The 103,159-nt window shown below is 53.1% G+C and overlaps 3 protein-coding genes across 6 annotated transcripts; 1 reads left to right on the forward strand and 2 right to left on the reverse strand.

Moving 5' to 3' along the window:
• The first annotated feature begins 1,301 nt into the window (after positions 1–1,301).
• On the forward strand, positions 1,302–45,528 carry TNIP1 (TNFAIP3 interacting protein 1). Of its 3 annotated transcripts, none has more exons than XM_074960277.1 (18): positions 1,302–1,447; positions 19,192–19,362; positions 20,962–21,084; positions 22,442–22,530; positions 23,163–23,231; positions 27,129–27,317; positions 28,102–28,196; positions 28,366–28,456; positions 29,904–29,993; positions 34,388–34,453; positions 34,905–35,036; positions 35,930–36,058; positions 37,286–37,414; positions 37,937–38,062; positions 39,584–39,664; positions 40,187–40,384; positions 41,224–41,314; positions 41,834–45,528. In XM_074960277.1, exons 2-18 carry the CDS (start codon positions 19,230–19,232, stop codon positions 41,875–41,877), a joined length of 1,875 nt encoding a protein of 624 aa, XP_074816378.1. In that variant the 5' UTR covers positions 1,302–1,447; positions 19,192–19,229; the 3' UTR covers positions 41,878–45,528. The 3 variants fall into 3 exon arrangements, with proteins under 3 accessions (XP_074816378.1, XP_074816380.1, XP_074816379.1); XM_074960279.1 differs by having other exon boundaries at positions 41,228–41,314; XM_074960278.1 differs by lacking the exon at positions 1,302–1,447 and adding an exon at positions 11,180–11,199.
• Positions 45,529–47,235: 1,707 nt separating this feature from the next.
• Positions 47,236–56,710, reverse strand: GPX3 (glutathione peroxidase 3). Its single transcript, XM_074960280.1, has 5 exons — positions 56,468–56,710; positions 50,340–50,493; positions 49,522–49,639; positions 48,659–48,758; positions 47,236–48,534 (listed from the first exon to the last, which is right to left on the reverse strand). The coding sequence occupies exons 1-5, from the start codon at positions 56,552–56,554 to the stop codon at positions 48,298–48,300; spliced, it is 696 nt and encodes a 231-aa protein (XP_074816381.1). The 5' UTR covers positions 56,555–56,710; the 3' UTR covers positions 47,236–48,297.
• Positions 56,711–91,850: 35,140 nt separating this feature from the next.
• Positions 91,851–100,080, reverse strand: SMIM3 (small integral membrane protein 3). Of its 2 annotated transcripts, none has more exons than XM_074960283.1 (2): positions 99,832–100,080; positions 91,851–93,280 (listed from the first exon to the last, which is right to left on the reverse strand). In XM_074960283.1, the coding sequence occupies exon 2, from the start codon at positions 93,267–93,269 to the stop codon at positions 93,084–93,086; it is 186 nt and encodes a 61-aa protein (XP_074816384.1). In that variant the 5' UTR covers positions 93,270–93,280; positions 99,832–100,080; the 3' UTR covers positions 91,851–93,083. The 2 variants fall into 2 exon arrangements, with proteins under 2 accessions (XP_074816384.1, XP_074816385.1); XM_074960284.1 differs by lacking the exon at positions 99,832–100,080 and adding an exon at positions 95,678–96,105.
• Positions 100,081–103,159: the final 3,079 nt, after the last annotated feature.

Genomic DNA, 103,159 nt, shown 5'->3' on the forward strand with positions numbered 1-103,159 from the left:
ACCATGCATAAGTATCTCGTAATGATTACCGATACTGCCAGATGCAAGCAGACAGCCAGTGGGCATCTAACATGTGGGGCAAAGACCATCTTTTTGTTCTGTGTTCACACAATGGTGTCCTGGTCGTTGGGCAGTCCGGGGCTGCTGCTTGCTATGACAATACGAATAGTAAATATTAACAGAATCAGATGCAGGCTTAAAGGCTTTTTTTTTTTCCGGAGTGACTCTGTGGGTTGGAGAGACTGAGAGGAAGCACCAGATCGTGAGCAGCCCAATGTTTACTGCAGGCACCACAGTGGCGGTACCCACTTCCATCCAGGAGTGGAAATCCCCTCCACATATGTAATCAGCCTTCTGCCTCCCTGCCTGCCCATTCCCCCTTCACAGATAGCCAAGGTGGATCAGTGATTCGAAGACTCCAAACCATTCGAGTGCTAAATTTAGGAAGGGAAACTTAGGGAGATAAGAGTGGTTGCCTCTTCCTGCTCTTTGCATTATAAAGGCAATGACAGCCTTCTGTAGCCATGATCCAGCATGCTACAGCTCAGGCGAGTGATCCCATAGGGTATGGGACCATCAGTCCAGAATGCTCCAGAACATCACAGTGTACAACTCCGATGCTACAGGGCATGGGGCCGTCAGTCCAGAATGCTCCAGAACGTCGCAGTGTACAACTCCGATGCTACAGGGCATGGGGCCGTCAGTCCAGAATGCTCCAGAACGTCGCAGTGTACAACTCCGATGCTACAGGGCATGGGGCCGCCAGTCCAGAATGCTCCAGAACATCGCACTGTACAACCCACAGGGCATAGGGCCATTGGTCCAGAATGCTCCAGAACGTCACAGGGTACAACCCCGACGCTGCGGGGCACGGGGCCATCGATCCAGAATGTCACAGTGTACAACCCCGACACTGCGGGGCCATCCATCCTGAACGTCACAGTGTACAACCCTGATGCACGGGGCCATCCATCCAGAACGTCACAGGGTACAACCCCGACGCACGGGGCCATCGATCCAGAACGCTCCAGAACGCCACCGCGTGCAACCCGGACGCTGCGGGGCACGGGGGCCAATCGATCCAGAACCCGAGGGTAGTTTCCTGATGGTCCCTCCCATCCTTTTGTCCTGCTGCTTTCCCTTTCCCTTGACCGTACCGCTCCCTCTGCTTCCCGCCCCCCTACCCCCTTGCCCTCTCTGTTTATATCTCCCTCCGCCTGCCGCTGGCAGCTGGTCTGCGGCATGCCATGGGGCGGGCGGGGGGGGGGGATCTGCGGGTTAGCGCTCAGCCCGTCAATCACGGGTGGGAATTTCCAGGGGAGGCGGCGCTGACTCACACTTCCTCCGCCTCCGCCGCCTCCCGGCCAGCGCGCGGGGCGCTGCGATGTCCGAGCCGCAGTCGCGGTAGGGCGCGCGCTGCCGGCGACCCGGGCTGCCCGTCTCCCAGGTAGGACGAGACCCTCCCCTCCCCCCGCTTGCAAAGGTGCACGGGCCCCTCCTGCAGCCGGCCCCGCTGGGGGGGGGGCCCTGGCTGCAGCCGGCCCCAGGGGCGGGGCGCTGCTGCTGGTGCCTGGCTCCGCCGCGCTGTGTTGTTCTCGGCTGGCCCTGGCTGCGTCCCCCTTGCTGGGGGGCTGGGCTGGGGGGGCTGGCTGGGAGGGAGACCACAGCTGAATGTTTGGGAAGCAAACCGGGGCTTGACAGATCGGGCTTCTCTCTCTCTCCTTCCTCCCTCTCTGCCCCCAGCAGCTCGGCTGTCTCTGGAGGCGTTTTGCTTCCCCAAGTGCGGTCCCCCACCCCCTGCTGTGCGGCTCCTGGGAAGGAAGCACCGTAGGTGTGGGAATGGAGGTGGTGGCATCCCGGAGGGGATGTTGTTGTTGCAGAGGGAGTGGGGAGGTTGATGGAAGTCACGCTCTGCTCCGCTTCCCCGGAGCAGTGGGGGGTGGGGTCCTACAAGGCTGATAATGGGTCCTGTGCCATGGAGGCCGGGGCGTGTGTGTAAAGCCACTCCCCACCCTCTCGGCGGCTCTTCAGACATCTTCTGCATTGCCCCCCACCCTGGCACCAAGTGACTCACTCTTTCTGAGCGGGCCTGGAGGATTCATGGACTTGCGGTGGAAAGGCTGAGGTGCGGTGCCCACCTGGCGAATCATGAGACGTCGTCCTGCAAACCCATTCACCCCAAAGATCCCCGGCAGTGCCACACTCCCTCGAGGTCCCCCCTAAGGCACAGTGTGCATGGGGTAAGGTGTCGGGGTGTTACATGCTGCCCATACACAGCGCAGACCGTGGGGGTGTGCTGGGACCTGGGGTGCTGCTGATTATAGATGCCACTTACAGCTCTTCCTTGGGGACAGTGTCTATCGTAGTAGCAGCTTCCAGAAGAGAAACTTACCCATTCCCAGGAGCCATTTGAGGCTCCTTGGTGAGTCCCTGTAGGCTGTGCCTCCCCAGGTAATATTGACGACGTCCTGCTCGCATACAGTATTTTTAATCCAAGAGTCTCTGTGGACTTTATGGACATGCATTAGATAAACCTTGCAAGAACCCTGGGATAATGATATGTAGTATTATCCCTGCCGTACGGATGGAGACGCTGATCCTCAGGGAAATGACTTGCCTCGCTCACGTGTAGAACCCAAGAGGCCTGACAACCCGTCCTCTGAACTGATCACTAGACACAGCCTTCCCTGCGAACCTTGTCACAGATTGACCAAATGACAAAGGGAGCGTCGTGCACAGAAGGCCTCGGAACTGGCCTTAGAAGAGTGTCTGGTGGACACCTGGTTCTGTGTGCTGCAAGTCAAAGGATCTGATGGGGGGAAGAAACATCTCAATAGTCAATCCAGTTGTGATTTTGAAGAACAACGTCCTAGCTGATCTTTGAAAGAGAGAGCCGTGTTCTCCCTGCAGTTTACCTTTCCAGATTTGCATTTATCTGGCTTTGACTGAAAAGCAAAGACGAGCCCTAGGAAAATATAACTTGCTGATTGCCTCTTTGGGTTAGATCAAAGGCTACTGAGCTGTGTAGTCCATGGACCATCAGTGGTTCACAGAGTGCTTGCTAGTGGTCCAGACAGCCAGCTGGTCATATGGGGCTGGCATCTCTCCTTGCTTCCAGTTCCTGCATCACACAAAGACAACTAAAAATAAGACCAGGTTGTAATGGTAATGAGGAACTTTAACTGTCCACTTATCTGTTGGAAAAGTAATATGGCAAAACACACAATCTCCAATAAGTTATTGGAACGTATTGGGACAACTTCTTGTTTCAGAAGGTGGAGGAAGTAGCCAGAGGGGAAGCCATTTTAGATTTGATTCTGGCTACCAGGGAGGAATTGTTTGCAAATCTGAAGGTGGAAAGCCGTTTGGGTGAAAGTGATCTTGAAATGATAGGTTTCATTATCCTAAGGAAAGGAAGGCATGAAAGCAGGGGAATAAGGACAATGGACTTCAAAGAAAGCAGACTTTAACGCACTCAGAGAACTGGTAGGTGAGGTTCCAGGGGAAGAAAATCGAAAGGTAAACATGTCAGGAAAGCTGGCATTTTCTCAAAGAGACAGTATTAATGGCACAACAGCAAACTATCCCAATGTAAAGGAAAGATAGGAAGAATAGTAAGAGGCCAATATGGCTCCATCAGTTAATAAACTGACAATCAAAAAGGAATCCTACAAAAAGTGGAGACATGGACAAATTGCTAAGGATGAATACAAAAGAATAGCACAAGCATGTAGGGACAACAACAGGCTACAGCACCACCTAAGTTGTGCCTGGCAAGGGACATAACAGGCAATAAGACAAGGTTCTATACATACATTAGGAGCGAGAGAAAGATGAAGTAAAGTGTAGGTCTACTACTTAGCAAGTAAGGAGAGCTAATAGCTGATGACATCAAGAAGGCTGAGGTGTTTAATGCCTATTTTGATTCACTTACAAAAAGTTTAATTGTGACCAGATGCATGATTAATATTAACAACAAGGGGGGACGGACATAAGCCAGAACAGGGAAAAGAACAGGTTAAAGAATATTTAGATAAGTTAAATGTATTGAAGTTGGCAGGGCCTGACGAAATTCACTCTTGACTACTTAAGGAACTAGCTGAAGCAAATCTTGGAACCATCTTCAAGAACTCATGGATGATGGGTTGAGGTCCCAGAGGACTGGAGATGGGCAAACATAGAACCTATCTTCGAAAAAGGGAACAAAGAGGACCCAGGGAGTGGGAATTATAGACCAGTTAGCCTAACTTTGTTACCTGGAAAGATACTGGAACAAATTATTAAGCAATCCATTTGTAAGCACCTAGAGGATAATAGTTATAAGGAATAGACAACATGGTTTTGTAAAGAGCAAATCATGTCCTATCCACCTAATTTCCTCCTTTGACACGGTTACTGGCCTGGTGGATAGGGGGAAGTAGTAGACCTAATGTATCTTGATTTTCGTAAGACATTTGCCACAGACCCTCGTGACATTCTCATAAGCAAACTAGGGAAATATGGTCCAGATGAAATTACTATAAGGTGGTTGCATAACTGGTTGAAAGACCATACTCAAGGAGTAGTTATCAATGGTTCTCTCTCAAACTAGGGGGATATTTCTAGTGGGGTCCTGCAGGGGTCTGTCCTACGTCCAGTATTATTCAATATTTTATTAATGACTTGGAACAGAGAGTATGCTTATAAAATCTACACATGATACCAAGCTGGGCGCGATTGGAAGCACTTTGGAGCACAGGATTAGAATTCAAAATGACCTTGATAAATTGGAAAATTGATCTGAAATGAACAAGATGAAATTCAATAAAGGCAAGTGCAAAATATTACACTTAGGAAGGAAAATCAAATGCACAACTCCAAATGGGGAATAGCTGGCTAGGTAGCAGTACTGCAGAAAAGGATCTGGGGGTTATAGTGGATCACGTACTGAATATGTGACAAGAATGTGATGCAGTTGTGAAAAAAGCTGATTATCATTCTGGGGTTTATTCACAGGAGTGTAGTATGTAAAATGTGAGAGGTAATTGTCCCACTTCATTCTGCACGAGCAAGGCCGCAGCTGGAGTACTGTATCCAGTTCTGGGCGCCTTTCAGAAAGATGTGGACAAATTGGAGAGAGTCCAAAGGAGAGCAACAAAAAAGATAAACAGTTTAGAACACCTGACTTATGAGGAAAGCTTTAAAAAACCTGGACCTGCTTAGCCCTGAGGACAAGAAGACTGAGGGGAGTCCTGATTACAGTCTTCATATATGTTAAGGGCTCTTATAAAGATGACGATCAGTTCCCCATGTCCACTGAAGATAGGACAAGAAGCAATTGACTTAATCTGCAGCAAGGGAAATTTAGGTTAGATATTAGGAAAAACTTCCAAACTATAAGACTAGTTAAGTATTGCAATAGGCTTCCAAGGGAAGTTGTGGAATCCCCATCATTGGAGGTTTTTGAGAACAGGTTAGATAAACGCCTGTCAAGGACGGTCTAGGTTTAGTTGGTCCTGTCTAAGCACATGGGGCTGAACTAGATGACCTCTCGAGATCCCTTCCAACCCTACATGTGTAAGATTCTCTGAAATACATGCGGTCCTTCCAGTTTTACTTTCTCGTGTAAGCAATTGTTGTAGTGACCCCAGGGATGTTGTGTGGTCCCAAATGAGAGGGGAGGTGTCCGGGAGCCAGTCTATCTGTTAGGATATGCTCTGTCCTATGGGGAAAGTTTGAGCAACATAGAACAAAAAGACAGTCCCCACTCCACAGAGTTTACAATAAACAGAGCAAGCTTTGTCTGTCATTTTTCTTGTCTTCTGTCCAGGAAACCTAGTAGAGGACCAGGCTGGTGTGCCTACCAGATTGCTAGTTCATAATAATACTCATTTACATAATAACACGCATATGCAGTTTGGCACAGCCCCCACCCGTAATCCCACAGTGCTTCCTGGATTATAAAGACGCTTTCTCTGAGACAATCTGGAAAGTATTTAGTGACAGAATGGCACGTGCTCCAGCTATTGTAAGCTCTTCTAGTCCAGAAACATTCCTCTCTATATTTATAAAGCATGGTGTACATTTCCAGCTCTACATACATGTTTTGTAACAATATTAGGTGTGAGTGAATGAGCACCTCATAAGGGCTGGGGTAGGGAGGCCTGTTCCCCTGCCATCCTCAGAAAGCTTTTTGGTTATTTCCTGCAGCTTAGAAATCACGCTTCTAAATGTAGGTATAACAGCAAATAAATTTATTAGTCTCTAAGGTGCCACAAGTCCTCCTTTTCTTTTTGCGGATACAAACTAACATGGCTGCTACTCTGAAACATCTGTGGGAAAACTGATCTGTTTACTAATGTACCTGGAACCACACCTGAAAAGCTGGAGCTGTATCATGACATAGCTGCATCATATGGTGACCTCAGCAGGGTCAAGGCAGAATAACTCCCCCAACACATGGCATGTTGGATAGTCAGATGTGCTGAAAGGATGGATCCTAGATGCATCTGAGGTCACTGTTGAGCACTTGCTTTAGAGAGTGAGCTGGATGACTCTTGGTATTGCTTTTGGGTATCTGTTGGAGATGGAAGTGAGAACCTTATGCAGTGTTATTAATGGCATTGGAAGCAAGATGAAGGTGGAAAGGGATGCACAAGTCCTTCCCCTTATCTTATTTCCATGCTTCTCAGGTTTTGGGTGGAGGGGGTATGTCCTGGAGCAGCCTCAGCTATTGCTAAATGTAGTTATTGTTTGTTACCTCCTGCAAAGACAATTATGGGATACTGGAGTTGGGGGTGTGCATCCCACATAGCTTGAGCCATGGCGTTTATTCTGGGAGCTCTGGAAACAGTGACACTCATATAAGATTTCTCATCCGGAGCTCAGAACTGTGTTTGAAAAGGCAAAATAATGACAGAAAGGGAAGTGAGTCTTTAACGGCCTTTTCTTCTTGTAGCACTACGGGCTGAGCTGATCCTATAATACCCCTTCAGCCTGACCCGCTGTTTTGCACAGGGCTTGAAGTTTCACTTGCCAATGATGGGTACGAAATGTTGCCCGGTGAGTGAAGAGAGCATAGAGGAGCTTAGCCATCAGTTTCTACAGAATTTCAACTTTTATTTAAGAATTCTAGCTCTTATGGTTATGAAGATAACCTTTCAAATGGGACTTGGTTCCATGCTGACTTCCTGAGTCTGCTGGCAGTGTCACTGCCACTGTTGCTGCTCAGAGTTTCCTCAAGCAGCAGCAGAGTACACTTAACAAGTTTTGCTTCATTTTAAATGCTGCTGTTTGGAGCTTTGAAGGCTGCTGGGAAAGCATGTCAGTTTATTCTGCTACTTTGGAAAGCTGTGATCAGTAGCTGAGGCAGGTACTGATGCAGTATGGGAAGTGAAATGAAAATACTTGGTCTAGGGAAAGGGTAGATTAGTAGAGAGAACTCCTCTTCCCAAAAGAGGATGGGGTCCCCAAGCAGCATCCAAGGACAGAATCCTGCAAAGAAGACCATCACCCCACAGAAGGGGTTTAGCTTCTGATCAGGGCGCTACTGCTAAAATCTCACTACTGGTGCTCCTTTGCATTGGTCTCTGGCTAATAGGTGGCTGGTAATTGCTTCTAGCAGGAACCTATAAGAGCAATGGCTTTCCTGCTTGCTAAAAAACCTGCCCCCTGCATGGTCACTGCCCCCAGGGGAATTACAAGAAGAGCTGGAAAAAATTTTGATGAACCATTTTTCCGGTGACAAATGCTGTTTCATCAAAACCGAAATGTTATGTGGAAATGTATCTGTTTGGACACAAATTTCATTGGGACGTTTTCTTGGGTCTGGGGTGGAATTTCTAGACAGAGGGTACACCTACACTGGAGGTGTAGTTTCCAGCTTGTGTAGACATACCTCTGCTATCTAGTATTGATTTGGCACACAAAAACCAGAAGTGTAGCCATGGACAGCGGGATGCCCGAGTACAGTCCGGTAAGAGATCCTAGGTACATATTCAGGGCAACTAGGCTATCCTGCAACTCACTCCATCGGGCTACACTGTTTTGTTTTGTTTTGTGTTTTTTTGTGTGCTTGCTTGATCAGAGCTAGCCTGGGTACGTTTGCCAAGCTGGAAATTCCACCTTCTTCAGCTCTCATGTAGACATACCCAGAGACCGAGACTAGAATATCTGATAGCCCAGTGGTTAGGGCGCTCAGATGGGGAGATAGGTGAAGCAGGTAGAGCAGGGACTAGAACTACTAGGCTACTGGCTATTCTGGGGTGTGTCTCTCTCCCTCTAACCCCCCCCCCCCCCGACAAATAAAAAACGGCCAAAGGTCGTGGTTTCATTTCGGATCAGAATGAAAACAAATTTTGAAACCTTGCTTTTTGAATCCTTGAAATAGTTGTTTTCCAGCCAGCCCTTATGGTAAATAAAACTCTGGCATGGTCTCTGCAGGCAGCCGGCCAGGAGATACCCAAACTCTAGGTTGAATTCACTATAGTACAATCTGGATTTTGTTCTCCAGGTTCAGCTCCTCGTTCAGGAAAGTCCCTTCTCCCAACCAGCTCCCCGCCCTGGAAGTGTTCTGGCACGCGCTTCCCCCTCCGGCTTCACCTCCAAGGGTATGTCTACACGGCAGCTGGGAGTGTGCTTCCCACCATGGGAAACCAGGCATGCGCTAGAGCTGTTTGAGCTAGCATGCTAAAAACAGCAGTGCGCCCAGGGTAGCCAGCCAAGTACGTCCCCAGGGGGGTTAGGTGGGTGTGTGTGAGAGCTATTTGTAGAATACTTGTATCTGGACTGAGGAACTACTGGATTTCTCACCGAGACCTAAACCAGTTGTAGCCCCCGTGGTATCTACCCTCCTGGCCACAGACGGCACAGCCGTATTATAGTTAGCTGCTTTCCAGTAAATAAGGCTGAAGTGCTTTTGCTTTCATTTGGAGGAGATAGTTGCTGTCCTCAGCAGGTGCCCTTTGGAATCCAAGTGTGCTGCCAGAGTTTGGGGGATTGCTTTCATGCCCTGGATTCCTGGGTGCCCTGGACTGCCTTGTGTTGCAAGAAGGAAACCCCCTGCTCTGCATAAGGATAGGCTGATGCTGAGTAGCGTTTTTCTATAGTGCTGTGCCAGTGACTCCTGATGCTTGGCACACCTGCTTCCTGGCCCTGCCTGTGTGGAGGGGCGTCTGTCTCGATTTCCCGTGAGTGCCAGGGTCCTGCTGAATGATTTGGTGGTGTCTAAGGGATGTGTGGGACAGAGCCACAGTCTGAGGGGTGAAGGGGAGCTCTGAGAGAGGCTCACTCACTGGCCAGGTGATTCTGAGCCTCCCAATAAGGCTTGTGGGGGCAAACAACTGAAGTAACTCTGAGAGAGCTGGGTGAATTCGTGAATGGGATTATGTGACACACGGGGCTGCTTGTGATGGTGGGGGCACAGCTCAGCCACTCTGGGACTCACTGCCGGTTTATATCTTATGTTCCTAAAAGCTCTGGCTTCAAGGCTTCATCCCGGGCTCTGAGGTGGCACTAGACATTTTCTCTCTCCGGTGCTGGCTGGTTCTTGGTCAGGGTCTAACTGATTGTTATATGGGGGTCGGGAAGGAATTTCCCCCCCAGTCTGATTGGCAGTGGTCTTGGGGACTTTTCACCTTCCTCTGCAGGGTGTGTGTGGGGGTCACTTGCCAGGTTTATCTGGGTTTATCTCTCTCAATCATTTCCCTGCCATGGCAGGGGCCTCATGCATCTGTGCACTTTGGTCCTGCCTGTTCTCTTTGTGTGACACATACGAGCCTCATCTCCTGTGGGCTGTCCTACTTCAATCTAACTTTGGTTGCGGGGTTTGGGTCCTGGGTGGCGTTGGTGGCCTGTGATGTACAGCAGGTCGGACGGGAAGATCTGGTGTGGTCCCATCTGACCTTAAACCTTATGATTCTTGAGGTCCCCTGTGTACGTTATGAAAATGCCTTGTTACAGTCATTCCGGCTCAGCACAGAATCTGTCCCCACACCTCCACTGCTCTTGGAACTCCTTTGACTGCTAGTGTAAACGCACCAGCGTGTTTCTCAGCACTGTCCATTGTTTTCAGAGCCACTAGAGAGGGGACAACCATGGCTGTCAGCAGCAATGTAGGGATCACTCTCCCGGTATATCTGGGGCTTCCCAGGGGCCGGGTAAGGGTCACATGCAGGCTGGCTCTCTGATGGCTCAGGGTCACAACGTTATTGCGAGTCTCACAATATCTGGTGTTTTCCCTTAAAACCCCAGCTCCTGGAATGACAAGAGCCCATGAGAATATCTGCTTTCATTTGCAATAGCTGTGGCTCCTTCTCTTCTCTTCCTATTCCCCCTGCCTCGCTCTGTGGGTAACCCTAATTATTTAAAAAACAACCCAACCCTACAGTCCATGTAATTAAAGCTAAGATTTAGTCATGGGTATTTTTAGTAAAAGTCATGGACAGGTCACGGGCAGTAAACAATAATTCATGGCCCGTGGCCTGTCCATGACTTTTACTATAAACACCCCTGACTGAATCTTAGCTGCCCAGGGCCGCTGAGCAGTGACTGGTGTGGCTGCCTCAGGGCTGCTGCCCCAGCCACCCTGGGACCAGTGCTCAGGCGGTCCCCGGGGCCAGCCGCACTAGCCGTTGGTAGGATAGTCCCCAGGGCCAGCTGCCTGGGGTCGCTGAGCAGCAGCCAGTGCAGCTGCCTCACGGCTGCTGCTACGGTTGCCCCCAGGGCCCTGCTCTGGCTGCCCCAGGACCGCTGCTCAGGTGGTCCCCGGGGCCAGCGACTCGGACGGTCCCTGGGGCCAGGTGCAGCCATCCCTGGGGCTGCTGCTCTGGCTGCTGCTCGGGTGGTCCCCGGGGTGGCTCCAGCAGCGGCCCCCGGGGCCCGTTGCTCGTGTGGCCCTGAGGTCAGCCACACTGGCTGCTGCAGCTGCAGAATTTCATGGAGGTCACTGAAAGTCACAGATTCCGTGACCTTCCGTGTCCTCCATGACAAACTCGCAGCCTTACATGTAATTAACCAAGCCGGGTCACTTCTTCACCTTTCCCACTTGCTTGTATGTTGTATCAGTCTCCTCTACCCATGACCTGTCTGTGTCTTTAGAGTGTAAACCCTTTACAGCAAGGATTGTCTCTTCTGTGCTTGTACAGCTCCAGGCACGGTGGAGCCCCAATATCTGCTGAAACCATTTGACGCTACCGCCAATATCTGTGTTTGCTACTAAAAGTAAGTTTCTAGCCTCAGGGTTGTGACAAAAAGTTAGAAAATGTGGACCCCGAAGGGAAATAAAAAGAACCCACTGTGTGTTATTTTTGAGCCAATCTCATGTTTTCTGGAGGCCTGGTCCACGGTGGGGGGTTTTTGGGTTGTCCTCCATGGATGTGCCGGTGCCTACGTTTTGCAATGTGTGTGTGGTGGGGGGGAGGAGTGACTACACTGTGCCTTCTACTCTAGTTAACTCAGTCTCCTGGGTGTGCCATGGTTTCTCAATGCAGTGCTTGTGGAAGGAAGGGAAGATGATGCCAACAATTGTGGTTTAAAGCTAAGGGTTCTGTAATCCTGGGCTCTAAGCAGTTCATATGATACCAATTGCTCCGCTTGCCCAGAAGAAAATATTTTTTCTTTTCCAATTGTCTATCTGCTTCTGCTTTTAAAAAAACAAAAACCAAAACAAAAAAAAGTGGTATATTTCTAACATAGCCCAAACCAGTGCGGCTTCTTATTGTTTCCTCATCTGTACATGGGCCTCGCCAAGAAGAGGAATGATCTGGAAACAGCATTTTGCTGCTAGTCAGTGGGTTGGTGTTGAACTTGTAAGGGGAGCTTTTGGTGGGCTGCTTTTGTGTGTGTCCATTTCTCAGTGGTGGTGAATGCTGTATGTTTTAATAGGTGCTTGTGTTCCGAAGGGCTGCGATTCACTAGCTTGTGACTAGGTTCACACCATCCCCACTGGATGGCTGATAATTAACCTCTTGCCACTTGGGTTTTTAAATCACCTTGGGCGTGGGGTGGGAGGGACTGGTCATGGCCATGAGATCTACAAATAAGCACATTGCAGGGCAGCTGGAACTATGAGTGAGAATTTAATGCCCGTGCTAGCAAAGGGCACATAGCACTAGTTTGAACCAGTTATGGTTCCAGGAAACACCGTGCAAATTTCCCCCACCCAGCTCTGCGGATGCACCTCCGTCCTGAGCAGTGTCACCTGCTCTGGTCCATGCTGGGCTCTCTCTGCCAAGGACTGACAGTCTTTCAATAATGATTAAGAGGAGGTCACCAAAGTCGTTATGACTGTAGGCAGATTTGAACATGGGTCTCCAGAAGTGAAAGGCTAGTGCCTGGATGTACTGTCCTAGCTCACTCGCGACTGGCTTCTATTGTATACTGTCTCAAAGAACCCTTTCAGAGGAGGCTAACTCCACAGGGAAATTCCAAGGAAGTGGTGTTACATAATTCGCACATGCTCATTGTATTGAATTCTAGAGCTCAAGTCGGAAGGGAAGGAAGTTGTTTGTGTTCTTCCTGGCATGGACCTGGCTATGGGTTTGTGAGGCTCCTCCCTGTACACCATGGCCACTCACAGCATGATGGTAGCAGCAGGAATAGAACTGAGGTCATCCTACTCCAATCGGGTGACCAGATGTCCCGATTTTATAGGGACAGCCCTGATTTTTGGGTCTTTTTCTTATATAGGCTCCTATTACCCCCCCGCCCCCGTCCCGATTTTTCACACTTGCTGTCTGGTCACCGTATACTCCAAATGCACAGGTCCCCACTGTCTGAGCTAAGGAAGGATCTCTACCGGCTGTTAGCGGAATAGGCCCCAGTGTTCACAGCTGAGCAGTCCTGATTCCTTCCATCAGAGGGCCACAGCAAAGCCCTCTCTTGGTTTGAAGTGAAGTTCAAACAGGCAAATCCGAATGAGCTCCCTGGATTGCATCTGGTGCACTTCAGGCTACTGGAACGTTTTTAATTGCAGTTGAAGAGAGTTCCTATACCTGCCTGATTCTAGGAGAGACTTTGCTTGTGAACACTCCCCACTTGAGTATGGCAGTTCTGGAAAAATCCTATGTTGGAATTTTTCTTGGCATTATTATTGGAATGTGTGGTACAGTGTAGGACTGGACTCAACTGAACACTGCTCAGACCTCGGGCTGGAGAGACCTTGCCTTGAAGACCCTTGATCTAATGCCCATTGCCTTTATGCTTTCTAGAGTGCTCAGCAACCATTAACTAGTCCCTGTCACACCTGAATGGGTGCTAAGCCAGCGTGATCCCCATTTTGCAGAAGGGGCATCATTGCAAGTCAGTGCTAGGGATATGGTGGGAACCCAGGAGTCCTGCCTCGCAGCCCTGATCTCTCTGCCTTTCCTTTTTCAATCTGCTTTGGTGCTGCCTGCTAGTTAAAGTAGAGTGAGACAGGAGGGAGAACTCTAAGCAAGGGCTAGCAGCGGACCAGTTTTACTGTCCCATGAAAATATTCGAGATGTTGAAAAAATGACCTGTCTCAAATAGGGCTGAAAAGTCAAAACCAAGGAAATTTTCACAAACTGAAAAATCAAAAAATAATCCCATTTGGGTCAATTTTGACCAATTTTTATTGCTTCTTTACTATAATTCGTTTAATTTTAAAACAAAAAGTGATTTCAACCTGGAATGTCAAAATGAAACATTTTGACAATTTTAAAACTTTTTGACAATTTTGTTCAACTCAAAATTTTTTATTTTATTTTTTTTATTTATTTTTGTAGAAAAACGACCCTTTCCCCGAGTGGTTTCGGTTTCAACTAATTGGCATTTTCTGATGAAAAACAGTTGTCTGAAAATGCCTGACTAGCTCTACAGTCAACATACCGGGCATGGGGGAGAGAACAGAACGAGGGAGAGGAAGAGAAGCTCCTTCTTGTTCTTAACGAAAGAGCAAGAGCTGTCCCCCCCGTTACTAATCCCCAATGCTGCTGACTTGGCACTGATGGCTCATTGGGTTGTATGTTTCTCCCAGACACTGTAATGTGGCTATTTAGACATGTGACACTCTTGATCTTTAATCTGAATTCTCCCCCACCCACTCTCATCCTCTCATTTCTTCTTGTGCTGAGTTGTTATAAAAGCCCTCCTTTGAAAGGTCTCTGTGCCCCGACCCTCTACTCTAGCAGGCTGAGAACGGAGCTGGTGGGCAGGTGACCGCAGTCTGCCTTGCGTGACTGTGTCCTCTCCCTCTGGTTCTCTTGAGGTTGTTGTGCTCTCCCCTCAGAGAGTCTCACAACTCGGGAGGAGTCGTCATCGCTTGATGAAAAGACCAGGACAGCTTGAAAAAAAACCAAACAAAAAACACCCCACGTTTCTCGTCAGTTCGGGGCTGAGGAACGGTGAAGTTCACAGCTCCTTCTGGCCCTACCTCAGAACATGAACAAAACTTCTAGTGGCCTTGAGTCAGAGGGGATGGGAGGGCTCCAGGGATTAACAAAGGCACCTGTGGAGTCTTGAACAGCAGGAGGATCGTGGGGGCTGGGTGTGACAGAAAGAGCCTTGACTTGGACCCTGTGTGAGACACAGAAACGCTGTGTGTGTCACAATGAGCTGGGCCTAAATACCACTTCTAATTGGTGGGGAAACACTTAATAACCTTGACTTTTGAATTGCCTTCATTAGACTTCAGAGGTGACAGAGATGGATGGCTTGGAACTACTGTTCTAGGCCATCAGCAGACTCAGGCAGACAAAGGCTGCCATCCATATGAGGCTACAGGAGGCTCAAGTCTCTCCAGTCAGCCAACCTCTGGCTATTGGAATCATTAGTTTAGGACAATGGTTCTCTATGGCTCATTCTCTTAAGAGAGACCTGTACATTAACCCACCTGCCCTCCAAACCACCCAGTCCCATGAGGCTTAGCAACCAAATGTTTGATTCTTGGATAACGAGGGAGAACTGCTAGGACAGCTGGTGGTGAATGTCCCATCCCCTTCCCCCCTCCCCGCCATGTGAGATGGTCCTAGTTCCCCGGCGTGTCTAAGGCAGCCTGACTTCCAGTCCCTTCCTGCTGGCTTGCATTCTTTTTAGGGAATTCCTTAGCCCTCGGTGCATCTCTTCTGTGGGATGCTCAATCTGACAGTACTGAGCACTTCCCAGTACTGGATGCTGTCTCGCTCCTTATGGGAGGTCAGCAGGTACTGAAACTGCCACGGCTCTTGGACAGCTTCCTGTCAGCTGCTCCTGCATGCTACAGAAACAGAGCCTTTGGTCTGGCAGCAGCTGAGAAGCTAGTGACTGTTCTGACTGCTTTTCACCCCCTTGGAAGGTCAGAGTGCACCTGTCTTCCCTTTGGAGATGTGGTGTCGTAACTCCCTCAGGGTGCAGAAAGCACCAGTCTTAACATCTAGGCTTGGTGCCTTACTGTGGGCGTCCATGTACCTCATGCAAGCTGCCCATGTGCCTGGGCATGATTCTGCCCAGGGAGGTCGGGGCTGGAACGGCAGAAGGTGCTGCTGGCCAGGACGGCGGTCCACTGGGAGAGCTATGTGCTGTGGAGGGGTCAGGGGGCTCGCTCAGTGCCTGTCTGTCACTGCTGTCTCTCCTTATGGATTCATTGATCCCTTCTGGCCATGCAATCTTTCTGATCAACTAGTCTGGCCTTCTGTATAACAGAGGCCATAGAACTTCCACAGAATAATTCCTAGAGTGGAGCTTTATCAGTAATCTCCCATCTTGATTTAAAAATGGTCAGTGATGAGGAATCCATCCCAACCCTTGGTCAGTTGTCCCGATGGTCAATTACTCTGACTGTGTTAAAAATTGATGCCTATTTCCAGTCTGAATTTGTCTAGCTTCAGCTTCCAGCTGTTGGATTGTGTTAGACCTGCTAGATTGAAGAGCCCATTATTAAATATTTGTTCCCCGTGTAGGTACTTGTAGACTGGGATTCAGTACTTCCTCTTTCACGAGTGCTGCCGGTGTCGGAAATGGAACGGCTGGGATTTGCCCTGTGTTAACTGCAGTGCACTGGAGGCCTTTGCGACATGTTCGTGATAAGATAATGCACTCGCAGCACTCCAAAGAAGTAAGCAGAGGGACTGAGGGACTGGACCTGCAAATCTTCTCCTGGGCCTCCAACCCAGGACACAAATTGTATCATAGTGGGCGTTGTTGGAATCCAGTCCTGGTTAGTGAAATACATCCATTGAGAGAAGGGAAAGTGCGCAGAGCTGTGCCTTTAGTGCCCCAGTGCATTCTAACTACCAGTTTTTTAAACCTTACTCTGGAGGAAAAGTCCCTCCCTAGGTCATGTTAATTATCTTCAAACAATCCAGTGAGTTAATTGCTATTCTGGTTGCAGATCCTGTCAGGTGGCAATTGTCATCTGGAAAGTCCCTGATCCCGCTGACAGGCAGGTTATGTAAACTTGGAAGTATCTCTGTGCCTCAGGCCAGGGGGCTTCAAATTTTCAGAGCATGGACTAGAGCTTTCCTGTCCCACAAAAATGTGAGATATCGAGAAAATTCCCAGCCCTGAACCAGGATGAAAAATCAAAAACTTGAAAATTTTTGCCAGTGGAAATCCTGGAAAAAAAAGTTTGGCTCAATCAAAAGATCTTGTTTCAATTTTGATCTTTGTTCTTTGAACGGCTCTCCTTCCTTTCTTCCTTTTTTTTTTTTTTTTTTTTTAAATGTAAATGTACTAAAAATTTCAAAACAAAGTCATTTTGTTTAAAACACGTGAAACTTCCTGTTTTGAAAATGGTAAAATGTCCATTTAGACAATCTCAAAACTTTTCTTTTCCCAGGTTTTTGAGTTAGGAGATTTATCGAATCCAGCCCCTGTTTTGTGAACAGGTTTGGTTTTGATGAATTGGCATTTTGGGGGTAAAAAACCGAAACTATTTGTGGAAGAATTCCTGACCAGCTCTAGCGTGGAACTTGTGGTGATAGAGTGATTCTCAGGTAGCCGCTCCACCCCGTTCGCAATTTCATAACATCCCTGTGGTGACTACTACAGCCATTGCTTACCTGGAAAAGTAATTCGAGAAGTATTAAAGGTAATTTAGCAGCCTTTGATTGCCATGTAGCAGCTGGCAAAGGTGTTCTGGAGCTTAAAGGAGGAGTGTTTCACTTAACTGCTGCAGAAAGCCAGCCAGTGGTGTGATTTTTTTTATTTTTTTATTTATTTATTTTTTTTTTTGAGATCCACAAAAATGGTGGCTTAATAAATAAATGTCATGGTGTCAGCTGTTTTCTCTCTTCTCCCCTCTCCCACCGCTGCCTGATTCTCTGCACACGGCTGAGCCACGTCCAGGTATTTAGGCCCAGCAAATAACTTAGTGGTTCCCCAGGCCTTTTGTTTCTTGTATAACTGGTTAACTTAACACAGACTGTTTTTTCCACCTGGGAATATGTCTGGGTTGGGCCATGGAATGTATCCAGGAGGCACCTGGGGCCAAAAATGCTATTTAACGAACTATTGGGCTTATCTGAGATGTCTCAGAGCCCAATCTGTGGTTCTGTGTTGACACGGTCGTCATCTATGACAGGTTTCAGAGTAACAGCCATGTTAGTCTGTATCCGCAAAAAGAACAGGAGGACTTGTGGCACCTTAGAGACTAACAGATTTATTTGAGCATAAGCTTTCGTGAGCTATAGCATGCTTCCGATGAAGTGAGCTGTAGCTCACGAAAGCTTATGCTCAGATAAATTTGTTAGTCTCTAAGGTGCCACAAGTACTCCTTTTCTTTTTGGTCATCATCTAGTGAATTGCAGAAGATGGATCTAACAGGGTGGAGCCCAACAGAGTTTGATCTTGCAACACAGACAGGACTAAGCTGTGTGTTTGAGAGCTGGTTGAAGGCATTTACTCGTAATTAAAAAACTTGTAATTAAAAAATGTGGCCATTTTCTGCAACGGAAATATTCATGTAACCATTCTGCTCTTTCTCAGTCTTTGACAAATTTTTCATGGAGATTTTTTCCCTCTTATCTTTTGGTTTCCCTTTGTGAGGGTTTCAATTTGGGGGTTCTGTGGGGCAATTTTCTCTCTGTTCTGTTTGCACTGACAGGTTTACTTGATCTGTTTAGTCATGTGGCGGGAATCTTGTCAAAACTGAAAAAAATCATTTTAGAAAATGTCACTTTACAAAAAAACCCATATCCTTGAAATGTTTCTTTAAAAAACGAACAAACTTGATCTGTCAAACTGTGATGAAAACAACTTCCACAGCTCTCGTGATCTTTTAAAAAAAAAAATGTTTTAACCAGCTCTAGTGTTAACCACATGGCCAAAGATCAGGAGAGCCCAGCAGCTCCAAGGAGGAAGGGGAGAGGAACAGGCATGATCAAGTGGAATGAGACTGCGGTGAAATGACTTTGAGGGAGGTGGAGAAGGAGATTGGAGCAAAGGGCCAGTCAGTAGCGGGGAAAGAATGCCCTGAGTGCAAACTGGGTGTAGGACTAACGTGTGTCATTCAGAAGCTTCAAAAGATAATTGCAATAAACCATCTTGGGGTTGGTCTGCTCACAGATGTCTCACCGATTTAATGATATCGGTTTCTGAATTGAGCTAGTTAAATTGGTGCAAAAACCATGCAGAGAGCAGCCCTTAACTGGCTCTGCTCCTGTCCCGCAGATGTTTTCTCTAAGGGAAAGGTGTGCAAACACAATGCTGGGGGTCCAAAATAACCAGAGTTTCTGAATGTGAGTAAATGCAATTGAGAGGGGCTGTAGCTTGCGTTAATGGGTGAGAGATGACGGAGGGTACAGGAGAAGAATCTGCTGTGATGCTTCCAGGTGGCTTGGAACACCAGCGACACACTTGTGCATGCTGGGGACAGGGCGAAAGGAAGTGGCGGGACAGGCTTTGTCCATGAGCAGGGGGCTGCCAGTTGGTGCCCAGTCCTGTGGCTGAGCCACACCCAGCAACAGAGACCAGTGTGCTCATTGTTGCTGAACTGAACCAGGCTTCAAACGCAGGTCTGCAGCGAGGCCAGGGAGTGCACTAACCCACTGTAACACATGCAGCCAGCCACCCACCCACCCACCCACCTCTGGTGACATTTACATATAGCTATTGTGAGCAGGCCAACTGGTGATAGCTGTGTCTGGCAGCCGCTGGAACCCAAATGCTGATGAGCCCTGTGAGATCTGAGCTAGGGCGTGAGGTACCCCAGGGCCGTTCTCACACTCCAAGGGGCTCAGGTCGGGAAGGGTGACTTTCTGATTTGTTGCCTTTCAGGGATGGCTGGTTGGGAGGTAGATGATTAAACTGCAGACATGGAAGGGAAAGGACCCTACCGCATCTACGACCCTGGTGGGGGGACACAGGAAGAGGCGGCCGCAGCCTTTGAGCGGCTGGTGGAGGAGAACACCCGACTGAAGGAGAAGATGCAGGGGATAAAGTCTCTAGGTAATTGCTGTGGTGCTGGACTTGTGTGGGTAGGGAGCGTGGCTTTTATTTTATCCTTCTACTTTCTGGAGAGTCCGCTGCCTTCCTGTGACAGACCCTTGCCTTGCAGCCACGATGCCACATCCAAAAGTGCATGGTGCTCTGACTGCTTCATCAGCTAGAGGTGGTGCTACAGAGTGACACCCCTCTGTTTCCCCACCCCAGGGTGCGATTGCTGACTCTGCAACACTTCCTAGCTGGGGCATGGGAAACTGGGTCTATGTATTCAATGTGTAGCCCCTCTTAACCTTTCCTGAACATGCCCTGGACAACTGATACCCAAGGGGTAATTCCCTGCCTGGGAAACCCCTCCCGGGTATGAATTATGCCATTCTGCAGCGGGGGGCGCAGCTGGGCATACCGGCAGCGGGTGCTAGCTCGTCACTGAGAAGGCAACGCAAAGCTCTTGGCTCTCTGTAAAATCTGCTATGGTGCCGGCAGGATCTCTTGGCTTGCGCACAGGGACGTGCGAAGGGGCTGAGACACTTGCTGTTGGTGTAGCCTACGGACAGGCCCGTGGTCTGTGCTAAAAATGGATGGGTTGCTATGGTTACTGTGCTGATGCATGGATGAGAATTGAGAAGTATCTTAAGGGTGCTCAGCTCCTCCGGCATCTTTCTGTGACGTACCGCAGGAGCCCTGATCCAGCTAGCGTTTACTTTTAAATAAGGTTATGCTCACGTTCAGCTGCCACCTGACACTTCCCACCCCCAATCCGTTTGACGGCTTTTTCCCCTCTTGCTGTAGTGGGACCTGATTGCACTTAGTCCACCTCGCTGCTGGCTTCTGCGCTGCAAAAGTAGGGGAATCTTTTGGCCCTGTGGACCCAAATAATGCAGACTAAGGCCTGATCCACACTGAAAAATTAGCTCGACCTAGCTACATCGCTCAGAGCTGTGAGAAATTTCGCCTGCTGTGTGCCGGGGTTAGGTGTAGCGCCTGGTGTAGTCACCGTTAAGAAGACAGGATTCCTTCATCGATGTAGGCAGTGACTCCGCTCCGGTGCTGCATTGCCACAACGGCTGCACGGTCGCTGTGCCACTGGAGTGTAGATGTGCCAGTAACATCTGAGAGTTCACAGGCAGCAGAAGACTGCGATGCACCATTCCGAGACACCTGACAAGATGCCCGAGTGTGGGAAAAGATTAGATCTTGTTGTATTACCCACTGGAGATTAAAGGGCTTGGAAAAGGGACCCTCCTGGCCCAGAGTGAGATTCTCTGGCTTAAAATCAGAGCTTTTAAAAACTGGAGAAGACATAGGAAATACAAAATCTCCCCTGTAAGATGTGCTGTCCTTGATGTTTCCATGCCAGAGTCCCTCTGTGGCAGAGAAGCAACAACTGTAGTTCCAGTGTGGGATTATTTGCTTGGGAAGAATTATTTCTGGGTGAAGAAGGCCATGTGGGACATTTCCATTTCTTCTGGTTGTGAAATATAAGTTGGGGAGGGGATTTATGCAGGCTGGCCTGGGGAACTGGCCTCTGGGGCATGGCAGCTATATACTAGGGAAGGGTAAATACCAGGAAATGCGAACTCCTCTGTTTACTGTATATACCAGGAGAACTGCTGGAAGAGTCCCAAATGGAAGCATCAAAGCTGCGGCAGAAGGTGGAGGACCTCGTGAAGGACAATGAGATGCTGAGGTCGTCTTCCTCTTTTGACAAACTGCCCGAAATAACAGGTATGAAGGTGGGAGGCTTACCCAGGGAGAGCCATCCACTCCAGATTCAGGAAGAGGACATAAAGTATTTTTCTGAGCAGATTCACACTTGGCTGGGTGTACGTACGCACGCACGCACACACACACACACACACACACACACACTTTGACCTTTCCTCTCTGACCCTGATTTCCCAGGGAGTTGCATGGCCTGTGAAGTGTCCTTGTTTCCCACATCAGTGATAGAATGGCCTGTGAGTCTGTGTCTTTAGACTAGCATGTAATTGCCACCGCTGCTCTGCATTTGTGGAGGGAGAAGGTCAGAGCAAAGTTTGGCAAGTCGCATCTGGCCTGCCTGTTAACCTTCCCTAGTGCACATATATTAGGGATGGTGTGCCTAGCCTGTGTTTGCCAGAAGCTGGGAATGGGCGACGGGATGGATCACCTGCTCTGTTCATTCCCTCTGGGGCACCTGGTATTGGTCACTGTTGGAAGACAGGTTACTGGGCTAGATGGACCTTTTGTCTGACCCAGTATTGGCCCTTCTTATGTTCTTAATGTAACAGCCTTCTGTATTGGGGGGCCTGGGGGAGAAGCTCCAGTCAAGTCAATGGAGTTGCATGGGGTAGGGGGCAAATTCCACACCTGCCTGAGGCTTTCAGTTTGCGGGGAGGTAATGGCGCCCTGCACCCGGCAAAGCATATCCGTGAATGGGCAAGGCCTGTGTGACGGCTGTTATTTTAAAGTTGTCTGCTCACAGGGACTGGCTGATGAGACAGGGACTGGCTGCAAAGAGACTATCTAAGCCCTGGACCTGACCTTTCAGGATAGCTGTGTGAAGCACCCGAACGGGGGAAGTTCCAGCCGCTTTACCTGACAAAGCTGACTGACCAAAGGCAAACGCCTGGGAGTTAATGCACACAGTCTGCATTTGCAGGGCGCTACCTGGGCCACTTACCCACCGAGCAGTCACTGGCCAGGGTAAAGAGACAGGAGAAGGTTGGGCAAGTGTGTTGCTTGGCCCTCGAAGCCGTTCCTCGGTGCCTGTTAGTCTGTTGCTGCGTGTTAGGTCGGAGGAAAGTCCGCAGTCTGACCTCTCTCTGCAACCTGTTGATGTTACAAAACACTGTTGTTTTGTAGCCAGGGGGAAGGGATCGGAGACGGGCCAGTTGAGTAACATTTGTTGCCAGTGCAGAATTTCACCCAGTGGAAGCCTGATTTCCCTTTCCCCTCCGGGGAACGGGATGGAGGTTTCTGTCTTGTCCCATTAGCTGGAAATCATGGTTCTCTCTGACTTCTTAGCCTGTCTGGTCTCTGCCTCTTTACTGCTCTCCTGTTTACCAACATTCACAACTGTGGTGTCCTCTGCCTTTTACAGGAGGTGAACCAGAGCCCCGCCTGTCCCCCGCGGGTCCAGGCAAAGCTGAGAAGGAGCAGGATACAGAAGCTCAGAAGCCTCCATCCACTGTAAGTCTGATGAAAGGGGGGCATTTGCCTGTTAACCCTTAGCAGCCCAGACCCTGAAATTATCAGGCAATTAAAAAAAACAAACTCGGAGACTTAAGGAAACAGACACGTCGAAGGGGCTAGAATTTCTGCCTGACTCCTGGGGCGGGTTCCGCCTGGGGCGGGTTCCCTGTTTTGTTTCCCACATCAGTGATAGAATGGACTGTGAGTCTGTGGCTTTAGACTAGCATGTAATTGCAACCGCTGTTCTGCGTTACAGCATTAGAATGCAGAGCCAGCTACCGTTATCTACGCCCATTCACTTTCCCTTCAGGGGCTTCCATCCCAAGTCTGACCCCTGTAGACACGGGACTTGCTCTCTGTTTGTGGGGAAACCTGTCTGTCACTGGATTCGAGTCCCCAGACCTGGAGGATCATCTTTACAATGCATAGAGCTGCTTAAAGAGCTGACCCGCTGGCCCAAACCATTCCTGTTTTATACCGGTGCAAATGGCATTAAGCTAGCAGGCGGAACGGGGAAATGTCTCTCTTCCCTGCTGCCCCCATAATCTCCGTCCTCCCTTTGCTGTGACGGAGCACCGCAGGATTTGCTTTCCCTGGTGAGGGCCTCACTCCCCTCTCTCCTGTCTCAGGGATCCTCGTCGGAGTTCGAAATTGTATCTGGTGAGGACAAGAGGTTTTCCCAGGAGAGCAGGAAGTCGGTGAGTCATCCTGCCAGCTCGGTTCCTTGGGGGGAAGCTCATTTGGGACTTGAGACAGGGCTATTAGTACACAGTGGGGGCACAGCGTGTCCACGGGCAGGTGGTGGGGACTGTGTGAGATGGGCAAGGCTGTTTGTTTTGGTTTCACCTGCACTGAATGGGAATGGAGGCCGGGTAGGTGGTGGACGATCAGGGGCAGTAGCTAGGACTGGAGTGCTGATTCCCAGCTTGTCTAGGGGAGTAGCAAGGCCAGAGGAGCGGCCAGCCAATTCTCCCCACGCCCACTTCCCCATCGCCTCACCCCGTTTCAGTCCCTGGTGTGATGCACGAGAGCTGTGGGGCGCACACAGGAACCGCCGTGTGATTGCTTTCCTTGGCCCATTTCCCAGGACATGGTCAGAAAGCTCACAAGGGGAAAGCGTAAGGCTGCTGCAGAAGGGCCTCGTTGCTCACTTATGCAAATGGGCCGGCACTGGTGACTTCCCTCTGGGCAGGTGCCGTGGGCTCTGTGCAGCTGGGCGTTCAGCCAGGAGGGCAGGCCATCGGCCTGGGAAACTGGGCGCCCCGGGCTGAAGAAAGGGGCCGTAAAGTCCTGAGTGATGCAATCGTTGGAGCAATCTGGTGCCGCACGTTTCGTAACCCTTTCGGTCTCTGCGCAACTTGACAATCGCTGGGTTATTTCTCCCCCCGCCCCCACCCCACACTGCCCCCCTGCCCCACACACAGTTGATGGGATTTTTTCACCCACCCTGACCTATTTAGGATCCTCTTAGCCCCCTGTTAACTATCCCTGTGAAAACCACCATAGGACTCCACATGGCTAGCAGGCTCGGCTCAGCAGGTGCCCACTGCTGGCACAGCAGAGCTGGGAGGGCAGGGTCCCGACTGAGGCCCATCGGGTAGCCTGCCCTCAGCCGGCCTGTGGTAAGCTTGGCTGTATCCCTGACAGGAGTCCCAGAACAAATCTACAGGTGTAAGGGGAGCGCATCCTTTGAGAGCATTGCCAGTCACTGCCTCCCTGCCCTTCTCGCCCACCCTGTTGCTTTGAGCAGGCTGGGGATGTTTTCCTGGGAGTCTGTCTGCAGGCTGCAGTACCTAGCAGGCTGATTCAGACTGAGCTGTCCGAACGAGGAGGAGCTGAGCTGCTGAAGAAGGGGGCACTCGCCCCCTAGTGTCCACTTACTGACTGTACCTGTGTTTTGGTTCCCAGAGTCTGCGAAGGGGGGAATCCTTCCCACTCTGCCGGCACTGTGGTGGAGCAAGTCGCTGCACCCTTTGCTCTGGGTCCAGACCACTGTGTCCGAGCCAGGCAGCATCCGGGGCAGGGGAGGGAAATGGGACAGTAAAGAGAATAGCTTCTTGTTGGATAAAAACAGCCCCAGTGCCAGGTCCCAGAAACCCATGCTGCTCCACTGGGACAGGTCCCTGGGTTTGTGCAAGGCCCAGCCCACGCACACATTTGCACCAGTTTCACTAAAGGCTGTGACTTATAGCGGTTTAATTAATCCAGTGCGACTTTGTGTGTGGATGCTCTGAAATCAGCTTATATCCGTCCGGCTTCCACCGTCCATTGAGAGGTGCCAGCTCAACCGATTTAAACCCCATAGGGAAACTCACCCCGTTTTAAGAGGAAACCAGTGTGCATAGAGAGAAACCAGGAGCAGGCAAGAGGGCGGCTGGGTGCATGTGTGGCAGACACATGAGGTGGAGTGATGAAAGTCAGAAGCGTGTTATGTTGTCACGCCCTTTGCTAGTTGGTGCTGGGACTGGAATAGCAGGGAGCTACCCCCACATACAAGCAGCTACCCCGGCAGATGCTGGGAATGGAGTTCGCTCCAGTAACTTTACTGCTTGCCGTTGTCTTAGCCAGTTTTCTCTTGGCTTGTCTCAGTGGCAGGGGGGCTTTACAGCTGACCTGTGTGCTGCCTGGCTGGGCAGATATGGAGGCTGACAGGGCTGAGTGCGAGCCAGGCGTGGTGTGCCCAGACAGGGTGCCCTCCTCAGCAGCATTGCTAACGGTGATAAAAGCTGATGGGGGGCCAAAAAGTCACAGGGCTGAGGACGGCCTGTGGTTTGTGAAGCTGGGGGATGTTGCTTTTTCGCTTTCCCCTTTGAGTCAGCCACGGGACGCATGAGAGGTGGATATGGACTCCTGCAACTCTGGGATTTCCCTGGGCCATGGGGGCAAAAGGACAGGGGGGTGGGGCGGGGCGTGAGTCAGACAGCCCGGGGAGCGGTGCCAGGCTCTCCCAGCAGGTGAAAGGCTCACAAGTCTCTGCCCGGGGCAGGCCCCGTTCTTGGTGGACTGGCCAGGTGGCACGCAGGGTGAGACCTGTTCCCTCTTGGGAGTCATGGCTCCAGAAGGTGTCTTCAGTCTCCTAGGTTACCAAACAGTTAAACACCCACAATAGCTTAGGGCAAGTCAGGGCTCAGTAGCTGAACGGTGCAACCGGGAGTTCTGTCAACATGTGCGTGAGTAAGTGGGTGTGCGGGGTGACGCACGCCGGCAGGTGTGCCCGGCCACGATAAATACAGCCTGGGCCAATCTCGGCAAGTGTCTGTCTTGGGACCTGGATCCCCACATGCCCTGGGGTTACTGGGAGCAGGACAACGGCAGAGACAAAGCCCAGCGGAAGAGAGGAATTACGTGGTAGAGGCAAGAGGGGGAGCTGCGCCCAGCTGAGCTTGGAGAAGCAGTGGAGGGCTGCAGGAAGGCCGGCCCATATACCAGGAGCTACAGAGGAGAAGGGCCTGGCACTAGCAGTGGGACAGAGAGGAAACGGATGAGACAAGTTCTGAGCGAGGCCGGAGCAGGTCCAGGGGATCCAGCTCCCATACCGCACCAGGTAGCACAAGCTGAACTTGTTCCAGTGTGTAGCTCAAAAGCGGCACCTTCTGGCACTTCTCAGCGAGGTGGGGGCGAGGGGAGTCGCTGCCCATTGGGTCCCGTTTGCTTACTTGTCCCCCAAGAGGCGGGGCAGTGGAGAATCTCCCTGGACTCTGGCATCTGATTGGCGCCCCAGCCAGAGCAGGGTTGTGTACCCAGTCGTCTGGGCGAGCTCTCCTACACTCCACGATTCCTGTGTTGTCCCAGGGCTACCCACAGTATGTCTCCCAGGGGACTGTCCTTGAGTGGAGACCCCGGTGGGGAAGAACCTGCACCGGGCTGGTTCAGATCTCACTGGCAGAGCACAGGCACGTTCTGGACGCTCTGGGGTTCTGGCTGGCCATTGAGGGCAGGCTGGGACTGGTGCTTGCCAGCATTGCCTGTGTGGGATGGGTAATGGAGAGAGAAGCCGGGAGATCCTAGAACTCTGGTAGCCACTTGGGTTTCATTGTAGTGTCTTTTGGGATGTAGAAGGGCACCGCTGTCTAGACACACAGAAGCCACTAGAGGGCACTGGAGGCTCAGAGTCCTGCGTGGAGGGAGACACTGTTCCTTCAGCAGGGAGAAGTGCAAATTAGGTCGAGAAAGGAGGACCCCGGGGTGAACCCCCGTAAATCCCCTGTGCTGTATGGATGCCCTGTTTGGGTTCTGTTTAGGGGTCTGAGTTGGCCCCACATTCATTTGCCGCTGGGCATCTCAGCGGGAGGATGAGCACCAGTTCTCGGAGGCTTCTGGGTTTGGCTGCTATCTTCTACCTGCTAGGAGGTGCTTGCTAAGCTACCTTCACTCCCCTTTAACCAAGTGCTTTGTCAGGGAGTGCTCGCCTGGCAGGGCCGAGGTGAGGCTAACTCCACACTTGAGAGCCCTGGCTGGAAGGTGCTGCTGACATGCCAAGAGAGGCTGCCTGAGTGGCTGGCTGCCTCCTCCCTTGCACAGCCCTGCTCTCCCTCAGCTCCACGGTGCGAGGCTGCCAGGCTGACCTCTCTGACCGCCTGCAATTCCTCTCCCAGGAGGCAGAGCTGCAGAACGAGGACACTAACCTGATGCTGCACCTGCAGCGGCTGGAGAGCACCCTGAGTGTCTTCGCCGAGGAGCCGGACAAGAACCAGGTCTTGGCTCACCTGGGGCGCATGGCCCTGGAGTTTAACCGCCTGGCCTCCAAAGTGCACAAGAACGAGCAGAGGACGTCCGTTCTGCAGGTAGGGACGTTCCTTCTGCACACAGCAGAGAGGCCTGTGGGATCTGTCCCCCGTAGGCATGCCTAGGAAACTTGCTCTTGTCCCCTCCCCCCATGTAAATCCTGCAGGGACCTCCGCCAGGGAGCACTGCCTAGCTGCCTTTCTCCACACTCCCCCTTTTCCTCTCCTCATTTTTTCCCCCTCCGCCACACCAGTCCCTCCTTCGATCTTTTCTTCTCTGTGTCCCCCTGCTATCTGTGTGTGGGGAAACTGCAGGCTCATCTGTGTCCAGCCTGCTCTTGTGCAGCATCCCCTTGTCTCTTCCCACTTCCAGCCATGACCAAAGCACTAAGTGCCTGGGGCCAGGGGGAAATCTCTCTCATGGACAGCTTGATTATGTAATTGCTCACTATTGGCCAGAGAATGACTTGCATCTTCCTCAGAAGCATTGATGGCAGATGCTACGGAGAGACAGGCTGCTGGGTTAGCTGGACCATTGGTTCAATTCCTATGGTCTCTAGTAGGGTTGGCCGCTTTAGGACCACCCTTTGAAGCCCTGAGGTCACGTTCTGCCTGTGAGCGAGATGTGTAGTGCCCAAGGGATAGGTGTATGTGCGCTTCTCTCCTCCAGTAGCATTAGTGGAGGAGAGACCAAGTCATAGAGCCCAGTTGGCCATGAGGGTGCTGGGCAGGGACCTGGCCCTGTTAAACCAAGGAGGGTTCCGTCGCTGGAATGCCCTTTCACTGTATGTCAAGGGGACTGTGTGAAGCATGAGCCTAAAGCCACTTGCTATTCCTCTGGCAGACGCTGTGTGAGCAACTGCGTAATGAGAACGAGGACCTGCGGGCAAAGTTGGAGAAGGATTTGGAGCAGAGGAACCAGGCTACGGAGAAGCTTAGGTGAGAGCAGGAAGGATGTTGGTTGGGCAAGAGGCGGTTGGTGGTGGGGTGGATCGGAGGGAATTGAGCATCTTTCCTGCCCTGATTAACTTCCTCAAATGCTGGTTGCTGTATGAATCCTTGAGGGTCTCTCAATCTGCATTTCTGTTGTGCTCTTCCTGCTGCAAAGGTGTGAGAACCTGGAGCTGAGGAAGATGGTGATGATGAGCAACAAGGTGGGCGTGAAAGGGGACGGTGTGGAGAGCGCTGGCCAGCAGCAGGTAGGAGCAGCCAAGACACTTCCTCTTCCCTGTGCCATCCCGGGACAGCTCCCACGCCACAGGGATAGCTCCCACCCTTTGCAACAATACCCTGATCGCACCTTGGAATGGAGTCCCAAGTCCAGAGCACAGTGTGATCCTGCAGGGTGCCAGGAAGCCCTCTTCACAAACCCCCCATTTATCTTCAAAGCATCCTTTAACCCTTCATAGGCTGATATTTTTAAACTTCCAGGGCCCGATTCTCCCCATTGACCTCCATGTTGCTGGGGTGGTGCCCCTGACTCCAGCAGTCACCCTCTGTAGAAGGAGGGCTCCAGGGTGGGAAAACAGGCCCTAAGCTTGGAACAAGTGCAAGTATTTGTTTCTTTAAGAGGCTTATTTTGGAGGGAGGGACATAAAGCTATGGCAGAGCTAGGCATGATTCTGCCATGCTCCCTGCAGCCTTGCTAACTGCCACTGGTCAGTGCTGGCTATCAGCAAACCTTGCTGCGGCAGGGAAGTGCAAAGCGGCAGAGCACGGCTGCTCCCCTCCCCCATTGCCGAGAGTTGGGCTGGAAAGGAGCAAGTCATTGTAAGGGGAGGAATGGTCTTGGGCCAAAGCACAGAAATGGCGACCAGGGCTTGGCCACGGAGCTGGGGTGCAGACTCACCCTGGGGAGGATGCTACTTCCGCAGCAGGAGGTGGTGAAGCCAAGTGAGTGCGGGTGCACTCATTAACCGTTGACTTGAAAACCCTGTGTGACTGGGAGGGCGGGTGATTGCTCCGTCAAACCAGCAACAGGAGCGCGTGGAGGATTCCCGTGCCAAGGGAGGCAGTAAAGCAGCAGGGGCCAAAGCTGAAGGCTGATCTCCCTTGAACGAGAAGGCGTCCCCTGCCTTTGTAGGAGGAGGGCTGGCTGCTCCCACCACGTCCGCTTCCTCAAAGAGGGGGAGATGTCCCTTTTCCCCGAGAAGGGGGTGGGGACAGGATTGAGGCAGACACCAGGTGGCGCTGTGCGGGACCCACACCTCCTGGGGTCCGAAAAGCAATTCCTGACACTAACGACATCTAAATTCCTCTCCCCTGCCCCACCCTGCGCTTGCTCGGGTGGCTGTTGGGGGGTGGCAAGTGGTGGCCAGAATCGAGGGATTATGGGGACAGGCCACTGGACTCTGCCCGGGCTGCGAGTTCAAGTTGGTTACCTGCAGAGAGACAACCAGCACAAGGCTGGTGTCGGTGAACCACAGGGGTGGGTTCTGCTCCCAGCCGTGCGGGGCTGACGGCCATCGCCGTGCGAGACAGCGTGAGCTGTGTTGCTTAGGTGCGCTGGGATGGCAGGGGACAGCTGAGGGAGGTGGGGCAGGCAGCCATTGGACGCAGGACTTTTCTCCCGCTTCCCTGGCTCTGCGATGCGTCTGGCCCAGCTGCCAGGAAGGTCCTGAGGTTTTCTGTTTGCTCTGTCTTCAGAGTGGGGCGCTGGCAGAGAAAGCATCGGGCAAGGGCGTGACAGGGACAAGCGAGAAGAAGGTGAAAATCCTCGAGCATCAGCGTAATGAGGTGAGCTGGGCCCGCTGCGGAGCACCACGGCACACACAGGAGCTGTTGGCTTAGCACGTTAGCCGTTTCCCCCAAAGGCGGGCCAGGCCTGGCTCACACGGAGAATGAGTTGGGTGGCCTAGTGCTAATGTACGCGCATTACAAAGCAGTCCCACTCTTGGCATGATGCGGGTTCTACAGTGACGTGTCTGCTCAGGACAGGCCCAGGACTGGGAGAGTAGCGGGGGGCTGTGAATCAGACTGAGGCGCCCTGGCAGAGCTGGGCGGGGGAGCGCTGGGGGAGCTGGGGGCTGTGGATCGGACTGAGGCGCCCTGGCAGAGCTGGGCGGGGGAGCGCTGGGGGAGCTGGGGGCTGTGGATCGGACTGAGGCGCCGTGGCAGAGCTGGGCGGGGGAGCGCTGGGGGAGCTGGGGGCTGTGGATCGGACTGAGGCGCCCTGACAGAGCTGGGCGGGGGAGCGCTGGGGGAGCTGGGGGCTGTTGATCGGACTGAGGCGCCCTGGCAGAGCTGTCGGGGGGAGAGCTGGGGAAGCGGGGGGCTGTTGATCGGACTGAGGCGCCTGGCAGAGCTGAGCGAGGGGGGAGCGCTGGGGGAGCGGGGGGCTGTGGATCGGACTGAGGTGCCCTGGCAGAGCTGGGCGGGGGGGAGCGCTGGGGGAGCGGGGGGCTGTGGATCGGACTGAGGCGCCCTGGCAGAGCTGGGCGGGGGGGAGAGCTGGGGGAGCGGGGGGCTGTGGATCGGACTGAGGCGCCCTGGCAGAGCTGGGTGGGGGGGAGCGCTGGGGGAGCTGGGGGCTGTTGATCGGACTGAGGCGCCCTGGCAGAGCTGGGCAGGGGAGCTCTGGGGGAGCCGGGGGCTGTGGATTGGACTGAGGCGCCCTGGCAGAGCTGGGCAGGGGGAGCACTGGGGGAGCGGGGCGCTGTGGATCGGACTGAGGCGCCCTGGCAGAGTTGGGCGAGGGGGGAGCGCTGGGGGAGCGGGGGGCTGTGGATCGGACTGAGGTGCCCTGGCAGAGCTGGGCGGGGGGGAGCACTGGGGGAGCGGGGGGCTGTTGATCGGACTGAGGCGCCCTGGCAGAGCTGTGGGGGGGGAGAGCTGGGGGAGCGGGGGGCTGTGGATCGGACTGAGGTGCCCTGGCAGAGCTGAGCGAGGGGGGAGAGCTGGGGGAGCGGGGGGCTGTGGATCAGACTGAGGCGCCTGGCAGAGCTGAGCGAGGGGGGGAGAGCTGGGGGAGCGGGGGGCTGTGGATCAGACTGAGGCGCCTGGCAGAGCTGGGCAGGGGGGAGCGGGGGGCTGTGGATCGGACTGAGGTGCCCTGGCAGAGCTGGGCGGGGGGGAGCGCTGGGGGAGCGGGGGGCTGTTGATCGGACTGAGGCGCCCTGGCAGAGCTGTGGGGGGGGAGAGCTGGGGGAGCGGGGGGCTGTGGATCGGACTGAGGTGCCCTGGCAGAGCTGAGCGAGGGGGGGAGAGCTGGGGGAGCGGGGGGCTGTGGATCAGACTGAGGCGCCTGGCAGAGCTGGGCGGGGGGGAGCGCTGGGGGAGCGGGGGGCTGTGGATCAGACTGAGGCGCCTGGCAGAGCTGGGCGGGGGGGAGCGCTGGGGGAGCGGGGGGCTGTGGATCGGACTGAGGCGCCCTGGCAGAGCTGGGCGGGGGGGAGCGCTGGGGGAGCGGGGGGCTGTGGATCGGACTGAGGCGCCCTGGCAGAGCTGGGTGGGGGGGAGCGCTGGGGGAGCTGGGGGCTGTTGATCGGACTGAGGCGCCCTGGCAGAGCTGGGCAGGGGAGCTCTGGGGGAGCCGGGGGCTGTGGATTGGACTGAGGCGCCCTGGCAGAGCTGGGCAGGGGGAGCACTGGGGGAGCGGGGCGCTGTGGATCGGACTGAGGCGCCCTGGCAGAGCTGGGCGAGGGGAGCGCTGGGGGAGCGGGGGGCTGTGGATCGGACTGAGGCGCCTGTCAGAGCTGGGCAGGGGGAGCACTGGGGGAGCGGGGCGCTGTTGATTGGACTGAGGCGCCTGGCAGAGCTGGGCGGGGGGAGCACTGGGGGAGCGGGGCGCTGTTGATCGGACTGAGGCGCCTGGCAGAGCTGGGCGGGGGGAGCGCTGGGGGAGCGGGGGGCTGTTGATCGGACTGAGGCGCCCTGGCAGAGCTGGGCGGGGGAGCGCTGGGGGAGCTGGGGGCTGTGGATCGGACTGAGGCGCCCTGGCAGAGCTGTCGGGGGGGGAGCGGGGGACTGTTGATCGGACTGAGGCACCTGGCAGAGCTGAGCGAGGGGGGAGCGCTGGGGGAGCAGGGGGCTGTGGATCGGACTGAGGCGCCCTGGCAGAGCTGTGGGGGGGAGCGCTAGGGGAGCGGGGGGCTGTGGATCGGACTGAGGCGCCCTGGCAGAGCTGGGCGGGGGAGCACTGGGGGAGCGGGGCGCTGTGGATCGGACTGAGGCGCCTGGCAGAGCTGGGCGGGGGGAGCACTGGGGGAGCGGGGCGCTGTTGATCGGACTGAGGCGCCCTGGCAGAGCTGGGCGGGGGGAGCACTGGGGGAGCGGGGCGCTGTGGATCAGACTGAGGCGCCCTGGCAGAGCTGGGCGAGGGGAGCGCTGGGGGAGCGGGGGGCTGTGGATCGGACTGAGGCGCCCTGGCAGAGCTGAGCGAGGGGGGAGCGCTGGGGGAGCAGGGGGCTGTGGATCAGACTGAGGCGCCTGGCAGAGCTGAGCGACGGGGGAGAGCTGGGGGAGCGGGGCGCTGTTGATCGGACTGAGGCGCCTGGCAGAGCTGGGCGGGGGGGAGCGCTGGGGGAGCTGGGGGCTGTGGATCAGACTGAGGTGCCCTGGCAGAGCTGGGCAGGGGGAGCGCTGGGGGAGCGGGGGGCTGTGGATCGGACTGAGGCGCCTGGCAGAGCTGGGCAGGGGGAGCGCTGGGGGAGCGGGGTGCTGTTGATCGGACTGAGGCGCCTGGCAGAGCTGGGCGGGGGGAGCACTGGGGGAGCGGGGCGCTGTTTATCGGACTGAGGCGCCCTGGCAGAGCTGGGCAGGGGGAGCGCTGGGGGAGCGGGGGGCTGTTGATCGGACTGAGGCGCCCTGGCAGAGCTGGGCAGGGGGAGCGCTGGGGGAGCGGGGGGCTGTTGATCGGACTGAGGCGCCCTGGCAGAGCTGGGCGGGGGGAGCACTGGGGGAGCGGGGCGCTGTGGATCGGACTGAGGCGCCCTGGCAGAGCTGGGCGGGGGGAGCGCTGCAGGAGCTGGGGGCTGTTGATCGGACTGAGGCGCCCTGGCAGAGCTGGGCGGGGGGGAGTGCTGGGGTAGCTGGGGGCTGTGGATCGGACTGAGGCGCCCTGGCAGGGCTGAGCGAGGGGGGAGAGCTGGGGGAGCGGGGGGCTGTGGATCAGACTGAGGTGCCCTGGCAGAGCTGGGCAGGGGGAGCGCTGGGGGAGCGGGGGGCTGTGGATCGGACTGAGGTGCCCTGGCAGAGCTGGGCAGGGGGGAGCGCTGGGGGAGCGGGGGGCTGTGGATCGGACTGAGGCGCCCTGGCAGAGCTGGGCAGGGGGGAGCGCTGGGGGAGCAGGGGGCTGTGGATCGGACTGAGGCGCCCTGGCAGAGCTGGGCCGGGGAGCGCTGGGGGAGCTGGGCGCTGTGGATCGGACTGAGGCGCCCTGGCAGAGCTGGGCGGGGGGGAGCGCTGGGGGGGTGGGGGGCTGTGGATCAGACTGAGGCGCCCTGGCAGAGCTGTGGGGGGGAGCACTGGGGGAGTGGGGGGCTGTTGATCGGACTGAGGCACCCTGGCAGAGCTGGGCGGGGGGAGCGGGGAGCTGTGGATCAGACTGAGGCACCCTGGCAGAGCTGGGCGAGGGGGGAGCGCTGGGAGAGCGGGGGGCTGTGGATCAGACTGAGGCGCCCTGGCAGAGCTGGGCGAGGGGGGAGCGCTGGGAGAGCGGGGGGCTGTGGATCAGACTGAGGCGCCCTGGCAGAGCTGGGCGGGGGGAGCGCTGCGGGAGCCGGGGGCTGTGGATCAGACTGAGGCGCCCTGGCAGAGCTGGGCGAGGGGAGCGCTGGGGGAGCGGGGGGCTGTGGATCAGACTGAGGTGCCCTGGCAGAGCTGGCCTGCCCCGTGCTTGTCTGTGACATTCCTACTGTCTCTCCTGCTGGAGTTGGTAGTCGCTCACTAAAAGTCACCGAAGCATGAAGGTTTTACAAACGATGGTTCAGCTCAACTTCGAAGAGCATGAGCTTGGCTAGCGGGAGAAGAACTGGGTTCTGCTTGGGCACGCTGCTCACACAGAGCTCCTGAAAGAGAAGAATATTTTTGTGGGTAGGAGACTGGCAGGCTGCTAACGCCCGTTCGCCCCACTCGGCGGGGGGGCAAGGGGGGTCCGTGCCCCAGTTAACTCTGTGTCTTTCTCCCCCTAGCTGCTGGAGGTGAACAAGCAGTGGGATCAGCACTTCAGGTCCATGAAGCAGCAGTACGAGCAGAAGGTACCTCCTAGGTGTCAGCCTGGGTCACGCAGTTTGCTTGTGGCAGATGCTGTGTATGCACATGTCTCAGAGGCGAACATGTGCCCTGTGTTTGCAGGGAGCAGCGTGGGGGCTACTCGGGTATCCCCAGCCCCTTTAGTGCACCCGTCTTTCCCCAGCCTCTCTCCCCACCCAAACAGCCGTTCGTTCCCCCTCCGTCCATGCCAGCCGAGGCATGCCGTTCTCATCTTCACCCTGGTATCAGAGCCCATCTCTTTCCCTTGGAACCTCCTGTTTCATGCATGCCTCGGGTGGGGAGAGGCAGCAGAAGAGGCTCTGGGAAGTTTTACGTTAAAATGCAGGTGGGGGTGGGTGGGCAAATAGGGGTGGGGGTTGCACCTCTGCTGTGCACAACCAGCTGCGGGCAGCGCTGCGTTCCAGACGGTCACGCGGCCGCCCTGTCCCCCGGCAGATCACGGATCTCCGCCAGAAGCTGGCGGACTCCCAGAGGGCGCTGAGTGAGCTGGAGGCAGAGCGGGAGCCGAAGCAGAGGGATTTTGATCGCAAGCTTCTCCTGGCGAAATCCAAGATTGAGGTGGAGGAGGTGAGTCCTGCCGGGGGGAGTGCTGTATCCTCCCCGCACCCAGGAGCTGGGCAAAAACCAGGCACTTGTGCGTTGGCTTCCTCTTGCCACAGTAACCCTGGCTCTTCCCAGCATATCGTCTCCCTCTGGCTCCTGAGGTATCTCCTGAGCCAGGCTTCTTCGGCCGAGTCAGAGCCCCTGTGGTAGCAGAATGATTGACCAAACTCTGGGCCGGGGCAGTGGGGAGAGATGGGGCATGTAGCTCTCCTCCAGGCTCTGTGAGGACACAGCGACCCTTCTGCATGCCGCGCCTTGGAGCAGCGGGCGGGCCCCATGCAGGGTCTCTGGGGGCACTCTGCCTCCCAGCGTAGTCAAACTCCCCCGGATGGGAGTGAACGGTTGGAAGGAGACTGCGTCCTGTCAGGCCCCAAGAACCGGGCTGCCACTCGCCCTGCAGCACCAGAGCTGATGGCCTCCATGGGGCCTGATAAGCAGGAGTAGGCCCATCTCACTGCTTTCAGGCTGACAAGCCCAGCTGGTGTGCGGTGGTGGGAAAGAGGGTCAGACTCAGGGAAATGTCTGCTGGGGGTGGGGGGAAAGAGGCTCTGAAATCTGCTGAGCCCTCCAGAGGGGCCAGCTCTACTAGAGGGGAGGGCAGAGAGGTCTGACTAGACTCCCTTCTGCTGAGCCACGGCCGTGCAAGAAGGCACCTTCCTGATGGGAGCAGAGGTGCTGTTCTCTGTGCTCCCCGGCGCTTGAACCGAGGGATGAGTCTTCCTGTCTCACACCCCGCTCTGCCACCTGGCTTCTCCCACCCGTCACGCCCAGGGAGAGAACAACAGGCCTGGGCGGAAGGGCGGTGGGTAACATACGACTGCTCCTTCCTCTGACCTCCCTGCCTCTTGCTCTTTCAGGCAGAAAAGGAGAGGCTGGCTGGGGAGGTGAGGGATCTGAAGCAAAGAATCAGGTTCTTGCAGGAGCAGCTGGCACCGGTCACCAAGCAAAGGGAATACCAGGAGAAGGAGATCCAGAGGCTAAACAAGGTGGGCAGCCTGGCAGCGCCCATCCCTGGTCACCCCAGATAAGCCTTTGGTTTCCAAGGGCCTGTTGAAACAGGTGTGCCTGTACCTATGGCAAAGTGCAGATCCCCTGGCTCCCTGGGCACTGGCTGCACCTCGTATCCAATGCACTGTGCCTCAGAGCAAGGCAGCGGCTGCCCCGTTTCGTCCCCCTCCTCCCAGCTGGGCAGTAAACCCAGAGCAGCTGCTCCCTGTCCTGCCTTCCTAGCCAAGATCTTTCACAGAAATACCTCCTGGCCACTGCAGTGCCAGAGAGCAGCGGCCCGGGGAGATCTGCGGTCCCCGAGAGGGGGGAGTGCCAATGTTCTAGGAATTGGCTGAGCTGACAGAAGAAACGTTTCTCCCCCCATGGGAAGAGTCTCTGATGGAATCTGCCTCGCTCAGGGGTGCATGCACGCACCCCGCCAGGGGATTATGGGAGGGCCTCCGCTCAGGGCTCCATCAGACAGTGTGCGGGCAGCTGGGGGCACTTCAGCTCATCGGTTGGTAGCTGCAGGTCGCCAGGGTCCTAGATTGAGCCTGTGCTGACAGTGTACAGGCTGCATGTTGCAAGCGCAGCTGCGGGGAGGGCCTGTCTCTCTTTTGGGGATGGGGCATTACAGGGGAATTAGCCCTTTGTGGCACTTGGCTGGCAGATACCCCTTGTGCATCAAGCCTGCCTCTGCTGGTGTTCTGGATACCAGCCTGCCCCTCCTCAAACCCATCCTGCCTGTCTCTGGGTTTGAGCCCTCTGTCTGTTCTGGCTGACCTGCCCCTCGCCGCTCCCATGTCTAAATCCTGGAGGGACACAGCCATGCCCTGAGCAGGACGAGCCGGAGGCTTTGCCCTGACATCCCGCGGCAGCGGCAGGCACGTCTCGCTGTTTGATAGTGACCGGGGCTCTGTTCGGTCCTTAGTTTCACCCCTGGCTTGTCTAAGGGGTGATGTGGGGAAGGGAGGGCCAGTGACAACTCCCGGATTTTCCGGGAGGCAGAAAGGTGGGGATTTTGTTTCTTTTAATCAGCAGTCGGAGCAGGAGAGGAGAAAGGGCCTGGGTGGTGGCTGTGCTCTTCACCATGTTCACTTGGTTTGTCTGCACTAACTCTGGATATCTGTTGTTCCCGGGCTGCCTTCTCAGCCCCCTTCCAGCTGGGCATGTGCCCCACTGCTCTATGCACTCTAATGGTGCCCTCTGTCCCCCTCCACCCTCAGGCCCTGGAGGAGGCCCTGAATGTCCAGGCCCCTGCTCCCACCCCTCCTGCACTCAGTAACGCCACGGAGCCAGGCGGAAGCATGAGACCACACGAGCTGCTGACCCAGAACGAGCTCCTGAAGCAGCAGGTAAGGAGGGATCGTGGCTCTTTTCTCTCACTCTAGCTCTCTGGGCTAGCTAAGGCTGCAGAGAGAGCCTTAACGCAGACCCTGGGAAGGGTCTCGGGTATCTGAGCAGGTAGCCCCAGCCTTCTCTCTGCTTAAAGGGCCAGATTCTGCTTGGATTCTCACCAACATGGTCAGCTGGGGAGCAATTAGGTTGACGTTCCTCTAGCTTTACTCTTGTGTAACTGGGAAGAGGCTGTAAGGAACGGCATTGGTGGTATCTGACCGTGGCCCCATCCAGGCCTCGGCTGGAAGTGCCTATGACAGGGAGTGTCATTGAAGGACACACAGCGGGGTGCCAGGTCTGACATGGGCTCGCACTGTTGGGGGTGTATCTCTAAGGCTCGGTGTGAATTCTTTGGTTAGCTTGGCATGAAGAATTTCAACGTGCGCTCCCAGGGAGGGCGCCTCCCCTGCCACACCCTGGGCCCTGCGGGAAGTGTCTGACAGGGCCCGGTGACCCTCTCTGCCTCTTCTGTCTGCCAGGTGAAGATCTTCGAAGAGGACTTTCAGCGGGAGCGGCGCGACAGGGAGAGAATGAACGAGGAGAAGGAAGAGTTGAAGCAGCAGCTGGAGAAACTTAAGAAACAGTTAACAGTCTCCAACAACCAGGTAGGGCAGTTGGGTGAGGAGTGGGGGAGTCATGCTCAGAATGCTCTGTGCTCTGAAGCTCACGTCAAAAGGTGTTTTGGGGGCAGGGGAGACAAGTCCGCCCCGAGCCTTCAGCTCTGCCACGTGATGGCATCTGCTATGTGTATGGATGCATTGAGACAGCCAATGCTGGTAGAACTGACTGGGTACAAGTGAAACCCACTGGCAGATGGAGCCGGATCTCGCAGCACGATCCTTCCCTGACCCCTGTTTGTGCCAATCGGCCAGCGAGCTGGGTCTTTGCCTCCTGGCCCTCGGGGGATCTAGCCCTTCAGTGTGTGGTGTGGGCAGTTTGTTTACTGCTCCACACAGATGGGATGGAGGTGAAGGCCGTGCCAGCTGGAGAAGGGGAACTCGTGTGGGAGAAGCTGGCAGTTTCCATAGTGCTTTGGGGTCAGCAGGGGCTGGGGAGCAGAGACAAACACAGCAGACATGTACATTCATAGTGTGCGGGGCCCTGCGATCCCAGGTGCAGCCCCACCTATGATGACGATAGACCTGTGTCCCCAGCGCAGGAAAGTTTGTGTCAGCTAGCAGCGTTCAGGTCTGCACTCCCCCCGACTCAGCTGAGCCCCAGTTCAGGTCCCCATTCCCCCCGACTCAGCTGAGCCCCCTTGCTTCGCGATGTGTGTGGGGGAGGTACGCGACGAAGGCCTCCTGTGAGCCCTGGCTTCCCACCAGCCCCGAGGGTTGGTCACTAAAAGGTTATTGAGATTAAGTTGTTTTCTTGCCTCTGCTGTGGCCTACAGCCAGCTCCCCCTAGCCTTGGGGAGCTTCGTGCTGAGCAGGGTGGGCGATGCAGGGTGGTTTGGGCCTGTTGTCAGTGAGATTTTAAAGATCTCTTCTCCTCCCGAGCCGTCTCCTCCATCGCAGCCCTGGGCAGCAGCTGTTTGAGCTGCTCTCTGTTTGAAGAGCTGCAGAAGCTGCCCCCTCGGGGAGATTTGGGGCTGTCCCCCACTTTCCCTCTTGCCCCGGCACGCAGCCCAGCCGGTCAGCAGCTCTCGGGGCAGCAGGTGGTGGGAGACCCACAGGAGCATCGGGGGCACCAGGCAGGGCTTCGGTCAGTGCTGATGAGGTGGCTTTAGGTGCTTGGCCCCGAGGGAGCCCCCCCCGCATTTGAACGGGAGCTGCCAAAATTCCCTTGCCTTTTGGGCCGTAACCCCCCGCAGGAAACGAGCAGCCACCCGCTGCCAGTGCCCAGCGCCCGTGACCCAGGTTGCGGATTTATTTTAAAGCCCCCCTGGGATCATGCTAAGGACAGACTGGCATCTGCCCAGCGAGGGTGGGGGCAGTGGGTGCGTTCGGTGCTCTGGCTCGGGGCCCCAGCGGGGCTGTCGGTCGCTGCTACCAGGTCTGCTGGGCTGCCCTGCCCTCGGTGGGCAGGAGTTCTCTCCGGCGCCTGCCAGCGTCCATGGGTGGGGGCCGGTGCTGTGCGACACTGCGGCAAGTCCCCTCTCGGTTCTGACCCCGCCTCTCCTCCAGCTGCGGCTCTTCAAGGACGACTGTCAGAGAGAGAAGGAGGAGAAGGAGAAACTGAAGAAGCTGCTAAAGCAGCACAAGCAGGTATGGAGGGTGGTGGGCGGAAGCAGCTCTCCCCTCTTGGGGACGGGTTGTTGGCCAGAGCAACGTGGGCCCCCGTGGGAAGGGGAGCAGCGTAGGCCAGGCTACCCTGGGGGTTCGGGGCCCTGGCTGTAAAAACCCGTACAGCTGCTAGGGAGGCTAAGAAATCAGAACGTGTGCCGGAGTTACCGGTGCCCCCGGCTCAGAGGGTGTGTCGGGGCGTGGCTGGTGTGGGGGGGGCGTCTAGCCATAGCACCACTGAGGTTGCTCTAGGTGATGCTGGGGACTGAACCTGCCCTTGGCTGGTGCTGGGATCAGAGGACATGAAGGGACCTTACAGGCACCTTTGCCTCAGCCTAGGATCTTGTGCCAAGTGCATCTCGGCCAGAGCCAAGGATCAGGGCTCGTGGTGCACAGATGCTACAACGATGGGCACATTTGACTTGCACAGATGGGCGGAAGGGGGTCTGTACAAGCTGGGCTGTCTTGGCTTTGCTCCTGAATCTGCCTGTCTGCCTCTTGCAGGTTTCTGGAGAGAGGTTGCACCCAGAGCCGGTCCCGGGGCCTCTTGGCCCTGGCTGCCCCATGTACCAGTTCCAGTATAGCCCTCCAGTGCCCCACCACGTCTACCATGGCTATGAAGACTGGCATCAAATCCGGTACCCACCTTCAGCAATGCCGGGCGACCATCCACCAGTGCAAAACTTCCACCACTTCCCTCCTGTGAGTACCCTCTCGGGAAGACATAAGGATGGGCCAGGGTGGGGAGCCATCCTGTAACCATCTCTGCTCCTTGCACGCACCTCCCAGCCTCTCCTGCAGCGTCTGGATGTGTTCCAGGCAAGGCGGTTCCTGTCACACAATCCCCAGGTAGCAGCATGGCCACCTCCTTCCACCCAACCCCCTGCCAGCTAAGTGTAGGCCACTGCCCACCCACTCGCTATGGGTCTCATTCCTTATCCCGGAGGGAGTGCAGCTGTGCACACACAATGTGTGTGTAGACAGCATGACTGTGTGCACAAGTCAGGGACTACACGCACAAAAGACTGATCCGGGCAATTTGCGCACGCTGCTGGTGGTCCACACTTGGTATGTGACTTAGTGGCAGAGCCAGGGGTAGCCCTCAGGAGTTTGTGGCTCATGATTCCATGATCCATCTGGTGGACTCGGACCACTGATGAACTAAAATGTCTATGTTGGTATGTCTTACCTCTCCCCCATCTATCTGTCTAGGTGCTTATCTGGCCCCCAGCACTAGAATATCTGAGATCCTCACATTCTTTAATGCATTTATCCCTGGGAGACAGGGAGAGTCTGTTACCCCATTGTACAGAGGGAAACGGAGGCACCAAGAGACTGCGTGACTTGCCCAAGGTCACCCAGGAAGCCTAGTGGAGCAGGGAATTGAACCTGAGTCTCCCAAGTCTTGGGCCAGGGCCCTAACCACTGGACTATCCTTCCTACGTCCCCTTCTTCCTCCTGCCAAGTTGTTCTGTACAGAATCTGAGACCTCCTGTTTCATGCCCTCTCTCACGCTGCCCGTTCCTCACTCTTCCTTTCAGCCAGAATACACCTGGCGCCCACCTTGTGCTGTGTCAAGGACCCAGAACTCCCAAGCAGTGGAGGGAGTGAAACCGCTGTCCAAGGAAGCTGGTAAGGAAACGCGGCTCTCACACGCCAGGGGTTACTTTCCTTCCACTGAGACTGGCGCTGCGTGAGAACCCCGGACAGCTGCCGTTCAGGTTGCGGCTCAGAAGGGCACTGAGTACTGCAGCGCATTGAGGCAGTGGGCTTGCACCTTCAAATCCCATCTGTCACCAGCTTGGCATTGGTTTGTCCATGTCAGAGACCCGCTGCAGGAGGAGGATCCGGGGGCTGTAGTGGAACAGACCGAGGTGCTTTGGGAGAGTGGGGTGTGGGGAAGCTTGCACGCTACTCCCTTGTCCTCACTGGGCCTCACCTCTGCCAGTGCTCAGCCCCAGGAGCGTGGGAACACCTGTCTCAAAGTTGACAGTAAAGTTCACTAAAAGCCTGAGATGGCCCCCGACTGCCCAGCATGTGGGAATAACACGGGATGCTGTTGTGATCCGTTTAAAAATGGCTCTAAATAGCAGGTGTGCAAGGAGACCGGAGCGATACTTACGCGATGTGGGTGTGCTTTCTGTCTTTCAGAACCTGCAGGGCTTGGGTTACCAAAAAACCAAAGGCCGGTTTAGCTGTGGGCTAATGTCAGAAGAAGAGTGGGGCAGGGAGTGTGCACGCCTGTGTGTATATAGAACCTGCCTCCTGCTAGTTATCCCTGTTCACACACTCTGTATATAACAGCAGAGCCTTGACGGGCTGGAATGCCTCCCTCGGGAGCTGCTGAAGAGCGAACGCCCCGTGCCCTTAGGAGCTGCTGAGGAGCAAGTAGCGCGAGGGCTTCCCTGGAATCCCAACTGGGAGCCCTGCCTACAGGGGTTGTGCAAATGGCCATGCGTGGTTATCTTGTTCCTAGTCACGTCGCTTTGGTTTTAATTTGATTCCCAGCCTTCCTTCCTTCCTTCCTTCTTCAGCTAAGAGGGGAGCTTGCGTTCTGCAGCAGCCTCCCATTCCCTACATTTCAACAGTCTTCAGTGGAGGATTTTCCTGCAGCCTGGTTTTGTATTGTAACATGTTTGCTGGCTGACCCTAGAGACTTTTCCCGTCGAATAGTGTAGGTGGGAGAACCGCCCCTATACAATCCCATGACAAGCAGAGCTCTGTACAGGGAGGCCTGCTGAACAGACGTCTGGTACCCTGGATAGATGGGTGGGGGAGAGGGTTTAATTGTGTGTGTTCTTTTCATAGTTAAAAAGAAGCCAAGCTGAAGCTAAACTGAATCCATTGGTTCATATCATTTACCTGCGAACACTCTCTAGGACTAAAGTGAGCGCTCTGGCTTGAATGGCTTTTAAAGTGTCCCGAGTCCAGGGGCCAAATGTAAATGTCTCTCGACTCTCCATTGAAACTCTGGAATGTAGAGCTTGCACCATGTAGATACTGCCCAGGCCTCTGTACATACATATACATACACGCTCGCTGTCTAGATAAGATGTGGCAACCCTCATTCTCTTATTAGATTGACCTCACAGTCCAGTCTCTGAGTTATCAGGGAGCCACAGGCCTATGGTGTGCAATAACCCTGCCTTTATTGCTCCCAGGGAGCAGGCTGTGAACTTTGCCCCTCTTCTCCCACATCCCCAAAGCAGAGCTGATGAGCCGCCTTTTAGTAATGAGCTAATATTTTAGGGCCTGATTCAGCAAAGTACTTTAAACACATGTCTAACATCAGATGCACTTTGAAGTCCGTGGGACCTCTCACCTGCTCAAAGGCAAACGTGTGCTTAACTACCTTGCTGAACTGGGGACCCGAGGGAGAGGAGGAAAACCTGATGGAAGTAGCAAACAATAGACAAGAGTTGTTTGTGGGCCCAGGCAGACCTGTTCTTCTCCGTCCTGTTTTATCCCACTGCAACATGCCCCTGGGCTTGCCCTGCTCCGCAGACTCCCCGGGGTAGCTGTTGCAAGCCCTGATTGCAGGCAAAGTGCTGGGGTATGCTGAACCGGAGGCTTTGAGTACTTGCTGTTTAGTACCTGCAGTGGCTTTGAAGGGGTGATAGATCTTCCAAAGAAAAAAATAACAATGAAACAAGGTCTGAGGACAGGAAAGGAATGGCCAGGGTTCTGATCCCTCGGGTGCTGGGGAGTTCCCCTGTGGTCTCCCTGAAGAGGCTAACGTGTCTGTTCTTATGCGTGCGTATTGTGTGTGCAGTGTACTGTGGTCTGTAATTAATGTGCTGTATGTTAATGTTGACATGCAAATGGTAATGTGTACTTTGGGGGGCTCTTGCCCCTCCTTTCTTGTGGACGTCACTTCCCCCGGTTCCTCCAATTCCCTGTTAACTGCATGGGCTAGTTCTGGGGAACAGTGGGGCAGATCTCTGCCGTTCTCTGTACTGTGAACAATAACCTGAAAGGAAGGGAAGGGGAGAAGAGGAATTTTTCACCCCCATCTGCCCTACAGAGAAAACACCCAGCTCATTGCCCCTCACCCTTTCCTTCCCTACTCCACCTGCTTGGGTTTACTTTCTGGGATGTGAAGGGACTCTGGTCCCCTCCAGATGCTGACCATCCCTGGAAAGGGACTAACCCCATCAGAGGGAGGTGCTGTGAGTCATCATAACCCTGGACATTCGTAGGACACAGGCAGGTAGATTCAGGAAGTGAGCAGTATGGTGGAGCACCCCCAGCTCCCTAAATCACTCACGCGTCGTCAGTCCAAAGCAGGGGTGAAGGCCGGACTCCTATTCTAAGTAGTTTGGGTTTTGTATTGTTTGTGCAGAAATGTGCTTGTCCATACTGGTAGATATTTTAATATAACACCTGTCTGTGTGTACACACCCTCCCCATGATCTCTATTGAAATCTGCTACGTCGACCAGAGGGTGTGAACTTAAACCCCAGGGGAGCTTGCAGTACGGGAGGCCAGCTGATAGCTCTGTCTGTTCGCTGACTCTGCACTGCACGTATTGCAGTCCATGGGGTGCATTCGCCCACCAGCTGTTAACTGGACTGTTGTCTGTGATAACATGGCACCTGTGTCCCCAAGAACCCGTACCTGGCCATCACTGGCATGTGACTTGAGGGTTCAATCTAACAGCGCTGTATTTAGTGAGCTGGCCTCTGTTTGTCTGGTTCATGTCAGCGACCCCATGGGCTTTGCAGGCACTGTTCACACGCACGAAGCAAGCAGGATTTGGCCATGGGTTTTTGAAGACAAGGCTACCAGTGTAACCCAGGCTAATAGAAGCGGTTCCTTGTCCGCTTCTAGTGGCTAGTCCATATGTAGAGATTTGAGTCTGCTTCTGCCTCTGAACTAATGGACCTGCTCTTCTGGCTCAAAATCTGTCCTGCCTGCCGAAGACCAGAGGGAGAAAAACAAAACCCCAGCTCTAGAGGCTGGCTGTACTATTCCTGTGAATACGGCTCTATAGCTTACAGTGAGTGAAGCCTGTAACTAACGTGCGTGTGTGTGAAACGCTCCATGATTTGATCTACCCTGACTTCAGTCACTTAGCTCTGTGGGTCCCCTCAGGTCCTGCTGGCTTCCTGTGACTGTCCAGTTCTGCACCTACCACCCCGTGTCTGGTTTTTTTCAGTGTGGCTCCTAAACAACGCAGCCTCTTGTTCCTTTGTTCTGGTTGCTCCCTGTCCCTTCAGTTCCCTGTTCACATGGGTTAAATCCCATTCCGTACAGCTCTGTATCTAGGCCTGGGTCCATGTAAATCTTGGCTGGTTTCTTGTATGCGAAAAGCCAACCTTGCTCCCGATGAAAACCAGTCTGAAGAGTGATGTCCCCATAGGGGTCTGCCCAGTTTGTATGACTAGCTTGGGCACTGGGATCCAACATTAAAGCTCTAGCTCTGGGCTTCTTTTCTAGCTGCTGGCACTGTGTTTACGACACACGGTAAACCATGCTATTATTGCAGCTGAAAAGGGGTGAGTGGGCTAGTTTTTCTCACCCCAAGCCCCATGGGTTTCCCACATGGAGAAGACCATTTCCATATATTTGGGATGTTTCACCATCCATTTTGCCCAGACATGCTAACCTTTTAAACTGATACAAATCCAGCCACTCAGCCTAGGTTTTGAAATGCACCCTGTATAGCCAATATCCTGGAAAACAATAATATTCCCCCAGGGGCAAACATATACCCCAGAGACGCGTGTACAGATCTATGATACAGGTTGGTTGGTTTGTTTCTGTGCAGAAAAATTATGATGAATTGTAACAATAACTATTCCTTTGCAATACTCCTTAATAAACTATCTGGAGATTTTCCACCCCAGGCATTGTCCACTGTGGGTTTGCTTTGTCTCCTTTTGTTCTCAGAGAGCGGTGATGCCTAGCAAAGGGTTCCTGTCTTGGAACAAAAACAGTGTGTTAGGCTGGCATCCTAAACTGAATTGCCAGCAGAGTTTTGCTCTTAGATTCATAGATATTTAGGTCAGAAGGGACCATTATGATCATCTAGTCTGACCTGCACAACGCAGGCCACAGAATTTCACCCACCCACTCCTGCGAAAAACCTCTCACCTATGTCTGTGCTATTGAAGTCCTCAAATCGTGGTTTAAAGACTTCAAGGAGCAGAGAATCCTCCAGCAAGTGGCCCGTGCCCCATGCTACAGAGGAAGGCGAAAAACCTCCAGGGCCTCTTCCAACCTGCCCTGGAGGAAAATTCCTTCCCGACCCCAAATATGGCTATCAGCTAAACCCTGAGCATATGGGCAAGATTCATCAGCCAGATACTACAGAAAATTCTTGATCACTGTGCTTCTTAACTAGCAATTGCCAAGCTTCCCTGGCCAGAAACAACTCCCTCGTGCCCTACACGCGTATCATCTGCTACTGCAGGGAGCTGATTGGGGTGCCCATCTCCCCACTGTGCATAGGGAATTCAGCTGGGGAGTGTGTGTGGGGGAGTGCTTTTGCATGAGCAGATAATGGGATAGTGGCTGGAGAGGAGGGGGGGGAGGGGTTCCTTTTTTGGGAGAAGAGCTTTCCATGTTGCCCTGGGTCAGGCCTGCTCCTAGCTGTACAGGTGGAGATGGAAGAGCAAGGCACAATGTCACCCCAGCCCCCTCAGCCAGTGTCTGTCCCAGGGTGGACACAGCCCCACTCCGCCTAGGGCTGCCAGTAGGGACCCCCAAGCACTTCCGCAGCCTCAGTGCTTCTTGTGATCACCTGTCCAGCGAGTGGCTTAGATTGAAACAGGAGAGGGAGGGAGCTCTCCCTGCACTGGTGAGTCCAGGACTCTGCCGCAGACTTCCTATGGGACCTTGAGCAAGTCACTTAGTCTCTCTGTGCCTCAGTGCCCCATCTGTGAAATGGGGATTAGAGCACCTGTACTGAGGGCAAGTCTATTGAAGACTGAGGTACTCCATGATGGGGGGGGGCCACAGAAGCACCTATGGCAGGGAAAGGGCTGTGCACTTCTGCCCAAATGTGAGGTCAGAGCCATCTGACTGGGGCGGCTCTGGACCCAGTGTGGGGCCTGCCCCAGTCTGCTCTGCCAGCTGGTGGGGGGCATGGGTGGGTTCAGCCCCATGGCTGAGGAAGGGGAGTCCTTTGATGCTGTGTGGTGGGAGGGTTTGTGATAAACAGGAAGAGGCAGGTTGGACATCAGGTACTGAGAGACAGAGACACCCTCGCTCCCTGGGAGGCTGGGGCATTAGCACCACAGAGCTCTCAACCCAAGCCAGCTGATCCCCTGTTGCTGTCACAAGTAGGGTGAGGACCCCAGGGCCCTGGGTCCCCTGGCACTTGCAGTGTCTCAAGGGCCCTTGTCCATGAGCTCATCTGTGTAGTGTCTCATGCCTGGGATGACAGGAGCTGGTGTTGGAGCCCAGGGGAGAAGGCAATGACTGGGAACCAAGAGCTGGGGCCTAGCAGGATCAAGTGCCAGATGGACTCGCTGGTTCATGCCCTTCCCTCCTGGTTGAAAGGAAACCCCCAAAACGCCTTAAAAACCAAGCGCCTCCTTGAACGTTTGCACAGGTGTTTATTTTGCATTTCTACAGCTCTACACAGGCTGCGGGGGCGTGGGAGGAGAAGCTGGGTTCCTGGGGGAGAGAGGAGAGCGCATCCCTGCACAGGAAACTGCAGAGCAGCTTGAATGCACTGGAAGGGCCACTCTACACCCATGCAGGCTTGGGACAGGTCCACCCTTTGGGGGCTTTCAGACCTAACCTTCATGGTGATGCATTCTCCTAGCACCCAGAGCCCATGCCCTGCTCTCACGCACGCCCAAGATTACACACTAAGCCACAGCAGCTAGAGAGAACTCGCCCTGTAGGAAACTCAGGGCTGCAGGAGAGATTCCAAGGGGCACATTCCAGGTGTGGGAGGCTTTGTGGGGAGGGGTGGGACAATGCACATTATCCAAGCATCCAAGCCCCTCCATCACCGATGGCTCTCCTGCCAGGTCTGGGACAAGAGCAGGAGCAGCCCAACTTACAGGGATAGCAACGGCAAATATACAGCGAGATCAGTTCTAAGGGAGGAGGGCTGGACTGCTAAATAAATAGTGATGGGTGGCTTTCAGCACGAGTCTATTCCTGAGGGAGCAGCAGGGAGGGCTGGTCTCTGTACTTGCAAAGGGTCTTTCGCCTCCACTGAGATTTCCCCTGTCCGTAATTCTCTAGGAAGTGGGAAGCTAGGCTAATAATGAATCTCTCCAGAACGGAACGGGTGGCAGTGGAGAGGGGCAGGTTAAGGATGGCGGGCAGTTGCAGCGTGGGGAGGTGACGCCACCTGGAGAGAGGTGACTGGCATAAATCAAGTGTCATTTTAGGAAACTGTTTCCCCCAAATGTGTTGCAGGACCGGTCTATAGGGAGTGACGGTCAGGGCCTGTCTCTACAGAGTAGCACAAGTGTGCATGCAAACTAGGCTGTAGAGACTGGTACCTTTCCTGGGAGATTCTACCCGTATTGGTGTCATAGCAGAAGGGATTTTGTATCAAGGGATTCAGCTCTTTGGATGCATTGCATGGAGATTTTTGGCTGTGGATAAAGCTTTGAGTCCCACCCCACCCAACCACTGACATCTCTACATTAGTCTTCTCTGATCAGGGGCTGCCTCCTCTGACCAAAGACCTGCCGCTTCATATAATCTATGATGTCATTCTTCACCATGGCCAAGTTTGTCCTGGGGCCCCACCTCATCACGGGCCGCCCAGTCGGGCCAACTAAGAACTTCTCGAAGTTCCACTTGATGTCGTGGATCTTCAGGGGCTCCCAGAAGAGCCTTTTGGGGTCACCGAAGCTTTCCACCACGGGAGGGCAGGAGTTCTGCAAGGAGAGCAAAGGACAAGCATCAATGACACTGTGTGCTGGAAAAGCTAATCTGCCCCCACCTAGTGGCTCCCCAAACCTTGAGGGTTGGGCTCAGGGCAGGGCGTTTGCAGGCACGCACCTTCAGGAAGGTGTAGAACTTCTGCTCCTCTTCCCCGTTCACATCCCCTTTTTGAAAAAGCTGGAAATTCGGGACAAAGCCACCCCCGGGCCGGACGTATCTGAAATCAAAGGGAGAGAAGAGTCAGGTTTTGGTTCAAAGGAGTCTCCGGAGCCCATCTTCACCTAGCATGGAGACAGTGATGAAACTGCTGCTCCTGCCCATACACGCTGCCCAGCCGGCAGAAGCCAGGCCTAACCCATGTGCTAGACACAGCAGCGACCTGGTCAACAGCCAGGCTTGTAAACGGTTTTCTAAATGGTTACTGGTCTACGCGCCCACGCAGGCTGTGTGGGCTGGAACCATTTTTAAATCACTCCTGTGTACTGTCACACTGATGCTGCTTCAGTTGCTGGCGTGATGGGGCCTCAACCGCATTTCCCCGACATCACAAGCAGCAGGGAGGAGCCTGGGCCATGGGGGATGCAGCCTGCAGGGTCAGCACGCAGTTATCAGATTGCAGCAACTGCATCTAAAGGACGGGACCCAAAACCACCTGCTTAGTGGCTGGGGTCAAGCAGGAATGGTCCTTTTGCATTCCTGCCCCACGCTAACTGCACTGGGCTTGGTTCAATGCTGATCTACACACCTGCAGCCCTGTCAGAGACTGTGCGGAACGGCTGGCTGTAATTACCCTGGGGCTTTGCGGGGGTTCAGACACGCAATAGGGAGTCAGTGCCGTTGTTGTTACTGATCTCCAGTGTATCCACTTGACTACGCACTGTTTCCCCCCTCTTCCAGCCCAGGTGGAAGCAAGGGCAGCCACCCTGCCCCCGCCCCTGCAAGGGATCTCAGGCCCCTGCGTCACTCAGCCGTCTACTCACTTCAGCGCGGGGAGGATTTCGGAGTTCTCGCCAGGTTCTTGTTTGCCAAATTGGTTGCTGGGGAAGCCCAGGATGACGAGTCCATGCGGCGCCAGCTCATTCTGTAGTGCATTCAATTCTGCACACAAGAAAACCCAAGCAGAGACAGGTTAGTCACAGCAACAGATGGGAGCTGCTCGCCCGGTGTCTGAGCCGCACGCAGTGTCGCCAAGCAGCCGGCTGGCGTTGGAGATGGCACCCGTTTGTGACAGCGACACACCTGGCTGGGAATCCGAAGCACAGGGGAGGCGGAAGAGGGCTCCAGTTCTGTGCTTCTCCCAGGACTCTCAGGCCAGGATCACTCTGCATCGGTCAGGCCTCAGGGGCAGAAGTCCTGGCATTCTCCGTCAGCAGTAGTGAGCTCTACGCCAGCGCGTCAGCCTCCCCTCAGTCCTCCTAGCAGCAGCACGGGTCTCCTGGGCCTTGGGCCCTGTCTGTGCTTAAATCCCTGCTCATGCTGTCATCTCTCTCTCTCCCTGTCTCCGTTAAAGCATTGTGGCAAAGGGGAATCTCTGGAGCCCAGGCATGCCCTGGCCATGGCTCCTCCGCTCCATCTGCCCCGAACACCCTGATCTGACCCCTGCACCAGTGAGGATTCCCCGCCCCCCCCGCCCCCTCATTGCCACGTCCTCTTTCATTTCACAACCTTCCTTTTCTCTTTGGCCTGCGCCAGGGTACCCCCCACCACCACCACCACCCAGTGTCTTGAGGTGCACAGAGGTGGCTATCCCAGACTCCAGCACAAGTTCCTCCCCCTTCTTCTGGGCAGGGGATCTTACCCAGGTACTGCATGGTGAGTCCTCAGTAGGTAGCCACGTTCACAAAGAGGATCATCTTCCCTTTGTACTTCCCAAAGGGGATGTACTCCTCTCCGTCTATGGTGAGGGCCCCATACCTGTAGATTGTTCCCTCCACCGAGTTGTAACAGTCCACCTGGAAAACAGCCAGGCAGGGCACGTGGGAAGGGGCAGGGCTGGAGAGAGGCAAGGAACAAGGTCTGACGACCAGCGATTAACTAGCTTCTTTAGGTTTTACTGTTTCCCCAAGGAGCTCCACATCTCCCAGTTCCTCTCCTGGCTTCCCCTTCACCCGCTCTGACCAGCAGGGGCCAAGGCACACTGCTGGGATCCTTCGGTGTGGCCACGTTTGGTTCGGCTCAGGCGAGGGAGGAGACAGCCGTGAGGTTCTGATCCGCTTTTGGAGTCTGAACCCAGCCCCCACCACCAACCACTGGGAGGTTTGGATCCAGGGGTGATCTACTTCAATCCTTCCTCTTCCTTTCCTCCCAGTCCTTCTCACCTCCTCCTCAACCCCTGCATCCTGCCTTCACTGCCGCCCTTCCCTTCATCTCCTCCACCTCCTCGCTGGCCTCACAATCGTTACTTCATTCCTCTGCTCCTGTCCTCAGCCTCCTTTCTCCCCTTCTTCTCTTCATTCACATGCTCCCTTAGCTCCTGTCCCCTCCACCCAGCCTCCACCCCTCTCTTCCAAGGAATCTGCAGAGGGGCAACATCCAGTTTAGGGAGGGGAAGGGGCCCAGTGGGACACCATCCCCTGCCCCAGAAAAGGGCTTTGCGATTCCATGCCATTTGGTGCATTCCCAGAGAGAGCAAAGCTCTGGTGACCCACCGGGAAGTGTATGTTCCGGGCCCCACCGTGCGCTCCTCCCCAGAGTTGGTGCAGCCCCATGGCACTCCCTGGAGTGTTGGCCAAGATGGCGGTTGTCACATGGGAAGCTGGGTTAGCCGATATGTTCTACTGGTGAGAGGAAAATCTTTTCCTTGGTTCCCTCTGTTCGAACTCTGCCCTCCGCTTTCATTACACCTCTGCTCCCTGCAAACAGGCCTGGCTTATCGAGGCACGCATTAACAGTCAAGCGGGGGGCACTCTTGGGAGTTAACCCCTAGTTTATATTCTCCTTTGTGTTCTAAAGAGGTGAACCCTAACCGATCCATGGGCGTGCCTCTACCACTCTGGGTCTGCTGCAGATCACATTAAGGGGTAGGATTCATAGGTGCTGGAACTAGGGGTGTTACTGAACCCCCTGGCTTGAAGTGGTTTCCATCATATGCAGGGTTTACAGTTTGAGTCAATGGCTCTCAGCACCCCCACTATATAAATTGTTCCAGCCCCCTGATAGGATTTGTCTCTGACAGCCGTGGCTGGGCTCCGTGGTTCGCCTGGTCAGGGTTTCTCACACAGAGACTCTTCCCAGACCAAATAGCAGCCAGCAGCCAATGCCGGGCTCTCGCATGGTGTGCTCATCCCCCTGGAGTCTCAGAAATCGGGTTTGACGTGCACCGGCCTCCCACCCAGCGCCTCTGACTTTCCAGGGCTGCAGCTGCTAGCGTGTTTATTCCACCCAAGCAGCAGCCACAGAACCACAGGTGGGGAGGGGAAAGGACCAAAAATAGCCACAGTATGTCAACAGTGTCAACCCTGTGCCTCTTTCTACTGCTGCTCGCTCCTGCGCAGGGAGAGGAGCTGACCCGCTCATGCTGGCCCCTCTGCTTCTTCTGCAGGGATGGGAGAGGAAGGGCCTTAGAAAGGAGGTGGTGCTGGCTGCCCCCTCCTGTACGTGTAAGAAGGGCCAGGGGAGATTGCTCAGTAGAAGGATTGCTGTCCGAGGGATTTACAGTGGCTTGCTACTCCTCACTGCCTGGCTCCTGGCTGAGTATCTGTCACCTAGAAACAGACTGTTACTAGGATCCCACTCAGCCATGTGTGTCAGGTGGAGCCGCTGGCTCACAGAGCGGGGAGCCAAACTGTGCCCCAAGGTGGCCCAGGCTCCCTGTTCACCAGGAGAGATTTAGAGAGACACATAGAGGGGAAGAGACCTTTCTCATCAAGATGAAAAACAAAAGCAAGTCTAGCGGCTCACCTGGCAGGGGAAGGGCCCTGGCAAGAGAGACTACCTGCCCCAGTCCCTACAGCTCCCCAGAGGGTCTCAGGAAGGGAAACCTGCTCCTGCAGACTCTAGGATTGAAATGCCAAGCACACAGCCCATGGACCGGATCTGGCCTATAGGATGGGTTCCAATTCTTCTTATGTAAGCATGAAGTGCCTAGCCCTTCAGGCTGTGAAGGAAACCTTCCCACAGTGACCTGAGTGTAACCAATGCAGAATGGATTCCCTGTGTCTGAAACAGCAGCTCTGGGAGGCATGAACGCCCATTCACCTCAATGAGGTGTTAACTCTTAAGCCTAATGATTATGCTCCAAGACCACAGGTTTTTCCAGTAAGATGGGTCTTGCCAATGTGTGTCTAGTTTATACAATCACAGCAACATAGGGTAACTACCCATGCCAACGGCCAAGCCGACAAAGAGCACAGATTCATAGATTCTAAGGCCAGAAGGGACCATTGTGATCATCTAATCTGACCTTCTCCAATGGTTAATTACTCTCGCTGTTTAAAATGTGCATCTTATTTGCAGTCTGAATTTGTCTAGCTTCAACTTCCCTCTGCTGTGTAGTGATACACCTTTCTCCGCTAGATTGAAGAGCCCATTATTCAATATTTGTAGATGCTTCTAGACTGTAATCAAGTCACCCCTTCACCTTCTCTTTGTTAAGCAAAATAGATTGAGCTCTTTGAGTTTACCACCATTAGGCAGGTTTTCTGATCTTTTAGTCATTCTTGTGGCTCTTCTCTGAACCCTCTCCAATTTGTCACCATCCTTCTTGAATTGTCGACACCGGAACTGGACACAGGATTCCAGCAGCAGTCGCACTAATGCCACATACAGAGGTAAACCCACCTCTCTACTACTCAAGATTCCCCTTTTTATGCATCTGAGGATCGCATTAGCCCTTTTGCCCAAAGCTCACATTCAGCGGATTATCCACCAAGACCCCCAAATCTTTTTCAGAGTCCCTGTTTCCCAGGATAGCGTCCCCCATCCTGTAAGTGTGGCTTACGTTCTTTGTTCCTAGATGGATACATTTACATTTAGCCATATTAAAATGCTTGTGCCCTGTTCATCAAGCGATCCAGATCACTCTGAATCAGTGACCTGTCCTCTTCATTATTTACCACCCCCCCAATTTTTCTGTTATCTGCAAACTTTTATCAGTGATGATTTTATGTTTTCTTCCACACCTTGATAAAAATGTTAAATAGCTCAGGGCCAAGAACTAGACCCTGTGGGACACCACCAGAAACACACCTGTTTGATTAGGATTCTCTGTTACATTTTGAGACCTGTTAGCCAGCTTTTAATCCATTTAATGTATGCCATGTTAATTTTATATCTTTCTGGTGTTTTTAATCAAAATGTTATGTGGTACCGAGGCAAATGGCTTACAGAAGTCTAAGTATATTGCGTCAACATTATCTTTATCAAGCAAAACTGTAATCAAATTTTAAAAAATCAAGTTTTTCTGCTAGGGTCTGTTCTCCGTAAACCCATGCTGAGTTGCATTAATTAAATTACCCTTCTTTAATTCTTATTAATCCAAGGCTTATCAGCTGCTCCATTATCTTGTTTGGGATCTATGTCAGACTGACAGGCCTATAATTACCCAGATGATCCCGTTTACCCTTTTCTTCCAATATTCTGGAACTTTCCCAGTGTTCCAAGTCTTATTAAAGATCAGCTTTAATAGTCCAGCAAGCTTTTCAGCCAGCTCTTTTAAAACTCTTGGGTGAAAGTTATCTGGACGTGCTGACTTAAAAATGTCTAACGCTAGTAGCTGCTATTTAACATCCTCCTGAGATACTAGTGGAATAGAAAGAGTGTTATCATAAAATATGACTACAATATTTGTTTTTTCCCCAAACGCAGAACAGAAATATTTATTGAACACTTTTGCCTTTTCTGAGTAATTATTAATAATTCTACCATTTCCATCTAGTAATGGACCAATACTATTATAAGGATTCTTTTTGTTCCTAACATACTTTAAAAACTCCTTACTGTCCTTAACTCTGCTGGCCATAAATTTCTCCTTGTGCCTCTTTGCTTCCCTTATCGATTTTCTACAATTCGTAGCTTTTGATTTATATTCATTCCTATCTACTTCCCCTTTTCTCCATTTGTTATATATTTTATTATTTTTTAGAGCTGCCTTTACTTCCCCTCTACATCAAAGAAGTGAAGAAATAGTCATGGCTCTAAAACCTTCCAATGTTTGGGGCTTTTGTATGTATAACCTCAACTCTGAACTCCCTGAGTTCTTAAGTTGTTTGCTCAGTTGGCATTTTGGTTCACTTTCGTGTTCTCAGAAGGCAAGATGCACTCAGAGCACTGATACGTGCCAGCTTAATGTCGGTGAACGCGTTTTATATAACCGTAATGTGACTGCTGTTTGCTGTGCTCCTCACAACCATCTCACTGTTGCAGCCCCTGTCTGTCAGATCTATCTGTTGCCTCTCACCATCGTTTTAGAATGTGAGTTCTTTTGGTGGGAGGACCACCATTTCATTATATGTCTTTTGGTGGGGGCCCTGATTCCTGACCAGGGTTTGACATGCTACCTACAGAAGGTGTAGGGGAGACTAAGGATTGCTGCAATAATTGTATCTAATTATCTCATGCAGACTGGCATGCATTTCCCCCATGTCCAGCACTGATGTGTCAGCACACCTGTCTCTCGCACTTCATCACCCTGCAGCCCTTCCTCCCGACACCCTGGGGCATCTAGAATTATCTCCCCCTGCCATCTCCCTCCCAACCTCTGCCAGCAGGAGGGCAAGGCAGCCTCCACACACAGGCGGACAGACAAAACAGGGTTAACAGTGGGAGCCAAACGTTGGTAGCTTTCCCCCTTTCCACCCAGCTCCTCTGATTCAGTCCAAGACGCCACCATCCGGGCTTGTGACATCACAGTCACTTCCCAGGCAATGGATGGGTGATGCAGAGGAGCAGCCAGGAATTATGCAGCACTCAACTCTCACGTAAGCCCTGTTTTGGGAGCTGATAGCCCTGCCAGAGACAAACACCCAGCTAGCCTTCCCCACTGAGCTCTGCCAATGCAACTTAAGTCCTAGGCTTGTGCCCTAACCACCGGACCCTCCTGCCTCCCTGGGCACCTCCCACTGCTCTTCTGATGCCCCTCACTCCGGCCCTACCACCCTCCGCTCCCCGCTAGTCCAGTCCTGGGGCCGGCCTGCGCAGAGCTTGCCAGTCATGTTGACCTGTGTGCTGGCTTCATGACGTGGCCTCTTAGAGATCAAGCTGAGAGCCGCCAGACTTGTTCCCAGTGTAACTTGAACCATGTTTCCAAGCAAGGATCCCTGCTCACTTAAGCAACCAAGACAATGACACTGATTAGATGTCTTCCTCTACGATCCTCAAGCAGCCAGGATCCATGGAATAATCATTCCCAGGGACCCCAGGACTCTGCACACACCAAAAGGAAACTTCACCCTGAAATGGGGTGAGCTGCCACAGCGGTAAGTGGGGAGCAGGGAGAAGAAAAGTCTGTGTCCCTGCACTAACGCCATGTATTTAAATGAGTGAACCCCAGTTAGGCAGAAGGGAAAGAGGGAATCAGCTGAGAGAGGGGAATGAGAAATTACCCCTTTCTCCCTCCAGCAAATCAGTGCATTCCCCATGTTTGCCTGCTGAGATCAGGAATTGGCCCAGACCACGCCCCATAAGGCAAACACCCATTAGAAATGGGAATTCTGCTCCACATTTGTAAACAGGCCCTTTCTGGGGGGAGCTGTTCACCCCAAGCCCTCTGCCCCCCAGCCCAGATCCCAACACACCAGGACTTTGGGGCATTGAAACCCAGATCCAGTTTGGATCCATCTCTCCTGATGAGTGATGGGGAGAGACCCCCCCCCCAGACAGAGATGAAGGATGCCCTTCCGACCCCCACGTGCCCCCTGGGACCCAACAGCATCATGCCAGAGCACCGACCCTGCACGCACACCGTTCTCTGGTGGGATTTCCTCTTACCTTCTGTTTCTCCTCTCCCTGGTTAGGCTGAATTAACCCAGCCAAGAACAAGGGGAAAATCCAAGAGCCTCTGAGTCTGCCCGCCATAGCCGCTGTGGGGGGCAAGCACCCGCTTCTTGCCCCACCGAGCACAGCAGCTGGGTGCCTGGGTCCGGCTGGGCCTGTCCTCTTCCCCACACGCTGCCACCTTCGAGGAGCACCACCCGCAGCAGCAGGGAGAACTAGAAGGCTGAGCTTGAGTCCTCCTAGCCAATCGCAGGGAGGCGGGGATGGCAGGGCTGCTACCAGAGGATTAACCATGTGGGCCCTGGTGAGCTCCAGAGCTGTCTGGGGGCGGGAGAAAGGGGACTGATTGCTTCAGCGACTGGAGAATCGGGACTCAGGTCAGGCGTCCCCACCACCCCCCCATGGCTGGAGCAGTCCGGGTGCAGGGCTTTGGTTCGGCTTATAAAACTAGGGCCCCCGTGCGAAAGTTTGGCTGGGATCTGAGTGCAGATTACAGCCACTTTCCAAAACAGAGGGGAACATGAAACCAAAGAGCATGGGGTGGAGGGGAAGGGAGGTTAACCACGGACCTGGCTGTTATGTAACACGCTACGGGCCTGAGCTCCTGGAGATTAGGATCAAAACAGTGGAGAAATTGATAGCTGTTATTGTGGCCCAGCCCTCGAGTCTCACCCTGGTGATCCCGTTGGACGTGCCCAAGTACAGCCACTGATCAGTTGTATCTCACACACCAAATGGGGCATGAGCAGGGACAACCCAGCGTTCCAACTACAATCCCTGCTACTCACGGGCTAAACACACCACCAGGTGGATAAACCAGCAGAGCGGGAATGGGGTGGGGGTCAAGGAAGATGGGTATGTTCACATGGTAGTGTCAGTGGTTAAAGCAGTCGTTGGGAGCTCCCAAGGGTAGGCGGGGGGGTATAAAATAAAGGCAAATAATCCTGGGAAGGGTTAGAGAACAGCTGGCACTGGCCACTGTCAGAAGACAGGATACTGAGCTAGATGGACCTTTGGTCTGACCCAGTCTGGCCGGTCTTATGTATAACTGAATGGAAGGACCAAGGCATTCCAATTCCTGTTGCCTGGGGGAGCCCAGGGGAAATCCCTGCTGGAGCTGGCAATCTTTTGGTCTCAATTCCCTGTGTTAGGGCCACTTGATGCTGCTCGAGCTCTAAAGCCAGCCAGAGTCCTTGGGACAGAGTGTCCCTCTGGTGACAAAGAAAGAGTGGCTCCTACACCATCCCACCTCTCAGCTGTTGATGTGGGGAGCTGTGGGGGGGAAGAGGGTGTGGCCAGAGCTCCCTGCACCTGTGCTGATCCCCAGCTGCTTGGCAGCCAGTGTAAATTAAAGCACTCCCCAAGCTGCTGCAGTTTACCCAGGGAACTGGGCAGGCAGCGGAAGGTCCCAGCAGCAAGGGCGTGCACACAGTACCTCTCTGCTGTCCTCTGCTCGGGGCGCCCAGAGCCACAGCTGCCAGCACCGTCACAGACACGGCGATGGCACAGATCCCTCCTTAGAGTCACACACAGGCTGCTCCTGCTCTGAGTGGGGAGGGGGATCATGGGAAGGAGCCCTAGTAACACTAGCGAGCCCCATTAAGCCCTAACAGAGGCTGTTCCAGGCCGACACTGACTAACTCACTGTGCGTGCTTTCATCTGGTCCACAGCCTGCAGTTCTGGGGCTGCCCATCCATAGCAGCTGGGGGTTCTCTCCAGGGGACAGCTGGCTTCTGCCCTCTGCTAAACAGAGACTCCTTGGCTCCTAACCTTTCCTTCGCGGCCTGCTTTCCACTCCCCACTGATGCCGTCCCTGAGTTTTCAGCAGCATCTGGGAATGCTGGGATTATTAATGAAGTGCCTGTCAAAGCTGGGCGGCTCTGTTTACACGCTGGGTCCCTGCTGGATTGCGGTGTGGCTAGAGAAGACAATCCAGTGAACACGGGCCTGGGAACAACCCCACCCTTGTTCACTTCTGAGCAGAAGCAGGGTGGGTGGGATTGTCCCTGGAGGGCTGGTTGAGTTTGGGTTTTGCCAGGTGGCGTCTGGAGACCGGGGTCTGAAACCCCAGGGTTCGGGGGAAATTGTACAAATGGCTCCAGGTTGGGGCTCCTTTCCATTTTACAGACTTGTTTGGGTGGGGCTGGGGGTTTCATAGGAGGGACGTGGTTCCACTGCTCATCTGTGTCTCTGTGATCGGGCCACGAGGTCACACGGGTCAGACCCCCCCTATGCTGACATGTAGCCCAGTCCCAACATCTCCACTACGCTTCCAGCCACTGCAGTGACTCAGGCAAGTAACCCCTCTGTTCTCCACCCCCAGCCCTTCTGCTGTGTGGCTCACAGCCCCCTCCCCACCGAGGGGTCAGAAAAGGGTCCATCTGGGCACTAGGAGACCAGAAAGCCTGGTCAGCAGCTGGAACCCATTAGGGCCCCTTTAAAGGCTGCCTCTCAGCAGAGCAAAGGCTTCAGGAGCAGGTGCTCTGATGGGGGCAGCTGGGGTTAGACTCCTTTCTCTCGCCTAGGGATGAGTTACTAGTGGGACTGGCTAATGCAGGCTGGGGTGGGGGTCAGGAATTCCTTTAAGCTGGGCCGCAGGAAGGCTTGCCCTGGGAGCCTCAGTGCATGAGGAGCTGCTCTCTAGGGAGCTTCGGCAAACACATGCAAACCTGGAACTGGATCGGTGTCGGGAGACAACCTCCCAGTCCCCCAAGAATACACCCCTCTGCCTCCCCACCCCTGCCTCAGGGCACGGCTGGGAAAACAGAGAGGGGGGATTAGAGTGGCTAAGCAGGGAGGCGCAGAGCCAGGAGGGGCTCTGAAGGGGAGGACAATGACAAGGAGTTGGATGTGGTGGAAAATGGGGAGTCAGCAGAGGGAGGTGTCCTGGCCAGAGCGAGGAGCAGCCAAACTGCTCTTAAGCTGTCTTGTATTGGATGGGGGTGGGGTGAATGTGGGGCTGGGGAGGCCAAAGAGGAGGCCGCAGGAGGAGATGAGCAGGGCCTGGAGGAGATTTGAGGTGTGTGAGGACAAAGGGCAGGCTGGGGTTGAGAGATGCTCTAAACCGTGGCCCCAGGCAGATCCCATAGCCACCCGGGGAAAAGCAGCAAGGCTTGCAACCAAGAGATGAGGTCATGACCTCTGGCCAAGCACAGCGCAAAGAAAGTCCCCTGTAGCCTTAGCTCCCTGGACAGACACAAGCAGCCAAGGACTCGAGTGCCCCCCAGTTTGGAGAAATCAAAATGTTTACCTTGCATTGGATCAAAGTTCAATATGCCTGGTGCTGAAACGAATTTCCTACCAGTGTCCCTGCAGGTGATTGGTGGAGAGCGGTGAGCTGAGTGAGGGGACGTTCGGGGGAGCAATCCAAGTGAGTTCTTGGCCAGGTCACGTAGAAGTGACCAGTGATATGGGACAAAGGTCCCTGGGAGGCAGCAGGACAGCAGACAGCAAACTCTGGAGAGAAGCTCAGAATTGGAGGACATAAATGTGAATCCCTGAACTCACGAAAACCTGAATAGCTCCAGGGTGGCTCCCTCTGCTACGCTGACTATAGCTGTCTGGGCTACAGATGACTATTCCCTAGTGGGATCCGTGTAGTTCAGGGAGGTGGGCTGAAGCTGCCAGAGACGGGGTCTGGATTTATCAGAAAGGGGCAATAAAGATTTGGGATTTTCCTAAGCACTCAGCGTTGGCCTCACTTATGTATTTCCATAGCACCTAAGAGCCCTGGTCATGGGCCAGGACCCCACTGCGTTAGGCGGCTGTACGATGAGCATTTTTGAAAATGCCACCCTGAATGTTGGGCTCCATCTGACAGCGCTCCCAGGGGCTTACCATAGCCCCACAGGCCCCATCTATGTTCAGCTGACATGGGCAGTATCAGGAAGAGATAGGAGCACTTGTTAACGTGCCTGAGAGTCTGTTCCCCTTTGGGAAATGCTGAGCTTGTTAAGCTTTAGTGTCTTTATCAGAAAACAAAATAGCCTCCTTCGCTTAATTCCTGCTGCGGGTGAAGATCTCGGCCAGGTGTGCTGCAGTGGAGGAGGGTTATTGGGACTGGAGGGATTCTAGCTGGAGAAAGCAGTGTGTAGCTTCTCTGATTTCAGCCAAAGTGCCCCACGCTTTGGAGGATTACATAGCTGGAGATAACAAGGAGCATCCCAGGTGCCTCTAGATGCTCACTCTGCAATGGTCTGTGTGTATATATAAAATCTCCTCACTGTACTTTCCACTTTATGCATCCGATGAAGTGAGCTGTAGCTCACGAAAGCTTATGCTCAAATAAATTGGTTAGTCTCTAAGGTGCCACAAGTACTCCTTTTCTTTCTGCGAATACAGACTAACACGGCTGCTACTCTGAAATCTGCAATGACTGCCACAGACCAATCCTGCCAACATTTAGAAAGGGTAAACAGGGCCACCTACATAATTATAGGCAGGTCAGCCTGACACTGATCCCAGGTAAAAGAATGGAACAGCTGATACGGGACTTGATTAATAAAAAATTGAAGGAGGGTAACGTAATTAATGCCAATCAACATGGATTTATGGGAAATAGATCCTGTCAACCTAATTTGGTAACATTTTTGATGAGATGACAAGTTTGGCTGATAAAGGTGGAAATACTGATGTAATATGCTTAGACGTCAGTCAGGCGTTGACTTGGTACTGCTCAACATTTTGATTAAGAACCTTGAATAATACAAAATAAACACAGCGCACATTCAATGGATTCAAAACTGGCTAACTAATAGGTCTCAATATTTAACTGTAAATGGGGAATCATCATCGAGCAGGTATGTTTCTAGTAGGGTCTTGCAGGGACCAATTCTTAGCTCGATGGCCCAATGTAAAGGCATACATTTAGGAAGAACGTACGTAGGCTGTACTTAAAGGATGGGGACTCTATCATGGGAAATGGTGATTTTGAAAAAGACTTTGGGGTCATGGTGGATAATCAGCTGATATGAGCTCCCAGTGTGACACCGTGGTTAAAAGGCTAATGTGATCCTTGGGTGTTTATACCAGGGAATGTTGAGTAGGAGAAGGAGGTTCTATCCCCTCTGTATTTGGCACTGGGGTGGGCGCTGATGGAATCCTATGTCCAGTTCTGGGGTCCACAGCTCAAGAATGATGTTGATACATTGGAGAGTGTTCAGAGAAGAGCCACGAGAATGATTGAGAAGGGGCTGCTAGGAGTGGGCAATTGCCAAGGACAGCAGAAGGCCTAGTGCTAATAACATTGGCTAGCATGACCCTCCCTGCCCCTGTGATAAGGGAAGTGTGTCAGGCTCTCAGCAGAGAAGATTTGCAGTGTGAATGCTTTTCAGGGAAGCCAGACACAGCAGGGGAGCTGGCTGCCATGCTAGGACTAGAGTTCCCCACGAGTCCTGCCAACAGGCTGCGCACGATCCACTCTGTTCTCCATACAGAACCAGTTCGGGGCTGTGCAATGCTCTGAGCCAGACCCACCCCTGCTCCTGCCGCATCCTGCATAGAACAGGAGCTCCCAAGGCCAGGCCATGTAGGGTCCATGTTCCTGGCTGTGGGTGCAGAGGGGTAAAGCCCCATCACGAGGCTCAGCTGGCTCCCACCCTGATGGGGCGGACCAGCTAGTGAGAGAGATGGTCTCTCTGGGCTTGATCAATTAATCTCTCATCCGTGCCAACAGGAAAAGCCATTCACTCCAACAACAGCCTCTACCTTCCATATCTAGCTAGGACTTGGGAACCCTGCCTGCAACTCCCAGCTCTGTTGCAGACGCCCTGTGGAACATTGGACGAGTAATTTAGTCTCCCTGCACCTCAGTCAGGACTGTTACAACCCCTGGGGGCTTGTCTCTCCCACTGAATCCCCTCAGGGGCAGAATGTGCCCAGGGCTTGGTGGCACCTGCTTACGTCAGCAAGGCTTTAAAAACAGCAGCCCATTGTCGCCTGCTTGGTTTGTTTGTCAGACCCAGGAAAGCAGGGGATCAAAGACCAGCTTCGCCGGCTCCTGAAGTGCAGCCTGGGATTGTTTACAACAGCCCTGGGACAGGGGAGATAAAGGGAGACAGGGGTTGTGTTATGTTTGACCATGACCCTGGCACATGGAGTGGAGCCTGCAGAGATGAAGGGGCGGACCAGCTAGTGAGAGAGACAGGCTCTCTGTGGGCTTGATCAACTAATCCCTCATCCATGCCAACAGGAAAAGCCATCCATGCCAACAACAGCATGCACCTTCCTGACTACAGAGCTTTGATAATCAACTATATCTTCCTGTAATTGCCAAGGAGCCTTCCAAGCCTGAAGGAAAGGCTAGTCTAGTGCGGGCTTCCTCTTCTCCGAGTGAGGTCAGCGCTGATGAAAGATGGAAGCACTGGAAAAACAACCACCCCTTTATCCACAAAAGGGATTCAGCACAGACCACAGCATTGTGAGCTTCCCCCTACGCTGCGCCCCACCCCTACCGTTGAGCTTCACCCTGAGGGAAGAGAAGCCAGGTCAGCCTCCCTGCTGCCCCATTCAGTTCTTGGCCTCTCTTCGGAGGGTGTCAGTGGGTTGTCGTTTTGTGGGTGTGATGTGGCCACCTGCCCACTAGGACCAGGACTGAGCCCATGGATCTATTCCAGAGAGGCCAAAGAGCCATCAAACAGCACTGACCACATCCGGCGAGGCTCCTGGACAGCAAATTTCCTTTCCATGGCACGGCAGGTGGTTCCTTTCAACAGTGTGTATGCTGCGCACGACTGACGTGCATTACCCAGTGACCCCTGCGTATGGCTTATAGGAGAAGGAAGTGCACTACACCGCTATTAGCATACCACAAAACCCCCTCCTTACCTAAAGGCGTGCTGAGGATCACAGGCTGTCTCCAGGCTTTGGCATAAGTAGCGTATCATATGGCTACTGAGCCGTATGGCAGGTATTGCTGAATCTGTCTCTTCAGACCTGCGGGGGGGTCATAAGGACAAAGGCAAACCTGTTATCCCAGAATGTGTGATCTTCCAAAGGAGCTGTTAATCTGTGAAGTGGTGCCAGGTATAAACTCTCCTCCTCTCCCATGTCTGCCCTGATGGGGATGTAAAAACCAAAAGGTGACAGGTTGCATCAGTCAGTGCAGGGTGGCTTATGCAGAAGGTGGAGCACTCACTCCATCCTTGATTCACATCAATACGCTTCCTCCTTTGTCCCTTTTCCATCAGGGACAGTTCCTGACTCTTCCAGGGAGGACCCCCAACCTGCAAACTGAACCCTGTTGCTTTGCATGGCTTCTAGCCAGGGAATCAGAAACCCAAGGGCATGTAGGCGAACGTGTAAGATCAGTGGCCAGCGGGTCTCAGGGGCATAATACCTGTATAGCCAACAACACTGGCAAGAGAGAGGATAGAGGGGGAACCGAATAGCTTGAGAAAATGCACAAGAGCCTGCCCAACGTCAGCTCATGTATTGTGCCGCTAACTCGTGTAGTGTATTGTTATGCTGGGTAAACTGTGCCACAATCTTTCACACAGTTCATCTCAGCCCAGGAGCAGCGCAAGGGGACTGCAAATATACACCCACAGCGCTGGCAACTGGCATGATTGTAACTCTGAGATCAGCTGACACCTCACAAGCTGGGCTCACTAAATCAACAGCTTTCCCATGGCACTAGTGATCTGTAGGGAGGGCCCCCTTCAGAGTAAACGCCAGCACAGCGGCAGCCCCTGGGACCTTGAATTCTTCATCCACCCATAGGGCTCCCCATCTCCAGAGCAGAGCTGGGCTGCAGGCCAAATCAGAGCCATGGAGCTAGCGGGGACAGGTTCCTTGTCCCTTGCCATCAGGGCCGGCTCTAGGTTTTTTGCTGCCCCAAGCAAAAGATATTTTGGCCGCCCCACCACCCCCCATTGTTTAGCTTTTACCCGTTTGCACTTTGCAATGGTTTTGTTTTGTTTTGTTTTGTTTTTTGACCGTTTAAAATTTTTAAAAAATGAAAACAGAGAATTTGTAACTCGTGAAATAAAACAATTTCCTACTAGTGTACTCATTTACTCACCGGGCCGGCCATGGAGTGAGCTGGGCTAGTCTGCCTGGGCAGAGCCAGGGCTGCCCCTGCACCTGAGGCCTTGGCATAGGCAGGACGTGAGCACTGACCCCAGGGCTCACGTGGCCTGCGTGGGTTGCACCAAGTCACGCTGCTGGCGGGGTGCCCAGCCTGGCTGTGGCTGCCGAGTAACTAGAGGGGCCTGGAGCTGGTTGGGAGGCACCGAACGGCTCTGCCTCCTGTCTCTCCTTCCCCGCGAGCACGCCTGGGGGCTTGGCGCTGCCCTCCGGAGCTGGGCGTTGCAGTCCCATGTCGGCAGGAGCAAGCAGCGGGCGTTGGAGGTGGGGCTGCCCGGTCCCTCCAGCCAGGACACAATCACCTCCGCTCCCCCGGTGCCAATCCCAGTCTAAAATGGCTGGGATTGGCGCTGGGGGACGCTCCCCTACCCCCCGCTGCATAGCAAGATGTGGGGCTGTGGGCAGGGCTGCTACAGCCATTTCAGACTGGGATTGGGGCCGGGAGAGCGGAGGTGATTGTGCCCTAGCTGGAGGGACTGGGGAGCCCCCCCTCCCGCTCCAACGCCTGCTGCTTGCTCCTGCCGGCACAGGGCTGCACAGCCCAGCTCCGGAGGGCAGTGCCAAGCCCCCGGGCGTGCTCGTGGGGAAGGAACAGGACTGCTCTAGGCACCAGCAAAGCAAGCACGTGCTTGGGATGGCCGGAACGCCGCCCCTGGAAACGTCCCCCCCCAGGCACGTGCTTGCTTTGCTGGTGCCTAGATCCGGTCCTGCTCACCATCCCTCTGAGCCTGCGGACACCTCAGTGTTACGGTTCTGATCACAGAAAACCCAGCCAGAGTGCAAAGATGGGCCAGACTCTGGATTCGATGTGTGAGCAAAGGGACCCTCGTGGGACTACCAACGGCAGGGCCGTCTCCTGACACCCTGGCAATCTCGCCTGGCCCCAGGAGTTCCGTATTTAGCACCAGGAGTGTGATAGCTGCTCTGGCAGGCTCCCTCGGCATCTCCTCTCTGGGTTTGTTGGGAATGTTTGTAAGGGGAGGGCCGGTGTAGGCATGGGACGCACCACCCCCCCGTCCAGCTGTGCCTCCCGCCCCGATCGCACCCAACCCACTGGAGATGATTTGACGTTCCCAGCTGGTGTCGGCATGGAGATGGGGATTGCAGCAGCCCTGGAAGGGAAGGAGAAGTGCAAGAGAGCTGTGTGAGCTCCGTGCATAGAGCGGGGCAATTACTGCAGCCCCACTGATGCGCACGAGCCAAATGGGGGCATGCCAATGACTAAAGGACTTGGGGGGTGGGGAGAAGAAACGAGATCGGGGCTGTACGCTCCTCCACCACAAGCCCCACCACACACAGCTACAACAGAAAGCGGCTCCAGGTTCCACCTGCGGATCTGCCCAGGAGGGTGTTTAGGGTGTCAAGATGGGCAGCCGGCACTCTGAACTCAAACCCAGTGATCAGTGTCAGGCTGCCGAGGCCCTATTCCACTAACAGCTCCCGGGAAGCGGTTGATGAAGCACGAGGCCCGGCTTTCTGCGTGCCTGCGGGTCGCAGAGTTATGGCCAGGCCAGTTGCCCTTGCGGGGGTTGTATGCTTGCTGTGTCCGCTGGGCTGGGATGAACTGTGTGAAAGAGTGCGGCTCGTTCGCCCCGCGTCACAATACGCTGCGTCAGCTACTGGCACAATATAAGCTGGCCCTACGCAATCACTTGTGCATCCTCCTGAGCTATTCAATCCCTAGACCGATTCCTCCAGCATTCAGGCGGGGGGGACGGGAAGAGCTTGTTATGTCGCATGCAGTTGTCAAGCCGCTAATTGCTGGCTGTGCTTTCCACGCACTGAGGTGTCTTTCACTTCTGGTTCCCCCACTTCGCTCTCCTCTTCTGTGGGTGGCGACCCCATGCCAGACCCCTATGGCAGCTGGGACACAGCAGAGCTGGCTTGTTTGCTGTTTGCTTATTTTTTGTGACATCTGCAGGCTTGGGTGAGAAATAAACCATAGAAGAAATCAGCGTAAGTCTGGTTACAGGTGTACCCGTCTTTGCCCCAGCATAGTTCCCCTCCCCCTCCCGCCCCGGCAGAGCTGGCTATGTGCAGCCCCACAGCAGGTATGTGGGGGGCACCCCACTTCCATTGCATTTTCCTGGGCATGGGTTTTTACTCCCCAGGGGATGATCAGGACTTTAGTTTATAGCTCTGGGCCCAGCTGTCTCACAGAGCACAGAGCACGTGTCTTGGAAAGAGAGACAAAGGAACACAAAATGCCTCTACTGGCCAGCAGAAAAGCCCTCAACCAGGACTCTGGGTAGGCCACAGAGGGTGGTAGCTAATCATTGTCACCTGGCTTATCAAAGAGCAGGGGGCTGCTGATGCAGCCATTGCAAAAGCAGTTGGCAAGGGAGGGAGACCAGCACAGGAGCCACCAGGTATTCATGCAGGAAACCCGCCCAGTGGCCTGGACTAGAAAGGCAGTGGGGGCAGATGGTTGTGGGGCGCGAGGGTTGGGAACGGATGCAGAGGGTCTAGGTGAGATGGAAGAGCAGCAAGTGCCTTGGGCGACAGGATCTGCCCAGACTGTGTAGAAATGGCAAAGTGAGTGGAGCCGAAGGCTGCTTAGGGCCTGGCCTAGGACTTGGGAAACCTGCCTGCAACTCCCAGCTCTGCTGCCGACGCCCTGTGGAGCATTGGACGAGCCTCCCTGCACCTGTCAGGACTGTTACAACCCCCGGGGGCTTGTCTCTCCCACTGGCTCCCCTCAGGGGCAGAATGTGCCCAGGGCTTGGTGGCACTTGCTTACGTCAGCAAGGCTTTAAAAACAGCAGCCCATGGTCGCCTGCTTGGTTTGTTTGTCAGACCCAGGAAAGCAGGGGAAAAAAGATCAGCCTCGGCCCCTCCTGAAGTGCAGCCTGGGATTGTTTACAACAGCCCTGGGACAGGGGAGAGGAAGGGAGACAGGGGTTGTGTTCTGTTTGACCATGACCCTGGCGCCTGGAGTGGAGCCTGCAGAGATTTTGCAAGGTGCCGCGGGGCATGACTGGAAAACCCTGGAACGGACCTCCGTTAAAACTCCCTCGAGAGCCGTGTGCTGCATGCCTGGCGGCCAGGGGCCGAGTGCAAAAGGAGGAATCTGCACTGCAGCTAGCACCTCAGCACCCCAGTCAGAGACCAGGATTCCAGGGTGCTCGCGCTGCATAAACGCAGAACACAAAGATCGTCCCGGCATCAAAGAGGAAGATGGAAGCACTGGAAAAACAACCACCCCTTTATCCACAAAAGGGATTCAGCACAGGCCACAGCACTGTGAGCTTCACCCCTACGCTGCCCCCCACTCCTACCACTGAGCTTCATCCTGAGGGAGGAGAAGCCAGGTCAGCCTCCCTGCTGCCCCATTCAGTTCTTGGCCTCTCTTCGGAGGGTGTCAGTGGGTTGTCGTTTTGTGGGTGTGATGTGGCCACCTGCCCACTAGGACCAGGACTGAGCCCATGGATCTATTCCAGAGAGGCCAAAGAGCCATCAAACAGCACTGACCACATCCGGCGAGGCTCCTGGACAGCAAATTTCCTTTCCATGGCACGGCAGGTGGTTCCTTTCAACAGTGTGTATGCTGCGCACGACTGACGTGCATTACCCAGTGACCCCTGCGTATGGCTTATAGGAGAAGGAAGTGCACTACACCGCTATTAGCATACCACAAAACCCCCTCCTTACCTAAAGGCGTGCTGAGGATCACAGGCTGTCTCCAGGCTTTGGCATAAGTAGCGTATCATATGGCTACTGAGCCGTATGGCAGGTATTGCTGAATCTGTCTCTTCAGCCCTGCGGGGAGAGTCATAAGGACAAAGGCAAACCTGTTATCCCAGAATGGGTGATCTTCCAAAGGAGCTGTTAATCTGTGGAGCGGTGCCAGGTATAAACTCTCCTCCTCTCCCATGTCTGCCCTGATGGGGATGTAAAAACCAAAAGGCGACAGGTTGCATCAGTCAGTGCAGGGTGGCTTATGCAGCAGGTGGAGCACTCACTCCATGCTTGATTCACATCAATCCGCTTCCTCCTTTGTCCCTTCTCCATCAGGGACAGTTCCTGACTCTTCCAGGGAGGACCCCCAACCTGCAAACTGAACCCTGTTGCTTTGCATGGCTTCTAGCCAGGGAATCAGAAACCCAAGGGCATGTAGGCGAACGTGTAAGATCAGTGGCCAGCGGGTCTCAGGGGCATAATACCTGTATAGCCAACAACACTGGCAAGAGAGAGGATAGAGGGGGAACTGAATAGCTTGAGAAAATGCACAAGAGCCTGCCCAATGTCAGCTCATGTATTGTGCCGCTAACTCGTGTAGTGTATTGTTATGCTGGGCAAACTGTGCCACAATCTTTCACACAGTTCATCTCAGCCCAGGAGCAGCGCAAGGGGACTGCAAATATACACCCACAGCGCTGGCAACTGGCATGATTGTAACTCTGAGATCAGCTGACACCTCACAAGCTGGGCTCACTAAATCAACAGCTTTCCCATGGCACTAGTGATCTGTAGGGAGGGCCCCCTTCAGAGTAAACGCCAGCACAGCGGCAGCCCCTGGGACCTTGAATTCTTCATCCACCCATAGGGCTCCCCATCTCCAGAGCAGAGCTGGGCTGCAGGCCAAATCAGAGCCATGGAGCTAGAGGGGACAGGTTCCTTGTCCCTCGCCATCTAGGGCCGGCCCACCCCCCATTGTTTAGCTTTTACACGTTTGCACTTTGCAATGGTTTTGTTTTGTTTTGTTTTGTGACTGTTTAAATTTTTTAAAAAATGAAAACAGAGAATTTGTAACTCGTGAAATAAAACAATTTCCTACTAGTGTACTCATTTATTCACCGGGCCGGCCATGGAGTGAGCTGGGCTAGTCTGCCTGGGCAGAGCTAGGGCTGCCCCTGCGTCGGAGGCCTTGGCATAGGCAGGACGTGAGCACTGACCCCAGGGCTCACGTGGCCTGCGTGGGTCGCACCAAGTCACGCTGCTGGCGGGGTGCCCAGCCTGGCTGTCGCTGCCGAGTAACTAGAGGGGCCTGGAGCTGGTTGGGAGGCACCGAACGGCTCTGCCTCCTGTCTCTCCTTCCCCGCGAGCATGTCCGGGGACTTGGCGCTGCCCTCCGGAGCTGGGCGTTGCAGTCCCATGTTGGCAGGAGCAAGCAGCGGGCGTTGGAGGTGGGGCTGCCCGGTCCCTCCAGCCAGGACACAATCACCTCCGCTCCCCCGGTGCCAATCCCAGTCTGAAATGGCTGGGATTGGCGCTGGGGGACGCTCCCCTGCCCCCCGCTGCATAGCAAGATGTGGGGCCATGGGCAGGGCTGCTACAGCCATTTCAGACTGGGATTGGGGCCGGGAGAGCGGAGGTGATTGTGCCCTAGCTGGAGGGACTGGGGAGCCCCCCCTCCCGCTCCAACGCCTGCTGCTTGCTCCTGCCGGCACAGGGCTGCGCAGCCCAGCTCCGGAGGGCAGTGCCAAGCCCCCGGGTGTGCTCGTGGGGAAGGAACAGGACTGCTCTAGGCACCAGCAAAGCAAGCACGTGCTTGGGATGGCTGGAACGCCGCCCCTGGAAACGTCCCCCCCCAGGCACGTGCTTGCTTTGCTGGTGCCTAGAGCCGGTCCTGCTCACCATCCCTCTGAGCCTGCGGACACCTCAGTGTTACGGTTCTGATCACAGAAAACCCAGCCAGAGTGCAAAGATGGGCCAGACTCTGGATTCGATGTGTGAGCAAAGGGACCCTCGTGGGACTACCAACGGCAGGGCCGTCTCCTGACACCCTGGCAATCTCGCCTGGCCCCAGGAGTTCCGTATTTAGCACCAGGAGTGTGATAGCTGCTCTGGCAGGCTCCCTCGGCATCTCCTCTCTGGGTTTGTTGGGAATGTTTGTAAGGGGAGGGCCGGTGTAGGCATGGGACGCACCACCCCCCCGTCCAGCTGTGCCTCCCGCCCCGATCGCACCCAACCCACTGGAGATGATTTGACGTTCCCAGCTGGTGTCGGCATGGAGATGGGGATTGCAGCAGCCCTGGAAGGGAAGGAGAAGTGCAAGAGAGCTGTGTGAGCTCCGTGCATAGAGCGGGGCAATTACTGCAGCCCCACTGATGCTCCCGATTGGAGGTGTCCCAAACCCCCATGGAACTGTCAAGGAGTTTGTGGTATCGATCCAACTTGCCCCCATCCTAATACCCAGGTCATATTTAAAACTTTGCTTCTTACATTTTCAACCTCCCTCACCACCCCCCCCTTCACAATTTGCAAACACCGCTGCGGGTGAAATTGGTTCACAAGAATGGCCCTGGAAAAGAAAAACATCCCCAGTACTTGTGCTTAGCCGAACAGAACCTGCAAACCCTCCGAGGGTCTCCTGTCCCTAGGTTGCTGCTCAGTGCATTCTGTGGGGTGGATATTTTCAGCCCACTTCCTAACTGGAGACGTGTCTGCAGCAGGAAAAATGACCTCTGTGTTGTATGTAGCTAGGTAGGCACTGTGATTTCATTTCCTCTGCACAGCACTTGCCATTTGGAGACGCCTACTGTGGAGGCAGATTTGGGGCAGCATGTTAGAAAGGAGGAGACGCACCCTGGGTGCTCTCTCCTGGAGTCTTTCGTTTTGTTCTACCTTGATTTGATGTTTCCCTGAAACTCCAGCAAGCGTCATGCAGACTGGAAGTTCGGAGCTGCACTGTGGCGCGGGAGAAGCAGAGCTGCCACCACAGTTGGTACCAATGGGCATCTTCAGCAACGAGAACAAGGATGGGCAAGGAGACCTGAACTCCCCGCTTCCTCGCAGCGGTGAACCCTCCATAGCAGAATCCAGGGGAGGGGTTGGGGTGGGGAAAGTCTGCCCTAGCCACTAGCTGGATAAACTGGGGCCCTTAATCTCCAGGCTTTTCATTCAAGCCCTTTTCGCCAGCAACAAAGTAACGGAAAGGAAAGGGAGACGCCTGCATATTTCCAAAGCAGGCAACATGTAGGTCGAGTGCTGCGGCCCAGGAGGAGCGCTACACGGCAGCCAGGACAATGTATTTACATGCCAAAGGAGGGGTCTGTGGGTTAGACCAGGGGTCTCAGACATGTGGCCCACGGTATTTTCCTGCCTGCCCTGCCCCCACGCTGTTCCGGGAAGCAGCCGGGACCTGGGGGGGCACAGGGGTCTGTGTGTTGCCCTAGCCGTGCCTCCAGGTACCTCCCCCAAAGCTCCCATTGGCTGGGAACGGGGAACCACGACCAATGGGAGCTTCAGGTTGGTACCTGGAGGCGCGGCCAGGGCAACACACAGACCCCTGTGCCCCCCACACAGGTCCCGGCCGCTTCCCGGAGCAGCGCAGGGACAGGGCAGGCAGGCAGGCAGGGATCCTGCCCTGCCCATGGTGCACGCCGGGCCGGACCCGCCCCCCTGAACTCCTCCTGCAGCCGAACCCCCTGCCCTGAGCCCCCTGCTGCACCCCACACCCCAACCCCCTGCCCTAAGCCCCCTGCTGCACCCCACACCCCTCCTGCACCCCGACCCCCCGCCCTGAGCCCCCTGACACACCCCACATCCCTCCTGCACCCCAACCTCCTGCCCTGAGCCCCCTGACAAACCCTGCACCCCTCCTGCACCCCCTGGGGGCAGGGAGGGGGTGGAGTTGGGGTGGAGATTTCGGGGAAGGGGTTGGAATGGGGGCAGGGAAGGGGTGGGAAGAGGCAGGGCAGGGGCGGGGCCTCACGGAAGGGGTGGAGTGGGGGTGGGGCCGGGGCAGCGGGTGCAGGGGTGGTCAGTGGTGCGGCCCTCGGGCCAATGTACTAGTCCTCATGTGGCCCTCGTGGTCATTTGAGTTTGAGACCCCTGGGTTAGACCAATGTAACTAACCTTCGCCCTTATTTGTCATTTAATCAGAAGTCAACAGGCTCCATTCCATCGCCTAGCCCCATGTTTGTTACTACAGATGTTTGGCAGGAGATGGCTTGTGGGAAGTAAACGGGATTCCCGTCATTCCATTTCCCTGCTCCTCCAGACAGAGCTGCTCTGTGGTCTCCCTTCATTTCGGGCTTCCGCTAGGGCCTGGAGAAACTCCCGCGACCAGCTCAGAGTCTGTCTGGAATAACAGTGCCCTAGTGTTGCCAACGCTCACGATATTTATCACGAGAGTCGCGATATTGGGTTGTTTTCTGAAAGCCCCAGCTCCTGGATGTGTGGGAAGAGAGAATCCCAGCTTTCGTTTTTAAAAAAACTACGTTTCCAGCCCTCCTGTTTATGGAGAAAAGCTGGAAAACGTAACCCGAGTGCACCCTGCAGGCTCGGAAACTAAAAGGCAAATCAAAACTACGCCCCATGTAATATGCTTTTTAAAAACCCTCAGGATTTTTTCGCCAACTTCATGACTGGGGGGTGGGCTGGTTCATGGTTTTTGAATGTTTGGGGTTGCACACATGAACACCCCTCCCCCAAAGAAAGCTTTTCATAGCTGATATTTTCATATCAGATTGCTTGAAAAGTCCTTTTTTGGGTTGACTGAAAAGCTGCATGCACTTGGAGAGACCAGGCTGGGCTGCAGTTCGCATGGGCTGTACCAAAACTCGCTAGCACCATCTTTAGGCTCTGAGATGTATTTATCTTAACTAGGTATAAGAAATATAGATTTGGGATAAGGAGACCCGGGAAGGGATCCCTAGTATCAAGCCTAGTGAGACATATACGTGCGCCCACTTCTGCACATAAGTTAACGCACCCTCACGCACTTGTGCGAACTGAAGCTTGCACTTTTGCAAGTGCATGCATCTGAAAACACATACTTTACACGAGCACATGTACACACGTTGGCAGCTGCATGCTTTTGTATTTGTACCCACAACTCCACCCTTTCTGCAGCTGCAAACACCTGGTGGCATCCACTCACTTTGACACATGTACACTGCAACACACTCCTACATGCACCACACACGTCTCTCTGCCACTGCTCAGGACCTTCCACCTTTCATTGCTGAATTCATTTTCTTCCCTTTAACCCGCTGGCCACCTTTCGAATCGTCTGCTTTGCCACTGGCTCCTCCGCAGCGTTTCGCTTGAACTGGTTCCACCCATTCCCATTCAGGTCAGACATCAGGGCCTAGGCTGGAGGAACTGAGCTTCAGGTCAGGAGTTGCTTGTCCTCTGCTCCTGCTGCCAAGTGGGAGGTCTAGTGTGAAGTGGCTTTCTTCTGAGGAAGGAGAGGCCTGGCCTGTGAGCCACAGAGCTTGTGACTCTGAGGGGGAATGGAGCCCCAAACAGCTCCCTGCATTGCTTGCATTTTGAGTTCAGCCCTGCTTCCAACTCAGAGAACCTCCTATCCTTCTTAGCCCATGCAAAGGAGAGAGCTCCTTATCTCAAGCTAAACGGCAGATCTTTCTCCTCCTGGGTTGGCTCTATGTTCTCTAATCAATGAAGCCATCCCCGCACAACTGGTCCCAATACATCCTCCTAACTGCTCATCTGACTGCAGTGCTAGCACCACCGGGGCATCTGCACTAGGAGACATTCAATTAGCGTTATGAGCTATCTGGATCTGCCGGAACACAAGATTCCTGCATGTGCTCCATGAGCCCAGTTACCAGCGTCAAGATCGCAGCAAAGCACGAACCTTTGACGTCTCCCAGGAAGATGACGTCCGAAGGGCGAGCAAAGAATTCCCCATGCTGGTGAGATGAAACTTCCAGAGAAAGGCAAAGCCTCATGCCAACAATCTCCTCTTCTTTCCACGCCAGATCCGTTTGGAATCCTTCCAGCTATGCAATCCCCTTCAGTGCTCCTTTGTCTCTTCTTCTGGAAGCTCTTCACATTTGACGTTCAGCCAAAGCAGGTTGGCAAGTTAATTGTTCAGAGCAGAATTCAGAGACCCATTAAAGACCCACTGGCGCCTCCTGACAACGTGGGGAAAGGTTCTCTTTGGAAACTATTCTGCTGCAAGAGTCTTTTCTGCACCATTTCGCCCCGGTTCTTCATTCTTCTTTTATTTACCATTAACACTTCTGTGGTGCCTTTCGTTTGAGGATCTCAGAGCACTTTGCAAACATTAATTAATCTCTACAAAAGCCCTGTGAGTTCGGCTTTACTGTCACTGTTGTATAGATGGGGAAACTGAGGCATGGGGCAGGCATTGACCAGCATTTGCCTGTCACATGACAGAGCCACTGATCAGTCGCTCTCCCAATAAGCAACGGGATGCCTTCAGAAGCTGTGCAAGGGGAAGGATGCTCCAGGGGTTAGGGCACTAGCTTGGGACTCAGGAGACAGTGCTTCAACTTTCTGCTCTAGCACAGGCTTCCTGGTGACCCTGGGCAAGTCACTTCGTTTCTCTGTGCCTCAGTTCTCCATCTGTGAAACGGGGATAATACCGCTGCTTTCCCTCGCATGGGGTGTTGTGAGGATAACTAGATTAAACACTGTGTCTGGTACTGCCATGCTGAGGGCCCTATAAGTAAGATGGATAGATAGATAGATCAGTACCCGCCCCCCCCGGAGGGAGTAAAACGTGTTTTGAATTCTAGGGCTGATCTGGGCCTTTTCCATTCTTGTAAATGATGCGTCCTGGTTTGGAAAGCGCTTTCCTGCCTGACCCTCCAGAGGCTGCCAGGCCAATATCTGACCCACTGGGATGCCCTTCAGATGCCTCAGCCCAGAACGACTCTGTCATGATGGCACGAATTGTTCCGTGGGCTGAATTCTTCCCCTGCACCAAGCCAGCAAGGCGGAGGAGGGAGTGCATTACGTGAAAATAATATATTTTAAAGTATAAAACAAAAAGTCTTTGTTTTCTAAAGCCAGGGAGTCAAATTCTGCCCTGAAGAATGGTGCCACTCTGGAGCAAATCCAATTACTTCAATGCAGTCGCTGAGAGTTGGGGATTGTCAACAAAGTACAGGCTGCATTACAGCCCCCTGAGAGCTAAAACCCATGACTGGAGCATGAGGAGCAAAAAGCAATACCTTGGATGGCTCAGCTCAGATCAGCACCCATGTTGTATCTGCCTCTTGCAGCTTGTCAGTGGCCAGCAAAGGCATTTTCTTCACTGGTAAAATGCCCATGTCGACGTCCCTTCTGCAATTTGTTACCCAGGGAGCTGGTGTCAGTGATCAGACTCTGTGTTACTTCTCCTCCCTCCTTTAGTACCCTGACGCTAGCCTGCGTGCATTCCCCAGTCTGAGGACTTGGTCATCAGGTACCATGATGGGAGCAGGAGCCTGGCAGAGGAATAGCCATGGCCTAGTGAAGAAAGCCTGGATGTGCAGCCCATGAAAAAGCCTCACCACTTTTTCCTGAGCACAGAAGCCAGGCCAGAGGCTGAGCAGGTGTCCAGTTTTGCAGTTGGAGGCATGCAAGCCAGGAAGCTGTCTTTCCCGAATGTCTTCATGTCTTGGAGAACAGGGTTGTACCTTCAAGCTCTCACCAAGATCAAGAGTATGAGGAATGGTGCTCAATTGTAACATGCCGTGCAATTTCTTTCAAGGAACAATCTGTACAACCGGCAACATGCGATTTATCTAAAGTCCACTTAGCCTCTGAACTTTTGTCCTAGTTGCACAATAGGAGGCAAAAGAATAACAGCTTACGATGGGTGAGGGACACCAGCTACCTTTGCATCTCGTCTTGGCGTAAGGACATTATTTACCCAGCTGTCTGACAGCAGCAGTGTTCTCTTCAGGCTTCATAAATCTTCTGTCCTTGCTGAATCACAGCGGGGAATCAGGCGCTCTTGGGATGCTGAGGAGCGGTAATATGGCAGTTGCAGCTTCCCATGCTATGCATAGACATTCTTTAGAGGTTTCACAGGTAGGAAAGAATATTGCTGGTGTCTGAATGGAGAGAAAGGGATGGTGTTCGCGAGATTATATAACAGAGAATGGAGAATCTAAGAAGTGGGGGTTCCTGAGAGTTACTGGGTTCATTTTAGCTCCCATAAGAAAGACTGTCCCAGTGGGTGCTAAACAAGGGGGTGGGAAAGCAGTTGTCAGTTCTGTGTCCTGTCTTCTCTTTAATAATTCACTGGGAGAAGGAGGAGCAAATCCCAGCATCATGCTGGGTGCCTCAACCAGTCAGCTGGTCTGGACCAGCCACAGCCCTGTTCACTTAGGGCTGCCAGGAGAGCTTTGTGCTTTTCAGGGTAGATTGAATAGGCGGGGAAGCTTTTGCCACACAGGTCAAGTAGGAGACAAGGGGATGGTCCAGTATTTAAGGAGCTTGTCTGGGACTTGAGCGATCTGAGTTCAGATCTTCCTACTCTTCCTGTGTGACCCAGTGCTAGTCATTTAGTTTCTCTGTGTCTCCATTCCCCACTGTACAACAGGGGTTATAGCTGTCTTTTGCTCTTTACACAACAAAGCATTGTGAAGAGACTGCACCAGCACACGTGGGTCCCAAATAACAGTGTTTGCTAAATATACACAAACGGGCCAAGCCTAACTCCAGACACACGGCTGGCCTTTGGTGGTTCCTAAAACACAGAACATGGTGAGCACCAGCAGAGGGCTTACACACTATCTAAAGGGATATACCACCCTATTTCCCGGCCTCACAGGGCCATTGTGAGGATTACAGACCAAACATTAAAGATGGGGAAGTGTTCTAACACAACAGGACTGTGGACCAGCTAAATACCTTAGATAGACCAATATCTGGGGTGATATCCTGCCTACTGCAAACCTCCCATTGACTTCAATGACCTCAAGAGCCCACCCATTGCTCAGAGTGGGTCCAATCCAACATCCATTGCCCAGTGAAGCCACTGGAAATTCGTGAACTGACATAACTGATTGGCTGGGGAGCTTGGGTAAGTGGGGGCTGGGAGGGCCCAGGAGTGATCCTGCAGCATTATTCTGCAGCTGATTATTATTTACAGCGCCCACAAGCGTGCCTGGGGGTTGGGCTCTTTGTAGCAATGCTTGTGGCTTTAAAACTGGCCGGATGACCTCCAGCCAGAAGCAGAGAGAACACACCCCTTTGCTGGGCCTCTCGCAGCTCTTGTGGAAGGAACTCATCTTCTTGCCAGCCCCGAAAGAAGAAAACTCAGCCATCTGGGTGTCGTTCCCAGCCCCGGCACTTCGTTTCCCTGAAAGCTATTCTCAGCTGAGCCTCTTTATCTGCTGCTTTGCCTGGCCGTGTGACAGAAGCGCCCTGGCAGAGTCCGGCAGCTCGGGATGCGGGCACGTGGCAGGAGCTTGCTGCCTGAGCTTCCAGAACTAGCTGCTGTATGACCCTCCTTCACTGCCCTGGCAACAACCTTTTGCCCTCACCTCCCTCTGCCGGCAGCTGCTTCTCAGTTACAGGCAAAGCCGCAGAGCTCTCAAAAGATTACACTTCCCAATAAGAGAGAGAGAGAGAGAGAGTGAGAGGCAATTAGTGCTGACAACTCTCCCAAATTTATGGCATGAATGGATTCTGGCACCTGCTGCACGAGCTTTTGTTCCTGCCTGAGAGCACATACGAATATACAAGCCATACAAGCCTCCAGTTTCTCCCCAGATTTCTAATGAATTAATTGTGTGTGTCTCCCGCAACAATTCCCAACCTCTTCCCCCACCCCCAGCACACATCATTTCTCTCGCACACCCCCACCTTGCATATCCACATGCGTATGCACAATCATGCATACTGCAGTCATGTCTCAGGAGAGCACCCAGTGAGTAAGCACCACAGACCAGCGACTTGAGCCCTGTGTGTCAAGGCCTGCTTATGCAATTGTGGGCATTATCGCTGAGTCAAAGAGTCTCACTCATTATCTGGCCTTGTTGGCGGTAGTAGATGAAGCAAAAGGGGAATATCAGAGGTCTGACACAACTGACTGCTTCTCTTACTTCCTTACACGTGTTTGAATTGACTAGTATGGAATTGACTAGAACGGGGCCAGCCACTCCAGAGTTAAGAATGCCACTGAGTTTCCTTTGTGTATTTTAACCTTTTGTGTAATGATCAATGTGCCAGGTATGGCAGCAGACTCATTCATCACCACCTCGAAATGTCACCAAATAAATCATTTCCAGTGTCTAAAATGGTAAGAGGGATCGATGCCCAGAAAGAATTTTTCTATAAAATTTGAAGTGAATGGCACAAGGGGTTCCTGAATTATGTCACCCTACAAAGAGAAATTCCTTCAGCACCTCACAGGATCAGGTCCTTAATTAAGAGTGAAAATGCTATTTGTCCAATCAGGAATATGTAAAATTTGCATAGGTGTATTGTGCATGACCATAAACCACCATACAATTAAGGTTAGGAGATTCTAGATTTTTTCTGATCAGTGCTAAAATTGAACTGCTTGCTCTGGATGGATATCGTGTGCTTTGCTTCAGGCATTGCTCTGGGGCCAGAGTTAAAGTGATTTGTGTGCTTTGTCTGAGCCATGCAAACTATATTTCCAGGGCTTTTGACATTTGGGATTTTTCCTTGGCTCTGACATTCTTGAAAGATAACACACTATAATATTCGCTTATAGAACTCAAAAGAGATATTGGACCACTGCAGGGAACAACTCCAGCACAACGGGCAGAGCTCAACCTTCCTACTAACCTCCACCTCCCAAATCAGATACAGCAACATAAATAACATAACAGACAACAACTTAACATTAAGATACAGATACAGCGCCATCTATTGGTGGAGGTGCTGCCATTACAATACAGGCCAACCATTGCTATGGGCCTGCTACCTTAGTTTCACCTTAACCAAGCTTTTTGTGTGAGCCTATAAAGAAGGAATGGCTTGGAGTCCAAGTATCAGGCATGATGCAAATGCTTGCAGGAAAATCCAGCTAAGCAGAGTCCCCAAGGGCTGCTCCTGCACTGCTCCCTCCATGCAGCAGGGCTTGTTAGGTATTAGATGGAGGGCAACCAGGTCTTCCCTTGGCCTGTGTACATTTGTGATGCCCCTGCACCATGCTCACTGCCAAGGGATAACAACGTGGCACCTGGGGGGGAGCAAGGCATTAAGTGGGATTTAAAAAAACAAGGGAAAGACGGCTAGTGTTTGTATGTGGCCCTGCCATGATAAACAGCACTATAGGAGATGTACAGCAGCCTCCTTGAGAGGCGATGGCAGGAACAATAACCAGAACCGTGCCATGTGCTCTGCCAGGGGCAGTGATGTAGTGATGAATAAAAGGGGTGGCTTCAAGAGTGGGGTTTGATGTAGTGGGATGAGATGAGAGCCATGGGCAGGGAGCCTGATCCTGAACTCCCACCCTGCGAGCCTGCCAGCTAAAAGAGACACCGTTCCCAAGCCATTCACAGAACAATCCATTCACCTGTCCCCCCATGGCCCCTGCTTGCCTCAGGATCTCCTGTCCCAGGGTCAAACTCTTCCCCGTGTTCGGTCGAATTCTTCTGTGCTCCTTGGTGGGAGCTGAAGTGCTGCTGAGGGGTCTGGGGAAAGGGGGAGTGAGTCAGTAATTAAGGATCAGTGTGATGGGGCATATGTCGCACACTGGCAAATAAAGGGTTATCACAGAGCCTGAGGGCCCCGCTGGCCTATTCTGTGGCACCTGGAGGGGAGAGAGCTAATTAAGGATTAGACGCAGATGGGGAGATTCAGACTGGGTGGTTCTTATAAAGGGAGAGGGCTAGGGGAGACACCTATGTTGGAAGGAGGAGAGCCAGGAGATAGGAGGTCTCCTCTCTATGGGAAAAGGAACCATAGCGAAACCATGAGGGTGGAGTTAGCTATGCTAACCCATGCTAGGCCTGGTGAAGGAGCCAAACCCATGGAGGCAGCCCTGTCGGTCGGTGTCCCAAGAGAAGGGCAAGGAACTGAGAAGACCTAAGGAGTCTCCTGAGAGTAACTGCCAGATACTCGGGGAAGGGCCCAGAGATACTGCAAGAAGACTAGAGGTAGGGAGGTGCCCAGGGAGGCAGCAGTATGTCCAAAGGGGCAAATTTAGCAGCTTAACACAGGGTCCCTGGGCTGGAACCCAGAGTAGAGGGTGAGACTGGGCTCCCCTACCAGCCCCAAGGAAGGGCATAAAAGTGTGACACTATTCAACTCGGGATGGAGCTTAAGACTGAGTCCAGGGCAAGGGCTGCGGCGAAGCCCAAGAGAAGGACCTTTTGGGACCTTTGGATTGTTTAGCTGGACTTTTGTAGCCCTGAATGGGGATTGAACGTAAGTGGGACCTGGCCAGAGGCCAAGTCATCCAGAAGAAGTCCATGGCAGAACTAGGTCAGCTGACAAGATGGGGGGCTAGAATGAAAGGATCTCGGCAATGTCCCGACCAGCCACCAGGAGGTGCTAAAGTGATGAGTAAACCATGTCCAATCACCCTTCAGAGTTTCACTCTCTGTCTCACTGGGGTCTTAGAGCATCCCCCCATTTCCTTTAGAGATCCCGCCATCCTTCTCATTGTCGCCACATCCACATGCTCTCCAGCACAGACACCTCTTCACTCCTTTCCTGGGCCGGGGGCGAGGGGGCAGAGGCAGCCCCCTTGGATCTTGACCAGATTCCCAGAACAGTCCATCCTTTCTTGCCCTGACTGGTCCCTATTCTGTCATATGCGCAGCCCCTCCTCCATCGCCTCTGCCTCTGAAATGGATACAGAGGATCAAACCCCCAGCCCGCCTCAGTGAAGAGGTGTGGATTGGATTGACTGGGCACATTCATCAGGACTGGTGCAAGCTCAGGTCACCAGGATTTCCCCCTGCGGAGTCAGGCCTCTCTAGGCAGCCATTTTACCTGGGTATCCTTTTGTGTCGTCCTCATGCTCAGCCAGCTTTCCCCAAGCTCCGACTGGCTGCAGCTACTGTCCGGGTGTCAGTCCTGGTAACGTTTCCCCAGACTAATGCTCCGGGACAGGTACCATTTCCCCAGCCTATGAACCTCAAGGGGTTGCTTTCCCTTTGAGAACGTGCTGCAGTGACTCTACTCCACACAACCTGCAATTCTATGGGTCTCACTGATGCTGAGATTAAAGGGGAAAAGAAAAGAAAGAGCCAGATTAAAACAGAGGAAATGGCCTGTTGCTCTGTGAAAGCTCATCTCAGTGGGCACCAGCTGCATCATGACAGCAAAAAAGCGAAAGCTCCTGCATCTAGAGTGCTCATCCTCTGTCCCCAGCCCTTCGCTTTCTTAAAGCGTGTCTAAACGAAAACTTCACGCATGGCCCGTCTAGCCTGCCACGCACTAAGTGCTCACGTGGACCCTGCTGCTGTGCCCTAAAACCTCCCTGGTGTGCTCTGATCTCCTCCCGTTTCAAAGTGGGGTAGAGCAAAGTGCACTAGAGAACGGAGTGTGCGGCAGCACGGGTCACATGGACACTCAGTGCGCAGTAGGCGCGTGTGGAGTAGATTTACACCTCAGCTCAAGTGTTCATTTAGATGAGCCTTTAGACCCAGCACATCTCAGACCCATTTGCGGGTGTCCTGAAGGTAGTGGTCTAGTGGGTGGGGCCTTGGATTCTGTTCTTTGCTCTACCGCTGACCTGCAATGTGACTCTGGGCAAGTCACCTCCCTTCTCTGGTTCCCCTGCACTCCTTGTCTTGGTTAGATGGTGAGCTCTTTGGGGCACTCTTACCCCGTGCTTGTATAATGCCTGGATCTTGCTTAGGACCTCTAGGTGCTACAGTGATATAATAAATAACAACAAAATCCTCCTTCCTGCTCTCATGCACTGATTACGGCAGGATTTGGATTGGCCCTAAATTCATGTATCAGAGCCCATCCTCTGGTCATTTGTGGTGCAAAACCCCCAATGAGCTCCAGAGGAGTAAAAGTTCTGCCTGGAGACTGGCTGCAGCATCAGGTTTCTTATTAGCAATTGCTGCTGGTAAGAGATATGAAGAATAGCATCCCACTTTGGTTTCCTTATAATCTTATAGGAAATAACCAGCCCTAGACTTGGCATCCTAGGCATACAGATGAGGCTTTCCCATTCTGTGACAATAGTTATGATTTTGAAAACGTTTCTTGTCCTGAATCCGAACAAAAAGTTAAAATATCCAATCTTCGCAAACCAAAAATCTGGAGAAAAAAATAAATCAGTTCAGGTAAATCGAAACATTTCATGTCAATAATGTCTAAACATTGTCTTTTTGATTTTGACCTTTGTTAATATTCTCTGATTATATACGTTAACTTAAATTTCAAAACACAAAAAGTAGTTTTGAACTGAGAGATGGGAGCATTTGTTTCAAAAATGTAGAACTGGGACAGTTGGAACATTTCTAAACTTTTTTTTTTCAAAACCAGAAATTCGTCAAAACCCCCCTTTTTTGTGAAAAGTTTTGGTACACCAAATTGGCATTTTCCGCCTAATAAAGTTTAGTTTAAATCCTCCCAGCTAGCTCACGTAGACATATCTTGACTGTCTTTAGAACTGGAGCTCTTTGGGGAGTGGCTCTGCTGGTATTCATGCACCTGGGATCATTACCTGAAAGCACAAAGGCCACTGCAGTTATATGAACTATTTAGCTGCCTCGTTCCCTTGATCATGAAGCAGAGGCAAGCAAGCCCAGCAACTCGTGGCAAAGTGTGTGTGAATTTCAGGTTCATTGCTGAGGCAGATTTGGCTTACGTGGATGGGAAATGCCACTTCGTTCCTCTGAGAAATACCATGAGAAGAAAGGACCTGGCTTTGACCTCTGGTACTACGCCAATGGCCAGAAAAAGGCCAAACGAGTGTTTGATTATTTTATGTAATCCTGGAGGGGTCTGAGGAGGGATTTCCAACTCTTTGCTCTAAATCAACCTAAATTTAATCCCCAATTGTCATGCTTAAAAAATGGACCACCCCGTCCATGCCCTCCCCTCTGCTAGCCTTTTGGGCTGTGTTTTTCTCATAACAAGCAGGGGTTTGCAGGCACTTGGCTGGAAATGTTTGCTCCAGGGCTGAAACTTCACTGCTGCGGGAGCAAGTCTTTCTTCTCCACTTTGAAACGTGGACAATACAATATGGCAAGCGGGGCGCTGATAAGGGCAGCCCAGTGAAATCAGCCCAGACAGGTGTTTTCTTTGCGCCTCTATAAGACCAACCCAACGTTGTTATTCCTAACGTGATGTTTTATGGACCATCAGCAGAGCAAATGTTGGGGCTAGTTTGGAAACCGCAGGGTCAGCTCGTCTTGTTTGCTAGGCCCAGAATCACACAGCACCAGGACATGCGTCTTTATCAACATGTGGGGAAAGGAGGTCAAAAGTACTGGATAGGTGAGTCAAGCTCCGTAGGTCCCAAACTCCGTCCCTCACCCTCCAGGCTTATGAGGGCTGGAAGGACTGAAGAGGCAGCATGCTCAGTCTCTATGGGTTACGTCTCCCCTGCTGTTAGCGTGAGCTAGCGTAGCCTTGGTGGAGCATCCGCACTGCAATACGCTACCAGTGTCAGCCCCGTGTGACTGCATCCACAATGGTGCTGTACTAGCCCACGGGCTGGGCTGGATTTCTAGTGGGGTATCCCATGGTTCTTAGCGGTGCATTAAACTGGGCCACTCTACAAATTCATATGCAGTGTATTGTGGGAGAAGCAGCCTGCCCTTCCTGGGCAGAAGTGCTCTTACTGACATCAAACCACAGTTTTACCAGAAGGCTGGGGTCAGCTTCTGGCCAACTGGCAGTACCGGAGAGGGCTTTCTTGGATGGCCTCTCTGCTCCAGTGCTGTGGAAGCGTAGCAGGAAATGGAGAGATGAGGTGGGTGAGGTAATATGTCTTATTGGGTCAACGGCTGTGGCTGGAAGAGACAAGCTCTTCCTCGGGTCTGTGCTGCTCAGAAGCCTTGTCTCTTCCAGCCACAGACGTTGACCCAATAATACATATTACCTCACCCACCTTGTCTCTCTACTGCCTGGGACCAACACAGCCACAGCACCACTGCAAATGGCGGAAAATGGAGCAGGCAAATATGGGGTTAAAATGCAGTGCTGAAGAAGGGAAGGGTTAGATAAGAAAGTACAGCCAGGGTGGATAAGCCTGGAGGACTACTGGTACCAGGGCTTGATTAGCCTGCATTCTCACTGCAAAGCAGGTGGGTTGCCAGCCCAGGCCAAAGAAAATCCCAAGTGCATGCCCATGTGTAAGGGGACTGTTGCCCCCTTACTAACAGTCAGGGGGTGGAGTTTTAGTTGCTAGCTCCCAGTACTAAAAAGGGGGAAGGGTCGATGGGGAATCAGGACCCTGAGACTGCCAGTCCCTAGGAACAATGGGGAGAGGCCAATGCTCCGGGTCAGCCTGAATGACAGGGCGGGCAGGCTAATCAGGGAGTCAGGAGGCCAGGGAGGTCCCGTCTGTCCTCCGTGTAAACTGGATTTGCCTGGGTCAGACAGACAGAGTGGGGCCAAGCTAAGGAGAAAGCAGTGGCCCAAGGTGAGCTGGGGAGCAGAGCTGGGCCAGATCCAGAGGGACCAGAAAAGCAGCCCAGAGAGAGCAGACCCTGTCCTGGGAGCAGAGATGCAGCCCCAAAGCCAGAGGCACAGCCCAGAGAGAGCAGACTTGCCCTGGGAGCAGAGCTGCAGCAACCAGAGCTGGAGGGGCCAGAAAAGCAGCCCAGGAAGCAGGTCAGTGCTGGGAGCAGAGTCACAGAAGCAGCCTGCAGAGCAGACCTGTCCTGGGAGCAGAGCTGCAGCAACCAGAGCCAGAGGGGCCAGAGAAGCAGCCCAGGAAGCAGGTCAGTGCTGGGAGCAGAGTCACAGAAGCAGCCTGCAGAGCAGACCTGTCCTGGGAGCGGAGCTGCAGCAACCAGAGCCAGAGGGGCCAAAGAAGCAGCCCAGGGAGCTGGAGGCAGAGCAGCAGCAGTGCAGAGACCGAGTGGTGGAGCTGGGGCTGGAGCAGTCTGGAGCTGGGTGCGGTGAGCAGCTGGGGAGAGCGAGGGGGACCCTGGGCAGCGGGCCCAGCACAGGGAGACGCCTCAGCCAAGAGGCTCTGCAGGCCAGGCTTGGATTGTAACGCTGACAGGTCAGGGGCAACACTGGGAAGAAGGGTCCTACCACTTAGAGCCTGAGAGCGTGTGGCCACCACCAGAGCGAGTGTCCAACCCACAGCATCCCTACAGCACAGCCAGGGCCTGAGAAGGAGGCCTGGGACTTACAAGGAACAGACTGTGAACTGCCCTGACGTTCCAGAGACACTGTTTGTGATGTTCCCTGCCACAGAGCAGGTTGATGTGTTTCCTTTAACCTTTCCCATTTTTCCTTATTCTTTTTAAAATTAATTGTTGATTAAATAAGTTGCATTTGCTTTAACTTGTATGTAATGGTCAGTGGGTCAGAGAAGTGCCCAGTGCAGAGAGAGTACTCCGGAGTAGGGACACCCTAGCCCCTGTCCTAGGTGACCACAGCAGGGTTGGGGGTCGAGCCCCCCAGGAATCCTGGGCCCAGCCTTGTTGGGGTTACGAGGACTCTGCCAGACAGGAGAGTGGAAGGGGAGTCCTCAAGGGCAGGGAGGCCACTGAGTAAAGGAAATGGGAGAGAGGACTCAGATCCTTTCGCTAGCCCACTTCACCGGGGTAGTGCAGAAGCCAGGAAAGTTCCCCACAAGAGCGGGACTATTCCCCGCTTACACATGCACTCAGCCATGCCTGCTAGCTCAGGGTTCAAATCCCTCAAGCCCAGGAAAGGGCACTATGGGTAACACCTGGGCTAACTCCGCAGCGAAGACATACCCTTTGGGGAAGGGGAGCAATCTCTGATCGCTCTTGAGTGGCCATTGTTCACAGGCCCCAGAGGAAGCCGTGTCCCACCCTCCATGGTTAGAAGGAGGGGAACCTGCATGTGGGGCCTCTGATGGGCTAGCACGGGGGAATAGTGTGGTGGTGGAAGGGTAGATTCCAGAGGAGGTGCTTAGCCAGTCTCCCTCCAACAGCGACATATCACGGGGATGTTTCAGTCCGTGGCAGCCTCATTGGGGCCTGCAGAGCTTGCTTTCCAAGAGTCTTTCCGGGATATTGTCTGGCTATCGGGGCAGCATGCTTGTCAGATATCTGTGCATCAGCCTCACTGAGCTGACAGACTGTAGCAAGCTGGACCTTAAAAACCTCTAAGGATGGAGATTCCACCACCTCCCTAGGTAACCCATTCCAGTGCTTCACCACCCTCCTAGTGAAACAGTTTTTCCTAATATCCAACCTAGACCTCCCCCATTTAGGAGCTGGTCCAAAGTCTACTGAGGTCAGTGGGAGTCTTTCCATTGGCTTCATTGGGCCATTAAAGTTTAGCTAGTGGAGTGAGAAGAGTTCAAGAGAGGCTGAGGAGGGCTGGGGTGGGACTGCAGGAATATGTGTGAGGAGGAATCAGGGGAAAGCTTTGGACCTAGCTAGCAGCCACAGGATAGTCTTAACTGACTCCAGATGTGGCTTTCAGAACGATGTGCCAGGCCTACTGGAATGAGGCAGAGGGATAATAAAAGGAATGCAAGTTGAAGGGAGCCGGGGGAGGGCTGCAAACGATTTAGTGGCCCAGCAGAGGAGAGGAATTTCCTGTTCTTTTTTCCCCAGAAGAATACATTCCTGTACCCTTTCTAGGCCTTCAGCATCAGGAAGTGTCTGTGGTTCACAATGAGAAATGGGCTCAGAAAAGAGCCAGCTAGCCAGGGCCAAACAGAGACGGTGCTCGCCTCCAAAACACAACCGTCAGCAACACTTGCTGCTCCTCCCCTACTTCCCACACGCCCAATCCTGACCGACAGCCCCCCGGAGCTGTGCACACTGCTCTGCCCAGTGCACCTCAGGCCTGACCAGCAGCCCCCCAGGAGTCTAGTCTTCTGATCCACCCACGCACACTCTGCTAATGCCCTGCAAATAATCCCGCCTGCCTTCTGGAGAAAAGTGGTTCAGTGGTTAAGAGGAAGCTTGGAAAATCCAACCCACCCACAAACGAAGTACAAGCCTGGGCAGCAAAGGCTTGTTTTGATAACTGAGAGCGCAGTTCTGAGTAAACAGCCACTCCCTGCAGAGCTGCGGACACAGCTGTAGCATGCTGTACTGAAGCGTAGCAGAGTAGCAGTGGGAGGGGACGCTGCATTTGTTCTCCCACCGCACAGTCTGGCAGTGCCCCATAACTACGTATGGCCAGGGCAGCTGGGAACACATGGCCAGAGGCCACAAAAGGAATCAAAGATGGTGGAGCAAGTCAAGAAGGCAAGGAGCAGAGCCCCTTCCAAGTGAGAGAGTGGAGGAGGCCCCAGCTGCAGCAGGATCAGCCGGAATGAGATGCAGCACTAAATGCAGGGGGAAGGAAAACAGATTTCTCCTGCTCTCAGAACTGTTGTCTTCAGCGGGTGCTGGGAAGGGCTCCCCCCGATCTGCTTTTCCCCAGCAAGGCACTCTTTCAGAGCTGGTTTGGAAGCCCCTGTCAGAGGCCAGGTGGCACGATGGGCTGTGTATTCTCTGGGAACATGCCTGTATCTCCTGAACAGTGTCTTCCGTGGCCAGGGACATCATGTTCCCTAGAGAGAAGCACGGTGTCTCTTGGGAAGCCTGTCCTCTAACAACCTGGGCTGCGTGTGGTCTGGGGCTGGAAGCATTTCCTGAGCTGTGTGTTTGCTGAGAGTAAACAAGTATTTCCTGGGCACTGTGTACTCTGCCAAAAAGAGGCACATGCTCTCCAGGGACAGGCACATTTCCTGAGCAGCACTTTCTTGTTCCTCTGGGGAGATTTAATCCAATCCCTCTCCTTCTCCACAAGCTGAGCCCCTTCGCCCTGATACATCACCAACTGGTCATTCACAAAGAAACTCTATTAGCTCTTTCAATAATTGAATCTGCTGATGTTTTCTCGGGAATAATTGTTTCCTATGAATTTAGGACTAATCATACCCAGTTGTCCAAATACATTCCTTGACGAGAACTGAAGCTCTAGGTTTTAACTTTGTACTTCATAATTTGGAGCCTGAGCAGCGCATGGCTTCCTCATTTACAAGAATATATAAAAAATATGGTGAGCTACTATACATGTACTTGTCATGATCCCACAGCCAACAGCTCTTCTTTGGAAAAATGTCCATTCACGGCAGCAGGCTTTGGATCCAACCCTCAATGTCTTGCCATTGAAGTGCAGCAGCTCCAACATTTGGCTCCCATTTTCCTGGCCTGACAAAGTCACCGGTACAGAACACAACCTGGACTAAGGCCCCGGGCAGAGAGGCACGTTCAGCACGTTCTTGGTTAAACTCTTGTGGGACTCATCAAATGTGAAAGCGCGAAGAGGCAGGTTGCATGAGCGGGCACATGCACGCACCTGGATGGTGGGGAGTCCAGCTTTGCTTTCATCATGGTTAGCCCTTTGTCATCAGACCCCTTTGGTTTCTGTGCAGAGCCTTACAACTCCCAGTTACCTGGAGAAGGCGAATAAAACCTCACAAAGAATTGTATTTCTTTAACCCTTTGACTGCTGAGCGTCCCACCTCCCGTGAACAACCCTGTGTTGCCAGTGTAAACACAAGCTAGGCTGAACTGGTTGGGCCCATCAGGTTGCCCAGGAAATGGTGCCTGATGGCGTGTCAGGTGTGCCCGGTGTGCTCAGCAATGAAAGAGAGCAGGGCCTGCGAGCGGTGCCGGGTGTGCCTGGCCGTACCATGAGCGAGCATCTTGTGACGTGCCAGGGGCATGCTGAATTGGAGCACGGCCGGCTCTGCGGGTGGTGCTGACCAGCGGCACGCTGGGGATCAGGGGCGCGGTTCCATGCCTCTTCATTGCAGCTATGTTGCTTTTACATCTGTGCCTGGACAGTTCTCACGCTCTCTCTGCCCCAGCCCATCCCCCCCGTCAAGCCACGCACACACACACACACAGAGTGGAGAACTGGCCCCACAAAGGCCTCTAGAATAACCAGGGATTAGTTTGGATTTACCATTGTTTCTAGTGGGGAATGCCATACCATTGCTATGGTAACTCAGTAAATACCCAGTGTTACCATCGTTTCGAGGCTTCCTTCACGGTAAGCAGGATGTTGATCTCGTCTCATTTAAGCAGCTGCCTCGCTCCCGTGGCCCAGATCACCAGCCACTGGGGCTGTGGCCCCAAGACCGTGTCAGAGCATAGGTGGCATTTCCCAACAACTGCTGTGCCTGCTGCACGTTTAGTTCCCATTGCCCTTAGCCACATGGAGAACAGACACGTTATGCCCAGGAATGGAAAGCTCAGACATTTCAAATCAAGGGGCCCACGGGATTAAGTAGCAGTGGGAAACACAGAAGATGTTAAACCAAGGTCCTCTCTGCTCATTCCTGGTCCCTGTCCAGGTGGAAGTTAAGGATAACTCCAGCCTCTGGGCTAACAACGTGAGAGCTTGTGGCACCTTAGAGACTAACCAATTTATTTGAGCATGAGCTTCCGTGAGCTACAGCTCACGTGAGCTGTAACTCACGGAAGCTCATGCTCAAATAAATTGGTTAGTCTCTAAGGTGCCACAAGTCCTCCTTTTCTTTTTGCGAATACAGACTAACACGGCTGTTACTCTGAAACGTGAGAGCTGTTGCTCATCATGTAATGGCAGTTGTGTTTCCCCTGTGCAGGCCTGGCCTAACTCATTACTTTGTAAACTAAAATGCTTTGAAACGCTCTATGGAAAGGAGAATACTCCAGCGCATGGAGCAAAGCAACGAGGAGTCAGGCCTGTAGGGTTCCGTTCCTGCCTCTGTCACTGACTTAGGACCTGATTCTCCATCGCCTTGTATCTCATGCTGTCATTCCCGTGGTCTGAGCCCCCAGCCCTGCCTGTACTACCGCAAAGCCCCAGCACCTTATCAAGCTGCACTGGAAAAATGCTACCCAGCCTGAGACGATTCTGCCGAAAGAACATCAGCAGTGGAATGTACCTTTCCGAGCTGCATCACTGTATCGTCAGCATTTTTCTATCTCCCATTAGCTCCTCTGAGTGCAGAAACAGGGATGTAGGCAAAGGTTACAACTTCCCACTGCCTCTCTGTGGTCTCAGAAACTTGCAAGCGTCCACCACTTTCCCACACCACAGCCCTACTCATCTTATGACTTAGCCCCGTCTCTGGTTTGCTCACGTAAAGCTGGTTTCAAACCCAAGATGTAAACAGAAGCCCTGCACCAAGAGCCGTGCTATGCTTCATGCAATGAGGTTGTGGTGGTCACAAGATGTCTAGGGAGAGGAGCGAGTTATACAGATCAGCCTGAAACTGAGAAACTAAAACCTCATGGTGCAGCACCCCAGCAAGCACGTGAGTCTGTCTGGTTTTTGTTAAGAGTTCTGTGGGATTTTATCTTGTCCATTTGTTTTCCATCTGACGCTATTTACTTTATTCAGCATATTCATCTCTCTTTTTGTAGAGGACCTACCTCTGTAATGTGATGCGCTGAGGACGTACACAGTATGTTACAGAGCACAGAATAAGAGATGGTCCATGCCTTGAGGAGCTCTCCATCTCACACAGGAACAAAACCAGGGCCATGGCTCAGGACAGGCAGGGAGTGCAGGCAACGCTGCCAGTGAGGTCAGTGCAAGAAGGATTTATGGACCTAATAATGTCCTTAGCACGGATGGACGACATCCACACATGTAGAATAAAGTCCATTTATTCCATGGATTGGTGCAATATCACAGTTTATATGATGGTGATTTTGCTCACACATGTCCTATAAATACATTTATGTCACGCTTTTCCTATGTACATTGCATTCACCCTCCTGTTCCTTTTTTTCCCCATAACTTTTTCTTGCAACTCAAAAAGTGCAAACTTGGTAGCTTAAGTTTTGAGTTTTAGTGTCTCTGAAAGCAACAGCCAACGAGCAATGGCTGCAGTTAGGTACAGCTAGGCAGCCTTTCCACACATAGCTTTGCTAGTCCCGAGCTGCAGCACCCGCCCCTTACCTTTCCCCCACTATTCTGGTCTCAGGACGCAGCTCACGAACCCCTGTGAATTTCCCCTGCTGTTCTGTGCCTGGGTCCAATGCATAGTACAGTCAAAGCACTCCTGTCTTGAGTTTTCCCAGTCCTTGGCCTCCCTCTCCTGGGCACTGGCTGCTAACTGTACCATAGTACACAGCTTTTCTGCTGCACGGAAATACCCCCTGAGAACACGCAAACTCGCTGCAGTGGTGCTTTAAGTGGATTGTGAGCGAGTTCTCCCAGTGAGAAGGGGGAGTGCACTGCCCTGCTAGCCCTAATGCATCCCTTTGCACTTACATACCTAGGCCCCGTTTAGGAATGTTCTGTCTCAGCTGTTACAGGTGAGGATAAAATAACCCTATGCTGCCTTCTAGCTTTGAGTCTATAACCTATATCCAGAGGGTGGAACCAATCCAGACTGGCTGCTGAGTACTAAGAGGGGCTCCCTTCTCCTTCTCCCCTCACTGCACTTTCTCTCTGTGCGCTGGCTTGGAATTTGCATTCTCCTGTTTTGTTAACCATTTCCTGCCCATCTTTGGGCGAGGAAGTGCAGAGGAGCTGCAACAGAACTACGGGGCTTGCGCTTGTTAAGGACATGGGGCGGGAGGGTCCTTCAGCACTGGTTTGCATCCAGCACGGATTTACCCTCTGGCGGCTGGTGAGGGTCTGTGTACCATGAGCCCAGCTCCCAGTGCCCGGGTGTCCCTGTCACACAGAGCACCATAGTAACGGACTCCATGTTGGCAATCTCTGGAGAGAGGTCAAGGGCTGAATGGACCACCCAGACTGAACTGGCCCGCAGCCCTGGAATAGGGGCCTCCCTAGAGCAGGGTGGAGGCATATTGCAACCTGGGACTGATCCCGGCTGGACCCTGTCAATGGGTGCCAATCTAGCCCTTTCATTACAACGATATTAAGAAACCAGAACAAGGTGACAGGCCCAGAAAGGGCGTGACTGGCTGCCTGCGGGTGATGCCGTGTCACTCCCAAGAGCTGTTAGCCAAAGGGCCTTCCTCTGAAACCCAACACCTAGTACATTTCTGGTACAATTACACCAAATGCCTGCAACACAGCAAGACTGATACGGCTGCGATTGGCCCCTTCACTGTGCTAACGATGTTGATACAGTCCCATGGCCTTGCAAACCCAGAAGCCAAATGCACCCCTGTTTTTGCCACCTTACATGGATCCCCTCCCCCCAAGCCAAATAAATTACTTTCACTGAACCCCACTTCCCTTCCTTGTTCTTCTCCTGTGGCTGGGGGAGCTTGGGGCATGGAGACGGGAGATCCCAGCTGTGAGGAGCCAGAGGTCACCAGCCCCTCTCCGCAGCGAGGGAGAGTGGCACGGCGCGAGTCACTCAACGTCCAACGCCACCGCATCTGGAAACCATTTCGACAGCTTGCTCTCAGAAGTTGAACATTTCCTTTGCGGCCCCTGGCCTGCAGCTTCTCTGTCATTTCCGAGTAGCTCACCAAGTAAATACGAGGGGGCCATTTTGATTGGAGTGCATGAGATGAAGCCCAGACAGGGGCTTTCTGGGCCGCTGCACGCACTGAGGGGGACTCACCCATCCAGACTCCAGAAGAAGCTTTGTCACCAGTCGGAGTGGGTGACTAACCTAGCTCCCTTGGGTGCATTTGGGTGACACACAGGGATTTCGGGTCCCAGGAGTATCAGCCTGTGCTTCCTGCCATGTCCTGGCCGGCACGGCTCAGGGACCTGCCTGCTTCGCCCACTGTCTTTTTCTCCAGCGTGGTCTGAGGGAGGCCACCTCGGCCCTGGGCTCTGTTCTCACACGACCCCGTTGCGTATGGGGTGAGTCCGCACCCTGTAGATGATGACAGCCATGGCCGGGCACAGCACCATGGACGTCATGACAAGGATGGTGGCCAGGATGATCAGCACAATGACCCAGATGTCCAGGATGTGCTTGGGGATGGCAGACATGGTGGGATTTGGGCTGCTCGGGCCTTCCATCCTCTTCCTCTCTGCCACAAAAAGAAAGAGTTACGGATAAAGCAGGGCACAGAACAGCACAGTCCAGAAAAGACCAAATAGTTATATATTCCATCTCCTCCTCCCCACTCACCCCATGCCTTCCCCCTCCCCTCCCCTCCACGGTTCCCCCTATCCTACCCCCTCCTCATCTTCCCCATCCCATCTCTAACCCCCTCCCTCCTCTCAGTTACCCCTGGCACTACAGAATGGCCAACTGTCTCTTTCCATGTCACTCCTGGCCTTTCCCAACCTAGGCTGAAAATACAACTTTCGTCCCCTGGCCTCTCAGGTCACATTAAGGCCTCAGCCTCCTCCATCCCGCCCTTTGCTCTTTTATTCTTGACAGCAGTAGAGCAGGGCCACAAGCAGGCTAAATGGCCTTTCGGGTGAGATTTTCAAACCCTACCCTGCATGTCTGGAGCTTGTCTGGTGCTGCTGGCTAATGTATTTGGAAATCCTGCTTCAGTTTTAAACTTTTACAAACTTCAGTGCATTAAGGTACCTCCTTGGCACAGTGTATTACTTTTGCAGGCATCTGTATTTTGCAGCACTCTGTGCAAGGCAGAAATGGCAGAAATGTAAACCCATGAACTCACATTTCAAACAAAGAAGCTTGGTTTGATGCTTAGAGAAGGGAGCTGGGTGCCAGGAGCCTTATTTCCATCTCTTCCATTGACTTGCTGTGTGTCACTGACTAAGTACCTTACATACTGTGTATATATATATATAATAAATGTATGTAACCCCATTTACCCGCTGTTAAGTGGCCCTAGCAAAGCCGCTGTGAGGAGGCCCAGCGTATGCAAGGCTTGGATAAAAGCCGCTGTAAAAATACTAATTGTTAATTATTTATTATTATATGACTTGAGAGAACGAAGCAGTGACCCGGGCATTCTAGCCAGTTATACCGTGATGTGTGGGTTGCTGAGGAGTGGAAATCTTTGAAATTAGTGAGAAGAAGAGCTCGGTGTAGCTCGAAAGCTTGTCTCTTTCACCAACAGAAGTTGGGCCCGTAAAAGATTTTACCTCACCCATCTTGTCTCTCTAATATCCCGGGACCAAAATGGCTACAACAACCCTGCACAGGAGAAATGCAGCATCTGATTACCGCAATATCAGTATATATACTGTTTTAGGCTGGGAGTTTCAAATGAGACGAGGGGAGTTAGGTGCCTAAATCCACCATACATTCAATGGAAGTTGGATACCTAATTCCTCTAAGCACTTTAGAAAATAGCAGATTTAAACTCAAGGCCCTGGCTGCCAGTGTCACGTCTGTTTGCACTGGGGATTAGGGAATGTCCAGCTGACGTACTCCATCCTAGATCTACTTTTCTAGCTTCTCTGCTGGATTCTGACAACACCGGGCTGTAGGATTCATGCCGTGGCATCATCCACTGGATTCTGCTGCCCTTGAGTCATCTCTCTTCCCATAATTGTGGCTTTCTGAGTCATGGAGTTAATAGTTTAATTACGAGAAAATCGTCAGAGGACACCATCAGGTAGGACTGACGGGCTGTGGTTTATCTTTCTGGTCTTTTATCCACCCCCGCACTATCTGCTCCTCTTTCATGTCTTTCCAGTCAACTCCAGGGTGTGCTAGTCTGCAGAGCAAACCTCCCTCTGCCTCCCCTTTCCTTCTGCAGAGCTTTCTCAGAGCTGAGCCCAGAGTCTGGGTGTTATCTTGTTCCCAGAGCTTAGTGGAGCAGTGCGACAATCTCTCTCTTAGGTCCTTATCTGGCTCCCATCATCATTGCATGTGAGCACCTCACACTCTTTTAATGCATTTATCCTCACACACCCCTGTGAAGTAGGGCAGTGCTACATTTCCCATTTGACTGATGGGAAACTGAGGTACTGAGCAGCTAAATGACTCACCCAAGGTCACACAGAGAGTCTGTGGCGGAGAAGGGAATTGAACATGGGCCTCCCAGTTCCTAGGTTAGAGTCCTAACCATTGGACAGCCCTTCCTTTCTAAAAGGGAGGGTCGGGGGGAAGGACATTCAAAGTAGGGCCTGGCAAACCTTTGTTTAAACAGAACCAAACATGACAAAGACCTGTCTCTGAGGTTCTCGGACCCATCTGCTTATGAACAATCAAGGTGTGACGGAGTGAGCAGAGCTGATTATAATTAAATCCTGAGGGATGTAGGTGACATTTGTTGGTGTAAGGGCTTTTACGCCAGCTAGACTGGTCTTCTGGCAGGGGACTGAGTCACCGGCTCTGCTTCTGGTCCCCCCAGGAACCCTTATCCTTCCCCATAGAGCTGGGGGTAATGAATGACCAGGAAGGGGAGAGATATGTCTTTCCCAAGCTCTGAGCAAAAACATTTCCCTGGATGAGCCCTGGGCCCAGACCAGGCTTCACCCACTCATGCATCACACACCTGTTTACGAAAGATGTGTCTGGAAGGGAGGACTGGTTGAAATTGGCATGCGAGTCATGCAGGTCCATGCATTTCCATGTGGCAGGGGAGAGGCCTCCTGATGTCATCAGCAGGTTCAGGCGTGTTTCAGGGCAAGAATTCGCTGGCCCGTTTCAACTGACGTTAAAAGCTACTCTTCCAGCGTAGTGAGGGCTTCGGTCAGCAAAGACAACCTACTCTGTGCCCCGGCCCACCCAGAAATGCAGGGGGGACTGAGTCAAAAAACAGACCTCTGGGAAGAACAAGCTTCTAGTTGTGCAGCAGAAGAAAGTTACCTTGGTCAAGGTGTAGATCTAGTAACCCCAAGGATGACAAATGGTGCACACACTTAGGGGCTGATCCTGCAATCCTTACTCATGTGAGTGGTCCCGGGGAAGTCCGTAGTCCCAAAGAGGTGCTTAGAGGCTATGGCGATGGACATTCTAAGTAGGTATCAGCCTGGGAGAAAATGTATTTCCTCTTTTGCAGCCTCAGTGATGTGCCTTGTCCATCTCAGATGGCCCAGAGACACAGCTCTGATTCTCCTCCCCCTAGAGGGGACACTCAGAGTCCATCCCAGGTCAGCACTGAAAACTTGTTCTGTTTGAGGTGCGTGGATGAAATGCACAAGCTGATCTCCCTCTCCGGTGCACGGGCTAGTAAATGTTGGCCACCTCAGGTAATCCCAGGGAGAGAGCAGGATGGAATTATTTTGGCCCAAGCTCTAAATGGATCATAGAATCATAGATTTTAAGGTCAGAGGGGACCGCTATGATCATCTAGTGTGACCTTCTGCACAATGCAGGCCACAGAATCTCACCCACCCACTCCTGTAACAAACCCCTAACCTATGTCTGTGCTATTGAAGTCCTCAAATTGTGGTTAAAGACTTCAAGGTGCAGAGAATCCTTCAGCAAGTGACCCGTGCCCCACGCTGCAGAGGAAGGCAAAAAACCCCCAGGGCCTCTGCCAATTTGCTCTAGAGGAAAATTCCTTCCCGACCCCAAATATGGTGATCAGCTAAACCCTGAGCATGTGGGCAGGACTCACCAGCCAGACGCCCATGAAAATATTCTCTGTAGTAACTTAGATCCCACCCCATCTAACATCCCATCACAGGCCATTGGGCATATTTACCGCTAATAGTCAAAGATCAATTAATTGCCAAAATTAGGTTATTTCCATTCCCAGCACTATAAATACGACATGTGCACCTGCCGGCACAAACCCCCTCATGGAGCCCTGGATGGCACCCTGCATGCTATGTCACTCTGGAGCTTTATCTCTGGTGCTGATCAGCAAGTACTTCCACTATTTGCAGGAGCTTGTGTCACACTCATACCAGCAAGGGTAGCGCAGGAGGAATCAAGATGTCAAGCCTCAAGGGCCCTGCAGATAAAAGCCCTAATCTCAGCTAATGCTGGCTGCGGATGTTAGGTCAAGGCTCATGCAGATTCAAAGGTCAGGCTGCACCCACAGCAGAGCCTTGAAAGCATTTCTTGAAACCTGGGCTGTTTATGCAACCACCGTGCCTGGTAATTGGTGCAGGACAGCACATTCACCCTCTGCGACATGAATGCTCATTAGTGCTACGAAGACTCTGAAGACCCCACCAGCACTCTGCTTAGAATCACAGAGGTTAAAGATGGATGAGGCCTCGAAGGTCATCCAGTCCCTGTCCACTGTCACTGCTTGGGGCTCAAGACCAAGATTCAGTGGCACTGTATTTGTGTCCGAACTGCCTCAATACTGATCTGCCCATAATGTAGTTTTATGATTTGCCAAAGGAAACACCCCATAGGAGAGCAGGACTCAATTTCTGAAAATGGTGCTTGTGGCAAAAATGCATACTCAGTGGAGCACCTAACGTGTGCAGTTCCTGCAACCAGGCATGCAGCTGTGGTCATGTGCGTGCAAATGGACACACAGACATCTAGATGGTCATTTGTAGGTGCATTTACTGTGATCCCGTGCACACGTGTGGTGATGGTGGATGCTAATTAGGCTCCAATTTGGCCAGGCTTAATTCTGAAAATGTTATAGATTAAGTGGCACCGAGCAGGGTAAATCCCTGTGCTGTCATCTTTGGAGATCTGGGTTCGAAACTTAGCCTGCAGCAGGTTAAAAAAGGTAATGAAGGTTGGTGGCCTTAGTTTAGTGCCCACTAGATGGGTATCAACATAGCCACTCGAAACAACACGTGGCACAACTCTGTGCTCCGCACTGGAATAACAAGGAGTGTTGCACCTTACGACTGAGATGCATAGGCAGAGCTGAGAGAGGTGAAAGGTTTGGGGCATGTTAGAATAAACGTCCATTGCCAGAATGGGACACTTGCATTGGATGCCTGATTCCAGCCAGCGCTGCCAGACCCTCACTCTCCTGGGCACTGAATCTCATCCCAGTTTATAAGATATTAAATGTCACCAGGGAGGAAGCAACCTGCACTTAGGACCAGACGTTCCTCTCCCTTCCCCTTTGTCTGGGGTGAGGGCAGGGCCCGAATGGGAGAGGGCTCAGGGCAGCTTCCTACATTCTGTAGCAGTTCTGATTAGCAAGGTTTTGCACCATCACACTCACCCACTCCCGATCTCAGCCCTAGGAAGCCACAAGTCAGAAGGTGTATTCCCCACCTCCTGAGCGTCTCTCCTATCATTATCCAATATTTTGCTCTCACTCTCCCAGGAAGTAGCCTGGCATCCCAGCTGGGCTGTATAACAAACCCTGAGCTCCGTAACTACACACGACAAGGAGACTTTTCTTTTCAATTCTTTAACCTTAAACTTCTGTTAATGAATTCCCCCCCCCCCTTTAATTTAGAGAAGTATCTGAGGAACATTGCAGGCTGGGCTTATTCTAACTCCACAAAGGATAAGGTGGCAATTGCTGACACTGCCCTTTTTGTGGAACGGGTCCGTAACCAGTTTTACTGCTAGCTGCTCGAATGTCAGAAAGAATTCTATCCACAGGGAGCTAATTTCCGAGTGGTCATATGTCTTCCCCACTCCAGCGCTAACACCAAAGCACTTACGCCAGGGACAGCGAGGAGACCTGCTCTCATGGCAGAAGGCTGAGAGATCTCGGTGCCAAAGCAGCCATCATCCAATGTCATATCATGGCCAGCAACCCTGGTCTGAAATAAACCTACAGCAAAGGGAATAGACTAGATTCTGATTTCATTTATGCTGGTGTCAATCAATCACTTACTCCGCGGACGTGTGAAAGTGAATGAGGATCCAGCCCAGGCAAGTTAAGGCTGCTGCAGGAACAGGAGCAGCGACTTTCTTAACTTTTGAACATTCATCTATAATCATCTTTCAGAGACGGTTCAGGAATAAATTAGTCACTTTTACTGAAGCATAGGGGGGACTATCTGACACGGAGGCACATGGGGGAACTAAGGATTGAGTTGCTACGAAAAGCTCCTGTTCACCCTGTAGCTCTGTCTCTTCAGTGATTCGGATCAGAGACAGGGAGGGAGGAAGGGAAGGATACTCAAAAGGGGAAACTCAGTGACCGCAGAATGAGGCAAAAGCAAAATGTGATGATAAACAGGGAAGACATGGACACACAGAAGAGATGAGAAAATCACACGTGGCCCCTCACTGTTGGTGACTAAAGATCTCAGCAACAGCACACATGCACCCATGCTTTTCCTTTCTAGCATAAGTTCTGTTTTCAGAAGGCAGGACTGGGATAAGGGACCAGAAAATAAGACTCTGTCAAGCTACTCTACTTGGGAGATTAATCAGATCCTCCTGCACTTGAGCGTGTTTGAAATTCAGGGGCCAAATCCAAATTTTGCACCTGAAGATCATCTCTAAGAATGACAGGTTTCAGAGTAGCAGCCGTGTTAGTCTGTATTTGCAAAAAGAAAAGGAGTACTTGTGGCACCTTAGAAACTAACAAATTTATTTGAGCATAAGCTTCCGTGAGCTACAGCTCACTTCATCGGATGCATTCAGTGGAAAACACTGTATTTTCCACTGAATGCATCCGATGAAGTGAGCTGTAGCTCACGAAAGCTTATGCTCTAATAAATTTGTTAGTCTCTAAGGTGCCACAAGTCCTCCTTTTCTCTAAGAATGAGACGCTGCTGTGCTTAAAAGCTAATGAAAGAAAGAGCTAATAGTTACCTGCTGGCGTCCTGGCAGCTCAGTGACTAGGGGACTCCTTGGGAAGAAGAGGAGAGAGACTCAGACCATCTTCTAAGGTAGCTAGCAGACAACTTTCCAAGCCACCACGCTGAACCAACACGCTGGCTCGTAATTCTCTGTGTAAGAGAGGAAGATCGGTCCAGCCCTTCTGAGTCTTGACTCCGCCCTTCTGCCTGGAAGCCCAGAGCCTGTGAGTGGTGGGTGGGGAGACAGTGCGTGTACGAGTTTCTGTCTGGTTAGATAGCTGCTGTGTGCAGTTATGGGCAGCTCTCTGCCCACACCCACTCCAGGAAGAGGGAATGTACAGTCTGACTGAACGGCCTTTGCCTCACTCACTAAAAAGGGAGCCTTTGTTTGCCTCCCTCTGGCTCAGTGCTGCCCAGTGGCCATGTATACACCAGGGAAGTGCGCACATGGTTTAAGGCAGTGGTTCTCAACCATGTACTCCTGGGGGTACCCAGAGGTCTTCCGGGGGGTACATCGACTCCTCTAGATATTTGCCTGGTTTTACAACAGGCTACATAAAATGCACTAGTGAAGTCAGTACAAGGTAAAATTTCATACAGACAATGACTTGTTTATACCGCTCTATAGACTGAAATGTCAGTACAATATTTATGTGCCAACTGATTTATTTGATAATGATATGGTAACAATGAGAAAGGCAGCCATTTTTCAGTAACAATGTGCTGGGACACTTTTGTATTTTTATGTCTGCGTTTGTAAGCAAGGAGGTGAAACTTGGGGGTACGCAAGACAAATCAGACTCCTGAAAGGGGGACAGTTGTCTGGAAAGGCTGAGAGTGGTTTAAGGGTTCCAGCTGCTGCGTTCAGAGTCGGCGTGAAGGCAACAGTTGTCAGGAACTGGGGCAGGAGGAGCAACCAATCAAAGGTTTAAAAGTCATGGATCCTGCTGGCCCCAAGCCCTTCCTGCAAATCCCAGCACCCTCCTCCATCATTCCTACTCCATCCCTGCAAATCCTGCTGCTCCCCTTCCACCCTGTACTCCATTCCCAGGCATCCTGCACTGACCAGGGGTCTAAATTTCCCAGCCACTTGCACCTGGAAGAGCCCTGCGTTCTCCAAACCATTTCCTTGCTATTCCTTTGGAAATTTAAAATGAAAGAAAATAATTGTACCAGGGAGCTTGCTGCCAGGCCCAAGACCGAAGCAGAGAGGGCCAAGGGTCGTTGGTTCATCTCCCCTGGGCTGCTCCTCCAATGCCAGGCATGGAGGCGCTAGGAGGAACCACCTATTGCATCCACACTGAGCACCACCAGGGCAGGTCCCTTCTGTGATCATTCTCAGGTGCTGCTGGAAATGTGGGGACCCTGACTGAAGAGTTTGGACCTGCGGCAGCACCGAACCAAGTCCCTTGTGAAGAGGGCTGCAGCTAAGCAGGAGTTCCTGGGGGAGCTGGGAAGTCCTGAGGAGGGAAAACAGACTGAAATTCTGCAGGAGAGGAAGGGGGTGACACGACATTGAGTTCCCTGAGGAAACGGAGACAAGTTCTTAGGTCGAAGACTCATTCATCCTTGTGGCTCTCCACAGCCAACCGCTCTGCCAACCCCCAAGCATGCCCCATCCCCCCAAACCATCATTTTTAAAAACATGTAATCAAGCTGGGTTCTTCTTCTCTGATGCTCAGGAGTCATATTTCCAGGCCTTCCTCCACAGCCAAAAGGGCTAGAAACTTCCCTTCTTTTTACATAAGAGCTGATGCCTGTATGGAATCACTTATCTCCGGGAACTGGGGCGATACAAAACGCAAGTCTGACCCTCAAGTCACGGGAATGGGCAGTTCTGAGTCAGCACGCAGGGCTCCCCCGTGTTCTGGGACCTGTTTGTTTTGCTAAGATTTGGCACGCAGCTCAAGATCCTGACTGATTGTGACAAGAAGGCCAGCTTTGTTCCTGAATCCTGATGGAATTTTCCACTACCCTGGGCGATACGAAAGGCCAAGGGGGGAAAAAAAAATCCATCTATTCCTGGTTGCCTCCAATCACTAAAAGAGAGAGTCAAAAACGAACCAGAAGAGCACCTCCACTTTTTGCAGCCACTCTTATGTATAGCTCAGCGAAGCAGGGCTTGAGAGCAGCCTGCGAACATGGGGAAGGTATAAACCCCAGGGAGCGAGAGGGGTTGTCTGGGGTGGTGCCTGCAGGAATAACTAGGAGCTAATAGGGTAAAAGGGAAAAGTGAGGCTGATAAGCATCTGTAGTGAGATGTTGTGAGCTAGTCTCCAGCGGGAAAGGCTGGAACTCCTTGAAACATTTGCAATTGGGATGCTGGATAATGCACTGCAGGGAACAAGCCTGCAGTGGGAGGGGACTAGATCAGTTAATAGGACTTTTCCTGCTCTGATGTCTCGATGAGAACGCTGTTCCATGGAAGAGGTACACCTACAAGGGACTATCTATATAGCGTACTTAGATGCCCATTACCCTAGTATCTGAGCAATTCACAGTCTGTATCCTCACACCACCCCTGTGAGGCAGGGCAGAGCTAGTATCCCTGTTTTACAGGGGAACTGAAGCACAGAGGGGCAAAGGCCCAGATCCTCAAAGCTATTTAAGCTCCTAATCTCCACTGAAATCAAATGGCTTGTCCAAGGTCAAACAGGAAGTCTGAGAAGGAGCAGGGAGATGAGGCTAGGTCTCCTAAGTGCTAGGCGAGTGCTCTAACCACTGGATCACCCTGCCTCTGGACGGTTTGCTACCATTCCCTTTTAGATGGTGTGAAACTATGCTGTCTGTACACAGAGCATGAATTGGTGATCATGCTACCAATCCTAATGTTCCATCGGTTCTTAAAATGACCCACAAACAACTGGAGGGCAGAGGCAAATGGAGGCTGCTTTTTCACAAGAAAGTCCCGTTCTGTCTTTGCTTCCCAGTGAAATGTTATGGACCACATCCAGCTCGAACAGAAGTGGGTACAACTCCACTGCAGTCATTTGCGCCAGCTTACACTCAGGCATCAATTAGGTCTACTATCACCAGCATGAAGCAAACCAAGAGCAAAGAGAGTTAGCGGAGCTGGAGAATTTCATTGCTACGAGTGGGTGTAGAAAGAATACCGAGTGGGTTAATTCAAAGGGATTGGGACGGAAAATAGCCTTTTGCACCAAGCCAGGAAAGAATTCGAGGAGGGAAATAATGAGAACATAGTAGACAAGAATACGGTGGGAAGGGACTGTAACCTCCGAATGCGTCTGAGTAACGGGAAGCCACCTGAAATCACTACACAAGTTGCACCTATCCCCCACCTGCCTGAATGCCTAGAGAAGCACAGATGTATCTTGGTG

The sequence above is a fragment of the Natator depressus genome, chromosome 8 (assembly GCF_965152275.1).
Source record: "Natator depressus isolate rNatDep1 chromosome 8, rNatDep2.hap1, whole genome shotgun sequence".
Taxonomy (NCBI): domain Eukaryota; kingdom Metazoa; phylum Chordata; order Testudines; family Cheloniidae; genus Natator; species Natator depressus.

Bases quoted from the DNA above. Each gene is read 5' to 3' on its own strand.
- TNIP1 (XM_074960277.1), top strand. From the start codon at position 19,230: ATGGAAGGGAAAGGACCCTACCGCATCTACGACCCTGGTGGGGGGACA. The intron at 39,665-40,186 runs GTATGGAGGGTG...TGCCTCTTGCAG, and splicing joins TGCTAAAGCAGCACAAGCAG to GTTTCTGGAGAGAGGTTGCA. The intron at 40,385-41,223 runs GTGAGTACCCTC...TCTTCCTTTCAG, and splicing joins ACTTCCACCACTTCCCTCCT to CCAGAATACACCTGGCGCCC.
- SMIM3 (XM_074960283.1), bottom strand. From the start codon at position 93,269: ATGGAAGGCCCGAGCAGCCCAAATCCCACCATGTCTGCCATCCCCAAG.